General features: G+C 39.3%; 5 protein-coding genes across 7 annotated transcripts; 2 read left to right on the forward strand and 3 right to left on the reverse strand.

Moving 5' to 3' along the window:
• Nucleotides 1-2596: 2596 nt before the first annotated feature.
• rras2 (RAS related 2) lies at nucleotides 2597-32218 on the reverse strand. The gene is made up of 6 exons (XM_041032174.1): nucleotides 31805-32218; nucleotides 9604-9691; nucleotides 9296-9398; nucleotides 7527-7635; nucleotides 5539-5657; nucleotides 2597-4699 (listed from the first exon to the last, which is right to left on the reverse strand). The coding sequence occupies exons 1-6, from the start codon at nucleotides 31904-31906 to the stop codon at nucleotides 4612-4614; spliced, it is 609 nt and encodes a 202-aa protein (XP_040888108.1). The 5' UTR covers nucleotides 31907-32218; the 3' UTR covers nucleotides 2597-4611.
• A 3592-nt stretch (nucleotides 32219-35810) lies between these two features.
• copb1 (COPI coat complex subunit beta 1) lies at nucleotides 35811-45651 on the reverse strand. The gene is made up of 22 exons (XM_041042306.1): nucleotides 45517-45651; nucleotides 43097-43249; nucleotides 42700-42929; nucleotides 42113-42282; nucleotides 41924-42038; nucleotides 41722-41814; nucleotides 41478-41615; nucleotides 41224-41343; nucleotides 40781-40888; nucleotides 40520-40666; nucleotides 40219-40364; nucleotides 39611-39707; nucleotides 39354-39514; nucleotides 39119-39239; nucleotides 38781-39008; nucleotides 38244-38423; nucleotides 37588-37732; nucleotides 37317-37436; nucleotides 37059-37204; nucleotides 36763-36852; nucleotides 36349-36504; nucleotides 35811-36096 (listed from the first exon to the last, which is right to left on the reverse strand). The coding sequence occupies exons 2-22, from the start codon at nucleotides 43185-43187 to the stop codon at nucleotides 36037-36039; spliced, it is 2862 nt and encodes a 953-aa protein (XP_040898240.1). The 5' UTR covers nucleotides 43188-43249; nucleotides 45517-45651; the 3' UTR covers nucleotides 35811-36036.
• Nucleotides 45652-48403: 2752 nt separating this feature from the next.
• Nucleotides 48404-86974, forward strand: pde3b (phosphodiesterase 3B). The gene is made up of 16 exons (XM_041061698.1): nucleotides 48404-49401; nucleotides 73944-73994; nucleotides 75028-75276; nucleotides 75952-76103; nucleotides 77444-77544; nucleotides 77657-77888; nucleotides 78024-78103; nucleotides 78465-78628; nucleotides 79039-79173; nucleotides 79892-80003; nucleotides 80211-80324; nucleotides 81300-81499; nucleotides 82425-82628; nucleotides 82825-82986; nucleotides 83550-83808; nucleotides 83904-86974. Exons 1-16 carry the CDS (start codon nucleotides 48514-48516, stop codon nucleotides 84128-84130), a joined length of 3330 nt encoding a protein of 1109 aa, XP_040917632.1. The 5' UTR covers nucleotides 48404-48513; the 3' UTR covers nucleotides 84131-86974.
• Nucleotides 86975-88280: 1306 nt separating this feature from the next.
• LOC121183840 (vitamin D 25-hydroxylase) lies at nucleotides 88281-92306 on the reverse strand. The gene is made up of 5 exons (XM_041041124.1): nucleotides 91991-92306; nucleotides 91258-91399; nucleotides 90496-91128; nucleotides 90014-90343; nucleotides 88281-89243 (listed from the first exon to the last, which is right to left on the reverse strand). Exons 1-5 carry the CDS (start codon nucleotides 92225-92227, stop codon nucleotides 89026-89028), a joined length of 1560 nt encoding a protein of 519 aa, XP_040897058.1. The 5' UTR covers nucleotides 92228-92306; the 3' UTR covers nucleotides 88281-89025.
• On the forward strand, nucleotides 92170-100201 carry calca (calcitonin/calcitonin-related polypeptide, alpha). 3 transcript variants are annotated; one of them, XM_041041149.1, is made up of 4 exons: nucleotides 92170-92304; nucleotides 98707-98798; nucleotides 99180-99311; nucleotides 99935-100201. In XM_041041149.1, exons 2-4 carry the CDS (start codon nucleotides 98713-98715, stop codon nucleotides 100107-100109), a joined length of 393 nt encoding a protein of 130 aa, XP_040897083.1. In that variant the 5' UTR covers nucleotides 92170-92304; nucleotides 98707-98712; the 3' UTR covers nucleotides 100110-100201. The 3 variants fall into 3 exon arrangements, with proteins under 3 accessions (XP_040897083.1, XP_040897080.1, XP_040897072.1); XM_041041146.1 differs by lacking the exon at nucleotides 92170-92304 and adding an exon at nucleotides 97643-98272; XM_041041138.1 differs by lacking the exon at nucleotides 92170-92304 and having other exon boundaries at nucleotides 98692-98798.
• The last annotated feature ends 43978 nt before the right edge of the window (nucleotides 100202-144179 follow it).

Here is a 144179-nt window from a genome sequence, read left to right on the forward strand (position 1 = left end):
ACACTGAACCTTTTCACCCATCTGCTGATCAATGCAACAAGGCCGATAGTCGCTATGCTACAGCCCACATACACAGTCCTGGTATTTTATTTTTCAAATTCTAGATGAAATTGTATCTGGCAAACGGCACCCTCAAGAAACAATTTGCCACGGATGTAATTTACTGCAAAATGCAAACAGGCATAATTCGATATATATATATTCCCACAGGGTCAGGCTCACACACAGCTCATTGCTTATTTCATCCAGTTTAAGATTTCTGCTTCTCTAAGATCATTAATTGGATGTCTGCACAACTGTAATTTTGTGAAAACTTTATAACAACCCATCATTAGGTGAACCAGAAAGGGAAAGTGGAAACGAGGGTTAAGGGGATGCAGAAAATCCTTTTGAGCTGCCATTTTAATACCCCAGAATCTAATATCTTTCATTTAAGTCAAGAAATTAACATAAAGGACACTGGGGCTATGGGGTTCTTTCACCCTCTCCATACTTACCTATTTTCCTCTTGTCTATATTACATTCTGTCTTGACCAAAGCGAAGGCAAGATGACACCTGTATTCGAGTAAATTAAGAAATTTTCTCTTTCCACATTCACTTAATTTGAAAGAGCAAATATCACAGATGTAACAGGATTATACTGAATTTTGAAGATCTTGAGGATAAGTCAAATTATAAAACATTACCACAAGACCTCTATAGTGACAAAATACACAAACAATGGCAAATGTACTATTTATAAAATGTTACAAATCTTAATGATTGATAATGATGAGCGCAATGGGAATGTCACTAGCATTAGCTCTAGAATTGTTCAGTGTTTAATACTAATCCCAGTGATATCTGATATCTGATATGATACATTTACACCTACAAAACCAAGAGGGCTATCACAGGAGTCTGTCCCATTCAACTGGATCAATGGCAAATGTACTATTTATAAAATGTTACAAATCTTAATGATTGATAATGATGAGCGCAATGGGAATGTCACTAGCATTAGCTCTAGAATTGTTCAGTGTTTAATACTAATCCCAGTGATATCTGATATCTGATATGATACATTTACACCTACAAAACCAAGAGGGCTATCACAGGAGTCTGTCCCATTCAACTGGATCAATGGCAAATGTACTATTTATAAAATGTTACAAATCTTAATGATTGATAATGATGAGCGCAATGGGAATGTCACTAGCATTAGCTCTAGAATTGTTCAGTGTTTAATACTAATCCCAGTGATATCTGATATCTGATATGATACATTTACACCTACAAAACCAAGAGGGCTATCACAGGAGTCTGTCCCATTCAACTGGGTCAAGACCTTAATGGCCCTTTATTTAATCTTAATTTCTTATTCTCTCTCTGCACATGCGAGGGCCAGCTGGGACATAGATTGATCCAGCTACACTACATACATACTGTATATTTTCAAATGACCAGTGGTTAAACTTCAAATTTCAGTAAGTGTCTGCAGTCCTTTCATTGCAGTATATTGAAAAGAAATGTTTGAAATATACAAAAGCTGCAAATGCACATGATCTTCTATATAAAACACTCGCTAAAGGCAACATCAGTCACAAAGGTTTCAAAGCATACCACAGCTCTGGAGAGGAATGGGCTGCTTCATTAGAAAAAAAAAAAGACGGATATACAGAGAGATCCTTTTTTCACAAGTAGAATGACTGTCCAGATTACACATATTGTAAGGGATAAATGGGGCGTTGGTAAGAGTGACAAGCCCCTTTGTGATGTGTTTACTAAACCCTGGAGTGAGTTTCAGACATTCACTTACTATAAAAAAAAATTGTGATTTTGGTGAGGATGAAAATTATGTGAATCATAGGCTACAACTTCATAGTCACCAGATCTCAACCCTAGTGAACAGTTATGAGAAAGTTTGGACTGGCGCGTTGGACTGCACTCTCCATCACAATGTATTTTGGAAGGACTGTGTTCATCCCTCCAATAGAGACCAAGGAGCTTTGAAGCGGTTCACAGTGGTCTGACGCCTTACTAGGACTCTTTATGTTTCATGTTCTTATTCTAATTTGTTTACACATCTATATGCCTCCATGCTATGTGTTATATACCTTAACCTTACTGGTTCATTTGACGACATTAAGCCAAAACAGCCCCCTTGTGGTTGTTATGTCACAATCTTCTCTCTGATTAAAGCAATTCTTTGTGTGTTTGCAATGTACACATGATGCAAATGGATATTTTGGAGTTTTACGTATTCTGATATTGTTTCAGCGTTGATCAAACTTCTGGAGTGATCACTGAATCAGTACTTGTCAATAATGTTCAGACCACATAAATTTTCTGTATCTAGTTTGGCTCTCAAAGGCTCAAATAAATCTGAAATCCAGTATTTCAGAACGTCCATGCAATTGTTTTCTAAGATGCGAGTGGTCTTATTGATGACATACCAGTTGTGGTCATTCTGTGAATAATGATGGGACTGTACATGGATTTTTTAAAATCCTGTCCGTCACAGGTTGACTGCAGCATTAAATCTCACTGACACATGGCTCAGTACATAAGATTCAGGTCTGTGCAGCATTGTGAAGAAAGATTCTCTACCCCATCTGGCTCAATGACAGATTTTATTTTAGCACCAAAAGCTAGACACAGGGCAAAAGACACTGATATGGAAGAAAACGGAAAAAAAAGAAAAAAAAACCTGCATGATCTGGATGTACACTTGGATTTGCAATGAGATGGGAAGTGGGTATTTCAATACTCAGTGATTATCATAATTCATTTCTGTGGTTTAAAGCTCCTATATAAAGACCACAATCATTTCTAAGACTGTCTCCCTCCTGACCTGGCATTTTACATTGAGCTGGTGGTGAACACCCCATGATAAATATTAATACTCCAGTACTAAGCCACGATAAGAAAAGACATTCTTGGTCACATCTGGGTGAAAAATCCAATTTTGCAAATTTGGGCCAACAGTCATCTTCAGTTTAAAATAAGAGAATTAAATATTCCTCTTTACATATATACACAGCTGTGCTGTGAACATGTATTCACTTATAAACATATAAAAATACTTGTCAACTAGTTTGATAAGAAAATAATGTATAAAAGTAGAGTAGAAACATTTAATCAAGTCCATTACTTCCATCATCTGATTTTCTTGTTGTTTATATTACAAGATGATGATATGAAAAACAAACTGCAGTACTTCATTTATATGCCCGAACAGAAGTACAGAAGTGGGAAGGGAAGGCAGAACAGTATTTTGTGTCTGTGGTGATGCTAGCTCCACAGGTGGCAGGTCCGGTGAGTTCATGTCCCATTGGAGACGGGTTGATTTTTTTACGACATACATCTCAGTGCTTCCACTTGTCCTGGTTTTCCAACTGGCAAACCATCAGGGGGAAAAAAAGTTGTGGGACAGAATAATTCAAGGACACAAAACAAATACATTGCCACTGTGTTACTGGAATGATATAACAGTAATGTGATTTATATTGTTGACTAAATGTTCGACAGAAATGATGCATCACATTGGAATGATCTGAACTAAACTGAGCTCTGAAAGCTTCTTGATTTGCAACAAATGAATCTGTTGACATTACTTGTCTGAAGTTGAATATAGAGCATACAGTGTTCAGTGTTTTGATCTGAAACCGTGTTAGTTTTCAAAGCTACACAATGTGCTACCAATAATTCTGTCTCTACTGCTTAGAAATCTGAAACGTGTGACGTCCAATTTTGACTGAACTGCCACCTGCGAGGAAAGAAATTCAGACAAATTTGCTACTTTCGATACACTAAGGAGATGGCATAGGATAAGAACCCTTCATTCTATAAGACTTAAAAAAAAAATCAGATACAGTAGACACTCCATGTTTGGCAATTGAGATGCAAGCAGAAACCACAGACGAAGTAAAGAATCCACTGCAGAATGCCAGAAAGTTCTATCATTGTAGCTTTAAGGGCTGTCTAGGTATTATATTTATATACATACTTATATATTCACTTTCATATATGTAAAACCAAACTCAACCTCACACACTGTACTGTGGTGATTTAATAGGTCATTAGAAATACACTTTGAAAATCACAACAAATGTCACTTATGTACAGTAGCAGATTAGCACATGGGAGTAAGGATGGATATGGCACAACATACACAAAGCTTCATAAGATAATCTCTCTGCTCTGATCAGACACTGGAAACTAAAGAAAGTCATTAACATTCTGGATATATAATTTTCATTCAATCTCGGTAGCAAGTACAAACGTCACTACAAGGCAAGAGAAGTCCTTCAGAGTACAAAACATTAATTTGTCAGGCTGATTTAGAAGGCAATGTTTAGTGTTGGGACTCTCTCATGTGAATTAGATTACTGCTGAAGGTAGAGTGGTGTTAAAATTTGGCATTGTCAGTTGTCCATAGTGATGTCCTGGGGACAGCAGTTTCTGGTCAAAAGTATCTCAGAAAAGGCTGTCAGAAGTCATGCACGTGGAGAAGGCAGCGGTCAGTCATCCACTTAGGATGTGATGTCAGGCAGAGTGGGTGGGTGGATGGGGGGGGGGGGGGGGGGGTGGTAGAGAGTAGCTGCATGAGTTACAGTGATAAGGCTGACTCAGACGATCACACAATGGCAGCCGCTCTTGTCTTTCTCTTTTCTTGTAGGTTCTGGCGACGGTGGACATTCCTGTTCTTGGAATTTCCTGGGAGTTGGGAGAGAGCAAAGCTATCAGGACACACTGGACTGTGCACATGTGCGATAACTCTTTTTCTTTTTTTGAAACAATTTTCAAAATTCCCTTTCTTCATTGTTGCTTTTTAAAAAGCTCTGAAACCACAAGAGTTTTTAAAATTTAAAACATTGCTGGTTGTTTCTCTGAGATCTCTGTCTGCGTTGTTTTATCTGAGCTCTTCTCACTGGTGTGAAGTGGGCGGGGCACATACTTCCATACACCAGAATTTAGAAATATTAGTAAATTCTGATACATGGAAGTATGACAGTTGTGTGGTTGTTCACTCATGCTGCCAGGTGACAGATTAAATCTGATCAAACTACATCAACACAGTCTTGATGAAGCAGATTAGCTGAGGTTTTTGAGTGTTAAACTCATTCTAAATAATAACTAAACATTCAAAACTTAAAGTGTGATTGTTACTTATTTAGTCATGATTTTTTAAAATTATGTTCGGGAGGCATTTCATGCCTGTATTGGCTAGCTGACAGTAGAGAGATGAGAGCAAAAGGGAAAACACGGAATGGCATGCAACAAAGGTCCATGGCTGGAAGTGAACCAGCAGCAGTGCAATTCATGGTCGGTGACTTAAACCCTAGGGCAGCAAAGCACCACCTGGGCATGTGTTAAGAATATTTAATGTTACAGCAACATGTGCAACATGTACAAAACTGAATTCTGCATTTAGCATAATTATCACAGGAAAACCTGAATGTTCATGTTTTTAACCACTGTTATATCTCAGTCAGTGAAAGATCACACACGAGGACAATAATAAATTGTAAATGGTGCTTTTATAAACCACCTACCTGATTACTCTAACCAGCTCGTGGAAAGCTTGGTCTACGTTCATACGGATTTTGGCTGAAGCCTCCATATATGTGACCTTCAGCTGTCTGGCCAGCTGCTGGCCCTCTTCCTGGGTTACCTGAGGCAAAACGGAAGAAGAGAATAATGACGGGCTGAAATTTGAATGTCAGCTGAGCTCTAGCACATGTAAAAGCATTTTCCACAATCTCTCAAAACAAACCGTGTGTTTATGAAACACTGGTATCATGTTCTGGCAGGTACAGATGAAACAGTTCAGTGAAAAGTTTTATGACATAGAATACACTGTTTTTGCACATCTGTAATTTAATACGTGAAACAGTGGCTGAAATAAGAACATGTGGAGGCATTTGTTGGCATGCAGACGACAGACTGACTAGTTGGAGGTATAACTGATATTACTGAAAATAACAATATTAGTGTTTTGCTTCATCTGAGTTGTATATTTTCTTTTTAAACATCATCTATGAATAGATTTTAATTAGTATTCTACCTGAATGTTTCTAAAGTGTTGACTGGCTTTAATGTATTAATCTATACAGATGTAATTTTAAGCAATCAGTGTTCATCATGTTATGTTTTGTGTATTTTATGTCAGGCATGAGCTAACTGGGATCTTTTAAATAAATAAATAAACAAACTGTTTGATACCCTATACCATAGTCTATAGATTGGCAGTTAAAATTTCCAGAATTGTCATGATCTCGCGACCCCTTTTGTTGTACACAGTTTGTCCTTCTCTAGTTATAATCAGTCTAAATAAGTTATCCTTGATATTCAAACATTTCTGTTGAATGTTTATAGTGTTGACTAATGATCCCAGCAGGAACAAAGCCTAATAAACCAAAATAAGAAATAAACAAATTATTTGTGCAGGCACAGAGCTTTAGTATTTACTGCAATACTGCTGTAAAACTAACTGAGCGCTACAAACCATTAGTGTGTATGACTTCGTATGTAGAATTCAGTATGCGCTGCATAGAACACGTCAGACTTTCACATCCAAGTGAAAGTGACCCTTAATAACACTGAAAGAAGAACTTTGTGACTTTCCAATTTAGCTCCTTTTCTCAGCTACGAATCATTTTCAAAGAATTTCAAATTTTACATTTATATTCAAATTTTCCAACACTGCTTCTTCTCTCATTTTAATTTCTGTCCACTTGTTCAAAAAGTGTCCTCTGACCAGGCTTTTCTCCTGAGCCTTCACATTATCATCCACTATTTTTTTCCAACCCCGTGGAGAGCTCCTTCCTTTTCATTACACAGTGCAATGAGGGACAGTAATGTTCATCAACACCAAAAATGAACTAGTTTTCGTACACGTGTAACATTTTTAATTGCATTTCATGTTGTAATTTCTCAAGTGTAAACTCAGTACACACTTAAATTAGTGTGTAGAAGGCATCTGGGACACAGCTGAAATCTGCCTCCACCCTCTCTGTGACACAGCTGCGCATATAATCTGGGATTGAATAATGCAAAAAGGAATTAGGTCCAAAGCCAGGCAATACATGGTAAGATAACAAATGTTAGGAAAATGTAAAATACTGGCCAATTTTGAATATGCTAGTAGACATACTGAAATGCTAAAAACTGATTTCAGCAGATAAAACCCACTGATAGTAATTAGCTGTATGAGACTGTAAGGTTCCTTTTCACCATGAGGGGGTGGTGTGGATTCATTGGAGGAAGTGACAAGCGACTATATACCAACAGCCAGAAAATTCATCATTTCATCACACTCCCTTTTCTCTCCATTCATCCTCCCCTCCTGACACCACAATTTCTGCAGTCTCTCTTTTTTCTTTTACTCACATCCTGTTGTATCTTAGCAGCTAGCTGCAGCTGCAACGCTTGCTTCCACTTTCAAGTATGCAAATGTGAACCCTCCAGACTGGTTGATATTATCTCTTCAGATGATCGAGTAGGGCATGTGTTTGTCAGTCAGTGGATTTGTCATACTTACTTGTCTCTGTAGTTCCAGATCTGCTTTGTTTCCTACAAGGATCATAGGGAATTCATCTCTGTCTTTGACTCGGAGAATTTGTCTTTGGAATTTGTAGATTTCTTCAAAGCTGCAAAACATAAAACATGGTGTTATCTACTGTTTTCTTAACAAGCAGGTTAATGTTTTCTTTTTCTTTAGGTGTGGATGCATACATTCACCTAAAAAGTGTCACACTCCCAAGCAATGTAGCTAAATAACTCCCCCCTCCCGCCCAACCACACAAACACACCCATCACCCAGACGTCGGGGTCATCACCACTGTGGATCAGACTGAAGGGCTGAACATGTCAGCAAAGAGGAAAAAGTCAGCCACACTATCAGAGGAACATAAAATGTGTTTCTCTGAGTCTGTGCTCGGTGCACTGACCTGACTGTTACACAAATGCCATGTGCATTTTTTTTCAACCAAATAGCAAAAAAAAAAAAAAAAACTGTCAATCTGAGGGGGGGAAAAAAAAAGCAGAGTGAGACCACAAGCCCAGGACGGCATTCCAGCCATGGGCCCACAGACAGCTTGGTGAGCACATAGTAAATCTGGAAAGACTTGACTAATATAAATGGAGGAAGGAAAGACTGTTTACAACATAAACATTGAGAGGGGGCTGTGGGTGGGGGCAGGGGAATGCAGCTCACTGCACTGCTGGGCAGGGACACAAAGACAGGGAGGATGGGGTGTGACGGACTGACTACAAGAAAAATACAATACAGTGCAACGTGAAAAATATCTTCAAGGTGACTTAAGCCTTGATACTATAAGTAAAATGGGTTTTTAAGTTTTCTCCTTTTATTTCCCCTTAAAGTTATAATCTTTAAGATTTTCATGAGCTCAAGCCCCATTTTTGACATTATTTATAGTCTGTGATCCTCATTCAATGTATTTACATGAAGTGAATGTCTTTCTATATAGAAGGATTCACTGGAAAACAATGCAAGCATGAAATCCGACATAATTTTATCTCATTGATAACAGCCTCACTCTTCACTCTCTTTATTAAAGAGACTTTAGTCTGCCTGGCTGTGCTATAAACAGATTGACAAGTTGCTCCTCTGCTGTATTTCTGACAAGCTAAAATATGTACTATAAAACCACACTTTCTGAAAGCACAGTTAAATTGGGTGCTGCAAAATAAACCAGGGCTAAAATCTTTTGGATTTCAGTTTATAATCTTTCAGTTCTTAGCTTTAAATAAATTCTGTACCGTTTGACAGTATCATATATTTTGTATTGGCTTGTTTCACTTCTTTATGGATGATGTTTACAAATGTTTACAACCCCAAGATTATTTTATATGATTGTGCCAAAATATCATATGGAAATATTCCAGAAATAAATTCCTTGTTGAGCACCTCAAGTTTTACACACCACGAAAGAATTCTCTATACTAGCCCACATACTATTGCTTCAGTAGCATATGGGTTTTAAATAAGAGAGATAAGGTACACGGAGAAGTGAATGCAAGAGAACAGGATGAGGGAGGAAGTGTTGAGAACAAAAGAAAATGACAACACGAACAACAGCAAAAGGGTCCGGAAGCACAAGCGGCAACAAGTGAGAGTATCAATATAAGATTTATGGTTTTGGCAGAGTGAGAGGCAGAGGAGGGGAGAAAGAGAGAGCGTAATTGTGAACAATAAACAGAGATGTGCTAACAGGAAAAAAAGAGAGAGGAAGACAGAGGAGGGACCGTGTAGCGGTGAGTTTGCACATGACGAGAACTGTCACTCACCTTCCTCTGTCAGTGACTGAGAAGACGAGCAGGAAGCCCTCCCCTGTCCTCATGTATTGTTCTCTCATGGCTCCAAACTCTTCCTGTCCAGCCGTGTCGAGGACTAGAGAGCGTGCACACACAAGTTGACACAAACACACGCACACACACACACACACACACAAAGAATAACTTGCAGCAAAACAGACTTTTGCGATTAGTTCTTCAAGTACAATATCATGCAATAGAAACATGCAAATGTGCCCACATGTGTGTCTTTGTGTGTGTATATTTACTCTGGTCATGTTTGTTCAGCAAAGTGCACTTACTGTCGAGCCTGGCCGCCCTTTCGTCAATCACACACTGCTTGGTATAGGAGTCTTCAATAGTGGGGTCATAGTCAGTGACAAAGTACGACTGCAGGAGAGAAAGAACAGGACAAGAGAGAGCGAAGAGACAGTGAGTACGTCTGGGGTCTGTGATTTATGTCAGGTTGAGACGCAAGCTGTGTCTTTCTATGACACATTAACTGTGCACAGTGTTCTGCATGCTGCAGCAAGTAAACAAGAAACTCACATGCTTTATTGTTTTATGCCAACAGGAAATGAAGCAATATGTGCGCCGCGCAAAGGAAATCAAACTGCGACTTCAGAGCAACACTTTGTTATTGTTGTGATAGTTTGTTTTCTGGGGTGTTCCTGGAGCTGTTTCATTACCATCCACTTTTCAAATTTTTTTGCAGCAGTGAGCAGCTTTTCCATTTCCTTTGTGCACTGCATGGTAGGAGAATAGTGTCCATCAACAGAACACTCAAAGATCTTTAAGTTTTTAGTCTGATTTCCAGGGTGGAAACACAACTGTATATACTGAAATACTGCTTAGAATGAGTATACACTATGGATTTGAGAGATGAGACACAGTGGCTGAAATCAGCTGGCTTCAGAATGGATGGATATTAGAACAAACAGCCACTCTGTCCTTGTGTTTTTGGTTAAAACAGCACAGACAGTCTTACTGACCTCTACCATTACAACTGTCCTGCAGACAGGAGGTAAACACACTGCCTGCAGACACTTGAACAAGAAGCGTGAAGTAAATACTCCCTCACACCAACAACCATTGCTTAGGTTTAGAGCAGTGGGCTGGTTTTCATGCTAATAACACATTTACAAGACGTTTCCTCAGTTGCAGCAGTCACACCGCTCGCTCCTGAAGGCTTTGATTCTTTCATTCTGGGGCCAATATCTGGTCTCCTAGTAACCTAAACTGGAAGGGTGGGGCCGGGGGGAGGAGGAGGAATCATGCATTTTTTACATTTTTCCCATGTTTTGTAGTTCTCGCTCTCCTCGGGGACTAGTTAAGTGGTGACAGCTGAGGGGAGTGCTCGGGGAATGTCAAACCAACACCCTAAAACACAGGGCGATCACGAGAACATAAAATCCAGACAAGATTCCCCGTTGTTCTAACAACGGGCCAAATTAAACTTTTACACTTACAGTCATGTTGTTTGTGTGTGAAAGTGTGTGTTGCCTCACACAAAGAAATAGGCTGTGTACTGTTTATTTGCTGCTATTTGCCAGCTGAAGGAGACAAGAGAGGGATTGCACTACGTGTACTAAATGTGACATCTCTGACACTTCGGGTTATATATAGACCGCCGATACAGAAAAAAAAAAAAAGAAGCAGGTGAATCACTTCCTTAATTCCGATTAGAGCCTTACTGATACATCAGCATGGCCAGTGTTATTGACAGACACAGGTTACAGATCCATGTATGTCGATATTGGCTTTTATTTTGGCTGAGAAGTCATTGTAGCACTGAAACAACAAAGACATGTCTCCATTTAAAGCCTCAACTAATTAATTCAATTTTCTTGTTTTATTTGACCAACAGTCCAAAATCCAAAACTATTCAGTTTATGGCAAAGAAAAAAAATTATCAGATTAAAAGAGTGTCAAGTGTTAATGTCACTCACTGATATATCATCTGTCATCAGATTTTTTTTTTTACAGTCAAACACCAATCAGTAATGGCCTCAAAAATCCATTGGTAGTTGAGTGCTACTTGATGTGTGAATGTGTATGATTGTAATTTGTTTATCTCTTGCATCCTCTGCATGCACATTCTTTATCTCACCTACAGCTGTTGCAGGAGATGCAGGTAATCTCTCCCTCTCACTCTCCTGTCGCTCTGCAGCATGCAAGTATGCTGCCCTATGTCACATCCACTCACCACTGTTTAATAATTCATCAGTATTACTGTGTATCCTAGAGCGTGCTTCACTGCACTGCCCTGCCAGTATGCCTTCAGATGACCAGACAGAGACAGAAAGAGAAAGCGAGAGGGGGGAAAAAAAAAAAAGCTGCTTGTGTTTCTTGTCCCTCCCACCACCAGTCTCCCAGCCATGGCTTCAGCACGTGACCTCAGCTTCCCGTCAACCTCTTATTCCTATTCTGTCAACCCCGGGCAGCCGCATTGAGCACCACACTCCTCTGGCTATTCCTCACCTCCCTCCATATGAATGGGTAGCATAGCTACTGCACTCTTTTCTGGCTGAGATGATTCTCCCAGAGCCGTTTCCTGTGATAGATGAGGCTGTTCTGCAGTGCCAGCAGCACCAGAGCCAGCACTAACAGGGGGCTGTAGTTCTGCCTGGCAAGGCTTCAGCTGGGCAGCGAAAGAGCGATGGGCTAGGTGAGGGAAGTGCAACATGACTCAGGAGGACTACCGATAACTATGTGACATAATCCAGTCTGAGTCACGTCCAGTAATTTGACCTATAAATCCTTATATTGGTCCGTGACTTCATCTGATGTAACAAGCTCCTAAAACAGAATGAATGAGTCGACTAGAGCCAAGGTTTTGTGGAGCAACAGCAGCCGCAATTTACCATCCACTACCTGCAGCGAGGGCTGGGCAAAACTCGAAACGAATCAAGTCTCAGAAACTGTTCTAAAAGTTAAGATTAAATGCTTTGTTTGGGTTTTTTTCTAAACATTTACTTTCATCATTGCCCGATTTAACCCATAACTTTACATGTTCCTGTACTGTTCCTCTGTCAAGCTGGCATTAAACACTACTGTGTTTGAGAAGGTTGGCTTTTTTTTAAAATGCACCAAAAAAGGGTTTTGTGAAAAAAACTTATATATTACTCTACATTTTTATTATGTTTACTGATTTATTAATTGTTTAGCCTCTAAAATGACAAAAAAGAGGAAAAAATGCCCATGAAAATTTCACAGAGCCCAATGTAACATCGTCATGTCTTGTTTTGTTCCAGCAAAACAAAGATATTTAATTTATGATGAACAGAAAAATCTCACACTTGAGAAGTTGCTACCAGAGAATATTTAACACCTTTGATCGGAAAATGACAATTACGTTATTATTAAAGTAGTTGCAGATTATTTTTCATAATGTTATTTATTGTTGTGGTATTGACATCAAACCTCAAGTAGGGCATTGACATAGGCATGGAAGGTTTTCAGATGATATCTGATCTACTGGCAGCTGAGATGAGCTGTGACATCATTGTGTTTAATGCTATCTGCCAGACTATTTCACAGGTACGTACTGAGGAGGCAGAAGAATTCCAAGACAAATTTCCATGAAAACATTTGGCAGCTGTCATGAGGAGACAGCTGACAGTCACAGTGGGGTCAGCAGCTCAATTCTTAATGTGCCAGTGTAGTTTGGACTGTACAACTTGTAAACACACACACACACACACACACACACACACACACACACACACACACACACACACACACACACACACACACATGAAATAGCCAACTACACTACAAGTTACTCAGGCATTTACAACAGAAGTGCTCTGCAGCAACTTCAAAAAGCTGTGGAAAATTACTATTTAAAACAGAGTCAACGTGCTGTATGCCAACTTGTACTTTGCATGGAGCAAGGAATGAAGCTAAAAAAGCCAAGAACAACTGAAGCTTCACTTAGGCAATCATTAGACCAGTGCTGACATGACCACCAGTGTGGGTGTGTGCATTTGTGAGCTGTAAAACCAGGATTATTAACATCCATGGATTTTTGCCTCTGTTCAGCAGTATTCAGGTTGAAGTTTATTTAAAGCTGATTATCAGACCAAGGTGTCTCAAGTTTACAAGACAAAAGATAATCAGTGCAGCAGGTATTGAACTTAAACTGACAGATCCTTAAAAACACAGTGAGAACCAAACAAAACAATGAGAGTAAAATCCAAAAACTTGCAGAAAAAACGCTGCAGTACAGTTTGGATGTTGGTGGCAAGGTGGGTCAGGCCACACTCAGCCCCGGTCAGCTCTGCAGGAAGGAAACTCCACCTCTGCAGCAAGGCAGCTGGCCCGGCCGAGCCCTCGGGTGGTGGTGATGTCACAGACGGCATGTTCCTCTACCCCGCCTACCTACCAAAGTCCAAACCTGTCACTCAGTTCCCCTCCAGCATTCCAGCTATACATCCCAGCCCTCCACCCACACGCAAAGCACATGCATGCACGCTCACACCAGGAAAACATTAGAGGCCTGTCCTCACCATGAATACTCAGACAGTGGATGATTCTCAGCTGCAGCACAGCTTTTCATGCAGAAAATTACCACACAAAGAAGAAAGTCTAAGAAAGAGTCAAGAAACAGGGACTGCAACTAATGATCTTGTCATTACTGTCTTGATTATTATTTTCGATGAATCAGTTAATCACTGATAAAATACTTTCCCAAAGTGTCATCAAATTGGTTATTTTGTCTGAGCAACAGTCCAGTACCCAAGCAAAATCAGTTTACAACGATGATAGAGGAAAGCAGCAAAACGTCACATCTGAGAAGATGGAACCGGAAGAATAAACGACAAACGCCTTAAATATCAAATGATCCAGTTTGTTGTTGTTAAATATCTTGTGGGTCAACTAACTGGAAAATATCTCAAGCAATTACGCCACGCCTTGTAAAAAAAACAAAACAAAAACAAACCTTTACCATCAGTGATGCAATTAAACATCACTTGAACTAACGCGTATTAACTAACCACAAAGATAACATCAAGTGTAGGTGTTTATGCTTTTGAAACCGCCTCACTATTCGATGTAAGTATCAAATGTCGTAAGTGGTCCTGCTCGTGGAGTTTCAGAATTTGAATTCATACATACATTTATTTCAAGCAACTGCTCATGTTTCTTTTTAGCCGTCTGCTCTTCAGCCGAGACGTTGAGCAATAAATCCAGTCTCTTACAACTGCTGGTTGCCAGCCTCAAGGAAAGCAAGAATGGGTGATATGTGTAGGCGTGTAATCAACATCATGCTTGCACTATGCACCCACTTCCTCTCCACACAAACAGCTTTACGAATACTAAATATAGATCCTTTTCCATCTCTGTCAGTTATCCTACTTGTTTGGTTAGAGCTGCCTTTTTAAGTGTTAACGCAGATATAACTGAGATTTCAGGCGATTAACAAAGACAGACTGCTCCTACACAGATGAAGTGAAACGATGTGCCTGCCTACTACACTGTCATAATGAGGGGGAATGCTGAGCTAAAACAAACAGTCATCAACATGGTGAGGAGTTAATTACCTTCTGCATATGGCCCAATGCCCAGTGAGAATTCACAGACCTTGACTTGAAAATCATCAGCCGTAGTTATTCTTTAATTAAAGAAAAATGTAGATTGAACGCCATTTAAATTGTGTTATTCTAGGAAAAATTCTGTCAGCATCTGCAGATTTAAAATATTCCCCAACCTCCTCATTCCCCGCACCGGCACACCACAACCAGCCTACCACAACATTTTCCTCTGCTAAAGCTGATTGCACTACAAGAGATATTGTCTTTCAGATTCGTGGAAGACCTCAAACGTAAAGAGCATTTTCACTCATCTTATGTCTGTGTATATACACATTTTTTGTGGACTAAACAAAAAATAGCTCTCGGTGGAAGAGTGGGTGTGAAAATGAGCTAAGCATGGTTTCATTCAGTTTGCAAAAATAAACTGAAGGTGAGCAACAGCAGTCTCATGCGCGTCCTCAGGACTCACGCTAGTGTTTGCGCAAGCTTAAATGAAAAATGGAAGAGGGAGTCATCGTGTTTGTCACCGCAAGACAACAATTTGAATGATGCAACTGAATCACTGCAGTACAATAATAGGACTCAGCTCTCACTGGCTTTTGATTTTGTCTGTCTAGGACTGAATGGGCATCTCTCCCACGCTACAAGACACGTGCCAACTGAATCAAATGTTTCATCTAATTTGGCAGGTGTCCAAGAAGCTCAACTGAATAACAGGCGTCAAGAATCCAGACTTCAATCTCAGACTAGACAAAATAAATAAATAAATAAATTTAATAAGATTATCCTTTACCAAGAGGAAATACATCTTCAGGGGTCAGAAGCAGCTTTGACTCTCTTACAGTGAGAATTGAACTAAAGCTACAGCAAACTGGTCTTTGCTCTTTTACTTCTGCTGACAGAGCAACACAAGCTGCTTCACAGACTTAGCACCAAGAAGCTGGATAGGGGTGGCCATCTCAGCGAGGGCAGGGTGGTGGGGGGGGTTGCCCTCAAGCTGACAGGTGAAACGTGCCGTTTGTAAGACTTGTTCAGTGGGCCAGAGCCAAGTGCAGCAATTTCAATTAAGGACACAAACCCCATGCCAGACAGTCTGGAGCCTGCCAAGTTGCACCCTCAGCTAGACAGCAGCAGAATGTGACAGGTAGTGATGAGCCATTCCTGATATAATCATGACATGACACAACCAACTCATAAATTGTACAAGTGCATAAATACATCAAAAATGTGTAATGGCATAAATATTCAAGCCTTTCTTGCTTTTCAAGGATTTCCTCACAAGTTAAACTGATATTGATGCTGCCAACAGATACTTACATACAGTAATGTAAACTACACTTTCTAAAACATTTCATTTTATTTTCTTGTATCTTTGTACTTGAACCTCACAGGGTAAATCTCAGTCTATCTGAAATCGACTGTAATCGGTGTCTGAGTCAAACTTTTCTTGATTGCCTAAGCATTATAAAAGAAAGAAGTGTAGCATGCACCGATCTAAGAAAAGTAAAATTTGACTCGAGGCGTCTGTGTATCACTTCCTGTCCTCAAACCCGCACAGGTTTAACCTTTGGAGAACCTCTGGGACTGGACTCTGAGCAGCTGTCAGTAATCAAATAGCCACCATAAGGGTTTAATGTTAAACAGATGGAAGTGAAGACCAGTTCCTCTACATCTTTACACTGTCTGCCCCCCCCACCTCCATCATCGCCTTTCTCCTCGTGCTTCACAGGATTTCACACAAGTGACACAGGAATTTGTGTGAGGAGCACTGTTTTGTTGGGTACTTAAGAGTGCTTGAAGTGAGAAATAGTGGAAAAAAAATAAGACAGAATGAAAGGTTTGAGGGGGAGGGAGACTGTAGCCTACATGGAGAGGGAGAGCAAGAGAAAAAGAGGGGGAGGGAAAGGCATTAACTTCCTGTGGAAACACCCACTTTTCCCATGAGCTCATACAAACCAGAAAGGTCACTTATTCAATACCTAATACACATGGAGAGAAAAAGAGCACACAATGTGTCCACTGCCTTAAAGGGCCACTGGGGAGCATTCTGCTAAAGCTGGGAACGCTTTAAGATAGTACACACTGCCTCAAAGAGTTGCATAAAAAAAAAAAAAAAAAAACCCAGAAAGTTTTGATTGTAATTTTCAAAAGTCTTAAACCACTGCTGCAAAGTTGAATGATCATATTGCATGCTCAACACCCACAGTAACAACACTTTTATTGAATGTTTACAGTTAAGAGAATGCAGTCTGGGCGTAGTACTGAACCCTGGCCTGTTGCCGAATTAAATGAACCCATGCACATCACTCCTACAAGCTCTCATCCTCCTAATGCCCAACAGATCAATAGCCTGTCACTTTAATCATTGCCCTATCCTTAAATGCCGGCAGACCAATGAAACTCTTCAAGTTAAAGGATAATTCACCATTTATTATTAGTTCTCTCAGTAATGTTCAAAATTTAATATTTGCAAATATTTATACATATTCAAAGTGTATATATTTTGGGCTACATGCAGTTCTATGTGGACCGTAAAGGTAAACTCTGTTAGACTGCATACCACTGCATTTGAAATTGCAGCTCATTTACTTCTTTAGCACATCTTGCATGTCACCAATCAATTAACCTATCTTCGTCATGCTAACCTCTGACTGTATATCATTTTGAAATTCACTGAGTGCACCTGGGTTTTGTTGCCTTTGAAAAGTATGTCCATCTTTGGATTGTTGGCCATCATCTTATTTGGTTATGGCAATATTTTTACCCTGTCACTTCATTGCTGAGATATAAGGTCACAGCCATTTCACTCAATACAATGTCGGAGTCCAGAAGGACTCAAACGGTCAGATCATCAAGTAGACTGTGAGCAAATAACCTGTTCTGACATTCCTTCAAATGTGAAAACAAAGCTGAAAGTAAAGCTACTGCCTGATATATCCACTGTAAATGCTGGGGCTGCAACATGTGATCTCAGTCATTATATTATTATTGCTTGAAAAGTGAAAATGACTAAAAGATCAAAACATTGCTGATTAATTTTATGAAATGTTTCAAAGGAACTGGAAGATTTTAACAAACCTATCTGATTTATTAACCATTTATTTTCACTTCCAAATATTAAATCTTCAGAATTTGGGCTAAACTGGTTGTTTGTTTGCAACCTTGTGTTGCTTGCCCCTCAGGACTCCGCTTTAGCAATGCTTTTATTGTAACAGATAGTAGTAATGGTCCAATTATTTATATTTTCATATATTTATATTCAAGTTCCCATTAATCAAGGATAATTAAATGGTATCTCGATGTATCAGAAGTATGGGGGTGTTTCACAGGAAAACCAAGTCACATACAGTATGTGCTGAATGTCCCAGCTAGCACTCAAGGCTGTAGAGATGGTGATAGCGCTCATGCAGAGAATAAAGGAGAGGATAAATGTCCCACCAAGCAGGCCAACTCCTGGCGCAGTCAACCCCCTGCTCTCCTCTAACCTCTCTGGCATTAAGACTTCAATCGCACTGCTAAATATCAATGTGTGCTGGACTCGGAACACTTTTGAACCCGCTCAAAGGCGCAGAATCAAAGAGGTGCCATTTAAAGTGTCTTTTTTTCCACCAGATCACTGGGCTCAAAGCCGCCTGTTTGCTCTGTAGTGGTCACACTACAAACTATATCTTTATCTCCATTTCATAAGTACATTTTGTTGAATTATAAAGTGGAGACCTGTGTAAATACTTTAGAAGCCCACAAACTGATTAAACAGAACAACACAAAGACGGAGAACTGTGTGAACCGCCCTTATTGTTCTAGCTGATCATGTGACATCACTAATGTTCCCCTTCCCTGCATTAAGCCTGCTCTAAGCCCAGCCATTGATGGGTTATCAATGCTGTTTTCTCTACGGCCCGTCCTTGTTTTGCTGGGAGAGACAGGAAATAAAGATTTATTTTGATAAGAGTTACTCTCTAAAAAGACATGGTGATTCCCCCTGACTGCATTTTGCTCTGGTGGGTCTTCATCAATGCCTGCTTTTGTGAAGGTGGCAAAACCTAGGGCCCATGTGACGCTGTATCAAAATCGGCACAATTTAAGTGAAATAAATGCAGAGGATAAATGAAGAAGAGCACTGATGATGGGTAATGTAGCCATGAAGTTCACGTAGACAGGGAGAAGAGCTTTAAATATAATCCAGATACAGTAAAAGACAAATAGCAACACCTACAGCTTCTAGCGTTGACCCAGAAAGCTCATGGTTATGCTAACATGAAAAACATTAAGAATATTGTGATACATTGAGAACCGAGCCTCGTTGTGACCCATCATCTCAGACAGCGTAGTCTTTGCATATGTTTTTGTTTAATTAGAGGCTTTATTCAGTTCTTCTTCCTCTGCGTGTCTTTGTGCAGAAATCGTACTGCACATGCTCACATCAACAAAGCATTATTGTGACGGCTCAGTGAGAGGACACCAGCTGCTGCAGTGGCTGTGTGGACAGAGAAACTACTGTGACTTTCAGAAACCCGTACAAAGTCACTCAGCGGAGTGTGGCTCCTAGTCTATAGTCAGTGGTTTTCGGGAAAACAGTATGACTGACCGAACAATGGGATCCTGATCAGCGTTGGAAAATAAAGAACAGTCACAGGATCCAGAGGGTTGGTTTACAAATTAAGATAAGAGACGATTAATCATTTATAACTAAAGAGAAAACTGTAAAAATGCCAATAACTGACATATTATTCCACAACAAATACATTTCTCCTGCTACCAACTTTAAAATGATTATTTTTTTCTCACCTCAAAAAAGATTTAACTGTATAGCACCTGCAAGGACTTTATTCACCTTCTTCACAGTCTCCTCTCCTTCTGGCACAACTGCTGAGTGTGTGTTTCTGCACCAGTGTACTCTGCTGCAGACTATAATTCTTAGCATGGGGGTGATATGTCAAAGGAAATGGGGCCACTCACTAGCATCATGTCAGATACACAGCAGCATTACTGTTATGTGCTTTTAGGCTAGCAGTCCTACAACACAGGCAGCAGAAATGCTATTACTTTAGCAGGTGACTCCTCATAAATTAGACCTAATGGAAACATCTTCTCTCTCTGATGGTCCTCCCCTCCAGCCCTGTCGACATCAAGCCCTTTTACATCAGTAGAGAAAATGATCACAATCAACCACTGTCTATGCCTCAGATACAATTTCTTTTCAGAAGGCAAATACAGATGGGTGAAAAATTACAAGGAAAAACCCTAATAAATGACAGGAGGGAAAAATCATATGCGAATGTGATTCATGTGAATCATATGCCTCTGAAGTCACCAGATCTCGACCCAACAGGCCGACGTGCTAAGGCCCGGTCACATCACCATTTAAATGGCAAAATCAATTTATTCCAAAGGGATCACATGGAGAAACCTGACCCGCAAATTTGCGCTGTTGCAAGTTGCTAACTGACAGTTAACAAGCTTATTAACTCTGAGAGGTTTTTTTCTCTCCCTTCAATAACAATGAATGGCTTACGATCCATAAAGCTGAATGTCAGGGGGAGTAAATATCACGGTACAGAGAAAAAAAGAAAGATGGTGGTGCTTGCATGTTCCCAGCGTACTAGCTACAGTAGCTTACCAATTAGCCCTTGCAAATATAGTCACTACATCACCGGGTTACTGGAAACAAATGTTTAGCAAAAACAAAACAAGCATGAATCTCACTGTGCCACTTCCTGGTGTGACTGGGCAAAGACTCCATGGTGCATTGAAGTGGTTCTGGGGGCATGCGATGAGCTAACACCTCATTAGAGAAAAGTGAGACTTTTCAAACCAAAAACAACTAGCCAGCTTGTCAGCGAGGTAAATGTCTTTTGTGTGGGGGAGTGTCTGGGCTCTGCATGCTTTAACAAACATCTAGGAGAGGCCTGGCAATGAGAGGACAATGTTTTGGTTAGACATACCAAACACACTTTTTAGGCAGCTGTTGACATGGTGTGCACTGGTGTGTGCCAATTTAAAATTCTACCTCGGGTCTGCCGACACCAACTGGCGCTGAGGACACAGAGTCACATACAGTTGCTGTACGTGTTAGATCAGTACAACAGTCACACAATAGCTGTGTCACTGACTCAACCAAACCCAAATATTCCTAAGTGTACCTACACATGTATCTGATGCGTACTGAGCAGCTTTTCTGATTATGATCTGTTATCATATCAGTGGGACAGAGACTCTAAAGCTCATTTTGACGAGGACACAAGTCACACTTGGCCATTGTCATCTGCACATTTGGACAGTGAGTTGTGCTGTACTGTCACCTGTTGAGGGGTTGTCTCATTCCATGCCTCACCTCCCCCTGATGGACAGCAGGTGTCCCACAGGCCTCTGGGCACTGTCTGCATGAGACGTGCCAAATGTCCACCAGCTGCCTGGCAGGCAGCTCAGGGCTCGGAATCAGCGACAAGCACAGACATATAAAAATAACCAATAATTGTGTTGTATCGGCTACGTTGCATGAAAAATGTCTCCTTCAAATGTGCTACACAACAAAGAGCAGTACTATTTTAAATTATATCATAAACAATGTTCAGAAAGACATAATCAACACTTTACACTATATATAAAATCTGCTCTAGAATCAGTGGTAAATATAGGCTTGTCAAATTAAAAGGTGTACATAAATTTGGAATGGAATTAGAAGGTGGTGTGAATTGGTTGCTAGAATAAGCAGCATGTCAGTTTCCCATAGAGTTGTTGTTATATGACTCTGAGATGTGAGACCTGATACTGTGGCCAGTTATTCTGAAACAGACAGATGTGTGTGCACAGAACAATAGCCAAAAACAACGCAGAGGAACCCACTGCCCTCTCTGTCTGTCTGACTATATGAAGGGCAGTGACCGGAAAACAAGTGGGGATATCGCAGGTTCTCCAAGTTCACAAGTACACATAAACTGATTTTTTTTTTTTTTTGCAAGTGATATTTAGCTCTCAGTGGCTTTACACAGTTATGTAACATTGTTTATAAAATTGAAAAGAAGCATGTGAAAATCTGTTGAGATTAGGTGCAAAGGTGAGGTGGTTTCCAGAAAACAGCAACTGAAACTTTTTTTTTTTTTTTGTATTTACACAGGAGACAAGATGCACACGAGTATTGACTTTTTGTAGATTTTTAAAATATATATTTTATATATTAAAATAAATCATAAAGATCAGCTATTTAAGATAAATTCAAAGAGTTAAAAAATGATTGGAGACAATGAAGAAAATAAAATCCTACCAACAACATGATGCCTCCTAAAAAAACATATTTAAACAAACCCAACTCCAATTAACTAACACCAATAAAATACGATCTGAAAATAAATAAAATAAAGATAGAGTTATAATCACACAGGAAAGAATCATTACATACAAGCTTTATGTCATCAATGAATGGCCACCTGAAATCCTCTATATTAACAGCCGTAAACAACTGAACACTGTACGGTTCAGCGGGACAACATGGGGATTAAATACATTGCTCGCTGGCACATCAGCAGCAGTTGTTACTGTATATGAACAATTAAGCAGAGAAATGCTCAACACGCAGTAACACAGATCGTCGGACTGCTGTCCTTGCTGGTGGTGACTTGCTGGTCATATGGCATGCATCCACAGGACTACCTGCAGGACCTCTTTACACAGATCCCCCAGTGTTTTCTATGTAAACAACATGAATGTACATAGAGGAAACGTAGCTCTGAGGTGAAATTTGAGACAGACTTAGGTGACAAAGCAGAAAGCTCCTATCAAACAACTGAACAATAAACACTGGAGTAAAACATAAAAACATAATACTGCCTCATTTTTCTTCTTTGATAGTATTTTCTGGTTAAGATCAATTAAAATCAAGTCCACAGGGGGGGTTGCGTTTTACATGGCAGCCAACATGCCTACAACAGGCCCCCAATGTTAACCTTGAGAATTCCTGGAGATTCCTTTGATTTTTGCTATTGATGTTAGCTACTGTGTCGGCTACAGGCAAATAAAATTATGAATGAATGTTTGTAAATGTCTCCATCCTACTGATGCATATTTATCACCACCATGTTCTGGTTTGATAACCAGTTCAAAGGAGGCTCTAACAGCATAGGTCATAGGTCCTCAAACTATAGATCATTAAAAACATAACAATATTAGAGTTTTGGTACAGATCCCAGAACAAACATTTCCCAATACACTTCTCTAAGAAATATTAAGACATTTTTTTCAGTTATTAGTAAAAGAAAGTTCTCAGTCTAAAATTGATGAAATTTTAATTTAATTCTGAAGCTATTAGATCAACAAATAAGACACCTGACAGTTTTTCGATACTTTCAAAATATAGACACATACTGCTGATTATTCTGTTAATGTCTGACATATAAACAACTCATAACTAGTAGTTTGTCTGTAGGTTCTACCTACAGTTCTGATTTATCCTGCACTGCAGATAATTTTTTTATTTTTTTTTTTTAGAATTTACGTCACATATTCAAATAATTGTATGATTTTAAATATGTTTAATTTTACGATTATAAAAAGACAAAACTCTTTTTTTTAAGTTCCTTACTAACTGACGTGCTTACATGCTACAGTACTCTTTCTTTGTAGCTGCTGCAGTGAGACAGAGCAGAGAGAAAGGAGCGGCTGAAATTATCATCTGATCTCAGATCTGTAATGTCTGGTGGGCAACATTCTGGATCACACCTACGCCTCCAGCTAAAAACTTTACACAGCAGAGAAGCGGCTTCAGAAAACACATCTGCAAACTGTTTTAGAGAGCATCTGATCGCTGACACCACACAGCTCACAATTACTTTTCTATTTCATCGCTGTAAAAGATACATGTTCTTTTGATATAAGCTTTCCAAGTGATAACAGTTCACTGGAGGTTCTCACACAGAGCCTGGCTTATTGTTACATTCAAGGCTACATATGAGTAAGGGTGTGAATAGATGAAGCAGATGGATAAATTCTAATAATCAGGGGCATTTTTCTTGACTTGAGGAAGGCATCATACTTTCACCCCAGCCAGATAATAAACATGGTACAGCCCAGCGTTGGAGATAAAGCTCTTCTTTCACTGAAGAAGGAAATGACTGTGTAAACAGCAATGTAGCATAACTCTTCCAAGAATAAAAAAAAACACTATGATACATGTGATGGAGAGACAAGAATTATTTTGGAAATGCCAAACTCATTTATGGTGAACACTAGGGATGTAAACGGTTAATCGACTATCGATTAATTGTCGATAAGAATTTAATCGATTAATTAAATTAATTGTCGGTAATTTAACATTGTAATCCAAGGCCGTTTTCCACAGGACGTACTTGAACTTTACACGAGATTCTCGCGGGTGGCGAGACCCGACACAAACATGAGGCGGTCAAAACGGAGTGGAGTGTGGGAGCATTTCAAATTAATTAATGATGATAAAGACGCCCAATGTAAACTCTGCAGTACTACGTTTAAGTTCAACAGCTCTACGAGTTCGCTAAGATACCACCTTCATAACTTGCATGCAGCCGTGTTGCAGGGAGGAAGTCCATCGCCATCACAACCTACAATCGCTGATGTGGTGGCAAGGCGGGTATGTGACCACAGGAAAGCGGAGGGCATTACTCAGAGGATTTGCGTGCATACCGGGCACGTCGGTCCCATCTGAACGCGTATTCTCAGCAGCTGGTCTCACTGTAAACAGGCTGCGCACACGACTTACTCCTGACCATGTTAATATGCTTATTTTCTTGAACAAAAATACAGGGGTCTAGGTCAGGAGCCTATTCAAAACACATTGAGACAGGAATGTTTTTGTTTCAGGAGAGGTAGTCTATATCTTCATTTGACTGTTCTAAGGGACGCCCTCTAATTTTACTGTCACCTTCCTCAGGGATGATTTAAGTTGTGTTCAGTTCTAATTTGAAGTTTCCAGGGCTAGTAATCTTACTGTTACCTTTCTCAGACCAATGGGGATTATAAATCCTGCTGCTAATGTTTCAAGTTTTTCATATAAGTAGTTTACCAGATTATTATATATAGGCTTAATATTGTGTAGGCTAAGCCTACCCATATTGTTTAGATTTCTATTTAAAATTTATTTTATGTTGCTTAATGTTTCACGTGCAACAGCTTGAGCCAGTGCACAACTGTTTTTTATGTATTTTAATTTTCTGTGCATAATTTTATTTTGTTAAACTACATAAATGCCATTGTCTGTACCGTATCCCAACTGGTACAATAAAACATCAGTTGAGCAATATAACATGCATTTTTATTCAGTATATTTTGCTTTCTATGTTAAAGACACTATTGATACCATGAGAAATTTACATTCTCAGGAAAAAAGCCGCTTATCAGTTAATCGTTAATCGATCGATAAGGTCAATCAACTAACGATTAATGAATTAATCGATAATTTGCATCCCTAGTGAACACATATGATAACCAAAACACAGAAGAAGTATGCAGAATGAGGAAGTACACATACAAAAGGTAGGAAAAAAATATGTGCGTAAAACCATTTCTGTCACAGTAAATCTACTCCTATTAGTTGCTATTATTCCTATTGCCTATATTATTAGACTTTAATAATATAGGTGAGCATATTAAAAGTATGCTCATATATATATAAAGTAAAGGCACAATACATATAATCAAACTAGAATCAACCACAAAAATATACAATAATCCAGTTGTGCCTCATGTTGTACTAATGTCTTTATGGTACGTTTAGCTATTGCTGATTCAGAGTGGTCTTTCTTCCCAGGATAGTCATTAGTTTCTCATTAGCTTGGAGCAAAAGGGATGACCTGCTAGTCTCTTGAGCTTCCCCAGATGGGTGGGAGTGTCTTTACAGATCGCAAACTCCCTTTTCTATGAACATTCCTATGGTGTGCTGCATGGGACTTTTCCAGATTCAAGTAAATTACCTCAGCAAAGGAGCTGTGATTTATCCATGTATTTAAACAGGACTAAAAAACATAAGACACAAGCCTCACTAGTGGACCTCACCGCTGCAGTGTTCATCATGTCCCACACTACAAAATTGTTGGGTGGCACAAACAATATACTGATTAGACATTTAACTTTATCTAATTAGCATCTAACTTGAGGTACTAGAGAAGAGGCCATAGGGTCATTATAATTAAAGGGGTTTATTTCCTTGGAGGCATGAATGTGCTCAGCAAATTTCACACAAGGCTGCCCATTACATTATAAGATAACTTATGGGAGAAGTTAGCCTTTTTTGCCTGAGGGTGACACAAGTGAAAAAAAAAACTAACAGTGTTATGGTTCATCTTCTAGGTAGCAAGCATGAGCTCTGGTGCCATAATAAGCCAGTTTTCACACACCTGACCATAGAGTTCAAGTTATGTATGACCTGAACACCACAAACCATATTGCATCAGTGTTACACAGACATAAACCACAAGGCCTAATGAATTCATACCTTGAGATCACACAAAACCATATTTCTAAATATAGTTATGATTGGCCATATCTGCTAAGAGTTTGATACCCACTAAAGTCTGAGTAGTATGTACACTTACATGGTGACATGAAAAAGAGGAAGGTGCACTCAAAAGAAGAAGGGCTACAGCAGAGAATACAAAATGCCCAAATGCTCTGAAATATTCTCTTGAAATGTTTTCTTATTAGAGCAGAGTTACAGCCCTTTCAAGACAACACAGGGACGCTGGATGGACCTGCATTTGCGGTCGATTTTAACGGGTCAGTCCATGTTATCCGACCCGTCTCGTGACCCAGTGTTTTGGAATGAGAAGAAGAACAAATGTCTCTTTAATAGCAATTGTGCAAATATTAAGTTACTTTAGAAATCATCAAACAATTTCTACAACTCCTCTGAACAAGTTGGCAATGAGTTCCAGTTCTATTACACATCTCGAATTCTGCTCTTCTCAATCTATACACAGTATAAGCTGGAACATTTATTATTAATAAGGAGACAGAAGAAAGACATCCTATAAAAGTACAGTCCCAGCGCAGGTGGAACTTGGCATTAATATCTCACACAGGGTTTGTGTGGGAAAGTGATATTTGTGTATAAGGACTGTGACCAGTGTAGCAGCACAAGAGTCAAATGCGGGGTTAGATGGTGGTGGGAAAGAGACAATAAGCCACAGTAACACTGACTCTGTAGGACTGTGCTCAATGCACGTAAGCTGTTGTTATAAATATCATTGTTCAGTTATTATTGGAGCACACTTACATGAAACATAATAATCTGAGTGGAGCACTGGCACCTTATAGCAAACAGAATCTTGAAAAGAAATCAGTATGACAGCCACTGATTATCTGATGAATAAGAGTATGTTGCTTTTCAGCTGTGACATACACACTCTGTACTGTTTATAGACGCATGTAGGACACAAGTAGTGTTCTTCAGTGTTTGTGCATGAAGATATTGTCAACTGGATGGATGATTCACAAGCAAAGCAACTATGAAACCATTCACAAAAACAGTAGGTCTACAGGAATCGTTTGCTATTGCAATTTTGTGTGATAATCACAGCACATAAATTCATGAGGTCCACTTTTTTTTTCTCGGTGACACAACGCTGAAAGGTTTTCTCCTGTATCTTAAAATATCATTAGTGGTTGTTTACATATTTCCATGTATATATTCTCATACTTTATGGTTATAAGTCCTGTTGTGAAAACCAATGAATCACTTATTTGCTCTCATTGCGGTTATGCTCTGTGAGAAAGCAACAGGTGATCCTCTGACAGAGCTAAATAAACAATGTGCTCTCATCACCTGGCCTCACAGGAACACACATACATAAACACGCACCTGCCACAGCTGTGAACCGTACGCTAAGAGAGAGCTCACTGTCACGTGGTTCAGTCTTCCGTTGCCGGTCAGAAAATAAATGGAATTGTTTGCACTCAGCGGTGTGGCATGTGACATATCACTGAGCCGGACAGAAAGTTACAGCCCGCATCCAAAGATGGGCTGAGAGTATGCCGTGTGTGGTGTTACATGTAACTAAGCCTCTAAACTAAAGTTTCAAATACAGAAGCACAAAGTGTTGCTGCAAACACTTTGTCTAACCACCTGTGGCTGTTTCTGAGAAATGCAGATGAAACAACACCCACCACACTGAGCTCCGACGCAACTATCATCACTACACCTTGCCTCGACATGCCCAAGGAGAGCTGCCCTTATAATCCCTGTTTATTCAATTGAATTACTACTTATGGCAACGTTCCACCTAAATGACCTCATATCTAAAGAATCAAAGCCATGTTAGAAAATATGTGTGATATGCGGAAAGGGAGTATGAGTATAAAGAGAGAAAGTGTGGTCACTTACATGTATGTGCCTTAGCGGTAAAATCCAGCTGAGGTCTACAAAAATCCTCAACTAATCTGTCTGGACTTGATCAGTCAGGATGTTTTGCTCTCGTGCATGAATCTCCACTGCCGAGTGCTGCCACCACACTAATATTAGCAAGCATGTGAGCAAGCAGCACCGTGCTTTTCAGCCAGCAATCGGACAACACAACATCTCTTTAATAGAGCTGTGTCATTCCAGCAGCTTCTTTGGTTACTCTGAGTAAATGAGGCATGTTTTTTATATGTCATTAATTCTAAAATAAAAACAAACCTAAAGAAACACACACACACACACACACACACACACACCACCCCACATGCAGTCTTCACATGGCCAACGTGAGTCATGTTTTTCCTTACTTGGGACGCTTCCTCCCTCACAGACGTCACATTAAACAACACACTGTGCTCTGCAACTTTTGTCAGATGACTCAATGTTATGTCATCCCAATGCTATTTCAGCTTGAGTCAACTGCTTTGGCATTAGGGTGGCCAGCAGCTCCGAGGGGACCTGCCACTCAGCTATTAGTAGCAATATCATCTTTTGTCCTCTGACATACCCTGCTTCAGCACAGTAGTCAGTTTTTTTTTTTTTTTTTGGCTTAGATTCTGCTCAGCACCCTCAAGATCAGAGCTGGATATCGAACCTCTGAACTTTTGAGAAATGAATAAAATGTACCCACAGAATCAAGTATGCAGAAAACTGTATTCAAAGTTGGAATCAAATGATTCATAGTATCGTTTACTTACTGAATTTTGTGGAGAGCATGGTTATATTCATCAAAGGATGGCATTTAAAAAATGTCTTGTTATCTGTACCAAAACTCAGATAGTGCATTAGCTCCAGTGTTGAACATATTCAAATGACACAACACTGAAATGTGCTTCTTACAACGCGCATTACTCACACACACACACACACACACGCACACACACTAATACGTGCACACAATCCTACACACAAAATCTATAAGCAGACTGCAAAACTACCTCAAGTCGTCTATTTTTACTGGCCTATTTATAATAGTAGCTACTTACCAACCTGACGACACAGTAATAAAATGATGATAAATTGTCTCAGCAGCAGCCTAGTACACAACAATAGACAGTTTTTCTGGTAGTGAGTTTGAACGTAAGCAAATATTGAATGTAAGCAAATACTGTTTGAGGGAAAAGTAGTAGTAAAATATGCTAAAAAGCAAATGCACCCACCCAAATCTATCCATTTACACTCGAGACACTGCTGTTTCATTTAGATGAGAACTTATAGGAGGTTTTGTCTAAATTGTAATAACTGTAATAAAAGTAAGACTGCAATAATTCTTGATGAAAATTATGTCAAGTACTTCATATTTTAGGCAAAACACATAACACAGAATCTAATGAATATACTGTCAAGATAATCACTAACACACAAGCATACACACACATACACAGACACGTAGTTCTAGTGATTCAGGAAGCAGGTCATGTTTTTCCATACAAAACTAGGAGGTCCTGAGAGCAGCAGTAGAGGGACTTCCTTTGCCGAAGGGCCAAATTCCACATGGTCCGTGACCATTAACCCACCCAGGCTGACTCAGAGCGCTAAGCCCCCCCACCAAAACTCACAACACTCAACTTAGTTCTAGGGAAAGCCTGGACTTCACAACCAGCTGTTAGGTCTTTTCCCCTGGCAGGCGACTTCTAGAAATTTCTGAAGAGGATGCAGGTTCTCCTCCCGCAGTCAACATCTCATTTTCTTTCACTATCACGACACCAGAGACGTCAGACGGCAGTGAGAGAAGCGTGAGAGGAAATTAACTGTGGGTCACACTGAATACAAAATTACATACAAAGTGGGCGTTCAAGTAAAATCCCAAATTCATACAGAAAAAAATGATGACACTCTTTACTGTTTAGTTCCCAAATTATATTTGCAGACAGCTTGATAATATCTTTCAAGAAACCGAGGAAGGTTGTGTCGAGCTCACCTAGCAGAAATAATGCGCTTTCTGTGATTCAAAAATGAGCTTTTGGTTGTCCGTTATTTTGGCAGGAGACTTCTAGAGACTCCTTAGTGAAAGCTGCAGCTTAGTTGCTAAATCTAAAGTGCTAAAAAAAAATGTTTCAGATAATTCTGGTTTTATCGGCAACAGCATGCTGTCATTTCACATGCTGTTACCATTAGCACATTGAATCCAGTGAAATGTTTTCTGTGGGTGTTTCATATTCAACTCTAAATGCTCCCCTACTTCAGGTCAGTAGGGTCAGTAGGCTATGGCAAAAATCTGTGCCACGGCTATCTGATCCCTTTTTAGCTGGTATGCAGTTAATGAGCTTTTTGAACCCTCATTAGACACAATTCCCCCCAACACACACACACACACACACATATGCTTTTCACCCCCACTCTGAAACATGCCAGCCCACTATTGTCTGACAGTGTGGAGACATGCAGCTGCCTGCAGTCTGGTCTCCTGGAAGCCAGAGCCAGCATCAGTAACACACTGACATGAGGGGGAAACTCACAAGGCAAAGGGCAAAGTGTGTCATCTCTTTCGTACATAGTGTGTGTGTGTGTGTGTGTGTGTGTGTGTGGGCTTTTCGGAAAGGAGCTCCTCTCCTAAGTGACTATTATGAAAGCCTGGAAGGTCAAAGCAAGGCAGGCTATGTCTGCAGTGTGCTGGAATGCAACCAGGGATAGAGGGAGGTAAACTGTTTACATGCCTTTTCTATGTGACACAGATGAGTTTTCAAGTAGGCTGCCATAAAACCCACAAATTACCTCTGAGGGGATGCGAGTAAACTTTCATTTCTGAGAATACGTCTATTATAACGTGCGCTTGTCTTCATTTACTGGAGGTGCTCTGAATTAGGTTAACCAGCAGCTTGCCTTGGTGAAAGTCTACATCTGAGCACAGAAGTTAATCATCTTTCAATGGACATTTTGTCCTGCTGCTGCTTATTTTACAGTCACTCAACCCTAACGGATTTTCTCTGTCTAGTTCACATATTTCTAATGAGATTTGGAACAGTTTGGTGACTGAATGTACTTTTCTCTTTTTTTCCCTTTCAAAGGGTATCAGTGCCACAGTGACATTCTTACAGGGACTGATGTGATTTTTGAGCAACTTTTCTCTGCACTGTTCTCTCTTTACTACTTTAATGACTTAAAGTTTTCTGGCTTGGTAGGCTTTTTACAGACTAAGTCTCTGAGTGGTAACAACTTAGCATGGACTCCTTTACTCTGCATACCAAGTTAATAAAACAGAACAACTCTGGGGCTAAGTAGACCCACTTTCCTTTCTCTTCGTTTGACTAGCGGCTGTAAACTGCAAAGTGGAAGCGGATCTGTCGAAAAATGATCGAGTTAAAGTGACAGCCGTCCTTCCCTCGTTGAATCCACAAAATAATCCTCCCCACCTCTCCCTAACATCTTCTCACAACCCCTCGGTAAATAGTTGTAGGCCTCGGCAAAGTAGTGGAGAAGAAAACAGACCCCGGTATCCGCTTACGGGGTTCCAGTATCTGGCCTCCCCCTCTCTCTCGCCGTGTTTTCGGATAAGCAGGGAAATCAAAGCGGTCGGCTGCGGGAAGGCTGAACGCTACTGACCTGAATAAACTGGATAGTCAGGGCTGATTTCCCGACACCGCCGCCTCCGACCACAACCAGCCGATACTTCTCCTGCACCGAGCCGTCCTTCCAGCCAGCCATCGAGGACACTTCGCTGCGCTCGCCGCCGCCGCCGCTGCCGAAACACCAGTGAGCAGCAAACACCCACTTTTTTCCTGTAAACTGAAGAGGCCCTGCAGTGGAGACGCCGGAGCGCAGAAAGGAGCCCGGATAGGTGCCAAAAATGACTCGTCGGTGTAGTCCGTTTTGTGCACGGATAGATAGACAGAGACACCGGAGCTACGGGCGCCTGTCCATACGCCTGACCGTGTTTCAGCCTCCTCGACAACACTGCGATGTTCAATATGTGGATCCGATAGTAGGAGTAATCAGCCAGGCCAGTACTAAAGTCTGGCGCTAGGGGCCCTTCTACAGGCTGTATGTGACTGCCTCAACACCCCCTCTACACACATGTACTCACTCACGCACACACACACACATAAACCCAGAGCCCTAACCCACCCTACAACCCTGTCCTGAGACTAATATCAAACACCCCTACAGTCACATTCCTGTCTTCAAATACAGTCTTCACAAAAGTAATGCTCACTTACTATAATTACAACCAGTTATGTGGTGATAATAAATGTGCCCCTGCAGCTATGATCATAATGCAAACCTCCAGCAGTATGAACTGGATTTTGTTTGAGCAGCCTATTTGTCTTTCTTCACATGTAAGTCAGTTTTCTTATTACGTTGTAAATCATGACTTTACAAAGTGAAGAGCTGCACTTTGGTAAACTACTCAGTGAAAAATGCTGACTTTATCCCTGCCCTGATTCACACTCACCGAGCTCTTTATTAGGAACACCATACTAATACTGGGTATTGCCTCATTTTGTCGCAGCGTGGATTCAACAAGATTTTGGAAATGTTCCTTTGAGGTTCTGGTCCTTGTTGAAATGATTGCATCACACAATATCTGTAGATTTGTCAGCTGCACATTTATGGTGCAAATTTCCTGTTCTACCACATCGCAAAGGTGTTCTGCTGGATTCAGATCTGGTGACTTGAAAGGACGCTGAAGTTCCCTGAACTCATTGTCATGGTCGTGAAACCAGTTTGAGATGACTTTTGCTTTGGTGAGCCTGTGCCCACTGTAGGATCAGACTGGCTGACAGGAGTGGAACCTGACATGGTCTTCTTCTGTTGCAGCCCCTCCACCTCAAGTCTGATGCGGTGTGTATTCTGAGATGCTTTTCTGCTCACCACAGTTGTGAAAAGTGGTTATTTGAGTTACCTTAGCCTTTCTGTCAGCTCTAATCAGTCTGGCCATTCTCCTCTTACCTTTCTCACCAACAAGGTGTTGATGGTGTCCACAGAGCCGCCACCTCACTGGATGTTTTTTTGTTTTTTCGCACCATTCTGAGTCAAAACTCTAGTGACTGTTGAGTGTGAAAATCCCAGGAGATCAGCAGTTTCAGAAATACTCAAAACCAGCCCATCTTTCACCAACGATCATGTCACCCTCAAAGTCACTGAAATCACATTTTTTCCCCATTCTGATGATTAATGTGAACATTAACTGAAACTCCTGAGCTTTATCTACATACTTTTATACATTGCACCTCATAAGGTGTATAGGTGTTCCTAATCATTTATATAATAATACACTATTTCCATATATCTGCATTGCCTAATGGGAAAAGCACAAACTGACTCAGCACATTTTGAAAACACCTAAAATTTATTTTTGCATTACCCCTTTAAAGAAATTCTTTTATACGTCAGGTTCTCTCCAGTAAGGGCCATTAATAATTGTCTCACTCAGTCATAAGAAAGGTTTTATAAATGCTCACAAAGTAACATTTATCCATTAAATTTGAGTAACTGTCAGATTTGATGATAAGATTCTCAGAATTATTCCAGCATATCTTATCTATGTGTTAGGCATGATTGCAAAATGTAGAACAGATCATTGAGCAATCAAATTATGCTGTATAAATATAGGTAAAGACAGCAAAACTTTTATTGGAATATTGTGAGAATGGTTCTATTACAGTGATTTTTAATTTAAAAGCCACCTTCACAAAGGCAGAGAGCTTTGCTTTTATCATTTATGGTGATGTTTACCTTGTATTTTGAAGTATGAGGTGTTATGATAACTCATCACTGAGGTGAAAATAAAAAGGAATGAAGTCTGATTTCCTGTCACTGTAAGTGACAAAGTTGGCATTCAGCCCAAAGTGCAGACTCAAGCCAGTTTGTCTGAAATGAAACTTTACTTAAATGTGTATGAGCGCGACTTGCATCATTTCATCCTGTCAAGTACATGTCATGTTATGACAAATCCTGCTACAGTGTTTAACTATGCAGAACACTGTCTGCTTTGACACCTGTGGTGCCACCTAGTGTCCATGGAGAAGAACTGGACCTGAAAGTGTGAACTTCAATGCTCTTCAAAGTCTTAAGAGTGGTAAAGCAAACAAAAATGCCTTCAGACGTTCATATTAATAGTTGTAGTCATATCTACAGTACTGATAGTGTTGCTAAAGCTTCAGTTTCACCCTTGTGGGTCTAAAGTACTGAGGACAAGCTTGTTAGGAGCTTAGAAAGCTATGAAAAGTAATCTTGCTTGCAATAAAATGCAGGCATCTATAAAAACATCACAGTAAAACTCCACGTGTCTAAAGAAATACAATATAACAAAGTTACCTTAGACGATGAAAAACAGAAGTTGCTCTGACATGGGCCTTGAAGCAAAATATACTAAAGCCACAATAAATTCACTGTTCCACTGACACAGTACAAATCCCCATAAAATATGAGGAATTAAAGAATGTAACAGTGATCCTTTGTTGAGGAGAGCTCTTTCTGCTTGCATAATAGGTCTCCAAAGTAGAAAAAACAGTTCAAAAATACAGGGCACAAGAACTCAGAGCTTAGGTTATTGGGGGTTCCCTGTGATTTTAACGGTTATGAGTGATATCTACACTAAATCCAAGGAGGCTGTACACTGCACACAGCAGTTTGGCTACAACACTCCTGCCAGATAGTCCACTGTTTACCTTCACAGCTGAAGGTCTGACCTCAAAGCCACCTTCAGCCTTTATCTAACCCCTGGAGAGACAGATTTAACTGATACTGTAAATGTATGACTAGGGTCATGACCCTTTAAACTGGCATATTCCCAGAAATCTCCCTTTACTCATTAATCATATACAGGAGGGCAAGCAGAATACATAAATGTAGGTCTGTGCCAACGCTAATCCATCTCCATCTCATTATCACAATGCCAGAAAAACATGCACATGGCTTTAAAAGTACCTTTGAAATATATTGTACAATTTATTATCCGAGATCAAAGAAATTAAGTCCTTGCCTAGGATGTGTATGTATTTTTGAGTATTCATTATGTCATTGTCACTTTAGAGTTTCTGCCAGAACAAATACCAATCAGTTTCACACTGTGTAACGTGTCACTAAAGGCATCTGAGGAATTCTAATTAGAGCCTGGAGCTATGGAGCTGGACACAACAGGAGCTCGAAGGCAGGAGTCTGTTCACTTTGAGACACAATCACCTTTAGGTTAACAGTAACAAGTTTCTTTTAAATCACTTACTAAACATCTGATATCATGGCAAATGTAGAATGCAACTTTCTGGATGAAAGCACTGAACAAGGGACTGTTATTAGCATCATCGAGCACTCAACCAAACTTCACCTGTCAGTCATTTAATGATGACTTGTAGATGAAGTATTTTGTTAAGTTGTATTTATACTTAGATAACTGAGGTGCACAGTACTAGAAATGAATAGTCGAGGGTAGAAATGAGGCTCTTGCTCACACTTAATTTAGAAATGGGAAGTTGACAAAATAGCATTCGTCATTCAGTGTCTTCATTTGAAAAGTGAAATTACGGGAGCTAATGAGATGTAAGTATAAAGTGGAAAGTTTCCAAAAGTTACAGTAAGAGCTATGACTCAATGAACACAACACGAAGCATGATGTTTCCTCATTCTTTTAATACATAGGTTTATTGAAAATAAACAGGACAGGGACATTACTGAGATGTAGTTTTCAAACAGAGGTGAAAAAAAAAACAGCACATAAGCAACTGACCATAGACAGTTCTTAATTTGCAGTGATGAAAAGACTGTAAAATGGGTGACACAAGAGAACAGCGGGTGACTTTTACAAAGTCAGAGGGATCAGCTGGATCAGAGTTGTCTCAGACATTTGTCTTCTTTTGGGAGAGGTTGATCTTGTCACCGAGGCTCAAGGCCATCCCCTGTGGAATGAAGGAGGGAGGATTTATCGTAACAGACTCTACATATTAACAGACTGGATACATACTGTCAGCGTCACATGAAATGGATTATTTCATACATTCACTCTCCTTATCCATTCAGCCCAATTCTTTCAACTGAGGTATTAGACTAACACGTCATCCCTCCACAAGAGGAATTGTTTGCACTGCTTGAGTTGAGAGCAAATAAATTCAACTAAGCCTTTACTTCATGATGCAGCAGCTGTGACCCACCTGACTTTTGGCTCTAATGCGTATGTGTCCGTTGACAGGTGCCTCGGGCCCCAGGTGGATGGGCTTCTCGATGCTGACATTAGCCAGGGCATCTTCTCCAAAGATAGAACGAGCATAAAGGTTGGCAGCCATGAAGCCACAGAAGCCAGACAGCGCCTGGTTTAAAAGACAAAAAGAAAAAAGTTAAGAATATTGCACAACAGCACGGTGTTGACACAGTTCAGCTGATATGATGGGCTTGGTGATGACTGTTATAATCGGACCACTACAAAGGCCACTTGTGATGTTTTTCCCCCCAACATGAACCAGCATCAGAAATAATTAATTAATTGCTTATTTCATTTATCTTTATGAGCCACGTTTGAAACTTAGTTTGCCATCATTGTTCTGCAGTGTGTAATATCTCATACAAACCTTCTCAGGAGTCAGACACTTCATGTTGGTGGACTTGAGGATGTGTTGGAGATATTCGTTCAGATCAGTGATATTGGTGTTCACCGTCACCTATGACAAAGATCATATAAGGATCATCCTCAGTGTTTGCATTCAAAAAAAAAAAACCTAAATATTGTTATTGATTTGTTGAAGGGAAATCAATGGGTTCCCTTAGTAACTGGAGTTGAGAAAACGACTTGTTGCCAAACAAAGTAATTTTTGTAAAGTCAGTCATTTTCTGGGAACTGGCCACAAAGCAGAAATGCAAAGCTCACCTTGTTTTCCCACTCAAACTCTGCCCACATCTGTCTGAACTCTGCATCGGTGCAGGAGGCTGGCTGGATGTAGTCCATGATGTCAATGTGGATGTCGCTGAGGACGACGCAGTTTCTGTCGCTAGCAGCTCCCGACACGTCATAGACTACAAAGAATGGAAGAAAACATCCCCGCAAATAAGTAAACAGGCTCTGGTAACACAAAGCAAAACACAACACCAACTGAATTATGATCTTAACACAGAACGTGTCTCTTACCAATGTTACCGAATATAATGCCATTCTCAGTAGAAGCCACTTTGACGTTGGCCTTGATGTTAGCAAAATCATGAGGAGCCAGAGTTAGAGGTGAAGGTTTCTCAACCAACTTGAGATCACCTACAGAAAGATAAAACTCAGTTTAGTAAGTGGGGTACATAGTGCAATTTAGCAACACAGGTGACTGATGACAGTCAAGGCCTGAATCAGCTCTACTAAAGAAGAGAAGCCGTGTATTTATCCAGTGTGGCGGAAAATAAACTTGACTAACCTAGAGTGGCCAGCTCAAGGGTGCAGTTCTGGAGAGTATCACTGGTTTGGTTGACCACCAGCACGTCCAGCACAATGTCATACTGGTTGACGTGAACATAGGCTTCTGCGTACACTGGGTCTGAGAAGCCTGTCAGCTGAGTCACCTATATTGGACAAAAAATCATTATATTTAATAATCAATTACAGTGCAAATATTTCCTCAAAAAACTATGAAGACTTTTTTTGTCATTCACTTTTTAACATGGTTTTTATAGCAGTGCACATCCATGACATGCAGCAGGGTGAAAAGGAAAAAAATGACTCATAGCTGTGTATCCTTGCATCAAAAACAATGATAGAAAATACAAACATAAAGCTAATGAAATGAATAATAGTAATTGTGGCAGATTCCACAACTAAATAAAAGACTATTTGTCAAACTGGAAAAACTTCTTTCCCCTTGTGCAATCGAAGACAGCATCATTCTGGTCTGAAAATATTTATGCACCATAATTGTGACAATGAATGGGCAAGTTTTCAAAACAAAAAAATCAATCTATTATCCCCGAAGACATAATATTTACAGCCCAAACTTTGCCTCACATAGTGGTGTTCTTTTCAACTTAATCCCCAGTTGTCTTGTATGCTAAGATTTGTGCAGGGCTTGTGCTGGACCTTGTTGAGCTTTGAAGCCAGGGGATCAGCAGCCTCCTTCCTCTGAGTGTTGCCCATAGCAGCCAGCAGACTGAGCTGGAACTGGTCCTCCTTAGAAGTCATCTCATTTTTGGCTGTCAGCTGCATGAAGGAAATGGGGTCGTCTGCCTGCACTGTCACGTTACGTTTCTCAGACTCTTTCTGTGGTCATAAAAAAAAAAACCCAAACAAACATATGGTTATATTTAGGCCCATAGTTAGCCCACAACATAGTTAACCCACAACAGAATCAACACACAAAAAAATATCTGTAATTGCTGTTGTCAACACAAAAATTGTTCTTGAAAACAAAACTTTCTTGGCTTATAAAACACATATATAACATGTTATATGTATAAACATAAATGCATATTTTCAATAGTAACAAGAGAGGACGGGGTCCAGAAATATGCAATTAACAGCCCAAATGTGTTTAATTCATTTACTTGTGACAATGCTTCAAGTGTGCCGGCCTGTGAAGAGGTTAAGTATTGAAGCCCATCAGTAAACTGTCATTACCTTCTGTGACAGCTTCTCTTCCTCCAGTCTGACAGTCAGCATATGTGACAGGGATTTGCGGCACTCCTTGTTGAAAATGTCATTCATAAGTGGCGAGCACTCTGACAGGACCTTCAGGCACAGCGAGATGCGGTCCACATCATCGTCCGTAATTGGCTTCTTGGGCAGAGAAGACTTACCCAGGTGCAGCACAGTGACCATGATCAGCATGGCCTCTGCTACAAAGGACTAAAGGGTGACAGCACGAAAGCAGGGATTAGAGGAACGTGGCAGTCGGTTAAATGATTTTCAAAACAGTGTTGTCTTTCAGTGACTGTGAACAGAGGACAACTACTTACATTTTGTTTCTTTTTGTCTTGAACAATGGCAACATAGCGCAAGGCCACTTTGGTTAGTGTGGTGGCCAGGGAAGCTGCCACATAGAAGTCTCCGTCCATCAGGAAGCCTCTGAGTGGAGGTCTGGAACAACAAAATCAGTGTTTTCTTTTGAATGAGCTGGACAGTAAAACTCTCTATGGTCAGTAGAATATTTTGTCCTAATAATGACACTAGTCCACAATATGCAATGTTTACCTGTCTTCCTCTTTCTTCGAGGGCCTGGAGGAGCTGAGGGCACTCTGTGTCACATAGGTGCCCATCTCTGTCACCAGCTTCTGGGCTGGCGCTGCACTTACTTCATCCTCTGGCTTAACCTCTCCTGTCTCTTTCTTTATCTCGTTTTCTACAATGGGGATCTGTTAAGACACAGATGTCAGATATTTGTGACAATTCTGATTAAATCGTGACTAACTAGTAAGCCTGTGTTACATAACAACAATGGACAAACATACCTCTCCCAGGGACCTGCGTACTTCTGTCATCACACTCTGGATGTCTTCCTTGGTGCTGCAGTATTCTCCCAAGATCCATAGCGCTCCCCTGTAGATCCTACAAAAAAAAAGTGGTAACAAAAGTCATAAACATGCATACTAATGACAAAACTCAGCAAAGTCTACAAAACAATTGACAAACATGGCAACAGAAAAAGATTATGACACTCAAATGACCGAGATCAGATCACTTTGCTCCTCATATAAACTAACCTGCTGCTAAAACTTGAGTCTTACCCGCTTTTGTACATTTGTTTCCTTATTTATCACATTTCTGTGCCTCACACAAGCCTCTTAAGTTGCATCATTTTGATAAAAACAAGTGCCCAACAGTCGATGCAGTATCCTGAAATTGGCAAGTCAGCCCCATTAGACTTGCAGAGTATTGACTTCTCATTGGCAAGAACTGAATACATAATGACTTCCTTAATCACTCACTGACTTACCTATTTTTCTAAATCAAACAGGCTAACCCAAATTTGACCTGCTTTTCAACCGTTAGGTGAGAAACAAAAAGACTAACTAAGGCCCTGCACAATATACCCCTGAGAGTGCTAACAAAGCCTTACTTGACAGTTTTGATGGCGTGAAAGACTTCCAGCATCTTCTCGATGATGAGGGGTCTCAAGTTGTCAAACCTCTGAATGGCTTCCCGTACAAACTCCAGTACATCAGCAGCAGCTGCCTCATTAGTGTCACTTAGGAATTCCATCAGCTGTAAATCATATCAACACATGGAAAAGTGTTAATGTATTCTTGTCACTCACACACACACACATATATATATATATAAACCAAGACTTGCATGCCTCTCAAACACCTAGAAAATATAATACAGTTCAAGAGCATAATTAATAACAGGAAGCTCACCACAGGTATGACATTGGCCGCCATGTCAGGGAAGCGGACGCTGCAAGAATGAAGAGTGCGCACCAACAGCTGCCTGTACTTATCAGTGTCTTCATGTTCTGTTACGTTGTTTGTCTTGATCACCTCTTTCTTCAAAACAATCACCAACTGGAAAACAAATACATGTCACTATATTTGCTGTACATTTCTTTGTTTTTCTGTGTCTGTGCTGGGATGTGAAAACAACAATAGAAGCATAGATATGCTGTCCATGCCACTGACCTCTTCTACATTGCGAGATGACACAAGATCCAGTGCCAGCTGCAAGGTCTTCTTTCTGACTTCCAGGTCAGGAGTGCTGAGAACACGAAGGATGTCCATCACAAGGTCCTGGATAAAAGAGGCACTGGTGAGAACCTACTTAAATCTTAACATAGTTGATACACTGTAGGTGCAGAAAACTGGTAATGTCTCATAATAAAACTTTGCTTTAGAAACTTTAGGAATATCTTCCTAAAGTTTTCTGCTGCTACTGAGTCTATAAAGTAGACTAAACAAAACTTTATTCTGTGTATTCAACTTTTTTTTTTTATAATTTTCAGTATGGCTTAAATTTTTAAAGCTCTTTTTAATAAGAATGTCTTCAATATAGAGGGCAATGGTCTTTGCAGTTAATAGGGTGTGAAATTTTAGCAGCAAAACTAAACAGGCAGAATTCAAAGTACCTGGAGCACACGCTCGTGAGTGGGATGCTCCTTCAGTTCAATCAGGCGATCAAGAACAATCAGCTTCACATTGTTGTCGCTCTCCTTGATAATCAAATCAATGTAGCACTGGGCAGCAGCCTAGAGTTCATAAAAGAATGCATAAGAGACTGTACTAGACCAAAGACATCACTGCTACTGGGTCACATGTAGTACAATATTAGTCTTCTGTAAACAGTATATGATCAACACCAAAAAAAGCCCTGGTGATGTACCTTAATGGCTGTGGGAGCACTGGAGAGGGTTACAAGAGTGCCAGCAGCCTCATACTTAACAGCTGGGCTGGAGGACTGCAGCAGGTTGTAGATGCAGCGGATAAACCGAGCGCGCTCAGAGGGGTTAGCATGGCAAACCTGACAGACAGAGAACAAAAAACAGTTCAGACACCGAAGTATCTCTTCTGTTAGTACACTGTTGTACTACACAGCCTAACTTAGACTGATAAACGCCGTGACTCACTTTGTAAATCAGCTCCACAATGACCAGCTGGAGAATGTCGCCAAAAGTGTGCACTTGGTCAATGCATGTGCTGAGGTAATCCAGAGCTCGATCCTGCACAATGTCAATATGAGAATGAAAAGTTTGGCCTTTGAGATAGATACTGTAGGTCTAGGAGCACACAACCGTAGAAACAGTAAGAAGAAGACAATATGCTACAGACCTGATCTGCATGAATCAGCATCATGAAAGCGTTTCTCTTGCAGCTGGCATCTTTCTCATTGACAAGAAAATCGTGGATCAGCTCTGGAGCGTCTGGGATCAGATGTTCAAAGTTCCTGGAACAAACGAATATGATCACTTTCTTGTTGTGCACTACTTAGATACAAAGTCTCTGTGGAAAGGTTTTTACCTGTAGATGGTGTAAATGGCCAGCACAGCATTGCGGCGCACATAGCTGTGACGGTGCTCCAGGCAGGCCCGGATCGCTGGCATGAGAGGCTCAAGCAACTCAGACTCCTTCAGCTTGCACAGGAAGCGGAGAGTGGAGCCACGAATGAACTCATTGGGGTGCTGCAGGTCCTGAAATTGAAAGAAAGATTTCACATGATAATTATTAAATGATTTTTAAAAATACTAAAATTGGAACCAACAAATTTGAGCAAAGTTACTATTTAAGTAGTTATTATAGATAAGGTTAACACAACTTCCAGCTTTTGGGTTGGCAATCAGTGGAGGCTTATTGGAAATGTCAAACAACCCTGCCAACACTGTTCAGTCACCTGTCCAAATGTGTGCATCTTACCATTTCATGTGGGCCATTCAATATTTATTAAAAACAAGTCTATCTTCCCATTTACAAATATTATTTTCCCTGCTGTTGCACATGGTGCTACAATGAAAGAGAACACCTTATTTAAAACATGAACATGAACAGACTGAGTGATCAGTATCAGTCTCTAGCTGAGATCACAACCGTTAGCATGTCAGTTAGGTTACCTTTCTGTAGGCGTCACAGACCAGGATCATCTCCTGAAGCAGCTTTCCATCTGGAGTTGTTTTGGGCACAATCTCCCAGAATACCAGCAGTAGCTTCTTGATGGTGTGGTCTTGAAGTGGCAGCACGAAGCGGATGATGGTCATCAACAGTCCTGGCAACTTCTCACCATTCAAGATCATGATGATAACCTTCTTCAGGGCTTCAGTCTTTGCCTTGATCTCCCCCTTTTCTGTAGAAAGATGATTATAATTCGTCTCATTACAGCTGAGCACCACAAGTTAAAGGTGGAGAGAAAAGTTTAAGAAGTGATTATCTTCCCTCTGTATGGTTTATTAAGGTAAGTGAAGAAATCCGTTTAGTGACGTAGCTTTGAAAGTGAACATTAACCATAGTTACCTAGATCCGTTTTCAGGCTGACTTCAGAAGGGGGCTCCGAGTCAGATGGAACATTGATCAGAGTGTAACAAACGTTCTCCGCAGCTGTCATTTTGCTGCTGGGCTTGTATCTGTTTAGAAGAATCCCAATGAATGTCGCTTACTGGATAATACCTGTGAGAAAAAGTAAACAAGCAGATTTAAGAGATGGTGGAGAAAACCACCAGCATCATGTGCATGTGTATTTCATTTCCTTTACAGCAGCTGAAGAAGGGATGGAAAACTGTTACGAAATGGGGCCGGACAATTCTTCTTATGAGCTTTTAAAAACCCAGAGCAGTCACAGAGCAGCCTCACAGCACAAAGGTCCCAGGTCTCTATCGAAATAATCATTCCAGAGTTCCGTTAAAGAAATGTTTATCAGATAAACCAGAAACTAAATAGTATTCTTCTGTCTGGGTTTACCCTGCCATGGACTTGTCAAGAGAGTATCTCTGCCTTTGACTCAAAGCATGCTGGGATATGCTTTGGCCCCATTAGGACCCTGATCATTAAAAGTAGGTATAGGATATTGATGGGAAGCCTGTAAATATCTTTCAGCAAAACATTTGTGCCTGGTGATCCCACACCGTATAAAGCTAAAAACACAATGGGTTATCTCATTTCAAGGTAAATGATAATTATGACAACAACAACAGAAATAAGTCTCGAAGAAAAACCCACAGTTCCTGGAATCAACATCTTCAGTACATATTAGCTGGGGTTGACTGGCTGCCCAGCTCTGCAGACTCACTACAAATGCCCTGTGGTTTTCCTGTGTTATATGGTAATTCTCAGCTTTTGTAGGGCAACCGTTAAAAAGAATTCAATCACATGTTCAAATGCCACAAATTCTTGCTAGTACTCACATTTGTCTAGAAATGTAAAGAAAAAGTGAGGGTGATATAAATGGGAACTTGTTCTTTAACTAGAAGTGCAGCGGTGAAAACTTTAAATAAAGATATTTATGGCTACAACTCAAGAGTGTGTGAAACTCAGCTAATTTTCGGAGCTAATAGGAGGCTTCAGCGGTCTGAGATAGTCAAATCAAGGGTATAATAATTTTGTTTAGTATAGATTTTTCTTGTTGTGTTTATGCTTTATCCTTATGCTTAACCCCATCAGTTACAGTAGAAGTGACTTAGGAAGGAGTCTCTTAAAAGACAGTATGAATAGGAGGAATGTTTCAATGCTGTGTGGGCATGTGACTGTTGTTTAAAACAGATTTGAAAATTTGGCAATTGTTCCTTTAAATGAAAAAGCTTTCTTATGGTTATGCACTGCAAAACTGTAAACACAGCTTGTAAACAAACTTACTTACCCTAACCTAATAAGTCTGTTTACATAATTAATTATACTGCTTTACTGCCACTGGGTCAACCATATTAAAAATTCTTTGTTTTTATGAACACTTTTTTTATGAATGCATAAATCTGCTAAAAGGTTTGTGTGTTCTATTTATATTATATTACTTTACTCCTTTTCTCCTATATCTTTCTACACAACTGCAAATCAGAGGGAAATACTGTACTTTTTAACTACTGGACTACATTGATCTGACGGCTGTAGTTACTTTACAGATTGAGATTTTATACACAAAACCTATAAGCTACATGTACTATACACAGTGAAAAAAACAACTTTGCAACAGTAAAATAAAAACTACATAAACAATAACAAACAATTAACAGTAAAATAAAATATATTATTAGCCAACTAGTGACTTAGTCGGATTATAAAATTACTCTATTTTGTTACTAATAAATCGTTTAAGTACTTCGTTTGACACTTTTAAGTACACATTCCTGACCACATTTACGTGCTTTAGTAATATTTTGAATGCAGGACTTTCAAGTGTAATGGCCTATTTTACAATGTCGTATGAGTCTGCCTTAGTTAAAAGGATGGAAGTAGTGTTTACAAGGTTAGGATATCTTCCTGCATTTTCTGCTGGTTTTGACTGCAAAAACTCGTCTGCAGTTAAAACAAAAACACAGGAAGCAGTTGTCACTGTGACAACAATAGCAGCCAAAGTTAAAAATATTAAGTTATTCAAGCAAGTCAATAAACTGTGACACGCAACGTTAACACCCTCAGACGACACTACAGCTACTGTTAACGATGAAGCGTTAATGGCGTTACCTGCGTTAGCAACAACAGCTGTGCAGCAAAACCACAATAAAACGCAAAACTCGGATAGTTAGTCAGCTATTCAAATGGCTAGATTAAGTTAAGAGATATGATTAAATGCTAATTAGCTAACGGTAGCTAACGCCAGCTTAGCTGCCCAGGCTAGCAATGAAATGGAGGACAGTAACGTTAGCTAGCTGTCTTAACACTTAACGCGGCTCAGGAAAAAAACACATCGCTCATGTTGATTGAAACTAAGCAACATAACCTACCTGGCTGCACGACTTTGATCCTCCGAAGTGGCCTTCGATATCCAGTTTTGGATATTTACATCGGTAAAAAGAAAAGCTCCCTTCGGCGAGCTGTCTGTCCACTACTTCCTAGTGACGTGGAAGATTACTTTCCGAGCCACATCACTGCTACCGTGCGCCGGAAGGCTCAAACATCGTAGAAAAGCGCAAGAAAAAAAAATGTTCCAGATTGATTCTTTACATTGAAAAACGGACATGAGAAAAGCTACTCTATTTATATTGGATTTTTTTTTTAATTAATATAATGCTCACATAATGCTGTAAGACACAGATCTTTGTGTACATGTCACCTGCCACTTTCCAAGACCTATGTTACTTTTGATACAGATTCCCTTTGGCTTTGACTCCCTTTTGCTGGGCTGGGTCTCCAGAGGTGTTCACCCTGTAGCCATTGCTATTCAGCAGGAAAAAGGAAGGTTTTCGAAGACTTTTCATAATAAAGCTGATTAGGACTAAAAATTGCATGAAGTACTCTACAGAACACCTGACTTCACTGCACTTTCATGTGCAAAAAAAGAATAATGAATAGTGAGCATTGCAGCATTTATGTATTTATTGTAAATATTTTAAGAAAGAGGCAAAAGATACATTCAAAAACACTGTGTAGCCAGAAAATACAGTGTTAGACATAGGCTAATCATGTGTCACTAAGTATTCAGTATTGTTTCAGTCAGTCACTCTCAGTAGTTGAAGCTTTGGAGAGTGTCCAACATTTTCTAACAACTTCCACTTCAAAGTTAATTGGTTTATCAGACCTCTTTGCTGCAGTATCCGTCGGACCTGGCCCCTGTATCACAAACACAAACAAATAATTTAAAATGGAATGTAAAAAAACAAAACAAAAAAAAAGCAAACTCACTCTTATTCCTTAACATATAGATGAACTACTTTTGTGCTTCAGCAAAACAGCACAACAGTAGCGCCCTCCAGTGGAAGTTTAGTCTCAGTATCACGGTGGATGCATGGAAACCTGAATGAAATTGAATGTCTTTCATTCAGTCATTATCCTCCAGTATACAGCAAGGCAGCATCTCATGCAAACAGTTTAAATATCACTGAAATATTTTGTTTTTCTCAACACTAGACTTTCAACACTGAAAGTAATTTTTAAATGGAAAATCTGATAAAACTGCACTGACACAATGTTTTGACAAATTATATTTGTTTATAAAAGATTAGCAGCATAGAGACATTTTATAACTTTGTTATTGCTATTAACCAATCCCATTAAAAGACCAAAACTGACAATTAATTTATCCTATTAAAAAGTGTCCTCTGTGCCTTAACAAACCACCATGGCCATGTTCATTAAAACGAAATGATATGTTCCCACTGTGCAACAGTGTGGTCCAATTATGTGTGTAATAGTTTTCTGAGAACCACGGGGTTCTATGGCACAGAGACATTAGCTACATCAGGCTCTCACTACACAAACAATAGCCTACTCATTAGTGGTTTAAATTAATTGTTGGTTTTGGTGTGAGGAAAATTGCTAATTTTTGTGAGTCTGGCACACCACCTAAACACTGCCAGTTGTACTGTATTGTACGTTTGTGTCTGTTTTTTTTTTATTATTCTTTATGTATTAAAATGCAAAACACTGAGATTAACCTGCAAACACTGACTTGTCATAGCAGCAGAGACACAGGTGTTACTAATTATATTAAAAATGGCTCTGTTTCATTTATCCTGCTGTGACATGTCAAAATGCATGCTGTGAAAAGGATATATTAGCTGTCAGTTTGCAGGTCAAAGATGAGTCTTTATTGACATATTAACAGTTTGTCTTCTGCTGTTGTAACTTGTTCACGTTGGCATAACTGGACAATATCAAAAACAGGACGTTATGTGGATGAAGGCAAGCGTTTTCGTTTTAGGCTAAGATCTTGTTTGCTTGTGTTGGCAGTTCTCACTGAACACGTATCAATACTTCAGTTCAAATAGTTTAAAGTCTTGTTGGTCGATCATGAGAAACACAGTGTTCCTCTAACGTTGCGATGTCAACTACTGAGCTAAATTAGCTTACGTTTTTAGGACAGCCTCTGTGTATTTAGCCAGCTAGAACATCCACTTGGTCCTTATTTTTTTGCCGGTCACGAACAATGGCTTTGATTCTGCACTATTTATCCCACCAAGAATGATACACTATACAAATTATTTTTAAGATATTTTACCAATAATCGGCGGTTAAAGCCGGTTATTCTGATCCGTTTAATCGACAATCGACCCAAGGAAAACCAAACGAACCCAGAGCGACGTCATGCAGCGATGGCGACTCAAAAGACCAATTAATTTTAAGATGGAAAAATATTACTTCATTTATACAGTTATTTAGACTGTGGCTGAGCTAATTTATACCATATGCGTAGGTGTGAAATTGAGTCATGAGACGCATTCAGCATTATAACAAACTCCGGAACTGGGAAAGCTGAATAAACGTATTAATTTACGTCCATTTTAAGCAAAGTGATATTAAACTTTTGTACAAGTAAAACCAAGTCTAAAAACATTCAAACAATAATTTGAATTCATCATAACACTACTAAATAACTACTAAACTAAACATAAGGAATGTGCCTGAAACAGATAAGCCTACTGGATTTGAGAGCTGAACTATCCTGGGAACTTTTATTTATTCGTTGTCAAACGAGAACTTTCAAAAAGTTTCCTCATTAATTGCAACCACAGAGTATACTGATTATATTTTATGATGCAGCTCAGGATTGGTCCAGCGCTCCACATTACAAAGACCTAGAGGTCTGAGTTGTGGCCTGTAGGCGGCGACACAGAGTCCCATTTCTGTAAAAACAACATCTCACCTTCTTTCTTTAGTCCAAGTGCGGGAGCACGTTTGAGTGACCATGGAGTGCGTTTGCTGTCATGTAGTTCAGCGTTAATACGGCGTGAATAGTAGAAGAGGGGGACTTTCGTGTGGATACGAGGAGCCACAGTCGAGCCATGGCTGCACGGGAGGAAGGAGAGGTTTTGCACAGTAAAATAAGGCACCACGACGGAGCTGGAAGTGTAAACAGCTCAGAGGGCTTTAGGAACGGCTATGTGAAGAGCTGCGTCACCCCCCTTAAACAGGACCATCAGAGGGGATTTTTGTTTAACGTGTGCAGGTTTTGCAACGAAGACATTCTTAATTCAAAATTGTTAAAGGTCTCTGCCCTCTACGTCGGCGCGTTTGTAATTTTCGCGGTTTCTTTTCTCATTTCTAGGAGCCTGCAAAGTGACTCGCTTTGGGATTTGCGGACTTTTTTGTGGGGCTTCTCCCAGTCCATCAGTCCTTTATTCAGCATAGGATGTGCTTTCTTCTTTCTGACGTTTTACCTGAGGAGGAAAAAGAAGGAGAGCAGTAAATGTTGGCTCGTGTCACTGCCAGCGTCGTGTTACCTCGGGGATTTTTTGGTTTTGCGGTTTTTGCAATGGGGAGAGGACCAACACCAGATGCAAATGGTGGGCAGGTTGTTATTCGTGCTGGGATGTGTGGGTCTGCACACACTGATCCCCACTCTCAAACTCAAACACAGTGTTATTATACTGGTTTTTGCCAGCGTTGTGTGGCTTGTTTCTTTCACAAGTTTGAGCGGTCTGCCCGCACTGCTCAGACCGCTCTTCGCCTGCTTTGCGGGGGTTTCTGGCTCCCTGTTGGGGCTCTGTTTTGACCGTTACTACCCGTCGAGGGAAGCACCGAGTGGGATTTCCAGCGCTGAGGAAAAGGTCCCCGTGATCAGACCTAGGAGAAGGTCCAGCTGTGTTTCACTGGGGGAAACGTCGACCAGCTATTATGGCAGTTGTAAAATGCCTCGCAGACCCTCGTTACCCTGTATATCCAGAGAACAGGTAGGTCTCCCCCCCCACACACACACACCTCTGTTGTTATAGTTGCAGAAGGAGGCCCACTGATCATCCACAGCTACCCCGAGCACACATGTGCACCAGAAAAGGAAAAACACCCAATCTTATGACATGAAATAGCACAAACACCTGACCTACAGAAAAAAAAAAAATTCTCACAGAACATGATGTTTCATCAAATTATCAGCCAGAGTTTAGATATGCAAAAACAAATGATTTGTAGTTAAAGGAAACACTTACGATAAAAGAAGACATTGCAATGTGAATGACTTAACTCGGCCAATACAGACTACTCCAGGTAGCAGGCAGTGTTATTATTTAGGCCTACCTTTGTCAAGCAAGGTCTTTGTCCAAATTAACTTTTTATTTTTATTTTTTTATTTTTTTATTTCAGCCAAGTATTTAAACAAGTGCATTTTAAAGCCCATAAATACTTATAATTAAATATCAGCATTCACAGTGCTGTTGTGTGCAGTCCACTTTCCTACAACACTTCTTGCCATCATTGATATTTATCAATGTATGTTGGCAGTATATGAATTTAAAGGTTTATATATCAGATGATCAATGAAATAGACCAGAATAACAGCAAAACGAGCAGCAAACCAAGTGATGGGGCCCACAGTCCCATATGACTGTAGCAGTCAACAAAACAAAATGATGGTGAGCACACGCAGGGATTATTCAGTGTCCACATTCAGTGTCTGTTTCTTTTTGTTTGCTTGTATACACAATCCTGAAGAAACTGTGCAAAAGCAGTCTGTTTACATACAGTAGCTAACACGTACACCGCAAAGCAATGCTCCTTTGTTCTTTGCATGAGTTTTGTAAACCAATACACCTATATCGAGTGATATGCCATACCAAATGAGGACTATCATGTTGCATACAGTATGTTGTGGACCAAAAAAAAAAAAAAAAAAAACCTGATGTAAGCCGTTGCCTTAATTTGTGTGTCAACAAATGACAACATTATTGTCAGTATTATTTTACACAATATCTTAAAACAAAAGGTGCAGTTCTTCAGTGGATGCCTAGCCATCAGCTCACACACATTGTTTTTGGCGTCCTTCAAGCTTAGTTAGAAATGATAAGAGAACTAAAAATGTATTTCCAGTTTGTCTCAGTTGTCCTATTTCCAGCAGTTGTTTTCCACTTCATTGTGTTTTAGGCTGTTAGCAGATTAGCAGTCACATTGAGCTAGGCCCTAAACACTGCATGGAAACTCAAACAGAAAAAACAGGTTGGATCATTCAAGAATCTGTATGAATATGACTGCAGACTTAAAGGCCCTTTTTTGACTTCTACACCTTTTCACCTTTTGTTTGATCCAATAAGCTACAAAAACATTAGATCCCAGAATGCGCTTCATGTGTCACTGAACATTAGTGAGAAGTAAACAATGATATATGGAGGCTGTAATATCTTCTTCTTTTTTTTTTTTGTTTAAGTAAGTGTTGTGATTGAGGCCTCAGCTCCAACATTGACCTACCTTTTCATTTGGAAAAGAAAGATAATGTCTGGAACCTGAGATGAGGTGTATTTAAAACCACAGACTTGACTTTTAACTGAAATGTGTTACTTCAACATGATCCATAGAAAATGTGTTTATTCAAAAAGAAAAAACAAAACAAAGGAAAACATTGTATGTGAGGTTAATTTCTAATAAGAGTATCCCCATTATACATTTTATTTGACTCTTACATCTGCTGTAGTTAGTTACTTGACATACAACGTAAAATGTATGTACGTGTTGACATGTTCAGGGTCTGGGGCTTCAAGACTTGAATCTGAAGAATGTCTTGAATTAAACTGAATTTCTCACCATTTATGTTCCAAAATTAGCTTTTCAGTTTCTTTATAGGTAAGTAAATCCAACACATGGGACTTTAAAAGATCTACACATAAACATTTTCAGTTGGAAAGCTGAAGCAGGACATTGTTTTTGTTTTTGATTCAACAAACCATGTGTTTTTTAATTGCTACATTAATTGTCTGGTTCAGCTACCCAATTATTTTCCTGTCCCACATCCCCAAACAGATTGTTAAACCTCTTTTATACTGTGTAAAATTGCAGAAAACCAAATTGCAGACAGTAATGTGTGAACAGAACAACAAAAACATGTACGAAAGTGGCAGATAAGATTACTGATTGTGTGTCGTCATGCCATCCTATCAGCTAAATATCTGACATGCATCATAAAACATACTGAGTAAAAAGATAACCGGAATTGCAGGCCATAGTTATCACATAGTTAGTTCCATCATCACACTCTCCTTAAAAACATATTTGGCAGCCTCTCAGAAAACATTTATGTCAAAGTCAAGTTTTTCTTGGTGAGTAAAAGCCTAAATACACTCCATAATATAATAATGTTTGTTTGGATTTTGTCTGAGAAATGCCAGTCAGGTGACTTAAAGTTTGAATTGTCTGTTAGTTAGGATTTTTTGGGATTAGTGTGTCCGTCTGTCTGTAGGTGTCAGACCTATGATGCAGCTTACTGGCAACCTGTCTGGTGTACTATGCCCACTGCATGCTGGGATAGATCTTACTCATGGGGACAGTATGATATCCTGCAATATTGACTTTGTAGCACATACTGTAGAGAAAAGCTGTTGTAGATGGTCTTGTTTCTTTAAAAAAGTTTTTTTTTCCTTTTTTACCCTCAAGATTTTGGATTTGTTTAAAATTTTAGCTACTAATTGCACTAACCTTTTCCTTTTCTGGGTTTGATAATCAGGAATGTAGTCCGTGAGGACCTGTAAACTGAGCATAAGAAAAAATCTTTTTGTAAAGTAACTTCTCTGCGTATTAATGATTAATTTTATACAAAAACTGTCAGTTTCTGCGTCAGAGACGGGCACAAAGAGGCACAAAGGAAGACTTGGAAAGGAGGCACTCAGGGTTCACTGGTGATGTCACACATGTTCTTCATCTTCGCACACATTTTGCGCGCAACACAGTCAACCCCCCCCCCCCCCCCCCCCTTCCCTTTCTTCTTACTGACAGGGTCACTGGTTTTCTGTCTTTCAGTTGCAAAGAGGGGGGTTGTTTTTTTTGTTCGCAGCAACACGTGGTTTCATATACAGTACGTTCATCATCACCATGGAGAAATGGTTGTACAGACTTCTAGCATCATGTAGATGAAAGGCAGGATGTTTTGGTTTGGAAAACAGACACCAATGTGTGAACTAAATCTTAAAGCTAAGTAAACTAGAGGAAGAAAACAAATCTTCATCCTCAAATGCGTTTCTGCTTTCAAATCAGCTGTCAAGTGCTTGTTAAAATCATGTAAAAGAACATCTCAAAAAGAGATAATGTCAACAGCTTTTACCAATTTTAATTTGTGCGGATTATATGTTTTACTGTAGTTAAGTACAGGGACAGTACTTTTGCTGGGTGCTGTATAATAGATAACCCTCACTGAAGAATGAACCTAACCAAGAGTTAAACTCATGACCAACAAACTTTAAAAATGGATAATGATGTAAACACAGCTTTCCTTTTTGTCTGAGGTAAATGACCATGGTAGAACCACAGCAATGCACTCTGAGGTGTCCTACTTAAAATCCACTTCATCTATTCACTTATATATCGTTACACTTATTGTGTATTACATTTAAAGACATTCGCAGTAATAACTATATCAAACCCACCCAAGGTATTTTTTATCATTGTCAGCTGGAAATAAGCAGAATTGAGACTCGACCATGTGCTGTGTGGAGGTTGTGGGCTCTATCAGCTGCTACAGAACAATTAGGAAGACACATTTGTCTTTCTGTGATTCACCTTTTTTCCTATTGTGATGATTCTTTTAGGATTAAAGATTCATGTTTGAACCATCTGGGTGTATTTTTCATAAACATGACCCCATTAATGTGAAGTGAGAGAGCTGTGCCACCAGACTCCTGAGGTTATCTATGTCCGGTGCTTGTAGCATCAGAATTTTGATATTTAAAATATTTGGCTTGTTTCTTTATGTTAGGCTTGTCACTTGTCATGTATATGAAGGATTAAAGAGCTGCAGCAGAACACATAAGAAGCTGTAATACCTAAGCTGTAATACTTGCACCTAAAAATCCAGAAACGTCAGAAAATAGCTTGTAGCCTCTGTCCCAGTTTTTCTAGTTTGTAAAAACATTCTGAGTTCAAATTGAGGACACGAGTATGAACATTCAAGGTTTGAAATGTTTTGTCACAACTATTTCTTCACCCACCTGAAGTAACTGCTGACAGAAGCCTGAGCCACCTAAAGGTAGTATGTTGTATTACGGCACCAGAAGTTAATTAAAAGTTATTTATTGTGTATTATTAAAGGGTGCAGTGTGTAGGCAATGCGATAAAGTAAAACATAACTGATGTTTAGACAGAGACTACTACTTTTGTTGTTGTTAAATTACACTGAGGGGTTTTTGCCACTAGTGGTGCTGTAGAGCAATGCTTTGTTGAGCAGGTTTTTGTATTGTCCAGTCCTTTGTGTTTATGTTTTTAGGTCATTCCTAGTTTGTAGCTTGACCTTCATGTCAAACTGCCATAAGAATTATGTTTACTTGCAGACATTTTTGGCTATGGTTTCAAAATAAAAGTGAAAAAGAGGTGATTTATGACATTCCCTGGATTAACCCACTGTTAACTGCGTGTTAACAGAGGTGGTAATGTGTCCTAAAAGGCAGCTGTGAGCCAGTGAATTAGACAGCAAGCGGAAATGTCACTCTTTACATTTATTTTATAAGGTAGGAAGAGTATCTGAATATTTGTTGAGACTTTAATAATATGCACACAACATTTTAGTGAGGATGCACTGGATGCAAACACAACCATATTTGTTTAGAAGAGAGCACCCTCGGTGTACAAGTATGCAAGACAGATGCGAAAGCTCATATAAATTTGGTGAAAGCATTGAATTCAAGACCAAATTGTGACAGTTCTTTCCAAAAGTAAATGACTGAAACCTTACAGAGTTTAAAAGGGACTTGACATTCTCTGGTACTGACAAGCACATATTTTGATCTACCAAGAAAATCACATTTTTTCTTTAGGCCGTCAAAGCTTCTATAGCCAGTTTATTGTGGCTACTGTAGTTTTTAAGTACCTGTATAAAGCCACAGACCACAAACTTTTCAAGAGTTTAACTTTGAAAGGCTGAGCATACAAATGCGTGTTACATGTTACAACAAATACAGCTCCATAGATCACATGTGGGTTTACAATGCCTAATGAAAAATTCAGCTGTCTGATGGCACAAATTTCAGCTGACAGTAGTCTGTACACAGATTCAACACAATGATTCTGAGTATTTATTTAACACCAGAGTAGCATACTGTACCAGTCAAGCAAATATTGCGTACTACTCTTATGTTTTGGTTGTTGTTATTTTTGCTTGTTTTTTATTATTACAAGCTTATGAAATTATTCTTGACTGTAGGCTGGTTTAACTGTGGGTCATGGAATAATCAGCATCTTTTGTCAACTTCAGCTTTGATGAAAACATTATAAAATTGTACCATGCCCTATGAATAAACCATACATTTACTATCTGTTTGTGATCTTAAAGCAAGAACCAAACAAAACAAGAATCAGTGCTTAGGATTCACAGATTTACTCATTTTTGTGTCAAGTTATCGTCATACTGTGAGTCAAAAGATTGCTTTATTTTTGTGAAAGGTCAGTTTATGTTTTCTTTGGCTGTACACAATTTTGTGTTACAGTACGGTGACAGTTTTTAACGGAGGAGGAAACCCCTTCATGGTTGGCGCCATTTTAGTCTTTACTATTAAACACAGTAGGGTGCAGAATAAGAACATTTTCCTACTTGTTCGTACGAATGTTCGAAGTTGGATTCACCAACCTCTCTTAACTGCACAAAACCTGTCGTAGATTGCTGCTCTCAGAATGATGAATACCACCTGTTCGTGAGCAGGTGCGCATTTGTGAAGTTTGATCATTTGTGTAATGAACACCCCTAAAATCGTCATATAAAGCTGCCTGTTCCGCTTTGTTTCCGGGAAAGGTTCATTCACGAAAACGTTACGTACGAGAGTAAAAAGAAGAATTTCACATCAGAGAGGGGCTGGTCAGTGACAGAAACAAAAAGTGGATGGTTTAAATGAAGTTAGATTATAAAACAAAGCAGTGGGTGATGATGATGGACAGAGACATGAATACATAAAAACCGTGAGGCAGCGAGAGGAGCGACAGCGTTTTCCAAATTTAACTACTTAAAAGTATGAGCTACTCTGACAAAATGTGAATAAAAATACTAAAAGCTAAAAAAAACAAACTGAAGTTGGCAAGCCATGATGATTATAATGATACGGTGATCAGAATGCTAATTTTGCATTAATTTTGTTTTAAATATTTTTGTATTAAATCAATTTTGGCATCATATTTAACCTAAGATTTATTCAGATTAAACCACTGTAATTCTTAAGTCAGAGGCATGTGTTCTTCCCCTGTGAAGAGAAGCAGTCTGTCTGTACATGACTCGTACTCCAGGTGTGGATCACTCGTGAATTTCTGAGAAAAATTCTGAGAACAAGAACATTGGTGAATGTCACCGCTTCTCTTAAATCACTCATCTGTGCCACTTAAGAAGTAATCAGTTCATACTAACAGTTCCTTTTGTGAGGTTTGTGACTTTTAGAGATCATGAAACAGGACAGAGGTTTCTGTCTCTGTAAAAGTGCACACATGGCCAAACTTACACATGGAAACAAAATTCAGTACAAAACTATAAACACAGCCTTTTTATGCAGCAGTCGGAGATAGAATTGTCTCATTTAGCATGATCCTCTTTCAGATAATGTGAAATTTTCCTCTGATAATTTCAAGTCTGTTTTTTGTGCTTTGCCACAGTAATTCAAAACCTCTTGCACAACCAGAGCTTTATGGATTGACTGCAAGTGCCAGGGGTCAGGTTCACTGAATCCTAGATTTATTGCATTAACTGTGTCACTCTGGTGAGTTAAGTTCTTCTTCAGTAGAAAACTGGAATATGTCAGTGAATCATGTAGTTGTGAAACGGTGAACGAGCCCTGGAAAACTGTGTTGCAAGATTAGTCTTGCACTTTGAGACTGTCCAGTAACAAACAAGGGTCAAGTGAGAAATATGTTTTACAAATATTCTGCTGCATATTTTGGTTGTGGGTCCTTAGAATCATTTATTTCACATGAATATTTTCCCTAAACTGTGATTTTTATTGTCCAATCTGAATTGTAACCTGTTCTTCCTCAGAATTATGTCAGCATGTGTCTCTGAGACCCAGTTAGTTTTCTGAGATAAAGAGAATGAAGTGGAGATAATATTTTTTGTATTTGGGCTTTCATGGCAGAAACCTGAAAGCTTTACTTCATGAGTAAGATGTAAGGGGCAGTGCTGGCGGTGAATTCAGGGAGAAGGCCCTCGTTTTTTGTGGTTACCACTCCACAGGGGCAGACAGGGGTAAATAATACACTTAAGTAACCCCCCATCCAGACAAGAGGAGAGAAGCAGGCTGCAGAGAGAAAGGTTGGAAGGGAGAGCAGTGAAAACGCAGAGCAGCTCTCAGCTGTCACGTTCGCTTGCTGTAAAGCCATGTGGAATGATATAACATTGACGTCACAACCCAGTGACGTACCACAGGGTGATTGCAAAGAAGGGGGAAAAAAAATGCCAAGTCTTATTAATCGCCCTGTAGAATATAGTGTCTGCCTCTAGCAGTGATGAGAAAGGGAAAAATTGTGCGTCTTCAGACGGTGTGCAATAGAAAGAGTGTGTTTGGGTGGGAAAAGGTGCCACGGAGAATTGTACTATTTAATCTAGAAAATCCGACAAAGCCATAGACTTTTTTTTTTTTGTGTATTATTTTGTATTACAAAATAATACATTTTTCTATTTTATAATTTGAAATTTTATGTTGAAGGGAGACAGCATTTGAAGGCTGACACTATCAGCACAGTGCTGAAAGTGTATTGAACTAGTTATGTAATGTTTACTTTGATTGAACAAATCCTCCCTCATCAGTATTACAGTAGTACAGAGACAAAGTAATTAATGTAAAATCTAATAGTATATTTGTGCTTTAAAATCTAAGAAGATTTGTGGTTTATCATAATATATATAGTCAATTTTCATCCTATACGTAAAAAGGTATATTATAATAATGTGTTGTGATTTTTTTCTAGTGGTCTAATGAGATCAAATCATGACCAAATTAAATTGTACCTTATGTGCTGTTTGTACTGTTTGCACCGTCTGCCTCTTTATCTGATTTGTCTGTGGGAATGAAAGCCTCTATGCATTTAGTCAAACTGTCTGCTTGCTCTTTTGCCTTGGTTTACTATTATCTAAACCACTGTCTGAACAACAGGTGTTATGTTCAAGATGAGTTGTGAGTGTGTATGTGTGTGTGTGTGTGTGTGTGTGCATGCAGTGTATGCTGATTTAGATTTATTTTCCAGTATACTGTAAATCCTCCACAAGCTATTTACGGCACCTTTTTCAATCTGATATAAAAACGTGAAGTACGCCCATCTTGTTTTAAACAATTAAATGTATAAAAGATAATGGAATGAAACCTTATTGGACTTTCTGGGCCACTCTGGGTGTCTTACATTGTCAGGATGCGTCATGAACACTTAAGAAAGCACCACAATCTAATTTTACATTGCTGCTCATATTCTTTTTTTTTTTTTTTTTTTTTTGGCTTACTGGAAAAAATAAATAAGGATAATTAAGATAACTGAAAGAACCTTTTGTGCTCAACAGAATTTTTTGTTCTTTGTGTGCTTATTTTATGTAACTTTAGTTGGAATTGTAGCATACGAACTGTGCTGACAGAGAAAAAGTACATTGCCTTTTAATAAAAAAAAAAAGCCAGTTAAATGTCTAATGTTATCTAAAGGTGTGAACAATTTCTCTCATTCCATGTGACAGTAAAAAAAAAAAGTACTAAGTCTTAAGTAGTGTGCACAGTTTCACTTATAATAAAAAAGTATTGATCTTGTAGGTCTTATTTTTCCATTTTTAAATTAAAATGGACAAACGTCCGTCTTGAGTGAAAGTGCTGTTCATGTGACGTTGAGCTGATTATTATGATATAATTCTATTTGATGAAATGTAATCTAAGCTCAGCTGCTGTTTAATTGAAGGAGAATGACGTGTGATGTTAAGCTCAGTGTTTAGGAGCTTGTGTAACAGTTGCGATATCAAGACCAAGATGTCCTAATTCATTGCTTAGCAACTACCTATCGATGCCACAGGTAGCTTTGATGGTAAGGTAAACATTTTGTGAATGCCAAATCAAGAGCTGAATCAGCATATATGAATGTTGCCTGTAAGTGTAACGGAGCTTTTTTTTTCAGATGTTTTTTCTTGAAATGTACATAATAATTTTATTATTATGGGAATTCTACTATTCGAAATTTGGCTTGTTGTTGTTACTGGATCCAGATGGCCTGCTGTGACAGCCTCTGTGAATTTTACTCTCATCCCACTTCCTTTAATGTCAGAACTAGTTTGCATAGCTGCTTTTAATTTTTCATCGGCAGCAGCAGGACCAGTAGAAAGGGTTAAGCTGAGCGAGGTGCTGTGTGTTTGGCTGACTGCAGAGTGAAACAGGATGCAGCGACTGCATTGTCAGCCTGCTGGTGTGAGTGCAAACAGATGAGGAAATGCTGGAGCGGGTACTCCAAAACTCGGGTTACCCTGGAAACGGTTTGCGTCATGATCACCAGCAATTAGCTTGCAGCTCTTTAGTTTTCATGATAGGTCTACCAGAGCTTAGCCTAATGACTCTGGTGTCTGAAGAGTCACCATCAAAAGAAGACTCACAAAATATTCAGAGACGGTTTTGTTTTGCTTCTTCCTTTAACATTTTGTTTGTGAAATAGTCCATAAATTACAATTATTTTAGCTCAGAGTTACGGGTTTGGCTTTTTTGATGCTCTGTTTTGAACTGCCTATAAAGAGCTGTGCAGCGTGACCTCTCCTTCTTATTTTTCTCTAATGAGCCTTGATGTGATGTCCTGACCTCGTCTATCTGCTTGGATTATCATCTGTACAAAGCTTATTTGTGGCTGAGTTTGTGTATTGTTGAGGCCCAGAATGTTGGACTGGGGAGGGGGGAATGCCGAACCACTGCCATCAACTTAGTTTGGGCTAATTAGACCTTTTTTTTTTTCCTGCAACTGTTGTGTCAGCTTCCCATACTTTGCCTGTTTTCACTACATGAAAAATTGGCAAATGTGAAGTGGCTAGATAAGATAAGTAGTGACAAAATGTTCCCCCCAAGCCGCTGGCTCTCTGTTTGCAACACAATCGAGCTTTTTAGTTCGAGGAGACAGCGGCGATTTTCTGCGCAGCTCGTCGCAAAGGATTTTGATTACACCACAAGGTTACCAACAATGCAAACATTACAGGTGGCTTAGCTTTTAAGTTCAGGATGAGGTTGTTGAACCTTGCATGTGTTGAATGTTTGTTCAGTCCAGTGACAGAGTGAGAGTAGAGGCAGAGAGCATGGTTAGGTTTGGTCAAGGGGTGGTATGATTAAATTAGACCGCTATGACATAGATGGTGGGAGCCCTTAGTTAAATTGCTGCTGTGGGAAGTTAAGCATAATGGAGAAATAGAGGTGAGGGATGTAGTAAAAATTTTTTTTATTTAAATGAGTACATACCATAGGTTTTATTGACTGTTAATAGTCTCCAGATGACTTCATTGATATAACATCACCTTTTCCGTCAATATTCTCAAGGCTCTAGGTGATGATCTGAAGGGATGGTGAGACAAGAGTGATTTCAGCTTTTTGTGGAACTGAAAATGATCAGAGATATCATTTTTGCATTGCATTCTCACCGAAATATTACACAGCAATCCCAGCAAAAATGTTTTACTCACTTTGTTCCCCTACTTTTCTTTCCCTCATTTTGTTCTCTCTATCTCTGTTTCTCATTTTCTCTGAATTTCTTTCTGTCTTTCTCTGTGCGCCTCTTTTGAAAACGGTGTCAGCACTGCTGCTTTTACACCAAAAGGCTGTTGCTAAGTGACGGTTGACGTCAGCCGCAGCTACAGAGGAGGGCTTGTGTGTGTTTAGCAGCTGAGGGCAGATCCCACTGAAAAGGGCAAAACTGTGAAGCACTATTAGTCACTGCAATGAAAACCCTAACTTCAACCAACAGGATCGCCATTTCCAATAACTGTTTATTCTTAGTGACTTATTGTAAAAGTATATCTTTCAAAATAGAATGATGAGGTTTAGACACTTTTTTTTTTTTTTTTTTTTTTGAGAAACTGCACCCGGCCAATCCCCACCCCCTTTTCTTCAATTTTTCTTTAGTCTGTCGCTGTCTCACTTTAACCCCTGTCTGCCCCTCCCCCCACACGTAAGCACACACACACACAGGCTCAAATGCCAAACCACCCCCCCCCCCCCCCTTCCCCTCACATAATGTAAGTGAGATTTTGTAGATAGATTTTGTGCCTGACGAAGGTCTCTGACTCTGAGTTTCAGTGTGATATCTCCCCCATCCGGCCAAGGTTGCTCTTGATCTGCTCACCATTGTTCTGTGTAATCAATTCCCGGGGACCTGTATCATCCTCTCCCCTCCCCGCCACTACACCCCCACCCCTTGTTCCCCCTTGCCTTTCTCTCTCCTGACCGCACATGAAATTTGACCTGTTAGAGTGGACCAAAAAAAATAAAAAATAAGCTCAACATCAACATTACAGGTTAAAATAATGGTGGACTTCTTCTGTTCACCTCTCATGAGCAGTTAAACTGTTATTAGTGACTGTTTTGTAAGAATTTAGTACATTTCTGTTGCAGTGTGACACTTGTTTTGTCTGCATCAAAGCTGCAGTACTGAACCAAAAGAATGTGCTTGTGCTTGCTCGACACGCTCGAGACAGTATTCTTGTTTTTTATGTGAGAAAAGTTAGAGAGCCATGGCACAGTAATTCACCAGTCCATATACAGCAGAGGACATGACATGTCTGTTGCATCTGTGATGTAAATTATTATGGTTGATACAGGCTGCTGCTGGAGATAAACCAGCACCAGCGGAGAGTGAGGTTCTATGGGCACAGATAGGTTTTTGCAACAGTCATATGGGGCTCACTGACGGCAGAATGAGTGAGTGGAGAGAACAGGGTTTAATCGCGTACCCCCTCTGCAGCTAATGCACACTGTGCTGTTCAGATACAGTCTGAGCAGTGGCCCGCCCCAAACTGTCATTGCTCCCTGTGAAGGCCTTGCAATGACGTGCCCATAAGAATTTCTGAAGAGTGATACTCAGCGATCAAGGCCCAGATGGGCAGTGGTTTAAAGGTTAAAGAGTCTCTTTTGAGCAGAAGACCAGTTCACCCTAGTGAAACATCATTTAGCAAGACACTGAATCCCTCACACCTTCATGGTCACACCTGACACTGTGGAGTTAAGCAATGCAAAGATTCATTTTTTTTTATTCAATAAAGAGACACCATATTAATGTATTTATGTGCTATTAAAGCTTTGAAAAGTTGTGTCTTGCTTGTATTGACACACACGGCAATGCATTGGATCGCCTGTTGCCGTTTGACCCTCCTTTGTCCTTATCTGTCCTGACCCTGTATCAAAGGATCAACTGGATCAACAGTGGACTTGATGCCACATATCAACAGCAGGCACCCTGGCATGGTACCATAGACACGGGGCATGAGGTGCTGGGTGCTTAGCTGCAGACAGCAGTAGTTGGCTGGGGGAAGGTGTAGATTAAAGATAGCTGTTCTGTTTTTTTTGGGTTTTTTTAGCACAGTTATCATATAGAATATTGCATGTTACTGTTTCTAAGTGATCTAAAAATGCTGATACATCCGGTTTGGTTGGTTTGTTCAAAATGATGCACAATATATATACATTTTTTTCAGGTTAGTTTACTGCACGTTTTTTTTTTTCTCCTTTCGTTTTGGTCTTTTTCAGTGGCAACAGCTACAAGCTATGTATTGACAAGAGGTTGAGAATAGTGATGTTCCTGTTCACAAAATGAGCCTCCCACAGATTTACTAAAGGCTAGCTAAATCAGCATCATCATGCTCAATACATGGACATTTTTTTCATCCATCTTTCTGTTTGAACTGAAAGAAAAATTCAACATTGTCCTTAGTATTCTTTAAAAAAAAACAAAACAAGTTGCACTCCTTTGCAATGATGACATTAGATAATATTCAACAAATTAAAAAAGTATTTCATGCTCGCACAGAAAGTGCAGTTACTTTAGGTCACATTCAGGTAACACTACACTCCAAAACAAACCAAATATTTTGTGGGTGTCCCTGAGTTGATATTGTATGTCATGATGTGTCACATGTTTCATGACAACAACCTGCGGTGATGAAAATACTTTTTTTTTTTTTTTTAAGTAATAGAATTAAAGAAGGCCTTAAAAATAGATAATTGTGTCAAATATTTTCTGTGATGTGTACAAATGGATGCCATGTGTGTCTTGAGGGTCACAATTTCTGCCTTTAATCTAAACAAATTTACTGGCTGAAGTCCTGCACTTTTCTAAACTTTATTTATGACTGGGAGTGCTCTTTTACAGAAATGTCAGTGTCTTAATACCTAGAAATTTAAACTTGCTTCAAAAAAAAAAAAAGGATTGTGTACTACACAAATCTTGGTAGATTCTGTACATGTAGGATTCACCTTTGCTCTCCTTAACTCTGTTTAGTAAACCTACCTCAGGTTTGTGTGACTGACTCTTCTGACTGTCAGCCAGTGTTCCAGTATTTATGCCATGTGGCATCTGTCTCAGATGATGCAGGCAGAGCTTGCCGAGCTCTGAGTTTATACATGCAGATGTAAAACGCCGATCTCTGGTGGTCCCAGCACTTATGTTGTGACCCACACTGTCTTTCTCTGCCTGCTCGTTCCTAAGACGGGATACTGAGGAGAAAGTAACTGAAGACCCCAGTCACTCTAAAAGCCGCCTTTCCTGCCTGGTGACTCTGTGTTTAAACTACAAACTGCATGATGCATTTGTAAGGAAGTGTAGATTTGTCACTTAAACAGAACAACAAGCATATTAGTCTGTTAGCTGCAACTGCAGGTGCATATTAGTCTACTGCTTTACAGTCCTCATTTGTTTTAATAAGCCATCTGATACTTTTTGTTTGCTTTGTTTAATGGACAGTGCTTACTCAGGGATTTATGTTAGCTGAATGCATCAATAGCCAAGGATAACCATCTACAAATAATTTAGATATCCTGTGCTGAGTTGTTACAGGAGCAGGAGAAATAGGAGTCATGTGACTGATGTATCCTGTGATGAAGGTCACCCCCCACCCCCAAAATGCTTTTGTGCGAAATGACAGACATATCTGTTATATTTAAATTCAAATATTGTTGATGCAATCATTTTTAAAGGCAGGAAGGAAAGTGTGTTTGTGGCGGAGCAATGGTGAACTTTTTGCTTAAGCTTACAGTATTATTGTTGCTGCTTGTCATCAATGGTTGTGGATTTAACTTGTTAATGTGTGTCTATTTTCCTTGATCTTAAATTATAAACGGTTTTGTACAGATGTACATCATAATTTCGTGAAATTCACTTCTTGCCCTGGACACGTTTTGTTCAGTCATTCTTGAACTCAGCTGATCTTCCTCACTTCTGTCCTTTGATTCATAAAACTTGTGGGCTCGCTCCCTTAGTCTCTTTCCCTCTTTTCTCTGTTGCTTCAACGGCAGGTTCTCTGTGTTCGTCACTGAGAGCATAATGGCCTCATGGCAGGATGACAGTCTTACTTCATTATGTGTGCGCTAAACACCAGGGACTCCACAATGTGAAATACCGACACACCCCACCCCTGGACCAAGCCAGGGTGGATTATTCTCATGAAACATCAACTTATTGCTCTTGGAAATTGCAATAAAAGACATTTTGTGACCTCACACCACTGTGGGCTTCAGTCCCTGACCTGTTATAGTGCTACAAAAAAGTGTGCCCACACAGAAAGTGTTGAAGAAAGTTCATTGTCCATTGTCTGGCCATGCCATGGGATGTGGGTAATTGCCTCAGACTGAAAAAAACATCTGTGCCGAATAAAATGACAGAACTGCAGTAGGGGTTTTTTTTACCATTCAGAAATGTCAAGAATAACCAAAAATCAATAAAATATTTACTAAGACAACACCAAAAACAGCAACAAATTTTAGCATGCAGGCTGCACTAACATCAGCGACGGCTAAACTGTTACTCACAGTTTTCATGTGATTTGCCAGACTTGTTGTAGATTTCCTAGCTTCCTTTGGCACTTGACTTTTCGGGGGCCATCTTCACAAATTGGGAAGTGATTCAAGGCTCGTGACTTTTTCGCCCTCTTGGTGGCATGGTTGTAACTTGAAAGCCTGTCACATGGTCCTGTGTGACTGTCCAAGTGTCAGTGCTGGTAATGTTAGATGAGAGCTGTGACGCACAAAACTATCACTAAGATTAAATAATTTATGTTGATGCATAATGTATAATATTGGATTACTATTTCTTATTTGAAGGAGTAGTTGGGATTTTTGTGTGACTGGAGAGATAATAATGACTACAGCATCCACACACTGATTTGGACGTTGATTACCATGGCAACAGTAGAAACTTTGAAGTTTGGAGGCATTTGGGTCAGCCCTAATATTTAGGTTGGTTCATGTTTTATTTTCTCCACCCTAACTTTGTCGGCCCACCGTTATAGTCTTTTGGCTGCTTCCTGCTTCTGCTAGAAACGGGTGTTGATAAGAGCTGTGAACTGAGAGGACTGAACCATACAGTAAATATGGAGCTGTAAAACCAAAATGGCCTAAAAGAGGCTAAAACGCTCCATAGAGTTGCAGAGTTTAACCATTGTTCTGTCTGCGTTTGTGTGTGTGAGTGTATTATTGTTGAACCAAACTTGCAATATTTATTATATATTTATAGCTACTCAACATAGATTGTATGACTTAGAAAAGTTTCTGCTGGTGATCAGACAATAATATCCTGCAAGAAACACCAGATAAAAAACCCTGGTAGCTGTGAGGCATTTAGAAAAGTACATGTAGGAGCCCTGTATGATACTGACCTTTACCTCTGTGATCCACACACACCATGATCAGGAGAGTAGGAAAGGACAGGCTGCAACAAGCCCTTTGTTGCTATGGAGCACTCAAACAGACTAGTTGTATTTTTTAGCAGAGTGTGTTGAATTGGGTTAAATTACTCTCATATTGTTTAACAATTATTTATTTAGTTATTTAACTCAAATAACTTTAACAACAACAAGACTGACAGATGTTAAGGCGCTTCAAAGTGGTCTCTTCTGTATTGATTTTGACCCTTAACTTGACAAGTGTACACCTACTTCTTTAGGTTTTTTTGGGGTTTTTTTTGTTTTTTTTAAACCCCTGTCACCTCAGCTGTAATGGCAGCTTTGTGAATGCGACATGTAAAAGGAGAAATGAGAAGCTGCCTTCAGCCAGCATTGGTCACTTGCTTGTAAATGATTTACTTAACACACAATTTCTGTTGTGGTCTCTTCTCTCACTGTTCTTTGTGTCTGTCTCACTCGCTCTACTTCCCTGTGAACTCCTCCTCCCTCTGCTCGGCTCTGATGGATGGCGTTTGTGTTCACATGCTTGTTATTGGCCAGAGTTCCAGGGCTCAGGCGTTAGGTTGTGTTTATGAGAGGAGCCTGCACTGATTCCATGATAAAACCAGATGTTCCCTTACAAGGCTTTGAGCCTCCCTCATCTAGCTCTCATGTCCATATCAGGTATAACCTTCCTGTTGTACTCAGGCCCACCAGCCTCCAAACTATAGCTTGCTCCTGGGCTCCACAGTGGTCAAAAAAGGTTGCGTGTGAAGGACATACATCACATGTTTGCACTTTGATAGAGAGAAACAGTCTTAAGTTGGTATATGCTGAGGATATGGACTGTTATGAGAATATTCAGAATAGAAAAATTACAACAAACAAACTAAAAGATGCTAAATAAAAAAGTACGACAACAACCTAAACAAAATTTATAAAGATTGCAATAACAGCACTGTTTCTGTTTTTGCTGAAAATGACTCAACCAATCTTAACCAGTTAATGAATTATTAGAATTGTCTTCCAGTAAATTTATGTTAATCAACTAATCACTTCAGGCAATGAATTACACAGAAATGAACAGCTTTACAGGAAGCCTTTCAGCGTGTCTTTTTCGACAAATGTTCAGTACAAAAACGTGGTGCAACTGCCATGACCTGTTAATACACTAAAGGTTTCCAAGGATTGGAACATAAAGTCACGTACACACCAGAACTATGCTGTTCATATTACAAAGTAATCTACCTGGAATGTTCTCTTGCATATATTTGATTTGACAATTTCGCATGCTGCTGTATGACGTCGTATTGCATTGTTGTAAACGTTGAGACATTTTCACAAGTTTTTAACAGACTACCCTGTGTTTTTGTGCCAGATTGGAGTCACTGAAATGAATGAGGAGGCTGCAGTTTTTTTTTTTAGCACTGTGCTGTTGTCCAGTTAAAATCTACATTAGAGTTTGAAGAGTTTTGGGAGTTAAAACAAACAAGGCAACCAGATAGCTGCATGATCCCCTGTGTCTGTTGGTACTATCAGATTGATTTCTCTTCTCTACAGGGCTAGTGATCATTTCAATTTTCATTTCATACCTCCATGTTGAATGGTTGTAAAGAAAGACTGTAAACAAACAAGTGTAAAATGAGTGGACTAATGAAACAGCATGAAAACAAAAAAATATGAAACCTTCATGTGTACAGGATGTAAGATTCTCGTAGACAGCCCTCTGGTAGAGACCTGCCTGCTTACAGTTTCAGCAGAAAACATACCGCACTGTTGCACTTTGCCTTTGTCCCTTGACATAATATATTGAGTCTTTGATAATACTAACTTTAACCAGTTTGTTGGAAACCAATCTTTGGGCTGATATAAGAAGAGGAAACACAGCTGTAAATAAAACAAAACACAGAGGCCAGTCAGAGGCAGATCTGGTTACTTATCGTACCTTACTAAACAGCTGCTTACATTTTCTTCATGACATATGACACGTCAGGCTCTGATTGTACATTCTGTGCGTCACAAGGTCAATGGTCCTTTTAATAATTACTGGTGTTAACACTGGGTAAACCTGGGATATTTATATGAACCTGCAGATCAGCAAATCAATGTCAGCAGAAAGGACTTTGAGAAGTACTATTCGAAGTATTTACACCTGGGCTCTCTGCCACCACTCTCCAAAGGTCATACATGCCGATATTCTTGCCAATCTCTTGTGATAAGACAAACAGACATCTTTTTTTTTTTTTTTTTTTTTAAATAAAGGTCAACAATAGAATAAACCCTATTACATGTATGTGCCTTAGTTGTGCATGTAGAAAGTCACAGAACTCCCTTTCAAAATCTGGTAAATAAAATACATTTTGCCTTACTAGGGGCAAATGTGCAAAACATTGCAACCTTAAATGTAAGTGTTTTCTTTTAAAATTTGCATTACTTTAGGAAACATCAGATTTCAGTGTTTGCTTCAGTGCTTCACCATTCCTCGCTTTCCATACATTTGCATTTCTCCACACCTTTTTCTTTCTTTAACCCAGCATGTTTTCTGCCTTTCAGTTGTTGACTGTAATTTTTTTTTTATGTGAAAATTCTGCGGTAACGTGTGCTCAAAAGTAGCTCTTATATCCTCTGCTCCATATGTAAACAAACACCAGTTGCCAACAAGTACGGCAGATCAGCCCCTAAAACACCCTTTAATGCAATGTGACGTGACTTTGATACTAAAGCCTATTTCATGCTCTTCATTAGCCTGGGTGTCTCCCCATCGAGCACACTGGCTTCTATAAATACCCTTAAAGTTTTCCACTGTGGCATTCTTGTGTGCCATTTAAAAACTGAAACTTTGTTGAGTGAAATGAACAAGTTATGTGCTTTGTGGTGTTGTTTATATAACTCCACCTCCTTGGACTGAGATAAGAAACTGAAAACTTAGGAGGCAGTAGTTTGTTCCCTGATATCTCTCAATAGAGGAGCTTCTTTTGGCAACACATAACACAAACAACTGCGACTGATAATTTTATGTTGTTGTTATGGAAAAATAAGAATTTAAATCAGTGGATTCTTCTTTAACAGTTGTAATAGTAGCCACCAGGGGTGTTTTTATTGAAGCTGGCCCTTAGTCTCGGTTTCTGTTTGTCGTAATATAAAATTTTGCAGAACTGTAAAAAAATGTTGTTGTTTTTTTTTTTACACCCAGACTAACAAAATAGGAGTCTTGTAATTGTTAACTTGTTCATGCCTTGGATGGTTTGAATTTTTTAACTATGTTTGGGAAGACATTTCATTGGTAGTGTTTGTTTTGTTTTTTTTAATTCACTGAACTGGTGCCAAATAGGACAAACACCACACAGTACACAAAGAAAGAAACAGATCTTGTTATAGAAGTGCTTAAAAATACTTCAAATGACACCAATAGATGCTGGCTCACACAGGGCAGACGCTGAACAACACCGATCCAGTGAAGTGGTAGATGAGTGTGAAAGAGAGGGATGACATTTTGCACGAGCTCCTTTCCCTAGTCAAAGAATTTTCCATGGTCCTGCCAGGTTGCCCTGACGACACTTGTGACAGCCATAGGCGGACTAGCCATCTGGAGTACCATGAGTTTTCCCGTTCGGGCCTGTTGACCTGTGGGCTGGTGGTGAGCCAAGCAACACTGATGCAAAAAGATTTTTTACAAGTCTTTGGTACCGTAGGTCGTCTGGCTGGTTACACTGGGAGGACGTACTGTATCTCTTCCCACCTTTCACAGGCAGCTGCTTAGTCACTTCATACTTTGGTCATGTGTTGTACCAACTTGGATTCAGCAACGAGCGACAGAGCGACAGATTGTGTTGTGCATTAATTGTGACTTTGTAAAGCAACTGACCAAAAATGTGGGGGAGAAAAAAATAAAATATATTGAGACTGTGTTTGGTTTGGTTTTGGAACACATAGAGCAATTAATGCACTTAATTAAGCAATTAATTAACACCATTGCTTGTTGTTCAGGTTGAGTCCCGGTAAAGCCGCTGGATGTCAGACATGCTTCTTTGGTACTGTTAGCATGTTAGACGCTGCTTGTTGGCTTACAAACAAACACACTGTCCCAAAATCTCACACTCTATCCAGTCACTGGTTTAGTACCTTTTACTTGTGCTTCCTGTCTTTGTTTGCACTTGATACATTTTGCAGAGCATTGTTGTCAAAGCCTTCTTGTCGCTTAAAAGATATCTTAACCACTTCCATATAATTGAGGTTGTTACATTTACTTCCTCATCATTGTTTTGGAGTTAATTTATGTTCACTGCTGCTTTCATTCTCTTTCTTCATAACCACTTTGGGTTTATCATTATTTGTGACAGACCACAAGGAAAAGGTAGACAGATTAACTGAATTATGAAGACTGCATGCTGAGAGCCATATCAAAACATTATCAGTGTTACCAAGTAAAGTTTAAACAGTGAATTGGTGTTGAGGGATCATTTTATTGCCAGCAATACGTTCTGAACTGTGCAACTCTGGAAGGAAGAGTTTAGCATAAACATTTGTGCAACCTGGGGAATGATTTCTGTTTCATTCCTATTCCTTAGAACACTTTATTGAATTTATTTAATGATTAGCGCAAAATGCATTTTGTGGATAAAAGAAAATGTTACATTTCTGCTTTATTTTATCATATGGGTCAGTTTTGCGTGCGTGAGAGTGGAGGATATGTCTTTGCAGTGAGCCTGGCTGGGTCAAAAGTTCAGAGACAGTTTTTTTAATCCCTGCTCCTTCCTTCAGCTGCTGGCCCACAGTCAGCTAACCTGTCTGAGCCTTGGCACTGTGCTTCAGACCCAGCCATATCCTGGCAGTTCAAGCTATGTCTGACCAATAGGAGACACACACACACACACACACACTCTGCAGACCTTTCATCTGGTTAACTCTCTTTCCTGAACAGGGGCTTAAAAGAATCAAGCCAGCCTGTGCTTTATTTTGCTCTCTCCATATCATCTTGTCTTCCCCTGCGTGTCTCGTGTGCCTGTGCAGAAGGCTGCTGACGTTGTGTGTGTCGCTGCAAACTGACGTCAGCAGTGCCCTGCTCCTCTCCATACAAATGCCCTGCCTGCCTGCCTGCCATTGATACCTTTTCTCCGCCCCCCCCCCCCCACCACCACGCTCTTATTAGCGTCTTTTTATCAGTTCCAGCACCTCTCACACCACGGTGCGAGAGCCTAGCTAATATGACACGCAGGTGTGACTAACCAGCCGTCTAATAGATTGCACAGGTTTATTGACTCCTGTGAGGAAATATTTACGACTTGTCTCATGCTAAATAATTGTGTGTATGTGAAGAGTTATTTTGATGTTTACTATTTTTTTTTATTTGTGTTTTGCTGTCTGTCTTATTGTCGGTGTGGCTCTGTCCTTGTTTGCTTTGTATCTTTACATTCATGCTGGTGTGAATAAATACAGTACAGTTATTTCCCTTATGGAAATACCATAAGGGTATTTCTAAACATACCCTCACAAAATCAGGCTACTTTCTCTCCTCTTGTTAAATGGTGGTTTGGATTTACAGCATGATTTACAGTCGTTTTTATTGTTTACCCTGTGTCCTAACTCTAAAGCTAGCAGTGGATGAAGTATTGAGATCCTTTGAGTAACAGTAGCAATAGGATAATGTGAAAATACTCAAGTAAAAGTCCTGCATTCAAATTTAGTAAAGAGCAAAATGTACTAAAAAATGAAAAGTAGAAGTACATATTATTCAGAATAGCTCCTTTTAGATCATCATAGGTCTTATTATTACCAATATTTCAAATAGATAAACATATTGTAGCTGCTCTAGTTGAGCTGGAGGTAGTTTTAACTCCTTTATATACTGTTGGGTGGTGAAATATAAAGTAATGCATCACAGTTTATAAGATGGCCACATAATTCATACTTGAAATCTTAATCTGCACAGTAACAAGTAACTGTAGCTATTCAGTAAATTCAGTGAAGAAAATAAATGCAATAAATCTCTTTAAATGTAGGTGAGTAGAAGTATAAGGTAGTGTAAAATGAAAATACTAAAAGGTATAAAAGGCTAGTGCCTCAGTCTACTTAGTAAAAAGTGTGTTTCACAATTGTACCTAAATATCTTAGAGGTGAGAAATGATATGTGTTTTGCAGTGTGCCTGTGTGTATGCATGTGTGTACAGGTGTCTTAAGTGTCAGCAGCTGAGTTGTGTGCCTCTGTCTATGTGTCCGCCCTCATGTCATGTTTTCATAACATCACTAAAGAAAATATCTCTCCTGTTCATTGAAAGATTTTAATCTCATCACATGCAGAAGGCCCTCACTGTAAATAAGTTGTTGCTTGGCACACGCTTTAATGGTGGCGGTGGTGGTAGCGCCAAGTCAGCCAGCTTTTCCTGTTTCTGAGCTGTGCAACAGTCGGAGGAGAATCCATGTTTTATTGTGCGTTGTGCACAGACTGCGCAGAGGTAAAGAGAAGAGCATACTCTAATGGTGACGTGTTGACAGATTGTGCACATACTATGCTATATTGTATGACACATTGCAGACGTTTGAGTGTGTCACTGGGTGTGCACTGCGTGTGTGATCACGAGTGTCAGTAGAAAATGGAACTGCCAACAGATCACAAACCTTTGGGTGAGTTAAATGAAGGCCAAGCTCCCATTGTATCTAGTTGTGTCTCCGTTTTCTTTTTTATCTCTACTTCTGTCCTTTACCCTCCGTCCCCTCCTTAATGGCATCCTTTCCTTCTGCTTTTACCCGTCTCCCTGTCTGTGTGTCTCTCCGTAAACAAGCAGAAGGCCAACAACTCTGTCCTCCAGCCGTCTCCCGCCATCCTGTTGCCATGGTGTATGGAGCATTGTTTGCTGGCCTCTATGTCGGGTTGCCATGGCACGGCTTATTTGCCATATTAAATGTTTGGCAGCATTGTACAGATGCTGATGACAAACACCCAACATCCCACTTTGATCAATGAAACAGTTACTGATTAGAGGAGATGGGATGGAGCCACTGATCTATTTAACAGCCGTAGTTATAGGTTTCATGTGCTGCATGCCTTACATGCAGAAATGTGAATGTACAGTATCTGTAAAATCAAACAACTGGAAAGAAAAGCATAGTAAAAAAAAAATAGGTATAAGTTTAGCTTTGCCACTTAAATGCAGGACTTTTGTTGCCATAAAGGATTCCCTTTTTTCTTATTTGATTAAAAACCTGTTCTCGTAGCTTTTGAAAACTGGCATGTATTATTTTTGTAATCAAACACTGTAGAACAGTAGTGAAACAGTGCATTTGAAATTGTAATTATAAAAATGAAATTTAAAGCCATTCATTAAATAAAGTGAATTTGTAAATCAATTATATTGAAATTCTTGACATTGCTGAATATGACCTATTTTGTTTATTCCCAACAATAATCATATTGCGCCTGAGATCTTAAAAACTCACATATGAATGTGTGTGTTTATATGTACAGGTTCAGGTTGTTGGTGTTTGTGGAGGTCCGTCTCAAATTAGGCCTCTGTGTCTCTCCCCCTTGTGGTGAGGGGTGTGACTGCATGGTGCCTTGATTTGTTTACTGTCTGGATTTTATACGGCACAAACTGTTGTATTTCTCCCAATTAAAACATGTAGGTAGACCTAAAATCCAGGTGCCCCCTGACTCAGATTGATCATAAATACCAGGCTTCATGTTATCATGTGTTGCATTGTCAAAAGTAATGGATTTCAGTGCTTTCTCCTAAGTGTGCATGGCTGAAAAAATGAAATGCATGAATTTAAAAAAAAAAAAAAAAAATCTCTGAATGTACAAAAGTGTAACTGCCCTGTGTAACAAACCTGGTTAATCGCTATCTTAACTAACTGTTTTCTGTCAAATGTGTATTGTATTTAGACTTAACATAAAAGATTAGGTTATTTCAGGTCTACCAACTTAGTGTTACACAACCTGCACCAACTTTGACTGTACACTGCTGTAATGTGTGAGAGCTGTTTGGTTACCAACAGATAGCGTGGAAATGCTGCCGATTGACGTAGTTGCAGCTAGATAAGATCTCATTCCTCCATTGTAGACGCACCATGGTGGTTTTAGTGGTTTGCTTTTCTTTTGCTTTCAGTGAAGGGCCTCCGTCTGCTGTCGCTAAAGCTGTGTGCATTAGCATACCTGTTGAAGAAAGTGCATCATGTGGTGCAGGAAATCCTTAATGTAAACTGTTACTACGCTGTGCGTTTAGATAACAGACAGAATAGACTGAGCAGAGGCTCCGTCGCTCTGTTGCCAACCTGCCAGCGTCCTCACTGAAAAGTCATAAGGCTAATGTGCTCAAAGTGGAGCATAGGTCACAGCCTCTGCTCCCTCTATGTAAATGCATTTCATGTTCTTTGTTATGCACCAACACAAATACAGTGATGACATGTGACTGACAGTTATTGTGTCTCCATTGTGTGTGTGTGTGTTGTTTTTTTTTTTTTTTTCAGATGATCTTGTGGGACTGGGATCTGAAACACTGGTACAAACCTCAGTATCAGGTCAGTACTTTATTTCAGCTTGCATGTTTAAAGGTGCATGTGCATGGCAGCTAACAGAGGTTTTTTTCACATACAGTGGTCTCTGTGGTCCACCAGTAGAGGCTGTCTATAAGTCACCTTTAGGACATTCAGTTCTTTTCCTGATATTTAGTTTTTGGTTAGGCAAAATACACATTGTGTAAAACCTGACATACAGTGACCTTGCAACCGTTGTCATGCCACATTTTTATCTCACTCAGACATTCTTTGTCTTGTTAGAACTATTTGTGTAACCTATCTAAGAATTTTAGCTCCCACAGACTAAAAGTCATTATTTGTTCTTGTTAGACAGGGTAGAGCCAGTCAGAACAGAATATTTTCCCTCATGAAACCTGTCTTTAAAAAAAAAATAATCAAGGATTACACCTATTTTGTGACAGATCGCTCTTACAATTTATAGGATTTCACTTTAGAAAAATCAGCATAGCACTGCACTTTTCATATCAGCTCTCGATGGAGTGTATTTTTCTCTGAATATACTGTAGTTGTTGTCACAGTTTCTGTTGTGTAAGGGGTGAGAGGAACAGAGGAGACAACAGGAGAGGAATGAGGTGGGAGAGGAAGTTAGAAATAGTAACTATCAGCAGAGTCAGCTGTGGGAAAATGGGATTCCTAAAAGAAATTAAGATGGAGAAGACTAGAGCATAGAGAGAGCTGGAGGATCTTCATCACCAGTGTGTGCTTGATGGACCTGATCCTACCACAACACCACTGTTCCGAACAGCCTTTTAAGTTAGTGGTATGAATTAGTAGACTGGTGCCTGTCTGTTGTGCGTATTACAGTACATACCAGCTGGAGGCCAGTAGACGGCCCTGTCTAAAGCCACAAGCCAAAATTTGAGATATCTTTTCACATGGAAAGCAAATTAACAGGGCTTTTCACAAAACTTTCCCACAAACATTTGAAAACAGTGTGTGTGTGTGTGTGTAAACAATGTGCTGCACTGTAGTAGTGCCTTTACTTCCCTGTTCCCTAATCTGTGTGATATGGCAGGGTGCATTGAGCGGCAACGGCGTGGATCTTTCAGTCATCAACGAGGCCAGGAACTTGGTGTCAGACCTGCTGATGGACTCGTCCCTGTCTCCCCACACCATCTCAGTTCTGCGCAGCATCTCCAGCCTCATGGGGACCTTCTCAGGCTCGTGCCGCCCCAGGGTCAACCCTTTCACCCCCTTCCCAGGTTTCTACCCCTGCGATGAGGTGGAGGACTCTGTAGAGAGGACTGACAGGAAAACCATAAAGGTGGGCGCAAGCACCAAATTAGTATGGATACATAAAGAGATGAGTAAAAATCCCTCTCAGTCAGAAAGTCCCAGGACCGAAGGAGCATCTGTATCTTAATTTAACTAACTCATGCACTTTAAGTATCTTAAACACACTCCTGTTTACTCTTCCAGCTCAGTAACTATGCAACATTGCTGTCTGCTCACAGTGTCAAATGTTATGTGATATTAAGTGAGTCAGTTAAGTAGGGTTTCTGTCTTTCTGTTTTGCATTTTCCCCCTTTCTTCCATTTGGGAAAGGCCAGTCCCGTGTCTAATCCAGTTCTTGACACTGATAACTATCACTGCATTGTCCTGGGAAGGGCGTTGACGAACAAGAGTCATGTAAAATGTGATTTATTTGAGCTCTTCAAATACCGTAACGCTGCACAGCAGTTTCTAACACTATGAGAACTATGGGATTTTACAACTGTGGAAACTTGCCGTAGCAGCTTCATTTATCCTCTGTCTTGATGGTCACAAGTTAGACAACAGAATTACGGCATTCTCATATTTTATTGGCCAGATGTTGTTTTGTGTAGTCAGAAGATGCTGTGTTGCATTGTGCTTCTTTTTTTTTGACAGTCACATAACCAGCATCGTCAGTTTGTGTATAAAACATAAATCTATACTGGAGACTTCCTTTTCCGACCAGGGTTTGAGCAGCAGAAACAGCCTCCCCACCCCTCAGCCCAGGCGGAGTTCCACCTCCTCCTCGTCCACCATACTCCCTCCTCTTGACTCCACCCCTTCACGATGGGAGCGCAACAATGGCAAGAGACCCCACCCTGACCTCAACTTGACCAGGTACCAACACAAAACACAACACAAGCTTTACGACCTTTCAGAAACACATACAGTCTTCAAAATTGCCCACACACATCATCTGGGATGAATCGGCCCAGTTTTGGATCAGATTAATGGCTGCTCCGGCAGGATCTGAACAACGTGAGTGTTCTCCAGCTGTGGTCTTCCTCAGGTGGCTCAGCAGCACCCGTGCACAGCGAAACCGAGGCTCTTGTGTTTTTTTCTTTGGTCAGCCTCAGAAAATTTATGAATGGGCCTTAGTGAGTTTTGAATAAGAAAGAAATCATTTTCATTGTAAAAATAATAATAGAAATAGTACACTTCACAAAAAACTAGCAGCTGTGTGTTATAGGTGTTTATTGAGAGGACCACATGAAAAATGTAGATCACAATTAGTTTTAAATAGAAGGGGCCTTATTTGACAGTTAAAACTGTAAATATTCTACTTTTTTTCTGTTCTTTTTCACCTCTTGGGTGTACTACATTTAATGTATGTCTGATCTGAATATATTATCCAGAAGAAAAAGTTATTTTACCCTTTGGTAAATATGTCACTGCCCCTGCTGCACTGACTCTCTCTGAGGTGGTTTATGTATTTTGAAGCATGAACATATACAGCTGCTTGCAGGTTTGGTCGCCTGATTGTGTTGTGGTTTAAAGCTGTTTGTGTGAGACTGAGAAGTGCAAAGTTAGCTACCTAACCCACAAATTCTGCTTCATGGAACAGAACAGACCCTGCTATCACCAGCTGAGAAGCAAAGAAAATGTAAATATATGTATTTGTATCTGCTGACATCAGAATGTGTCCGTAAGCCACCGATTGAGTTTCAGCTTGTACAGGGAAACCCAAAGCAGGAGTCGTCAACATGTCACAGTGTTGTCTTTTTCTGAGTGAAACAGATCCACATTTTACACAATCAAGGAATTAGCTCAGATGGATTATAATAGTGAAACTGTTTACGTGCGCTGACAAAAAAAAATCAGATATCTTTAGTAGCTGTAAACAAGTCTGTCACACACTCAACAATTTATGTGGACAGCAAACTTGCCATGTGCACACTGAGGTGTAGTGTCTATATTTCTCCACAGGATGGCAGTAGAGGACCAGCCATGTTGGCTGATGAACTACTTTGAGTTTAAGGTTACCATATTATTTTTGTTTAAGAGGCTTTTGATGTCTTGGATTTGACAGAGGATAGTGTAGCCTTGGACTGCAGTGTTTTGTGCACTAGATAAAACAAAACATCTGATTGTAGGACAGCTTCAAAAGAAGATTCCTCATTGTGCAAAAGTTGGGTAAGAGTTAAAAGTTATTTGAATGTGTGCATTTTGTTTTCCAGCTCAGGTCTGTCAAATGGACCCAGTGCAAACCTGCTCACCATTCCCAAGCAGAGGTCTTCCTCTGTTACCCTCACATACCACGCAGGGCCCAGGAGAGCAGGTGAGACTTAACCATAAAACCAACCAAAGATGCTACGTTCTGGTTAATTGTTCATATTTTGACCTTATATCATTCCTCTCACATTTCCTTGTACCCCCTTCATCCTCTCCAGGCACATCTCCTAGCCTGAGCCCAGTCACTTCACCAAGCCATAGTCCCCCCGCAGTAGGCACCGGCTCTTCATCGTCCCTCGTCACTCGATCGCCTGTGGAGTTCCCCGACACGGCTGACTTCCTGACAAAGCCGAGTGTCAATCTGAACCTGCACAAGCCCTTGGGCTACACCCTCAGCTCACCTGATTTTCAGCAGGCTTTCCGTAGCTCCTCCTTGCCTCTCTGCACCAGGTGACACCTGCTGTTTTGAAGCAGAACTTTTCTGTGTCATATTTTATCTGCTCTTTTAGTTTGTGGTTATAACAATAACACAATGTGTGTGGAGCGACCGCTCATGTCTGTGATTGTCGCGTCTGTCCATTCTAGCTGTGGTCGTCAGATGCTGAAGGGCGATACAGGGGAATCTCATCAACCATATATCAGTGAGGCTCAACGCAGGCGCTCAGGTACACACATCTGCATTTAATGCACATTATACAGTGCAACACAGTGGTGGCAAACAATCGCAACCAGTGCTATAGTATTGGGGATTGACAGAGAAACACTTTTGTAAGTAGTTTAAGGGGTTAATGCTGCTCTGTGCTGGAATCCAACAAGAATGCAAGTTGATGCACACAAGCATAGACAGAGCAGCACACAACAAAAAATTCTTATTCAAAATCACATGCAATAACAGTTCAATTTTGTGACTGCAGTATGTTCTTTGAACTTCAGTTTAAAACACACAAAAGTGGTGTGATAATATTTTTCACATGTAGGTGTGTGTGCATGTGTCACTATAGCCTTCACTGTGCTCTGTGTATGCAGGAGGTGAAGGACTGGAGTTCACAGGTGAGCCTCTGATCAAGGAGGAGAGCATAGAGGTGGACGTCCCTGGAGACGAGAGGACAGACGTTGCAGGGAACCAGGGGCAGGCAGTGGAAGAGAAGGAGAAGAGCCCAAGCACAGACCAGCAGACTCAGGAATCCGAGGTGTGCTTGATCAGGGGGCCTCTACTAACAATATGATAGGATAGTTTTCCATTTGTCATGTTATTTCCTTAACATAAGCGACATGATTAGGCCCATGGGGATTCAGTTTTTATTCATAAACACTATGATATGTGGTTGCTTAGAGATGAGAACTTACAACTCTAACTTTATTATTTAATGAGTAACATGTAGGTTTCCATAGTCAGCCGACAGTTAATCTGTCCTGCCATCCCACTTCATTCAACAAACAAACTTTGTTGTATATGCTCCATTTGTGTTATATCTAACAGATATTCTGTTTCAGTATTCTGTATAACGTGTGTTCTTGCATATTCAGAACATTCTATGTCAGTGGAAACAATATTTGTGCTAATATTCTAACAACTTGTGCATGTTCTGATTGTCTCCAGGGTGAGCAGGAGTTCAGACTAGATCCTATGCTGGAGGACCATGAGGGTCTCATGGAGAGGATGAACACCTGGAACTTCCAGATCTTTGACCTGGTGGACAGAACAGGAGGGAAGAGCGGAAGGATACTCAGCTATGTTAGTGCAACACCCACAAACCAGCCAGCTCCTGTAGCTGTAGTATTATGTGCCTCATTTCGCTGGTCTGTCCAATCCTGATAAATCTCTTTAAAAAAGGAAACATTCCTGTTAAGTGATATATAACAGTCATTGCGGTCTTAGGGGCGGGACTTTTAGCCTTTTAGTCTAAATTTAATGTGCCCATATCTGGTTATGTAAAGAGTTTAAGGGCACTTTCTTTCTGAAAAGAGATTTGTGTTTGTTTTGTTTTTTTTTGGAAACCAGAGTCCAAAGTGCAGTAGTGGTACTTCTTAGAGCAACCTAAAAAATGATTGGAACAGGAAATATATATTGCAATTGTAACTGAATTCATGTGGAGTTGTTGTGGATTTTAATTATGGCCCATCACATCAGCTCCTCAGCAGCAGTGCAGTTTCCTAAAGGCTCCCAAGAGAGACCTGTTCTAAATAAGTGTCTAAGCCACAGACATACAAAAATGTAGATGTAAATAATACAGCACTTCACATTACAAATTTCAGTAAATGCAAATGATGTCCTTTTGTTTAGCTTGAAATTACATTTCAGAATTTCAGCAGACTCAACTTCATGTCTCTGCATGATGATGTGTTATTTTTATGTTCATTGTATTTTAATGTTCCGCTGAACACCAGCAATGGTGCTTCTTGTCTTGTGTTCTGTTTGGTGTTTCAGTAAAACCTGGCTTGTGTTTCCTCAGGTGACATACACCCTTTTCCAGGATACGTGTCTGTTTGAAATTTTCAAGATCCCGGTGAGGGAGTTCATGACATACTTCTGTGCTCTGGAAAATGGCTACAGGGACATTCCCTGTGAGTGTTCAGGAAATTGAGAGATTCATGTTTGTTTTTTTTATGTTAACCCAGGATATTTATGTATTATTGGAGGAGTTAAGTAGCTCTTGTGTGGCCAAGCTAAGATGCAGTTTTACTTGTCCTAATGATCCAAAAGTCCAAATAATTGCTGGTGTACATGATAAAATAGAGTAATTCAAACTTATTGTGGTTGAAAACAAACAGATCATAACCGGGTCCATGCTACTGATGTGCTCCATGCTGTGTGGTACCTGACCACTCGACCAATCCCTGGGTTCCAGCAAATCCACAGTGAGCATGTGACAGGAAGCGACACAGGTAAACAACAGTGATACAGGTGGGCTCATAAACTCATTGGTCATAGATTGTTGTTATAGTTTGTGGAGCACAGGTTGTACTCCCAATCTATGGCAGCACAACCTTCATTCAGTGTCACATACTGAATGTAAATCACACTCACAGAAAGTAAATGTCTTAAATGGATTTCTCTTTTTAATAAACATTATATATATATATATAGATATAGTTGCTCCCTGTGGCGGAGTATAAAAACCTTTTAACATCTTTTCTGGACAATACAAAACGTTTTTTCTTAAGATAGTTTTGTGAATCCAGCACCAAATATAGAGATAAAACTTATTTTGAAGTCTGCATACCCTTTTCTGGTGATAGCACCTCTTTGTCGTATACCACTGCTCCATTATTTGCCTGCTCGCTCTGATGTCAGAAATACAGTACTCTAACAGAATCAGTCAATTCTGACTGATTCTGTTAGAGGCTTTTAGAAGTCCCCTCTTTTACAGGATGCGGCCTTTACTCCACAGAACACAGATGGCTTGGTTTAAAATGCAGAGATTCCCAGGCTCGTCCCTGCTGATGATATTTTAGCTCTATTAGAAATTATCTGAGGCTTATCCGCTGACGTCTCCCACTGAGGCTGCCAGAACAGCTGTCATTTGATAAGAGGGGATAGAGAGAAGATGATGAGAGAATGGCAGTGATATGAGAAATTGAGTAACAGTGAATAAATTAGAGTAGATCAGGTTGTGCGTGTGTGTGTGCGTGTGTGTGTGTGTGTGTACATGGCCATATTCAACAGTAAGTTTCTATCTGCCCCACTGTTTTTTGCATTAAATTCAATTTCTGTTTAAATTATGGACAAAAATGTTTTGCTTAATTGTGGAAAAGCTACAATTCTAATCTAATTCTACATATTTGATATAGGTTTACTCATTATTTTTTTCATCACTGTGACATTCATTGACATCCATTTTGTTTGCTGTCATGTTCCAGATTCAGATAGTGGGATATCTCCAGGCAGGATATCCTACGCCTCCTCCAAGAGCTCTTCGATTTCAGATGACAGCTATGGCTGCCTGGCCTGGAACATACCTGCCCTGGAGCTCATGGCCCTTTATGTAGCAGCTGCAATGCACGACTATGACCATCCCGGTCGCACAAATGCCTTTCTAGTAGCCACTAATGCACCTCAGGTAACCCTCAGCATTTATTGCTTCCTGAAAGTGTTGTTGATTGAATTACCAGGCTTATTTTAGCTCACTGGGACACATAAACACGCTCATGTTTGCAGAAACAAAGGATCACATGTTAAAAAATATGGGTCTGCATGCTGACATGCTTCATAATGCAAAACCAAGCTGTACATAGTATAATAAAAAAAAAACAAGCAACTTTTTAGAACACAAGGTTTCTGCTTGACTGATACAAATATACAGGAATGGACAATCATTATTTGATGTAAAAGCGGCGTTTCATCCCAGAGAGAGAGAACACAAAGTGAAATTATCTCTACAAACTCTGGCTGAAGTGGAGATCATATATAAGATTAGCTCCACACCACATGGCCCGTTAATCCCATCATGCTTTCTTGTTGTGGTCAGCCATGTAAAAGGGGGGTGTGGGGGGGCGGGGGGGGGGTAGTGAAAAGGTTAACTACATGCCCCAGTTTAAATATTGTATTTTCACAACATGTCCAATGAGAGCACTCACACTGTCTGGGTTTTGTAAAAGTCCCAGGAAAGTGGGTTAAAAGAAAGGAGAGGGAACCCTGAACCTATTGATTGCTAATGATGTTGACAACCATCATGTCTGTTGAAAGGTTCTTTTAGGTCTTTCTTGGTATCTAATGTCCCTGTAACTGCTTTTAACCTGCTTCTCCCTTCAGCTATACTTGTGCTTGAGCCTGTTACTTTGTACTTTCATAACCAAATACCGTCATGTCCCTTTTATCTCATTTATTGAGTGCTCTCTATTTTTAAATCCATTGTGTAACGCATATGCAGACACATTATGTAAGCAAATTCATGATTGACATTTTAGAGGAAATTGTAGGAATCTTCTTAGTGGGCCATCTTTCCCTCTCTCACTGCTTTGCTGTCCCCCTCCTGTGCATTGTAGGCGGTGCTGTACAACGACCGCTCTGTGCTGGAGAACCACCACGCCGCGTCCGCCTGGAGCCTCTACCTGTCCCGGCCCGAGTTCAACTTCTTGGCCAACCTGGATCACGTGGAGTTCAAGCGTTTTCGCTTCCTTGTCATCGAGGCCATACTTGCCACAGACCTCAAGAAGCACTTTGACTTCCTGGCTGAGTTCAATGCCAAGGTCATTACTGAGTTTTAAGAACAGAATAGATAATTATCTGTTCATTGATGCATTAATTTCTGGCAGAATATTTACTGGAACATTAGCAAGATGGTACTTTGAAATTTAGTTGAACAGTACACAGTATAATGGAAGCAGGAAAAAAAAAGTTTGACCTGGTGTAATAAGGCATCCATCTTTGTTTGTTTGTTTACAGGTAAACGATGTGAACAGTCCAGGAATTGATTGGACCAATGAGAATGACAGACTGCTGGTGTGCCAAGTGTGTATCAAGCTGGCAGATATCAATGGACCAGCCAAAGTCCGTGACCTGCACCTAAAGTGGACAGAGGGCATTGTCAATGAGTTTTATGAGCAGGTAAAGACTCCATGCCAATGCGCAGGGTGTATTCAGTCAACACAGACTGTCTCTTTCTATTCTTATGTTTCATACCCTGAAGTAATCCCACTCCCACCTCAGACACTTTTGGACAGAACACATAACTGACACTTTTATATCTAATCAAGGTTACAGTTACAGTAAACAAGGTCAAACATGAAATAAAACAAAAGAAAAAGAAAATGGACACAAACAAACAAAAAGCAGAGATAATAAAATTATATATCCCTATAAAGTTGCAAACTTCACAAAGATATAACCGTTAAAAGCTGATTTGAAAAAAATCTGAAAATTGAAGGAGTATCATTCAGCTCAGCTCATTTCACAGTTCAGTATTTATTTTTTCTTTCTGAGGATTTAACTTCTCACATAGCAGAAACAGACAATAAAAACAAGCCAATGCCAGGTAGAGAGTGTAACACTAATAACCTTCTACTCCTCTGCAGTCATGCTGTAGTTTGACTTAAGTATCAAGGCTCATCATTCAAGATTTATGTCTGTGAGGAAAAGTCTTCACCTCAATCTTTGTTTATGATCCGCAGGGAGATGAGGAGGCTAAATTAGGATTACCCATCAGCCCCTTCATGGACCGCTCCTCCCCGCAGCTGGCCAAGCTACAGGAGTCCTTCATCACCCATATTGTAGGGCCGCTTTGTAACTCCTACGATGCTGCTGGCCTACTTCCTGGCCACTGGATTAACGAAACAGGATCAGATGAAGAGGACGAGGAGGGGCAGGTGGACACAGACACGGATGAAGATGAGGATGAGGAAGATGAGATAGAAGATGATCTGGCACCAAGTAAAATTTCATCATTAAAGTTGTGTTTACATTACAATTACACCAATCTAGATTTTTCCTAAACATATTCTTGTCTATTCTTTTGTTCATTGCAGAAAGGAGGAAGAGCCGCCGCAGGTTGTTCTGCAGCATCATGCAGCACCTGACGGAAAACCACAAGGTGTGGAAGAAGATCATCGAGGAAGAAGACAAGAGCAAAGAGCTCGGCAAGCAGCAGCAGCCAGACAGCCTGCTCCCCAACCTGCCCGCCAGCCTGCCTGTCTCCCCGTCAGATGACATCCAGGTCATCCAGGAGGAGGAGGAGGGAGAGGAGCGTCAGTAGCAGGAGGACGAAGGGAAGAACAGAGATGCGTGTAAAAGAAGACGAGAGGCAGAATTAGGGCACAAGTCCCTCGACCACCTGCCTTTCACAGACGTAAACACAAACAGACATGAGAAACACGCAGACAGTTGACAAATGCACATAAAACATACTTTGCTCCCTCTCTCTCTCACACACATACACATACACACACACACACACACATATATATATATATACACACACATATTGAAAGATTCACTGTGCAGACACTCAGATGCTTAAGCAGTCACATTGTTTTTGGAGAAACAAAAAGGCCTTACTACTGTGAGCGGATCCTTGCTGCAACGGTGGGAGCCCAACTCCTATGCACTTTCACCCCATGGAGAGTCGAGTGCACCCAGAAAAAAACAAAACAAAAAAAAAAAGAAAAAAACACCAGAACTGAGGAGGAAGGTGCAGAGGAAGAGAGTGGACGGAGTCCAGCATTAACTTGCCCTCCATGGTAACCTGGCTGTGATGCTGCCTTGAATGCAAAGCGCTTACACCTCCCTTAGGTACAAAACAATTCCTGTCTATTTAAAAACGAAAGGTAGAGGAAAAATAATGAAGCAAGCGACATCATCACGTGATTGATACCCTTTACCAAAGTGAACAGTTCAAACATGGAAAGACAAGAGACTGAGACTGTTTCAGCCTCAATGTCAGGTATATTTTTGAATTATATATATACATATATATATCAAATGTGCCTGTCTGAACCTTTACTGAGTCCATATTGGCCCAGAGCCTAGGCTTGTGTAGTTCTCTCTCCTTGCTGGCGACACGAAACACTGTATCAGACTCAGTCACAGAGACATTATTGAAATGTTGACTGATTAATAGCATTATATCTGCATCATTTTTGATGCTTTTACTCATGTGTACCACCTGTCTCTTTTTTGTGTTGTTTTTTTTTTTTTTTTTGATCTTTTAACTCTCCTTGCTTCATTTTGTTTGTGTGTGTGTGAATATTTTTTGGTGGGAATGTGATAGAGAGAATGAGTAGGGAGAAAGAGAGCACATTTTTAATTATTTTAGTATGTTTGTGTGTCCTTTAGTATGTTTGTGTGTCCTCTCAGTAATGGTTGGTTTCTAATCAGTGAAATGTCCTCTGGTGTTTAACATGTCGCATTCAGATCAGGAGTGCTGTTTCAATGAATGGATTCTTCATTTTCCTTTTTGATTATAAGTATTTTTTTAAAGGTTACTCAGGATTCACGCAAAGTTGAATAATTATTTTGCAAGAATTTATGTCATTAATATGAAATACACTTTAAAAACTAAGAAAATTAAAAATCTGGGTGACTGAAGTAGTTTGTAATCTCTTAATGAACAACTTGACTACAAACAAATTCAAGCAATTGAAATCCTCTGTGACAGAGGAGCATACAGTATGTGCTGTCTTTTGGCCATTCATACACTGTTTGCATAACCTTTTTACAACCTCACTGGAGAAAAGTTTATCTTGATTGTCAGCAGACTGCAAACGTCTCTCCTGCAGCAACACAACACATTTTATAATTGTGCAGTTCTATAAAAGTATATTAGTTTTTTTTTTTAAATTCAACATTCTCTGCATTGTTTTCAAACAAGCAATGCAATGTCTAAATGTCTGTGTTTCAGTCCACCAGCAGACACTGAAAGCTCACCCATCTCTCTTTTTCATCAGTTTTAATTTTTCAATTTTTTTTTTTTTTCCAAACCCATTACTCGGCCAGTGTGCAAAGAAGGGATCCAGGGTTTCATTTCGCTTTGGTTTTGTTTGTTTTTTTTAAATATATATATATATATATATATATGATGTGCCACGAGGCAGGAAAAAAAACTACTAGTTCTCTATTTTTGTCTCTAAGAACTCTTGGCATTCCACTAGAATAAGACGTTTTATGAAAGGGATGGCAGAATTGTTGCCTAGCTCCTTTATCACCTTATTAAATCATAATCTCTGGAGAAAATGTTAAGTAAGCAGTGTAAATCAAGATAGTAATATTTAAAGACAAAAAAATAGATAAAGGTGTGCACATTTTAATACCAAACAAGTGTTTAGCCGCTGTACAAAAGAGTATGTGCATATAAATATATATTTTTTAAATAATCAAATGAATGCATCTGTTTTCTACATGCAGCTGACATATTGTACATTGAGATCCTGTAATTACCATTGTGTTTCCAGAGTTTTTATCTACTTCTATTTACAGGTGTGGAACTGTGGGGTTTGGTGTTTTGATTTTGATTTTTCACTTGGTTTCAGCCTATCCCTGTTCTGTATCATAACCACTCTTGTATTCTTCATTATCTCTCTCTATCACTGTTGTTTCAGTCAACCCAACTAGTGCCAAACTTTACCTACATACAGTAGTTTGTGGGCTGTGATATGCTGATTGGCAAAATTTTCTCTGGGCTCCAGTACTGTTCATACAAGAGAAACACCTTGAGTCATATATTCCACCAGGCTCAAAGTGGCAGTGACAGTGGCAAGAGTCAGAGTTGGACTCAGGTCAGAGCCATACACATTCTGACAACCCTGTCGTCAGTTTTTTCACATGGACCCATGCTGGATCATAAAGCCTTGGTAGCTCCCGACCCGACATATTCTGGCTCATTAAGTTGTAAAAGTTTGTTGGCTTCTCACTGTGCAGTCTTTTCAAACCACAGTGTCCTCTAATGATTGTGCCATAAATACATCTATGAATGGTTGTTACCCTTATGTAGCATCAATATACGTACGTTTGTCTAATGTAACCATTCACCCTTATCTACATTGTGGGGGCAACTGATTTTTGTTGTTATTTATAGCTGTCATAAAACACCATCCCTAAAGTATCAGCAGTTCTCATTGATTTTTATTGTTGTGTATGTGTGTACATGTGTGTCTGTGCGAACTCACAACATTTTTTATTTAACACTGCTTTTGTTTTTTGTCCATGCCACCCCAAATAAATAAACAGGGGAGAATAACCTTCAAGACCCTAAAAACACCTATTGTACACCCACACATGGGTTTTCACTTATAATCCTGATCAGACCTCAGAACAGTGTGTACAAGCTACACACTGTTACACTGTTACATTTCCATCACTCTTAGTTATGTTGCATCTCTTAGGGTGGAGACAGCTTACCCTGTCATTTCTATTACTGTATAAATTCAACACGAGCATAGGTCACCTGTGTGGGTGTGCTGAGGCCTTAAAGCTGCATATATATATATATATTTTATTTTATTTTATTTTATTTTTATTTTTTGGTTTGTTTTGCATCAATAATGGATGAATTTGCCACGTGAGATGTGAAAGAGGTTGCTCGTAAAGACGAAACCCACTGAGAATTTTCACCCAACTCTGCAGTTCTCCTCAGAAAGAGCACATAGTGCTTTAGGGTCTTTGAGCGCATTGTTTTGGTTTTATGAGTTTATGCTCAGGGTTGTTTTTGGACGCAGCAAAATGCTGTTTTTGTGAAAATCCACTGTACAACGTGAACGACTAGCTGGTGAACGTATTGGCGTATTTACCTGCTAAAGAGCGAGACTTTTCCCTCGGAAGCTGGTGGAGAGCAAACTGAGCTAAAAAGAGAGCAAATATTTGACTTACATTTGCAAACGTAACCTGCAATATGACTCAGATTTAATTCTAATGTTTTCTGTGTCTGATTGTCAACGCTGCCCCCAGGTGAGCCAAAAAAGTAAGTTAATATAAGTAATCCCAATCACTGGATACACAGTATGTTTGGAATTACCAATGCAACGCAATCCAATGTTCTCTTTTCTGAGAACAGAGCAGTTCAAATAGGGGAAAGGTAAACTCAGAACGCAGCCAATACCATAGCTGCTTTTCACCGTCGGGAACTTAGTTTACAGATGATCAGAACTAATGATTATGTTTGGTGTCCTGGGACTTCATGGGAACAGAATCTGTATGTGAATGGATGGCTGAGTCCTGTGTCTGTCATGTCAATCAAATGATTCTGCAAATATCGAATGAGATAATTTGGGGGCCTTTATTAGTGTTATATACAGTGTATATAACACTAATATATCTAAGATTTTTGTTCATTTCAGAGTTGACTTTTAGCTATTTAGCAATAGCTAAAAGAAGACAGGGCAAGTTTTTTAGTATCTTAAAGACTTTATGAATACACAAAATACCACCAGTATAGCAAAAAAAAAAGAAAAAAAAGGACAAACAAATGTTAACCTTAAACATAGATGCAGTACTTTGTTCATACTTATAAGCACCATTTAGCAGAAATCAGTGTAGCATAGTCAGTTACTAGAAATTCATCTTGCCTTCTAAGAGAGAGATTTTCCAGAGACCTCTTTCCCTGGAGAAAGGGTCAGAGTCAGTCAAGATGACGTACAATCTTGGCCCACGTCCAGCTCCGATACACAGTGTTCAGAACTTTCTTGGAAAGTCTGTCAGTCTCGTTTTGCCCCACACGTACGAATCAGTGGTGTCATTTGTCTGACCTGAAGCTATCCCGAGAAGACAGGGCTATGAACCATCATAGGTGTACTTACTATCAATCATTGACGTATACCTAACCCATCACTGCTGCACCAAGGTTCATAGACATTTCATTTTCCAGGCTCAGAGGAACTCTGGGCCCTGCTCCCCTCTTGCTCACAAGGTATTGTGCAAACATGCACACTGCTCAGTAAGAGAATTTAATAGTAATTGAATAAACTGGATCACACGCTCATATGTAGAGAGCCATCTCAGTCACTGAAAGTCCTTTGGAAAAACTGTAATACACCAGAACTGGACATTACAGTCCACTGAAACAGTTTCATGCACCTGTATCATGCAGTTGCATTGCTGTGCAAAATAGTAAAATTCGGGCTTGAACGGCCGAACAAGCTGTAATAAATGTCTGCTTGCCTACTTGTGATAAGGAGTGTCTCCAGAGCAGGGAACTTTCTGTTGCCTGCGGACAGCACAGATGGAGTAAGGTTTTGGCTGTAAGGTCATGCCCAATTTGGGAGTGACAGTGGGAACGGTTCCTGGAGGGAACTGAAGATGAAACCTCTGTAACAAAGTGGTAAAAAAGAGGAACATCTCCATCCTGGCCAGCTGTTCACCTAAGCAATGACGCCTCCCTGAAAAAAGAACATTCTTTAATTTAGACTCGTGCACATACAAGCACAGCATCTGGCTAATCTGGATTATAGGTTTAACTTAAAATGGCTTTGAGTTGTAAAAAAACAAACAAACAATAAAACACACACACACACACACACACACACACACACACACAGGACTCTTCATGTTCTATGGGAATGTCCTGTGATAAAGACTGCACGAGAACATGATTTTCTTATGAGATAACATACCAACGTAATTATAAGGATTTCTAAATTTATTCTACATCTGTGCACACAGTTTTGAATCTGAGGATGTATGACCAACATGGTAAAAGAACTGAGCTCTAAAAACTAAAATGTTTTATAGAGAAAATATTCCCATTCTGTTTTCAACAAAATCACCTTTTTTTAACATTTATTTTTATGTTTTCTTCTCTTATTGCAAAGGTGGGTTTGGAGTTTATGTAAGTATGATGTTGGTACTGCATATAAGTAGTGTATGAAATTATTTTTCCGACTAAAGACAGAATTCAGTGTGTACAAGAACTGCCATCAGTTCACACTTGTGTGTTGAGTTTTATATTTTTGTTGATGGCCTGGCAGCATCTGATTCTACTTTCACTGATTTAAGAACTTAAAGTAATCAAGGAAATTTTCGAAACTTTGAAAACCATTTGTGGGTAAATGAAACAGCCACTCACTGGTCACTGTCTTAATGACTATAGATAATACATAATAATTTGGACCAGGATTTTTTGCAGTTTTAGAGAAAAATAAAGACTTACCCAATGAGAATGGAAGGAAGGCCTCCCGCCTCACAAAGTTCCCGTTGCTGTCCAGAAACCTCTGTGGTGAGAAAACACCTGGATCGTTCCAGTACTTCTCATCAAAGTGCACTGAGTAGAGGTTTGTTATCACCATGGTGCCTTTAGGAATTGTGTACCCATTGACTTTTGCGTCCTGGGAGGTGGCACGGAAAATACCAAGTGGGACAATGTTGCAGAAGCGAAGGACCTCATGCAGAACAGCCTCCACGTAGGGCATCTTCTGCTTGTCCTCCAAAGTGGGTGCCCTCCCGTTGGCCAGCACGCTGTCGATCTCTCTGTGCACCCTCTCTTAGCAGGGGAAAAACAGACATATTGTTAATACAGATATAACTATTAAATTTAGAGCAAACTCAGTCTACAAAAGTGCATCAGATCCTTCTCACGTTCACACTATAAGTAAAATGTTCTCATAGTGGGATGATGCTTCTACTATAACTGACCTTGTATGTTGGGGTAGAGGGCCATGTACAGCATGGCCCAACGCATGGTGTTGGTCGTGGTCTCTGTGCCAGCGATAATGAGCTCACCGACTGAATAGATGAGGTTCTCATAGGAAAAAGAGGAACCGGGGTCTCCGGCATTCTGCTCCAACTCATCCAAATAGGCATCAACATAGTGACGAGGTACGTGTGGAACCCTGCCCTGTGAAAAACCCTTTATAACCTGCAGTAAGAAGTCATAAACCTCAGCAGCGTTGCGGAACAGCTTCTGGTGTTTCCCAAAGGGCACATACTCAATCCAAGGGAAAGCATTGTAGAGGAAGGCCCAGCCGCTCACTGCCAGCTCCACATTCTCACTGAATATCTCAATCATGTGTTGGAAGTTGCGGTCGTCGTAAGTGAAACGCTGGCCGAAAATGATCAGGTTGGTGATGTTGGACACAGCGTTGGTCACAAGGTGTTTGGGGTTGAAGGGTTTTCCCTTGTGTTCGTCGATGGCATCAACGAAGAACATGCACTCCTCTGAGATCTTTCTCTCAAACAGTCTCTGGCCACTGCCGAAGTAACGGAAAGAGTTGCAAGCCAGTTTACGGTGTTCAATCCAGCCTTTGCCATATTTACAGTTAAGAAGTCCTGTGGGATAGTGGAGAAAAAAGGAAAGTAATAAAAAATATAGAGAGGTACTATAACAATGAAATGCTTTGACTCACATTTAAACTGTAATTTAATTTATTGCACTGTAATCACATCACAGCATCTTACCACCCATTTTGGTCATTTTCTTGAATAAAGGAAGCGATGGACGATCAGCGAACACCTCACTCTGATGGTAAAGGCATTCCCTGACACAATCATATCCATTTAATACCACAGTCAGGATGCCTCCCAAGTCAAGACTGAAAATCTGAAAAGTACACATTGCCACATAAGCACAATTCCTTTTTCTTCCTCACACAGTTTTATACAGTCTTTGTTAAGGGCTGTGAGATTTGTACCACATTTGTAGACATGTTGCAACATTTAGCTTGTGTCTGTTCTCTGGCATTCCTCTCCACTTTGGGGTTTCATGAGCCAGACAGCTGGGGATGAGTTAAACGTCCATGATATTTAGCAGGGCAGTGAGTGAATGAAACAGACTCCATCTAGAGAGATATTAAGATCTGCACCTAAATTATGTTTGACTCTAAAAATTACAGTGTGTTACCAAAAGAAAGGTTGTGCCCTTGTATGTAATTTTTGGGAAGGAGGCTTTAATTTGTAGGAGCCCCTGGTTTGCCAGTTATTCGTCTCCCAGCAAATGCAACAGACCGCCAAATGTTAGGGCGAGTCCCTTTTGTTCGTTTCATAACGATTTACCAGTGTGTGTGTGAGTGTGTGTGTGTGTGTGTCATGGAAATCTGAAACCTCTTGTAGAGGGTTATGCACTGCACAGTTTGCAGAGTACTCCGTTAAAGCGCTCTGCAGTCATAAAATGCGCTGTAGGCTGAGTCATTACCTGTCCATGAACTTCACTCTGCTTCTTGAGGAAGACGTGCGGCTCGGTGGCCAGCGACAGAATGTTCCCTATCACAGGGATGGGAGATGGACCAGGAGGAAACCCCGGGGGTCTTCTCTGCTTGACGAGCTGGCGAACCAGCAGGAAAGCGAGGAGGGCGACAGCCAAACCGCCCACACCGAGCAGAGCCTGTGCGCAGGACACCGGCACCAGAGACGGCGATTTAATTGAAACCATCTTTCCGAAAATCTCTCCTCCCTGCTAGACTACCCCTGCTGACTTCGGCTTCTCCTCAGAGGAACTGAAGCACATATGTAGGCTATCATCTTGCACATTTTCTATCCCCCGCCTCTAAAGCTAAGATTGGCCAGAAAGTTAGAGTCAGCTGTTGGTGAACTTTGTTCTGCTCCTGATCAATAATCGGGATCATTTTTGTGGTTATTAGGTTGAGTTTTTGGTTGATTTTAATGTACTTACAGAGAAGGCGGGACATCGTAAAACTTACACTTAATCAGGTCCGTTATTGGTTGTAAAAATATGAAATAGGCTATTAAAGTTGTAAAATTCTTATTGAAATTGTAAAATGCGTTTATAAGTTGGTCTCAGAAACAGACCTGCAGATTAGCGCATTGATACCGGGATGAGGATAACACTTACACTAGCACTAACTGACATCAGGGAATTAGGCTGTGAAAATATGATTTAAATATATCATATTACAGTAGTGGAGCCCGGGGGTGGTGGTGGTGGTGGTTGTTTGAACTGACTGGCAAAGAAACCATAAACAAAACTGTTCACAAAGTTTGGAAACGTCTTTCCTGGAAAATGCTGCAGCACATGTGAGTTCAAAAACAGGCTTCAAGTGAATTTTAAAAGCTGTCACTTCTTAGGTATTAAAAAAAAACAAACACACACACAAAAAAACCAGATGTAAGAGTAATAGAACCTCTGAGGACCAAAGTTGATAAGGTTACTCATGAGGTTAAACTGTTTAAGCAAAGCAGAAGCATTCTCATGCAATGTGGATCAAAAACTGATGCTCAGTCAAAGCACATATAATTCTCATGATATAAGCAACCAAGGTTTCTGGCTCATTTCTTTCTTCATTTCTGGGCACAGTTGTTGTGATTAATTTTTCTGACACACTTTACTTAAAAGTAAAAAAAAAAAAGAAAAAAAAGGAAAAAGGAAAAAAAACAGGTTCCTTTTTGGATATGTTCTTGACACATGTCATTCTCAGTTCTGCTGATTACTGTAGGCCTACATTGCTCCTGTAGGCAATGTGTACACACACTACTTTATCTAAATGTTGGGTATATTGTATAAACCATACACTTAAAAACTTAAACAAGTACTTCTGGGAAGCGGCCCTTGGGATTATGTCATTGACTAAATTAAATCTCAGTTGGCAGAGACAACACAGACATCAGAATGCAAATTAGCTTTGAATGAAGAAGACAGATCACAGATTAATTTAGTTACAGGCTATCAGGACTACTGAACCAGGAAGATCAGTGTGCTTGCCATGTTTAAACATGCAAGGTAGGAACTGACCCCCCCAAGCCTGCTATTAATCTCAAAAAGTTTAATATTAAAATCATGAACTTCTAAGTACTATTTGTTAAGGTTTTGATAATATTTTCCTTTCAAATGTAATTTTTTTCATGTAAATATTGTAACAACCTTGCTTGAGGGAGGACAAAGAGACGAGGCCATACATTAGTAGTTAACTTGCCTAGCTGATAGAGAACATAAACTAAATCAAATACAAAAGCATAGAAGCCAGAGTAGAGAGAAAGAGAGACTGACCACCATCAGCTGATAGTGTCATGGGCGGTCAGAGCAGCAGGTGAGCCGAATATCACCTGAGGTCACTGCACAGGTGAACAGAGTGTTCCTGATAACCTGACTCCACCCACTGTGCTGGTGCAGGGAGAAGCCAGAGAAGTCTGTGCAGAGGATTGTCACATCATTATGAAGGCACAGTTGGACATATTACCGTCATCTTGCTTTAAAGATACGTATTACAGTATACCAACTAGACCTACAGTGTTCTCAACAGAGATGCGATCTTAGCTGTAAGATATTTAACGAAGAACTTATTTTGATAAATGCAATTTTAAATCAATAGCTTTGGCAAAAGCAACTGATTAAAACTCCAATCAGTTTTACAATTTAATTCACTGAGGTGATTAACTGAGGAGTCCTGGTAAAGTTAAATATTTTGTGTGTTACCCTGTTTTGTTTTTAAGCAAATAAACTTTGCCCCAGCAAGCTGCTGCAGGTTCCTTAACCTCAACATGTTAAAGGTTAGGTCATGCACCACATTTAGAGGTTAAAGGTTAAGGCATGCGCCACATTCCAGGCGTGCATAGTTGTGTGAGATTTTTCGGTTTTGTAGGCTAAAAACCTGAACTTGTCCAAACAGTGCAGGACTGTGCATGAGTTTTCTAATAAATGGGCCTCGAGTAGCAATACACATGTGGATCTGAGACTGCAGGACAGCGGTTGTTTTCTAGCCAAGTAAGCCTGGCAAATCAGTCAACACAGACTTGACACTTGACTTGAATATTTAAAATTGTTAATCAATTTACTGATACACAATAAGCACTATACAATTGTTAATTTATTCTTTTTTTGTTTTGATTTGTATTGCCTACAAAGTTTTCCTATGGTCTCTGGTGGAAGTGGAGAATGGATGGAGCTTACCGGGGTTAACCCAGGTAAATATTATCATCTCATTAAGGTGGTTTTAAACTATAACCAGTTTGCACTTTTGTAAAACCATGCTCTCCACTTTGTTGGCATCATGACTGACTCCTCATTAGACATGAAGTTGTTTATCCAGCTGTTCCTTCCTGCTGCGGCAGCTGGTAAGCCTTTTTTTTCTTAGATGCCTCAAATGGCCTCTACAGACCTCTCCCAATCATTCAGATTTGTTAGGGCTACCTAATGAGGACGTTCTTGCAAATTACTTCTATGCTTCCTGCCAGCTCCCGAGAATCAAAAGCTATTCTGGAAGCTTTAAATCAATCTGTCAATTTTAATCAAATAAACATGGTTTCACTGTTGCATTATCTTGTTAGTGGTTGGGTTAATCAAAACACCAGCGACAAGAGTGTCCAGGTGGTAACTTGGACCATATTTTGTAACTGGCATGGATTTAAAAAAAAATAAAACAGAACAAGAAGTATTTCAAAAATATTTGACATAATAAATATTACTATTACTTGGCAATTTAGAAGAAAAATGAGAAGTGAGAGGAGTTCTCCTCAGCCTGTGAAAAGAGTTGTATAATGTCTGCTGTGGTTCTCCAGGCAGCTTTCCAAATTCTTGAAACTAACCCTGATAATGTCATCAGGGTTATCTTGGCTTGGGCTTGAGACAGAAAGTTTGAATTACAAACTGAAGTTAGGAGATTTGAAAGAAGTATGTATTTGGGATGCAGAGGGTGTTTAATAAAAGACACTGCCAAATTGTACTATGGCATTTTTTAAGATCCTGCATTGTCAGTCAGGATATGTTAGCCTCTGTTGTGTCATGTTTTAATCATTCTTTCTCTTGAATGTCACTTGCAAGTCCCACAAACAGTTTTTGTGAAAGAGTGTTAACAGATAAAATACCCAGGCAAGAGTCTGCCAGGTCAATACAGGAAATTAAATACCCGAAAAATTATGTTGTTTTGTCACAATGATGCAAAAAATCACAGCAGTCCTTGATTTTTTGTTCCCCTTCAATATTACCCATAATGAAGGACATTAAAGAGACAACTACCCCCTTATAAATGATATGGACAAACAAATTTATACTCTCTGATATGATGCAGTATATCTGTAATTTTACAGGCTAGAGTTTGATAAGTAATTTTATTTTGTTCTGATGAGTGTATGGGAATTCAATGTAGTTACTGTATGTGTGGTAGAACAGCATCAGTCTCTACATTATAAGGCCACTTGAAGAGTGTTCTCCTGGTCTTTCTATACTGTAGGGAATGCGCAGTATATTTGATTGGGTGGGTCCCTTGACTACTGTGGTTCTACAGTAAATTATTTACCATCCGGATGACTGGAAGTATCAAGTGCATGCGGAAAATCTAATTACAGACCTTCGCTAATGCTGTCCAGAACCTCTTTTTCCAACAACATAATGACAGTGACAGGCGCAATAAGAAGTCTTGTAATCCCTCTGCAACTACTGACCAGGTGTTTAAATATTAGGTTAGGTTTGGTTTGGTTCGCTTCCTAACGGGGAGCAGCAGGTGGAAGTCCCTTTGCTGAGTCCCTTTGCTCACTCAATGTTTATTATTCCATAAGCCTTGATTTAAATATAATGTTTTATATGAAGAAACAGTGACGGTCTTGTTAAGAAACTGGAAAGAGACTGGAAAAAAACCTTTGTGGACGACTGATGTGTATACCTTTTGCATCGCAGATAATTAAAGATCCACTCAGAAGCTCAAATTTCCTTGACACTTATTTTTATCATTTCTGTACAGTGGGATCATTGCAGCTTATTATTAACTCTTGCTGCCTATTTGAATAATGCAAGATGACAATAGAGCTTTGACGGAAATTCTCTTTGGGTCTCACCCTAGAGTGGTGCTGGGACAAAAAAAGACAATTTCACACTGTATTGTGAAACTCTAGATTTTGGATGTCAGTGATTTTCTGTCTTGAGGTACACTACATGCTACTACATGGTTAATATTGCATGAAATGTTGGGGATAAGTAGTTATCTAAAAGATAAATAGATAAATATATAAAATTAAAATTTCTTGGCATGGCACCCAAATGAGAACAAGACAATTAACATTAATCATGGTTTGGGTATATCTGGCGTCCCTTGCTCTTAAGCCTTATGTCCTTCATGAGTAGTTTCTGACAGCATGTGGAGCTGTTGGAGACTAATTTAGTTCCTGGTGTAGGGCCTGCAGGTCTGCTCAATAGTACTAAAAGGCTCATCTGCTCTAATGAGTTTCCTTGTGACGCAAAAAATAACTGGAAGGCAGGATGCTTTATGATACATCATCCAATATTGTTACATAAGGGGAATTAGAAGATGGCCAGAGACCGACAGCCCAGTAATTAGCTCGGAGAAACCAGATGAACACTGAATTCTGTGGGAAGGTTTAGCTTCATGGAGCGCTCACTATGATGCCATTCCCATATAAAAAAAGCCATTATTTTATCCAACACTGTATAAACTATGAAAATGTCAAACTGTTCTGCAGATTAGGCTCAATATTAAAGTCTTGGTTGCAGAGACACAGTATGTTGAAACCTAACTCAGAAATTGCCACCAGGAAAAAAATAACTTTACTCTGATTTCCATCACCTTGCTTTTTATTTGTTTTATTTGCAGTGTCTGCGGGGGCAGAAGCGTACAGACACATGTAAAGGGAACAGTTTGTGACCACAGGGTACACCTGGAACTGTGAATTCTCCCAGTCCTGTGAGATGGCCAAATGCCTTCAAGAGGCAGAGGGCACATCCGTGTCCAGAGGTAGAAAAACTCATGAAAAATGACAATGCAACAAACACTGTTTGTCCCTCTGCTTCAAAATCACATGGGTGCTATGATTGTAAGAACTTTTTTTGGTTTAACACATTGCGAACTGATACTGTGTAACATAATTAAATATATCTGACGTGTAAATATGTCTGATGTCTCATGCTATTTACAATTTTTTTCCATTCTGTGTGTGAGTAGGTACTGCACACCTGTGGAATCCATGCCTCTCATTGGCTTTAGCCCTGTTCATCTTAACCACTCAGTGCTGAAATGCCACCATGTTAAAATCATATTGACATATTTAAGACGCACTGATGAATTGTGTTCACATTCTCTGACCAACATAATACACACACCCTGTAATATCATGTGTCATGTGTTACTTCTCAAGACCTCAGAGACTGTGTGAGAGTGTCAGTGAGATTTGTGTGTCTTATTGTGTTAAAGTCCCCACTTACCCTGCTTAAAAGAGGAGTTCACTACAAATTAGGTGGCTACCAACTGATTCACATACCTGGCAGCCTTTTGTGAATTGATGTAATTTACATACAGTCTCTTTTATTGGCTTGCTGTAAGTGACGTAGGGCATCTGATTGGCTAGCAGTTTGAGGTAAAACATCTGACTGGCCAATAGACTATGTCTAAGTCCTCACTCAGTTTATACAGGCACCCATGTGAAACATATATAAAACCCTGTACTGTGGGAGTGCTCATCAGATTCACCAGTGAGTCTTATCATTCTTCATTACCAGAACATCTATTACCTTAAGGTGAGTATCGATTAAAGACTGTTTCTTAGATTATAGGACTAATTATGCTGTGTCTGTTAGAAATATCAGACATGATGCTGGGGTTTTTGGAGAATGTGAGTAACTATCAGCTATACCGGTGGCTATTGGCTGCTAACAGAAGAAAGAAGACAGATGCTGCTCCGCCGGTTTGATGGTTTGACATTATACTATCTATGGTAGGCTGCAGCTAATTCTGCTAATGGCCAGAGCTGCTGTTATAGTTACCGGCAAAGCTTCCGATATCAGTATATCAGAGAGGATTCATATAGCTGTGAATGCTTGTAGATAAGAAAGAAAGAAAACATGTTTAATGGCATAAAATGTAGTAGGCACCAGTCACACGCACACACACACAAAAAGTTCCTTGAGACAATTGTAATTACCTTGTTTGGCATTGTATGTGTTTTCCACAGGGAGTCATGATAATGCTGAAACTGGGGACTCTCCTTCTTGCCTATGCGCTGATCATTTGTCAGATGTGCATCTCACAGGCAGCTCCATCCAGGTGAGACTTGTATGATTACTCCTAAAAGTAGTAATAACATATTAACTGTGTAAAAATAAATAAATAAATAAATACAACATTTAATTGTGTCTGTTATTTTTGATGTTTCTACAGATCACATTTCTTTTTTTACCAAAGCTAATCAAATTTGCGATTTTAAAGATTTTAAATCTATTAACTTAATTTCCTCAAAGTCCCAATTTGCATGCTGAGTCCTTCATCACCAGTCTTAATACAAAATGCAATGTGTGTGTGTGTGTGTGTATGTATGTATATTCAATTTAACTTCCTTACATCAGATTCATCAGTTTTCTCTTGTGTTTTTAAACCAATATTGCAGCAGAACCACAGATATCACTCTACCTGAATGTGTATTTTCAGAACTAGCAAGGAGTCCATGTCAGATGGAGTTACACTATCGAATGATGATGCGCAAAGGTTACTCAGAGCTATCAAGGAGTTTATGCAGATAACATCAGATGAGCAAGACCACCAAACAGCTGATGGGAACAGGTATGGCTTTTAATATTTATCTATCTGTCTGTCTGTCTGTCTGTCTGTCTGTCTGTCTGTCCGTCTGTCTATCTATCTATCTATCTATCTATCTATCTATCTATCTATCTATCTATCTATCTATCTATCGATTGATCGATCTACCATCAGTTAAGCAAAATATAATACATTTTGGTTTATAAGCCCGACAGCCCCAACTTTGGTGTTTATTAATTATCAAGGGATATAGTGATCCATCAATGCATGGAATTCAGTCATTCATTCATTCATTCATTCATCCATTCGTTCAGTATTCAGTGATGTGTCTGGAATAGATTGTCTTTGGTCAGAAAACTGAAGAGAGCATGACGTCAAAGACTATGAGAGAATGTGTATGATAGACATTAGTATATAAAATGAAAGTGAACCATAGCATGACAACTCAACAGCTATACTTTGGTTAACGAGAGATCTTCTTATGCCTGTTGGATCTTTTAGCATGCCTTTGAAATGTTAATTTAACACGGCTTTTCTGTAAATGCATGACATTTTAGAAAAACATCATGCATGTAACTGTTAACATTTATCTGCATGCCACAATTACTGTAAGCCTGTTCCTGCATGTTTGTCTCTGTCTCTAACAGCCTGGATAGAGCCATGTCTAAGCGTTGCACCGGCTTAAGCACTTGTGTGCTGGGCAAACTATCCCAGGATATTCACAAACTGCAAACCTATCCCCGCACCAACGTTGGAGCAGGGACGCCTGGCAAGAAGAGAAGTCTGTCTGAGCGATATGAAAACTATGGCAGATACAATTGAAACTCTCGGTTTTTAGCCTATATGTTGTTTGTCTGTCTGAGTGGACTTCTGCTTGTTCATCTAGCTCTGTCCATACATAAGACTGCTGATGCATGTGGATTCTATTTGTATTTGTAAGACTAACTTTGAAAAAAAAAACATGCTCGCATTAATTTTCCACTGGCTGACATTAGATTTTGACAAAGAATTTGAAACTTAGAATCAGTTGCAGCATTGTGCATTTGGTAGTTCTGTACAATACAATAAAAAATTAGAACAAACAAAAAACTTTTCTGATGGTAACTTATTTTCTCTTCATAGTAATTTTGTTTCCTCTAGAATAAATCCATCTTTTACATGGAAGCTGCATTTAATGTATTCACTATTGAAAACACATTACTCATTGAATAAGAAATTGAAGAAGAAAAGGGTGAGCATGGCTGTCTGTAATGTACACACAATTATTGGAAAACGTTATTCTGGTTGTTTAATTTGTTGCTGATAATTCTTGAGAATATTGTTCATATTCATATTCATAACAAACTGTGTTCACTATCTTTTCCATTCTGATAAGCAATGCAACAGCTCAGAAGCGGGCATGCAACACAGCCACCTGTGTAACTCATCGCTTGGCTGACTTGCTGAGTCGGTCAGGGGGACTGGGACACAGCAACTTTGTTCCCACCAATGTGGGTGCCCAGGCGTTCGGCAGACGGAAGAGACACGGTCCTGTGTGAGCAAAAGAGCAAATACAGGGTACGTTAGCACTCCATTATTTCATATAAGTATAATTGCTGGACTCACAGTAACTATAATACTGTAAATAAAGTACAAGAGAGGTATTAAACAAAATAATTGTGTTGTAAAACCAAGCTTAGAATAACTGTTAGTAGAAAGGTTATTAAAAAGTTCTTTCAAATCCAAATTGCACTTTCTGTATTAGAAATATTTGGTGTTTCAAAAGAAAAAGGTGGTCTTTTAAATTTTAATATACCTATCAAGAGGAATCTCTCAATATGTTATTATCAAATATGTTAACAAAAATATGTTCTTGTAGAAATTGGTGGGTTCTTGGTACCATGTGAACTGTCAGTTAACCAAGTGTTAATTAAAGAACCATGTATTGTCCAGGGGTTGAGGTGCTTCAACATTACAGATTTATATTGCTTTATATATATACACTGGTGGAAAAAAGTTTTTTGGACACAAATAGCAAAGAATGTGTTCAAAACTGAACAGAAAATAAATAAACCATCGCATAACAAAATTAATATTTAGTACTCCTGCCATTAGCACGCAGTAGCGTTTTAATCCTGGCTCTTCTTGAATTACTGTTTTTAATTCTTCCAAATTCTTTGGTTTCCGCATTGAAACAGACCTTTTGATAATCCACCAAAGATTTTCAATGGGGCTCATGTCCGGGGATTGAGCTGGCCACTCTAAGACCTGGATATTGTGCTCCTGCAGCCAAGTTCTACTTGACCTGGATGCGTGGCAAGAGGCATTATCTTGCTGAAACATCCAGTTTTGACCTCGACAGAACAGTGTGTGTGCAGAAGGGAGCATGTGGGTTTCGAGAATGGCTTACTTAGCAGAGTTCAATGTGCCATCACAGACAGTGAGGTGACCAACGCCAGCAGCACTCATGATACTGCCTCCACCATGCTTGACAGAAGGTACTGTACATGCTAGAGATAATGCCTCACCTGGCCTTCTGCATACCCTCACATTGGCACAAGGAGCATTAAGCTCGAAACCACAAAATTCCGACCACAGAATCTTCTTCCAGTTCCTGGCTGTCCGGTCCCTGTGTGCTTGGGCCCAGTTATGCCAGGTGGAACACTGGACACCAGTTTGGTTTGACCACTCTTGCTGAAGTTCACGTGATGTCATTTGGCACATGCCGTGATGTCATTCGGCACTGCACATGCAGGATGCGGTCATTTCTCACTGAAGACACTCTTGGACACCCGGAACTTGGTTTGTCTTCCAAGCTGTTTGTTTGTGTATATTTCTGCAGTGTGTATCCAACTGCTGAAGGACTGCATCTGCACTTTCTGGCTATCTGGTGGCAGCTGTACCCTTCCTGGCTGAGAATCTTTATCTTTATGGAGCTAATCAATTTTAAGTTTTTAACGGCTGATTTTACGATTGGTTTAGTATTGTGGCTGTGACTGTACAAAAACAAACTGCACTTGGAAAAAAGTGAACGTTAATGCAATATATCACAAATGTATGGGGTGTCCAAAAACTTTTTTCAACCACTATTTCCTGTGGCTCATACTACAGTGTTTAAAATTGTTTTGTTTTCTCTCCTCTCTTTGGCTCTCCAGGACTGAGTGCCTCCTTTGAGTGACAAAACTGCGTCATCATCCACCCACAAACACTGTGAAATGAGAGCATCATTTAGAAAAATACCCTTCACAAACATGGACTGATGTAATGCTTTCAGATACCAGACGGCTGCCAGTATAAATGTTTAGTCTGTGCTTAAAAACAGAGAAATAGCTAGCATTGGTGTCATTGTCGTCATGGAAAGGTAACTCGGAATATATTTTCTCCTGCTAAGAGAAAATTTTTTTCTCTGTCTTTTCCTGTGGCTCAGCTGCACTTCTGACCTGTATCTGCAGTACAGCTTGTCGAACTGGAAGTCTTATACTGTACATCTGCACTGCCAACAAATCTTTCAACAACTGTGGCTGTCTTTTGCCTTGATGTAAACCTCTTCATTACATTTCATTATGGCGCACAATGCAAGTATGAAAAATGTACTAATAACTGTGAAATGAAAGCAGGAATAAATTGTATTTTAGCTACATTAGGCTTTCTTGTCTTACTGTATTTTTATTTGTTTGGTTGATGTAAGCTGAAAACCACACTGAGCTTTCCATCAGCACTATCAATTACAACAGAGGTACAGATAATGTGGTATGAAAAACAAGATATGCTCAAAAAATCAAACCATGTGATGCATAATACTGTCACATTCTATTTGCATGGAAATATAGAGGACATATTCAATACACATACATAACTGGACCATCTCCAAACTTGATTAAAGAAAAAATATTTAATAAAACACTTTCATGAGTTGTAAACTGGTATTTTATACTATTTTGGTATAAGATTCATTGATAAGCATGTTGCTTTAAACACATATTATATCTTGGCACACCTGGCTTATTTTGCCTTCCAGTGGTTACATTTTGTCACTGCTTTCTCACTGGATATGGAGCTGCATTTAAGAAAAGCATCTTAAATAAGGATTATGTTTAACTTCTCCTGCAGCATCAAACTATTACTTGGTTTCTAGTTAGTTTTTATGTTGTTTCAGTAAAAAAAATCATTAGAAATGTACTTTAAAGTGCTGCTTTCCCACCTACAATGAAAAACTGAGGCCGTGCCCCACTTAACCATACTGTACTATAACTGGGTATATTTGCAGATTATACAAATCAGCCCAACTGATGCTGACTGATGCTGACTGATGTGAGCCTCGAGTGATGTCACTTGAGGCAATTTATCAGACTTCACGTACCTCCTTCTGAAGCTACAAAAGGCTTTATAGGGCTTTATACAATAGTTTCCACATATGCAGCGAGGTGTGCAACTGTAAGTTGACAGAGCAAGGGCTGATATAACTATAAGACTAAACCTTTGGCTGAACATAATATGATTGAATTGACTCGAACAGGACGTTGTTCGAGTCACTGGTGTTGTGTCGATATTTGTTTCCACTTACCTAAACCAAATCTGCCATCACTACAGTGGGCGCAGTGTGGACTGTGCCATAGAATAATGTGTGTGATCACCTTCTCCCGAGTCTTGGACTATCATGCCAACCTAGACACAGGTGATAATTTCAATGAAAATCCAACATAAAGTGTCCTAGTAAAGTGATGGTCCACCATGTGCCTTCAGAACAGCTTAGTTGTGCCTTGGAATTGATTTTTACAAATGTCTGGACTCTGTTGGCGGGATGAACACCATTCTTGCAAAAGATAGTCCCTCACTTGGTGTTTTGATGATGGTGGTGGAGAGTACACATATCGGTCCAAAAAATATTCAGTTGGGTTGAGATCTGGTGACTACGGAGGCCATAGCACGATTCACATGATTTTCATACTCATCAAATGCCTGCTCAGCATTTTTTGTACATGCCACAGAGCATGATTAAGTTAATTGCTTCATTGTACCTTGCAGTGCACCTGTGAGGAAGCATCCGCATGTATGTTTCCTCACTCGTTTATTCAGGCTGCTTTTAATTTGTCATCGGTCTGTACGCAGTTTCTCTTTAACAGTTAAAGGGACCAGGTAAGGGGGCGGGACTTCTTGATCGTACCAGTTAGCTACAGCAAGCAACAAGCCGTCCTGACCATGTGAATCAATCGTGGTGGTTTTGGCAATGCATAACTAAAAAGCTTTTGTTATTGGTGACAAGTTATAAGTGATCGAGCGGAAAAAGACTTCCGCTCAAATCCCTGCAAACGTGGACGAGGAAACACTGGTATCACCGACAGCAACCAACAACTTAAGCCAACGCGAACGTTAGCGTGCGGCTATCACCGAACAGCTAAGCTAGCTAAACTACCACCATTAAGTTGGGACTGGTGATAAATTGAAATGTTTGGCTCCGAGAAACAAACTTTCATTGGGCTCACTCTGGTTTCCAACGTTGGGAACTACAGTAACGTTTGGATGCAAAGTTTGCTCGGCCCTAATTAAGAAAACTAGGACTGGCAGAAGAATGGCGCACTTTTGTGGTAATGACGACCGAGAAAACAACTCAGCCTCTCGGTTATCCTACTGTGCTAGTGGATCTACAGCGATGTGGACGACAACGCAAGAATTCATCCGGCCCAAGTTAGGGAGCGATGTTTCACCGAAGAGTAAGTAATTTCTTTCTTTTTCTTTTTTTCTTTTTTTCTTTTTTTTTTTTTACACATTGCATTACTGTGTGGGGGCACGCTACCGGAAATTAGATTTGCTGGTTTTGTTCTTGCTATTTGAAATTCGTGACATTCTGGCTCGGCTTATCAGTGGCATTGTTTTTGGACAGCTGAGAGTTGATGTAAAACTTTTATTTAAAGAGTTTTCTGACCAGACTGAGTTAGCCTGGCCTTTTTCTGCAGAGCAAAGAATGTCCCCAGGAACCATTTGTCATAAGCCTAACAGCCCCCTTGAGTATTGTCATTATTCCTCTGGAGTTCCTGTCTAACAGAGCCTGAGCTTCATGCCTGCTAGTCTTCCCTAATTTGTCATGCTTATTTTACCAGTTGTGCACTGGTCTATTCTGCTGTCTCTTTAGGGAGTGTATGCTATTCTAAAACTTGGAATATTAGCAACAAGGGATTATTACAATATGACACATATACACAGTGTTGTATTAATTGTAGCACTGTACAAAGTGTGCATTAGTCTCGTTCAAAAGGAAAAATGAATTATTCCAATTGAATGTTGACCAAAATATGGCCAGATGGTGGTTTACTGGGGTAGGTGAGACACCTAACCATAACTATGACTTGTTAGGAGTGGTGTCTATACATATCATGTAAACTTAGTAGCATCAGTGTCTATATGAAGTGTCCAGTGTTTAGACTTTCATATTTGTACACATTTTTTGACTGCTGGATGGTATACTTACTGATGCATTCTTACACTGTGGGGTTCTAGATATTTGATAGCTTTTAACAAATGTCCAGTGTGTCTGCTGAACCGATGATGGCGAAGAGTATTTATTAACAGTGACACAGCGTCATGGGATGGGATTATCTGAAAGCTGGCCTAGCCAGAATCAGCCCACTGCAGACCTGTTTTGGGCCTGTCACATATTTTAGTGTAGTTTCACTGGCAGATCCTGGGTATTTATTGGTAGGTTAAGTAGTTATAGCCATTTTTGCAGCCTCTTCTCTTTGTGGATTTTTATTTTTACAGCGTAAGCTCTTAGCAGTGATAAATGTCTGTGTACTCGTCCTCTGTACTATACTTTCACAATCAAACAAAGCTTTGAGCAGAAAATTTGACTAGAGGATTTTTGGTTTTCAAAGTACTCAAGTTCTTTATGTTATCATGTCAGCCCCAGTGTTAAATCACCGGTGGTTCTTAATTTTACTTCATTAAGTACTGGATTTCAAAATACTATATAGTTTCTCAAAGAACAAATGAAAACAAAACAAACAAATGATTCTCTTTAACTATTAATTTGCCTTTTAGCCTTTTAATGAAACTTTTAGTTGAAAGCTGTCCCAGTTGTTGAGTGAGCTCAGAAACACATCATATAAATGCAGGATCACTTAGAGGAGTCTGGTCTCAGACCTTGGTTGCACATTCTAGACATTCCTGGCTTTATCCAGTTTGATCTGTCTAAAAAAAAAAACCAACATGACAAATAGATGGACTTCATAACAGTTAACTACAAAAGCAAAAAAACCCTTGTTTATATGCAATCTAAAAGAAGTTCTAAATATTGAAACATGAACATGAACTGTGGTGGATGTTCAGAAGAGGGGTGTGTTTAAAACTTGCACCTCTCTCCCCTGAGTGTTGACCAACAATGCATATCTCAGCTGATTAGACAGAGGAGAATGGGGCTGCTCTCGGATGCGAGTAGCCATGTGCAAAAACCCAAACAGAGCTAATGAAGGAGATGAGGGCTGGTGTTAGAATTAGTTCAGAGCCTCAGAGGAACTGTTTGAGATGCCTGAACTCTTGAGCATCTAGGGATGAGCATCTGTCACTTTTGCCTCATCACCATCTGGAGGACAAACTGGGAGTCAGTTAGAGTTGCAATAACTTACTTGTCTTGTTAAACAAAGGATCTTTGTGAGTGTGTGTGCGCCATTGGTTGTTAGGCGCACATCTTCTCTGAGCATATGGGACAATGTAGAACTTTTAGTTTCCAAAACAGGGGAGAAGGAGACATTATGTTGTACTCCATACAACATAATGCCATACAATGTATGGCATGGCACCCTGCCTCAACATCAAAGTGTGAGAAGGGAAAAACAATGCATGTTTATATTACGGTTTGGTGATCTGTTAAAATTTTCCAACAAGCCACTGTCAGTCCAACAACCGGTGATTGCTGATATATTCACACAAGTGTGTGTGCTGCACCTGTGCCTTCACCTTATCTTCTGTCATCTGTGGTCTTTAATGTGATAATCAAATTTTGCTGAAATATTACAGCCTGTGGGTTACTCTTACTCATAAACAAAATAAAGCCCTGTGAGATCTTTGACAAGCAATAAGCTGTAAAGACAGACTGAACAGCTGTCGGACACTGTTTGAAAAAGAGTCTGATGGCGTCAGATGAAGGACTCCTCCACTCCTTTTGCAACTTCCAAATGAACAAACAGGTGTGGATAACATATGTTATTAAATGATCACCATCCACCAAAAAAAAACAAAAAACAACCAACCAACCCTAGTTTATATCAGACGTTTACCTTTGCATATGCAGTATTATTTTTTATTCATATGTCTCCAAAATGTTCTTCTTGTAAGTATGAGGCACCATTTGTCCCATATGAAAATCTCAGATGTAGAAAGTGCTTCTTTACAGCGGTTATATTAAATTGTGTATGAAATGTTCAATTTTATCTTAAAGACTTTGTAAGTGGGACGTGCACAAAAAAAGACTGATGATCCATCTTATAACCTTTTGGAAAGGCCTATTCGGGCTGACCTGGAAGCAGAGCTTGAGGACTGTCACCTTTTGTTCCTGCATCTCAACCTCAGCTTCTGTCTGGAGGTGACTTGATGCTTTTTACGTTTTTCCAGTGAAGTGTTTTTTTTTTCTTTTTTAATCAGCATTTATTCCTGCAAGCTACCCACTACAAAAACAGCCTTGTCTGATTGTCTCTGAGCATCTCCACCGGAGGAGTTGTGCTCAAGGGTGTCTCAGTGGTGGTAATGAGGTAGTGAATAGCTCTACTCTTTAACTTTACTCATTCAGATTATGCTGCCTGTTTAGGGATGAAACCAGATAGATTCAGGTTTCTAACTTTTTAGCTCCAAAAAGACACGTATCATTTTCAGTCACAGCTACACGTTTTGAGTGCCCTCAGTCTGCAGGCTCTGATATTATGCGCTGCTATGACACCATGTGGCTAAGAATATGCAGTGTTGTATGTACATGAGGAATTCCTAGTGGACAGGGAGTGGATGTGGCTAATGGTAGTGAGCTCTGAGGAAGATTTATTGTTAAATAATTGCTCAGAAACTAAGATGTCTTAACTCTGCAGTTTTAAGTTGTTTTCATACAGAACAATACTAATCCAGTCAATGTTTGTAGTATTTGGATAACCTGTGTGCAAAATATTTAATTAATATTAGTACACACTAACATTTTCAGGACTCCTCAAAACTTTCTAATTTTCTCACTTTGTGCCACTAAGTTATTAGATCTTTTTTTGTTGTGTGTCTGTACTCTTCTGCAATGACTTTAAATTGCCAGAAGTTATAGCTTGGGGAACTGCAGGTATGGTACTTTCTGAAGTCTGCTCTTTGTGTCACTGTGATTTTCATTATATGCTGTATCAGTAAGCCATGGGGGAGAAGTAGTCAACATTCTTGATTTTGTTCTTTCAATTCCCAGCATGAAGTCTGCTGTCAGAATACAGCACAACGAGTCTACAAATCAATTAATAGGATAAGACCACAATGTTTCTCAGATGCTTTGCCATAGTTTGATTGGATATGGGTTGGTTCAGTGAGAAAAATTAATATTTTAATTTGTGTTGACAGCTACATATAGAAAACAAATGCAGAAAGTTCCAGTGTTGGATGTTGGGTGATGACATTTCTGTTAAACCATTGTCTTCATCTGCATCCGGTATAGTTAGATAATGATAAAATATAAATCCATCAGCCTTCTACTCAAGTGCCAATTTGATATCAGTTTTGTTAACCCTCACACGTACTTGCTTTTATTTTATTTTTTCATGGAACATTAGTTCACCTGTCCATACAGTCCATCAGTGGCACGCTGTGCTGAATTAACATGTTCGTTCTGTCAGTGATGCTGTCTGTGCTAATGTGATCTTGACATTTCCCAAACACACACCAGTAAGTATTCCCTGGTCCAAAAACACATTCTGCTGGCTTGAAGAGTCTTTTCAATAATAGAATACTTTCATATTATATTCATAATGTGCTACGGTGAACACTGCAGCCAAGTCTGCTGGGTTTAATTTAATGTAATTTCAGGGCCTAATTTGACTTCCTACATGTCAGTGGTAATGAAACTTTTGTATGTGGTCTAGATACCCTCCAGTTGGATTTTCCCAAAGACTTTCAAGATTTGAAGATGAACTTTGAACATTAAATTCAAAGAGAAGGGTAACCCCATGGCTTTTAATTGTGCAATGTAAAATGAAGATTTTACTATCAAAGAGGAGAATGGAGTGTAGGTTTTCCATGTACTTTCAGGATTTATAATAGCCTACTGCTATTATTTTCTTAGCTCAACTTTCCACTCTCCACTTTTTCCAGTGTAAATGTTAATTAGATTCAAGATTCAAAGGGTTTATTGTCATTTGCACAGTAAGGAAACAGGTTTCCCTGTACAATGAAATTCTTACTTTGCTCTTCACCCAGAATACCATACAAAATGTTGTAAGTAAAATAAAATAGATAATAGTATTTACAAAATATTAACAAGAGCATAAGTGAAAAAAGTTACACAAAATATAAACTGTACTGATATATACAAATCAGCTGTTGTGCAAATTCAGCTGAGAGTGAAGTGAAGACTGTGCAAAAGAACTGTTATGTGAACAGTGCGGTATGTGTGCAGTTATTAAGGTGCAGAACAGTAATAAATAATAAATAATAACAGTCAGTATGTGCAAAAGTTGCAGCCTGTTGTTACAGACTCCTGTCAGCTGTTGAGGAGTCTGATGGCAGACGGGAAGAAAGAGTTTTTAAGTCTGGTGGTCCTGCACTTCACACTCCTGTACCTCCGGCCTGAAGGGAGGAGAGTGAACAGACCTTGTTGTGGGTGGGTGGGGTCCTTGATGATGGAGGCAGCTCTCCTGTGGACTCTGCGCTGGTAGATGCTCTGCAGAGAGGGCAGAGGAGTCCTGGTGATCTTAGAATTAAGTAATAGCTGCTTATTATGTATCCTGCTGACCATCAGCCTAAGTGCAACTTAAAAGCAAACAATCTTTCAAAGAAGAGGGAAAAGAACATACTGCCCAATGCCAAGACTCCACTAACTTCATAAAAACTTCTTGCTCTATTGATTTACAAAAAGTAGTTCAAGCTTCTATCTAAAACATGCAATGTCTTTTCAGATACTCTAGATGGCAGCAAAGAGCCATACAACTCTACTCCTCAATTCATCGATTTTCTATTAATGAGGTGTATTAAACACTGTTGCTGTGTTCTTTTCTTCTGTGCCAGTTTCTACAGTGCATTAATGCAGAGTCTTTTTCCTTTCCGGCTGTACATCTGTCTAATCAAGCAAATTATTCCAATAAGAGAAAATTCATGGAATGGCTATGAGTGTGGTGGTAACAAAATTCATTTGTGTAGGAGATGAGGTGAGTTTATGGTATTGATGGGAATCTCAGGGTCCATGATTAACATATTGAACTAGAAATTACTGTTGAATGAATGTTGATTCATCCAAAGTTATCAATTTTTCCTATAACGCTAGATATATTCTGTCAATATCTTCATGTGGCTTGCAATAAAAACACCAATACTTATATATATATATATATATAGTATACTTATGTAGCAGTATGGTTCACAGTATTGTTAACCACTCTACCTTTTTTTTCTAATATCAATTATTTGGGCCATTTGGCCAATAAATCAGAATAATACCAAGAAGTCAATCACTGTCACTGTCCTTTTATTATTGAATAAATGTATTATGTCAGTGCTTGATTTAAAAAAAAAAAAATCCATCAATGCCATCATACTTATGATACTTACTTATGATATTCAGCTTTTTAGTGTAACTACAGCCTTCTTGGCACCCTGCTTACCAAATGCACGCCATCACAGCCCTTTTGGTCACATTCAAAACTTCAGTCATCGCTGGGGCATATTTACTATGTGGCTTAGATATTTCTAAAGACAACATTAAACAGACTTTGCAAGGCCTGCTTTGTGCTCTGTCAAAGATTTAGCTCCTTGCACACACACTCTCTGAAGGCCCCCTTTATGGGCATAGGAATGCCCTGTGTGTACTCTGAAATGTAAAGCAGGCCTTCTGTTCAGATATGCATGCTGCTGCTGCTGATGATCTGTTTAATTGTAAATGACTGAGTGATTTATAACATACTATGGTTGATAAAGATGCCTATCTGATATTCTCTTAAAGGAGACACACACAACATGAAGTCCTAATTGTTAGACTTCTCATTAGGGTTGTGTCATGGGACCCTGCTGGATAATGAAATAGCTGTAATGCCATGGCATTCATCTTGTCTTGTGTGTCTTCTGATCATACATGCATATATGGAAATGTCAGTCGTAATCTTTCAGGACAACTGGCTGCATTGCTCACAGCTGATATTAATGTATTGACGATTTGTATACACCAAATTGTGTGGAGCTTTTCACTGGCTATAACATTTGGGAGAATCAAGATTGAGAAAACAGAAAAAAAGGTAATTTCAAACAGACTTGCAGAAAGCTTGATGAATTATTATGCTGTAAACAGTTTGATTCATGAATATGGGCCAGCATTTTGTTGCTTGCTGTTATAGATTTTATTGCATTCGATCAGACTTTCTCCTACTTATTTTTGATGTGGTTTATCACTATTTTTCACTATAAATACTATACAAATAAAATTATTATAAAATTAAGAGTACAAAAAATGAACTTCTGGCAGCAATGGACACATTTAGTATGCACCTAAACCTCTCAGCTTCTTCTGACTACAGACCTATAGTCAGTGGTCTAAAGTGTTAATGACAGATTATTACTCTCCCTTAGAGTTAAAAGTTTCCACGAAATTGTCACTGTTATGATTATGATACCTGAAGAGTTTAACACCTACAGTTGTTAACCAGTTCCAGACCCACCATTGAACTGTTTCACCCTCACAGGGAACAGGGAAGAAAGAGAAATCAATTTCAAGTGCTACTGTAGGAACGATCCAACAATTTAAATCTTTTAAATTGTTCCTCTTAGGCTGCTAAAACATAACCTTGTGTTTAGGGCTTGGTTTAAACCTATAAATGCTATACCTATAAACCAGCCTTAGCAATGAAGTGATTACAGTGTTTCTGTATACTGCAACCCGATGGTCACCTTACACAGAGACTTCTTTCTGTAACCGTGGTACAGTTAGGACACCATCACACGTCCCACCTTTGCCCTTATATCACACAGCACACACTACAGATAGATGCTCACATGCTGCTCATATTGTCTCCCAGCCACACTTTTAACTTCAAAGCCCTGCTTACCCTTGTGTCTCAGGAGGAATGGAGGCACCATAGCAGCCAGCCTTCTCTGCTTTGCCATGGTTAACTATGACCGCAGGCTGAAGCACCTCCCCATGTCTCCTGATACCAGAGCAGGGGTGGTGGTGGCGGCGGGGGGAGTTAGCGTCCTGTACAGCCACAGCTTTGCTACCTTGCTCCTTGCCACCACATAACCGTGTCCCTGTGAAACAGAGGTGCCTTATGCACCTTGTACAAGGCTACACTTGTTAAGAACAGTGTATGTAGCATGAAAAGCGTAGCCCATGTTTGAAGGTGTGCATGACCAGGTAGGCTCAGTATGGATTTCTGTGGGATGAATTGTAGAACTTTGGTAGACAACATCATGCATGTAGTCTAAAATAGATTAAATAAGAATTTCTTTAAGATGTTTAAATTATGTCTGTATGTGTTATGTGTTTTAGGCACATTTATGCTTTGCCTAGATCTGGACAGTGTCCTCACTGTTGAAATGGTAGTGTTCAGCTCAAAGGAACAATGTGGTGGATTTACTTTATTATGAACAAAGCCTTTGTCTGAGGTGCTCACATACTGAACGGGGGTCCAGAGTCCAGGAGCAGCTTTGAACTATCAGGTCAAAGACATCACAGAACTGACGCGCTGTTTCGCATTCATCTTGTACCTCACACAGGAGGCCCGTCACATTTGTCCTTTTGATTGTCCTCCATTTCTTTAAAGGTCTGGCTGGAACCATAGGTCATCTGGAGGCTTTTATGTGTAGAAAAACAAACGTTGTGTTCTTATTCTTGCTCTTCACTTCAGGGGGAAGAACTGCACAGGGGTGAAGGCTTCCACTTGTTAGGATGGCTCCCTGCAGAAGAACAGTAAAGAACAACAATTGACATTGTAGTAAAAAAAATCAAAACAGCCGTTTACGTTTTGCAAGAAAAATGATTTTAATTGAAAGACAGTACAGGCTTTGCACATATCAATAGCAAGGTGGGCATAGAAATGAAATCCACTGCCATGAAATATGCAAAGCAAGCCCACCACAGAGAATAGCTGAAAACACAGGTTCTTTTGATGTTAAGTCCTTTGGTTGTGCATGTCTTCATTCAACTAGCCTGTGGATGTTTTAACCTTCTGTAAAACTTGCTCCAGCACTGCACTCTCCCTCTCTACATCAGAGTAACGTGGATCTGCCCATGATTTTTATTTCATGAATGCTGTGTTTCTCCTTGCCAAGGTTTATGAGTGCCCACCGTAGCATTTCACTATCCTGTCATGACTGTGGACACCCAACATTCTTTAATGAGCACAATTTGGCAAATAACATCTCAGGTGTTCTTGCTGGTTCTGTTTCCCCACACAATGTTGTAATGGCCTCAGTTGTCTTATGTATTGACTTCACTGCCTTGATTGCTAGTAAAAAAACAATTTTGGCAGAGTAATAAAAAAAATAAGTAAATATAAAGGTATCACTATTGAAAAGAAAAAACTTTTTTTTCCAGTCCCTCTTTTTACGCACACACACACAAACACACACACACACACACACACCCTCACCCCCTCTCTCTCTCCCAAACAAACAAAATAATACAAACGGGACTAATAATCAATCATCCGTGGAACACGTATCCTTTGACTCCAGGCTATTATTGCTTGAGTGAGCCTATGTGTGTTGTGCAGTATTGACTATTTGAGTTTTGACGATCCATTCTCAGATGAGAGGAAGCATGTCGGTGCTCCGAGCATCACAAAGGGCAGATGAAACACAATGCTGCACATGCTAGAGCAGATAATTACTGAAAAATATCCTCTTCACTCAATCTACGTCCCCCCCCCCCCCCCCCCCCCCCCCTCATTTTCCTTGTGATATGTAGGAGTCTCCTGTTGAAATGGTAAGGACCAAGCAAGGTCCCAGCAGTGAACAAGACACTGCTGGTCTTACAGGCTTTAGCTGCTCCTGAAGAGAAGCTCGGGATTAGTTAGTATGCACTGGACATAACAAGGCCTTTGATGTAGCCAGTATTCTCTTTACTCACCAGGAGCATCAACATTTAATGAGACCTGATATCAGCCTTTTTAGGAGCTGTGAATATTTCAAATAAAAGCAAATTGTATTCACCAATACCAACAGACCATGAGGTGGTCAGAGGTTCATTGTCACCTGTGTGTTCTAAGCAATATAGTGGAGCTATGCTTTTGTGTAATGGGATATGTTCATTAAAACAGGCCCATTTCACTCTCTCTTAATCAGCACCACATATGTCATGGGAGGATACTGCCTGGAGCTAAAAACTGGTGCATAATTTATAACTCCAGGTCAGGCTGTGCAATGAGTGCATATTATCTCAACAAAGATGCATTACTCTCCCATCATTCCATATTTACAAGTATGTCTTGATGTGGTGCTCATTTTGCACACAATACTGCAATTATCCTCCGGACGAGATTTCAATATGTAAAAATTTTAATATTGGTTATTAGCCCATCAGTACACATTTCAATGAGATCTTGATACAGGCACCTTTCTCTTCTCAAAGTCTTCAGCATCTGTCTGACACAATTTATATGTGTGTCTGTGTGTGAGAGAGTGAGACAGAGAGAGTGTGAGAGTGTGCAAGAAAGTGTCACTGTGAGCTGTGACACTGCAGGTGTTTAAACTGTGGTGATGTAATTGGTCACAAGGGGAATAGAAACAAGAGCTTCACAGTCCTTGATTTGATCCCTTGGTTATTGATTTCTCAGTCTGCTTCTAACAGAAATAATTGCCACATGTAATGTATTATTCAATTACAAGACACTGCTCTCAAGTTTGGGTTTGATGGTCCTTTTTGAATCACTGAGACCTATAGATAATTCAACACTGTCAGCCCATTAAGCGGCGCGAATATTAAAAGGTATGCGTTAATCCTGCCTATTTATTAGCAACCGTGACATTCACCAGTGCTCAAAGTTTCCCCATTTTCAGCCTTTGTATAGTTGAAGGAAGTGGGCTTAACTTTGGCTCAGATTCAGGCATATTCTGTTATTGTGATATAGACAGTTGAGCTATTCTAAGTGTTCTTTGAAGCCAAATCAAAATAATGGAAACCACAGTATTGTACCTGTGATGACAGTATTCGGTTTCTAAAGGCTTTGTTTTACCCAGTTTTACTCAATTTATAGGAAGTAAAGTTCATTTTTAATAAAACAATCTTTTTATGTTTTTGATGGACACATTCTGTGATATACAGACATTCTGTCAACACATTGTCAGTATAAGAACAATTCTTTATTCTTACCTTGACCTTGACTTCGTCTCTTTTTCTTTATGTTGTGAGATTAAAATAAATAAATAAATAAATAAGGCTCAGAATTGATCTAGCGAAGGCCGAAATATCCTGACTCTTCTGGTATCCAGTTTCACACTGGATCTTACCTTCCATGCAGCTCAGAAATGTTTTTTGTTAGACTTGCCATCAGTTGAAAATGCTTCCATCTTTCAGACTTAACACTATCCTTTTTTAACAGTGCATGCTGTGTTTAGTGTAAAGATGCTTTTGGGGTTAGTAGTTTCAGTATAGTCCCTGGAATTATTCCCTGAAATCATAAGATTTTCTTTAGTGTGTGTATATCTGTGCACTTATATAAAGCCACGGTTCATAAAGAGTGTGCTGCTTTTGTAAGCTTAATATAAATGGAGATATTCATCAGATGTTATTTGTGAAGTTGCCACAATTTCAGAATTACTGGGACTCATGATTTGTTTCAAGAGCAGTTCTGTTATTTGTAACCATTTTACCTTTGGGATTGGTTTTTTTTTTTTGGTCAGCATTAATGCAAATACTGATACTTCCTTCGTAGTGTGAAAATTCCCCAAATGACTGATGAATGCTTTCCTGCTATTATAAACTATCTCATGACTTAATAGGTGAATGTAGTATTGACCAGTTTCTCTTCTGTTTGTAAGATATTGTGCTGTGTTTCATTCATCTCTGAAAAAAGATCCCTTCTTGTGTTGAAATCTCTATCTCTCCACTGATGTGCAGCACTGTGTGACACAGTTTTAATGATCAGCCATCCAGCACTTGTTTACAGCTTGGCTTCCCAGTCATGTTCTGTTAATACCCACTCCTGTTAATATTTATCGTCAGTCTTAATTGGTTTGATGTCACTACACTGGTGTTGCTGTCGGCTTGGTTGTTGAACTGGCCTTGGTGTTGTTTCAAAGTCTTTATTATCGTGACAGTCGAGTCCTGTTCATTAAAGTTTCACTTTCCATTTTCATCAGTACGAAAGTTATTCTGTAAATGCAAGGCAGCTGTGGTAGAGTCAAACCCTGCAAGCGATCACAGGGGAGGTGCACAGTCTGTATAAATTATCAGGAATATGAACTCGATCGAAGATGTTAATTGCACCAATGGTTAGTTATGTGGGGAATTGCCATGCATTTCATGCAGCGATAATAAAAATGAATTTTTGAACAAAGGGATCTTAAAATAATATCTAATCTACAGAGAATACCCACATCAAACGAATAATTCAAAGCTTTGAAATTTATCTTTGTGGTCCGAAATGTTAAGCACTAGCCCTGTGAATATTGTACTCAGTTCAAGTTTGTCAAAGGAAAAAAAAAAACAAAACCAGAGTTAATTAACAGTTATTACAGGCCTTTTCAACTTTAATTTGACTTTCAAATATTAGCTCTTATACTGTATATAAACTATGCCTCTGGCATCTGCAAATTAGCTCAGTGTATCTCCTCTAATTAGGCCTCATTGAGCCCACGGTAACCCACACACAATAATATTAATAATTCAGCAGCATAAGATGTATTTAAGAGTAGTCATTAGATTGCATTTTATTTGCATTGTATTAATTTGACACACATCACCTTTACAGTTTAGTAAAACCATAATCTTAGGTCAGAACAAAATTAGATGATGAGGTGATCATGAATATTGAAATGGGAGTATTTTAATACCTTTCATTGGGGTTTCAAGAAGTTCTCATTATGAAACAGGAGTGCTGGTTTGAGTTGTAAAACTCAGCTCCTTTTAGGTCAGATCTATATTAGCCCTATATTTTATGCGTTTATATTAGATGAGGTTTAATCACTGTTCGTTAGTGGATCGTTATAATATATAATGTTTCTTTGTGATCTTTCACATTAAAACAGAACATTACAGTATAAAATGATTCGGTCCTTAATAGTTACTTGATACATTTAATATTTGTCAGTTGTCCAGTAAATAATTTCACATAAAGGCACCACCTTGTCTTCTGTGTCTACGCTTAAAAAAAAAAAAAAATGGTTTAGTAAAACCTCAGCCCTCACACTTCTCCCTCCTCCACCCACTTGCCCTCCTATCTCCATCCTCCTGCCATCTCTCTCTGTCAACAGTGATTTTGCCTCTTGCCATTGATCAAACGCACCTGCCAAGCCCTGCTAACATTCCCGAGAATGTTCGCTAATTACCCACAAAGCCTTGCAGATTTATACTACTAATAGGGGATTTGCCTCAAATCGGGGGCAGGGTTGTACTCCATTACAATGGTATTTATTTACTCATTTGGGGAAGAACCTCAAGGGATAATGTGCATTACAAATGTTTTAAGGCAAATAAACTTTAAATTTTTACATGACTATCGCATCATTCGGAATTAGTGTCACCCCTTTTGTGTTTTTTGTTTTCAAATTGTAAACAAGGACAGTGTAAAAGGTGAGAGACGTTGTTATAATCATCTCTTCATTTACATCTAAGTTAATACACTCGTACCCCAGAAAGGCGTGGCATTATCATCAGTGAGATCAACAACAAAGCTTAGCACTGATTATAATCCTCTTGTTTCAATGTAATTAGACAAAGGAGCCTTTTAACTGTGCAGTTATGGGGGAAATATTAGATTAAGCGCTTAGGAAATTGCCAATTACTTCTATGTTTAAACCACCAGGGTCAGTACAATGGATACCACTGAAGAAAAAAATGTTTTACTAAAATTACTGGAAAAGCATGATTGAATACATTCCCAGTGACTGAAGATTCTAACATGGTATTAATAAGAATTTGCTGTGCTGCATAAAAAACAGAGAAATGTAGAGAAAAATGTGCACATAGAGAATTCCAATGTTGTTGACTTTGGCAGCCCCAGAGTTCTTTAATGGTTATACTGTATTGACCTTTTTGTAATTAATGCTATTACAAAACCACTTATTCAGTGGTGCTCTGCCTGCCATTGTTGTAGTACAATAATAGTTTGTCCAACGCATCAACTGTATAAATCTTAGCTATAGTTATTTAACATTGCATGCAGTGCGTTGAGTGCATTTGCCTCTGAACTCTGTTCTTTTTCTTCTTGTCCATGCACCTTAATTTACATAGTGTACTTTGAGATAAATGGGTTGTGTGTGCGTGTTTTTTTTCCCAAGTTAAAACATTTTGAATTCATGCAGCTGTGCCTTTGCCTTTGATTCATCTGTTAAATGAGTTTTGTGTTTAGTTTGGACACACCTTAACAAGGACTTGACAAACAAGGCCTACATTGTACTGTGTATAACTGTGTCATGCACCATGACTTACCAGCTATCCTATCAACAAGAACTGAGTCAGAAAAGCTACTAGCGGCTTTGATAATCGATCAATTTGTTAAAATTCTGTCCGCTCACCTCAGTACGTAAGATCTATAATGTTAGATTAATTATCCTACAGTTTAAAAGTTCTTTCAACATTGATATTAATTCACTAATTCTCTTACTGGGTGGCTAAAGTGCAGTTGTAGTCTTCTCCTACTACACATTGTGCACTGTGCATCATGCATGGGGATGGTGAGCTTGCTCAAAGCAGGCAGAATCACATAAACTCAACCACCCGTAAGGGGGGCACACTGAAGATAAAAACAAATGTCCTGCTTCTCTCAACATCCTGAAAAAAATGCTCCTTAGCCATCCTGTGTACTCTTTCTGAAAAACTCTGTGGATTTGATAGCGTGCCAGTCACCTGAACCTGTGGGAGAGGGAGGAGACATAAAGGTTCACAGTGGTGTTTTCCTGAAGATTTTGTGTGTGTATACATATATATGTATGCATATATGCTGTCCATGTATGTGTATAATGTTTGTACAGTACTGCTGTCTGATGGTGCCTGCAAATGCAATTTAAATAATGTCCATAGAATGTAAAATGAGCTAAATCAAAGAGGCCATTTCATATAACGAGCTTCTTCCTATTTGTATTGAAGGGGTTCAGGTCAGTAGAACTGTTATTTTTTATGTAAATATTCATGTACATTTATTTATCTTGAGAAAAGGTCCAGCTCAGCCCTGAGTCTGGCAGAGACCCAGCTACTGAGGGCTTCATCTGGGCCTTGTGAGTTGGTATAAGCATCAAATATCATTTTTGTCAGGAGAAAGCAATCACTAGGGAGAGTGTTTACTGCCGATCCATTTAAAAGAGAAACAAGTTTACTTTAAGCCTGCTGCTTTCTGCATAGTTAGTTCCCCAATGCTGCTCTAATGGAAGGCAACCCACTCTGCCAGTTCTCAGCAGCAGTAACAGCAGCATGTTGTGGGGAGAGGAAGAACTTGTTGTGGAAGAAGTGCTTCAATACTCCTCAAAACAAACAAGCCTGACTTTCAGCTGAGCAAATACTTGGTCACCATACCATCGTTAAAGGAGGAGAGCGGGAGGTATGAGGGCTATGAGATAAACCCTCTTTTAAGTCAGTGTCTGTTTTTGTACTTTGTCAGACATGTTTCATGCTCAGATCCATGCACAGTTCAGCTCTATTGTAGTAAAATTATTACAGGATATTGTGAATGGCCACATAATTTAGTTAAACCAGTTCTGACTAATTCACACCTGAAATAAAAATTATAATAATCATAATAACAATTTCTGGTGACTATCTTAATTTGGCACATGTAAAACAACCAACACATTTGTGAATATCCATCCATCCATTTAAGTGGAATTTATTTTTTCAGGCTTTCATTTTATATGGCTCTTACAGGATTTTTTATTTTTGTTCAACTTCATGGCTCAAAATTTGATGACAGTCTCGAAGGAGTGTTTGTATCACTCAAAAAATGTGTTAATGTTTTCATAGCCAGTTCTTTTGTAATGATAATGTCTAGGAAAATGTCTAAGGTCATTGGGTGTCATGTGACCTGCAGTTCCAACTGTGGCCACTATGCCAAAATTGCCTCATTACCCAGTGCTTCACAGACAACCACATGTAACCTGAAAAATATCTTTGAAAATTACATTTCTATTATTATAATTATATTTCTATAATTCTTATAAAATTTATATTTATATTTCACATTTGGCCTCCTGTTGAATTCTCCCTTTTTTTTTTAGGATTTTTCTAACCATTGCAGTTACCTGTTGTTTAAACAAGGCAACAGTATCCAAGTGATTGTAACTGTTAATGCGTGACTTGTGCTGGAAAACATTCAAAATAATTCAGTAGCAGTAGGGTGTTTTTTTACTTAAGAGATTAGGAAGATACAAAAACACACAGAGAATTAGCATAGTTGGTGAATTTTGCTTTTGGATATCTTCATCCCTAAAAATGGGTTGATGTCTTCATAGAGTGTTGGCTAACAACAGATAAAACAGTAGCAGCGTTAATTGCTAAAATTGACTACAGGAAGCAGTTGCATAGATGAAAATACACATAGACACCTACCTGTAAATCACACACACAGAGCCAGAAAAACTGATTTTTTTCAAAGGGTGTTGTCAGTAGGAGAATAAGCAATGGAGACGCCACACGTTTGTAACCTGCCAGGACTGATCCCCCCAGCCTGTCTTCAAAAGCAAATGAAGAGCCTTAATAAAGGCTGCCATAACATGGGATCTTTTTAAGTGAGACACCCTCCTTCCTTTACCAGTCTACCCCCTGGTGAGCGAAAAACCTCTTTTCACCAATCTCATTTCCACCAATCAATAAACTTAGTCTTCTGAAGACAACCATGCAAAGCCGTGGCTCAGCACCTTTTCTTCTCCTCATTGCAAATTAGAAACAAACCTCACACTCTTATTTATGCCAGACTCATTAGCTGCTGGTCTAAATATTATTCCAGAATAATTCCTGATTTGGCTGCAAAGCTGTTGAACTTAGCAATTAACATTTCCATGGCATTTTATTCCTCATATGATCAATAGTCAATCAGGTTATTACATCTAAGGTCTCAAAAGAAGGATCATATTTTGCATGTTGCTAGGTCACATTTTAGTCTTTTTCTGTAGTCTTCTTAACAGTTTATTAAACACTGAAATTTGTTACTTAATTAGATCCTATAAGCAGTACAAAAGTACACTACAAATATAGTGAAGTAAACGCAGAATCTGTTATTTGCTTGAGTTTTATGTATTGTATAAGCTGTTGTGTTTTTATGACTAGTGCAAGTGTTAGACTGAGACTGCGACCAGATGGTGGAGCCAAAAACTTAGAAGAGAACAAGTCTGATTTCTAATTTATTCCGACCCTCAAGTTTCTTGGATGGCTCTGTAGTTTGTAGTGTCTCTCTCTCTGTGTAGGTATGTGTGAGTGCATGTGTGTGTATATATATAAAAGCATGTGTGCATGTGTGCATGTGTGTTTACCCCTGACTAAAAACACTCACTTGAGAAACAGAGAACAGGGCTCATTTTCTAACCAACCCCATCGGCTGCTTCTGGGCTATGGATGAATAATGGCTGAATTCAGCTGTGCTGAAACAGAAACACATTCCACACACTCTGCAAAGCTAATAGCCAGAGCAAAACAACCACATTTGAACATTTACAATTAAGAAAGCTCAGTGATTGAATATCCGGGTGACTGGTAAGTCACGCCTTGGAGTGAGATAAAATGCTGCTCCTGGATATTGCTGAATGCTTCACAAAACCCTAACTATGTTTTAGATGTGCCTCAACAACACTGGGAAATGAGTCAATTTGACAGGGAAGCAACATTTTGTTTGCGATGAGAGAGCAAAGGGAATATAGGCATTGGCATGTCTAGAAAGAAAATTTCTATGATGGCAACACATTTTGAAAAATTCAGGTTCAACAAGTATATTGCAAATACAAATTTCTAGTAGGTAACAGACTGGTGGGTACAATCGTATCCAGATTTATTAGCAGCATTACAAAGATGAAGAAATATATGAGGAACTACTGAATGTCCTTTCTGTTTAATGTCTTGAAATATATATTGTTATAATCATACAAAAATAATTATGCTTATTTAGGTATGTCAGCTCTTCTAGACAATGACAAATATTACACATACCTTTTAGTTAGTGCACATTTTTTTCATCATTTTCCAGCTCATTCTCTTCAATTACAGTAGGCCCCAATGAGGTTATACACAATTTTCCAGATTCTGCTCATATTAAGGCTGGAGCAGTTTGGTCTACAAGGCAGACATGAAAAATTTTAAAATATTGAGGTGCTGAGGGAGCAAAACCTCATAAACCCACCCTGCTTCTTCCACTGGGCATAAAATAGACACATATTTTACATTAAGACTTCCACGTGAAAATTTTCACTTGGAGGTTAAATACACTTCCTCTATCCTGCAAAACAGTGGCAGTACAGCACCACATGCATTTTTATATTAGCATGTCATCAGTCAGCTGGTGTTGCCAAACTACAAATAAGCACAACTAATTAATGAAAACCTTTTGAGATGCAGAGAAGACAATTCAAATGGCTGCACCAAGAGCGTCATAAATGCAAGGTCCATGCCCTAAGAGTGAATCACAGTGAAATTTGTGTGCAGAGGGAGTGGAACTTAAGTGGGAATTATAACACAACATCTATTGTACAATGTAGAATCTCACACAATATAAAACATTGTTTTGGAAGAAGATGAAAAATTGAAACTTAGACATGATTGGCTGCAGTCCACTGCAGAGACCCCCCACACTCCCACTGTGAGACATTTAGAAAATCTGCCCTTTGGTCAAAAATGTGAAGTGCGGTGTTAATAAAAAAATCACTTTAAACCAACTGGATTCAGTTAGATTCTTTTTAAAATAAACAATCATACCTTGCAGTTAAATTTGTTATCTCCTGTATCAGTGTATTAAAAATTCCCACCGTAACAGCAGGCACAGGAGGATATTCAGGTCAAGCACACAAACAATCAACTTTTTGAAGAAATGTGGAGAGAAACATCTGTGGATTCATTCATCCATGGCCTCTCAGATTGCTCTGGCCATCACAGGCCCTAATGACTTTACCTGGTGGCCCTTCATTCACAGGACTGACATCTCATGTAGTTAGATTTGGCAGGTGTTCATTCCGCAGAGCATCGGTAGCTGACTTCTCCATTTTATCAGTCCCTGGTTAGAGAGCTGGCCAGAAAATAATTCTGCAGCAATTACCATATGTTGTGATTGTGGTTTTGGAGCAACGCTACAACATCTGTGTTATACTGGCATCTGGGGCACCCTGAAAGAAACTTCCCCAGTCTACATTCCTTCACTGCATCTACTGAACAGGTGCTGTCTGCAACACTGCTCTCCTACAGAAGGGCTTTAGGCAGACCACACGGTTCCTCCCTGTTAAAGCTTTTATATACACACAGCATGTTTGTAAAAATGAGTAATTACTGACTCGCAAAGTGTAAGAGCATTCCACAGACAGTACAGTCATCTCTTTGGGGTCAAAGGTTTTCAGTGAAGTGATAGCAGCTCACACTTTTACTCAGACTGCAGGAAAATCAGACTATTTATTAAAATGCCCCTGTTAATTTATTTTGGCACATGACAGTAGGTCCCGCCATTTTCATAAACAAATTTGGTTTCATAACAATAGGTCCAACAATCTGGGTACACGGTTTTGGACTGGGCAGGTAAATATGATAATATTTCAGTTCATCCTTAAGTTTGAGGATGTAGGCCTTTCTTACCCCCCTTGCACAGATTTGTGAAGCACATTTGTCACGAATGCACACTTTTAAAAACACGCACACCTACACGCCCCAGTAAAGCCCACAATAAATGACAGCAAATTGGCAAATGAAAAACAGGCCGTTGGTAAATGAAGACTACATATGGGGATTCCCTCGCTTAAACAATCAATTATCTCCATAAACTTGTAACATCTATCAACATTTGTCACAAACCATACAGCAGAGCAGGTGGTAAGTTAACACACCGTCCACCGGGGACTAGAGAAAGCAGCCAGCGGGCTCCCAGTCAGGGTGGTGTGTATTCCTGTGTTAAGTGATGTCTCCCACTGCAGGGCTGTGCTGGTCTGTCATACAACCACTCAGACCCTCAATGTACATGTCATTATAGTCTAGCAGGATGGCGACTGTCACAGAACCTGGCTATCCACCCCACACCGGCTCAATGCTGTAGCTGTTTGGAAATGCACACTTTGATTTTCTCACCAAATCAAAGGCATCTCTCTGCTGTTCTCTTCATCCACACCTTCCCTCATCTGTAACCAACAATGGATATAAAGGAAGTTATGGTAGCCAGTACAGTAAATCAAAAACTTTACAAGGCAGGACCTGAACATGGACCTCTTTCATTTTTAGTGTTAGTCTCTGATTTATTACATATTACGTGTACACATGAGGGGGCGTTTAAGTCAATCATTTCAGCAGCGTCACCTCACTAATTCATCAGAGCAGGGGAATTAATATTTTAATCAAGTGAATTGATAAAACAACAGACTCCATAAAGCAGTCAAATCTGGCTTGGCGCCCCACATATAAACAGATGTCAATGACAGTCAATGGAAAGCTAAATAAAATGACAATGGTCCTATTACGTACTATTTTACTAGCTAAGAAATCAAATGTAAAATGGACAAAGCTGCAGCTGATTTTGATAATGAAACTAAAGTTTTCCAGAAATGTTGTATGTACTTCCTATCCATTCCCAAAGGTTCCTGAACATTGCCCTCTTGTTTTCTAACAGTGCAACTGGATCATTCGCTGTAGATTGTGAGACACACAAGATAATACTGGATGTGCACAAAGCAGAGACAAAAAATGAAATAAGCCAGAAAGTATGAAGTGAAACACTGCCAAGATGACAATCTGTTTTCAAGAAGTGTATAATTAGGAGACCAACACATTTTAACATCAATAGAACAGCACTTGGCTCTTTAGAGGAAGGAAACGGAAAGAATTAAACACTTAAGGCATGACCACAGCATCGTGTTTGAATAAATGGGAAGAATAAGTCAATTAAAAAGGAGCTATTTCAGTTCTTAAAAGATGGGGTAAACACTGGGTTAGCTGCAGAAGAATAATCAGAATCACATTTTGTGCAGCCATAAATTTGTCAAGGGACTGTGGAGAAGACAAAGACCTAGAAATTATCTCAAAGACTAGTTCAAGAATAATTAAACTTTCATGGTTTTTGAAATAATTGAATTATCCGTAGAAATGCGCTGTTTATAGCTGGATTTTTACCACAGCGACATTCATTACAAACACATGGAGTCATGCTCAGGCATTCTCATTCACTTCAAAATATGTTCGTGTCTCTGCTCTCAATTCAGCTTATATAGATAAATTAAATGCTCCTGCACGTTTCGGCTACTTTAGTACAGATATATCAAGCACCCCTGAATGTTTGATCATTTTCAGCAGACTCCTTGAAGAAAGTCTACAGCATTTAATTTCCCTGATATGGAAAATTTTATTCTTGTTGCTTTATGAACCTGCCACCGATGCTTGTTGAGAAAATATTCTGCAAGCGGACTAAAACTCAGTGGAAAATGTAGCAGTTATATGAAGAAAATGTATTTTCTTAGCTAAATGTCATATAATAATAAATAATCTATTTTTACAATATACTTTAAGATGTTTTGTTGTGATTTTTTAAAATTTAATTTTAAGCAAACGTTAGCTTTGAGCTTTTCTTCCTGGCAAGCAATACCATCATATGCCAGATTCCCTTTGCAGTGACAAAGGGAAGTGTAAAAAGCCAACTGAGCATAGACAAGCTGGAAGATGTTCACATTCATATTCAATATTCAAATTCCTATCTGTGTGTGTCTGTGTATGTGCATGAGTGCTCGGTGATCGCAGTGCACCGATTGCTGCTTGAAGTACTGTAGATTGCTGGCTTTGACATTTTCCCATTGTGCATGGTGGTGCAGCAGGCAATAATTAAATATCAGGTGCATAAGCTGCTCTTTAATTTGACATGTGTGCTTGAGGCAATAAACACATGTGGTGCAGTGGGGGCTGCATAATTGCAGAGGAATAAAATATCATATCAAGAGTGAGAGGATCATTGTATCAGGTACCCGATGACAGCTCGTTTGATCATAACGCCAAGGCTAAAGAGGTTGGCTAATTAGTTGTCATTAAAACTCACCCTCTAATCAGGGCTCGCTCTTGCATAAAAAATGTCCCCTATCACATGATCAGCGAACAATGCCCTTAACCCTTTCAGGCCGATCTCAGTGCTTCCTGCAGCGGGAATACTGAAACATTGGTACATAAATATGACTTTGTCCTTCTGTATTTTTGCAAAGTTAGAATAAGATGAGCTAGCGTTGTTGCTGTCATACGTGATGTGGCCGCTTACCAAGGCTTATAAGAAAATGCCTGATCTGCAGTCTTGAACTTTATATTCACATTTCTTTAGAACAAAGTAAGTGGGAGACTGGTTTCACTGTTATTTATATTATTTCCCAGATCCCAAAATCATCAGCTCAACAGTAACCTATAGGCTAATGCACTAAGCAGAATAGAGGAGAAGACAGAGAAGTAAATCAGTGGTGGGAGATAAAGAAGACTACTGCTGCTCACGACAGCACAGATGCGTTATATCAGTAGTAAGTGGGAATGACTTCTTCAGACAACACCCTGGTGAGAAGACCCCTGATGTCTCAGAAACCATGGGTGCCTCTTGCCATGACTTTCAAAGATGGCAGAAAGTGCTCCAGTGAGAGACCCATGCATTATTAGATGACAGCCCCATATAAATAATAAGGTACATAATGCCAAGTGTGAGTGCTTGTGTCTCCACAAGGACGCTCAACAGGTGCACCTCTCGTTGCTGCGTTTCCATTTTGTTCAACAAAGAGCCCGCCTGTGCGAACGACTTGTGTCTGAAAGCTTTGCCTGATCATTCTTTTATGTGCCACTTCCCTGAATGCACAACATTCACAGGACCTCATGATAATAGGCTCGTCGGGACACAGAGAAAGGAGCGAGACGCTTGTCAGAGTGGATACATCCGTGCCTGACCCGAGGGAGATGGCTCAGTGCACGACACATCAGTTACAGGACACCGAGAGACCCTCTCCCCCATCCTCCCTTCTCGCGGGCTAATGGTTGTCAAGTTAGTGAGGGCCTGTGCTCTTGTCTGGGCCAGTCCTGTTGTCATGTGAAATCCATTAGAGGTCGCAAGCACACAGGAAGGGCGGTCGATTGATAAGGCAGGAGGAGAAGTGAGGCAGAAGCAGGGGAAGAAAAGAAGCTTTTTATCTCCTGACTGTACTGTGCTCTCCATAAGGACTTGTTAAAGCAAACTGAAGTAGAGTGGAAAATTGATGGAGATGTCTTACATTATGATTGTACTTCTGAGCCATGGGTTGTAAGTTTTTATTCTGAAATGGCAAGAAAATTGAATATAGTCTCCTGTGTAATCCAAAACACGTCAAAAGGAAACTCTCTTGCTGTCCACAAAGATAAAATAAATAAGGTTGTGTCTGAGTTTAGTTAAACGTCCTCAAAAATGTCTATTGATATTGTAGATTGATATTACTTCCCAAACCCACCAATGAAAGTATTTCAACTTACACTTGAAGAGAGTTAATATGATCGCCAATGACACCCTAAATACAGTTTTCCCATAATTTACTGATAATCTGTTCAAGATTTAACTTGTTTACTCTCTTTTTCCATTACTTTTTAATTCATTGCCTATGTCTTCCAAAATTTCAAAACTTCTTACAAAGCTTATTTCTCAACACTTGACACTGCTGCAAACTATGGAAGATACATTAGCTTCACTGACAGCACCCTGAGTCACACTGTGGGTTTCTTAATTAGATTAATTCACAGGCAGTTTACTGGGGAGCCACTGGATAGTTAAGAAGCAATCCATATACTGTTCATTTTCTGCTTCTTTTTTCATTTACTATATTTTTGCATGAGGGACCCTGTGAACACCCATCTTTCTGACAAATCAGTCAAAACAGCGGCATAATTTTCTCTTTTCTTTTCAGCTCTGAGCACATTAAGTAGGTTTTTTGTTTAAAGTGTCAAACATGTCATTAATAATGAATCTTGAATTCTATTTTTCATGCCTGTTTCACTTTATATGATTTATATGATGAATCATAATTAGGTTTTTTTTTTTTTATTGTGACACAAATGCTCAGGGCGGTACAATGCCTCGTTCTTTTGAAAAGATATAACAGATACTGATAAGTTGCTCTTTTGTCTTTACCCAAAATGATATAATAATATGGAAGCAAGATGTTCTGTACATAATACAACATAATGCCTCATTTTAAATTTCATATTCAGGTTATACACGCATCATTTTTCAGTTTTGGGCCCTAAAGCTTTACAGTACAGTTTTTTAATAGTTTTAATCAGCAGTGTGTTTGTTAATGACATTCATGGATGGTTAATCATATTTGGTGATGGCTCAGTGATTTTCCACTGAATATCTTTGTCCTGTTTCCACCAAAGCTGGTTGTTATAGAAGTTATGGGTTTCCCTCATGTATGCCTTTGGAAAATGAGAGCTGTTGTGGTACCAAATGTGTCTTTTTTTTTCATACAGTTCTCCATCGTCATCTCATACCATGTACAATAAGATCACATTTACCTATCTGCTCAGATAACCAAAGCACTAGACAGTCATCTATGATAGTATCAAGATGATGCTGACTTAATATCAGCAGTTTAGTGGATTTAATTTCAAAAGCCAAGCAGTTAAAATTTTTGCTTTTACATTATTACTTTAAAATAGAAACAGACAAAGAAGAAGAAATCCTTACCCTATAAATCTGAGCCAAGTTTACATTTGTATTTTGTCTTAGAGCACAGTCTGGATTTTTTCTTTGTCTATTGCTTTTGACTGTCTTTACGAACATTTTATCCAGGTAGATAAACTCAAACATCAACAACGGGTTAGTTGTTGTAAGCAGTTGCTTTGAATTGTGGTTGTGAGGTGACCCATTCATTTACATTTGGGTGAAGGGTTGTGTGTAGAGATTTGTGTGCATCTTTATGTGAGAAGTGAGCTGTGCACAGAAAAGGTGCATGTATAATTTATGGTTTAAACACGCTTTAATAAGTAATTTTGTTTGTTGATGTCCGTGTTTGCTTACATATGTGACTGAAGATAGTTGTTTCAGGGTATTGTCTGAAACTGGTGCTTTCCTAGGGTCTTTTGAAGGGTGCTACTGAGCTGCCTATGATAATTAGAGAGCTGTGACCTTCTCATTAGAGCTAGGAGGCTGCTCGTTCTCTCCAGCCCTCCCTTTCACCATCATGCAGGCCTGCCACAGGACAATCAGTATATCAAAGCAAAAATATTTATTAAACCTAAAATTACAAAAACACACAGCACAACCTTTGAATTACAGCCCCTAATATATTCAGAGTCAAATGAATCGTTGTGCTTAACCCCCCCCCCCCCCCACAAAAAAAAAAATCCTTCCCATCCTGCTCGCTTGTATCTTAAATTTTTCATTACAAATTTCCAGGGCTTCAAAGTAGCATCTCAGAGCTAATCCGTTTCTTCTCCTCTGACAAAGACCTGTTTAAAACTGTTGCTTTGTTTGAACCTGCTCTACTCCCTGTCTTTTACATCTAAATGTCAAAAATTCTGGATTAAATAGAGTGGCACTCATCTGGCGAGGCTTGCAGGAGAGAATAGTGGGATAACAGGGGAGAGTATGGCAGAGGGTGTCTAAAAGCCCTTTAATTAATCTTCCATATTGATTTTGTTTTATGTCGGATATACTGTATGAGTCATTACCATCTTAATGTTCACCAAAAAAACATTTAACACTTTAAACTTCTGTGAGACATTCACAAGTTTAATGGTAGAATAATGGCCATGGTGTGTGTGTGTGTGTGTGTGTATGTGTATGTGTATGTGTATGTGTATGTGTATGTGTGTGCGTGAGAGACAGAATTAAATAAAGGGTAAAGCAATACAGTTTTTTTAAGCAGGCAGACCCATAACAGAAGATGGGGATAAACCATGAGACAAACAACACTGAAATTTTAACATGTCTGCTTCATGTTAGGTCTCGGTAGGATGAGAATGGCTCTGTGCATAAACCACACATCTTGATAGAGCTGAGAAATGTTTTGATTTAATCAACAGACATTGCTGATGTGTGCATCATGGTGATATGAGAAGTTACTCTTTTTTTTTTTTTTTTTTTAATTTCTGTCATTTAATTCTGGATAGATCCACCAAACATGTTAATGTGCCACAACTATTTTAGCATGTTGTTGCTGGAAAGAGGTTGAAAGCAGAGACCTATACATTTTCGCTTAAAACATTTTAAAGCGTTTGAAATAATAGACACCCCAGGTCTGCAGGTTGAAACTCTGTAATAGTCATTGTGATAAATAATTATTCTGGACAGGACATTAGCAAGAGTTAGCAACAGTATAGCCTGACTTCAAGGTACCATGTGGAGTTTTGGACCAGTAGTAGCTATAAAGCAGTATTTTTGATTTATATTGAGGATGAGATGGAAATAGACATGGACAAAAAATTACATAGTCCTACTGTTGGGTTTCATGCCACTCCATTGAAAGACTTCAATACCCAAAACCCATACCCATAACAAACCATCAGTGGTGGAGTAAATAGCATTTTTTTTTTTACCTTGTTCAGAACTCATTATTTAAGTACTGAAAATCACATCGTTCATGTGTTGATAATTGGAAAGCTGTGATAAAGTGCCAATGTAAATGTGTAATTATGACATGATAAAAGACCATTTTCCAGCTTAATACATCATTCTCATTGTGGCTACATATGTTGATTGGAAATGACATGAGGTTAAAATCACTTATTGAGTCTAATCAGGGCATAACTGATTGTCATTATGGAAAAGGGGGGATTTTCTGAGTTGTTTTGGACACTGTGTTAGTTGATGGGTATGAGCGTGTAATCTTCATCCTCAGGCCCTGTGAACCAGTGGTGGGGTGTGAAAGACACATGCCAGAGCTGACATACCACATACTGTATTGCGAGCAAGGATTCAGAGTAGCTGTGCCACCCAAACCAAGTCATTAGGCTCCTCAGCACCTGCACGGTTTCCTCCTACGTAAAGAGCTGTATAAATTAATCACACACAGCCTTATGCACTTTGATGCAATTTATAATGCACATTAATGAGGGCTGACAGCTGTAACTAAAAGGCAGAATGATCACTTAGAATTCAAATAAAAATCACAGTGCAATAACAAAAATCATTTGCATGACTTTTTTTCCTGTCATGCTCTATTTTCATCTTTATCCAGCTTTGATTCCTGCTGTCTTATCAGAGGCCGAATGCATGTGAAAAGACTAAATGATCTGCAAATTGATGCAACACTTAGCCTGTGTCTCACTCCAGAGTATGGAGCTCTAATTGTACATTGTGTGAAGGTATGGCATTGGATGATAAAAAGGCTTTTCTCCACACCTCATTTCAATCTCAATATCTTATCAGTTGCCTTTGTTAAGTCACTGCTTGTTGATGGGCATTCATAAGTTATACAGTTAACACTTTATAACTAATTAAATTTCCTTACCCATATGTTTCTTTAGAGGGGCAACTTTTCTTTTGTTGTCCTATATTCGCCATGAAAAATCAAAGTGGAAATAAATTTACAACCAAACATTGTGCTCACATGAAAACATCATGAGGAAACCATTTGAGCTGACCTTCAGAGGTGCTAATTAAATTTTGGGTGTGTGGCGATGGTATAACTGATTTCATTCTTCATTATGGCCTGTAATGACATTTCTCAGCTGTCAGAAGCATTGCAGGGGGCTCGCTTGTGAGGTTTGGGATGAATTAACCATTATACCATCATAGAGACAGCATAACCACAAAGGAGGGGTGGAGAAAAGCTCAGAGTTGAGAATTCAGTGCCTGAAGCTCTACGTTTACTTCAAAAACACATTTAGCAAAGCTTGCTAAAAATGGGTATGATATGCCTTTTGCCATCCAGCTGCTTATAACAACAGGACATAAATGACCTTCCTGACTGCAGAACAAACCCATATGTCTCTGCCCCAATAAATGGCTTTAATGGGATCCTAAAGATTTAATTAAGATGTCAGTATGCGTAGGTCAGCTGCAGTGCAGAAACTGGAGTGGAAGATATACAGTAACACTACAAAAAGCCCAGCTGGATCTGTGAAGACAGGCACAGGGAAGAGGGATGTTCCTGGGTCTGATTTACACACACAGCCTTGTTGTAAAAGTAATGACATTTTAAATACGGGTTCATTTGCACACGGTAAGCAAAGCTTGCATTTGTGTTGGGCTGGAGGAACAGAGACAAACCCAAGTCACCAGTCGTCACTTGGTCATTAATAGCTGAACAGTCTTCATATTCTGTTGTAAAAAAGAATTGAATAAATAAGAAAACAAAAAGATGCACACATCAATGAAAGTAGAATAAATGAGCAGAAAAATTCTTACACTAAAATATATTCAAACATACTGTAAATGGTAATGTGACCTAAGTCCACAATGAAATGAAAAAATGAGAAGAGGGGATCGAAATAAAAACTGTAATATAAGAATAGATGTTTTCTGCCTTTTCACATGTCATCATCCTGTTTTCTGAGAGACTTTGCACATTTCACAACAGATAAGATCTGAAGGGCCACTCATCTGCAGAGGGAGTGGAGGATAAGTACATGGGATGTGGGCTGAGAAAAGGAAGGGTGACTGACACAGTTAAATGGTTCATTCCCTGGAGGGTGGATGTAGATCTTGTTATTTCTATTTCCCGCCACTCCTCTCTATCTGTGTGTCTGTTGGTCTGTCTTCTTTTTGATTGTACAGAGGGGATCTGAACCCACAATGTCCAGTAAAAAGCGGTCTGCCACAGTTCTCCCTGACAGACAGGATTTCAGTTAAAAGGCCGAGCTCACAAGACTCATCCATTAGATCTCATGGTAGCCACGGGAAACAAACTAGCCAACATCAAACTTCAAACCACATTGATTTAGATGGAAATTGTGTTGCGGGTAAGGGACATTCTTGCAGATCAACGGCATTTTCCCCTGAGTTTAAAAAGGAAGTAGCATCCTCTGATATTGAGCATTATGTCAGGAAAAAGTTAAACATTAACTCAAAGTTAGAACTGAGGATCATAATAGATTTGTTTTCTGGTTTCTGTGTACGCAGTTGCATTTCCTGGGTTGAATATGAAACGGGAGGAAAATAGTTTCTCAAAATCACAACACATTTTATATTGTTTAACATATACTTTCGACAAAAGTTTGACTTCGTTAAACTGGAGCAAGTGGAGACTGCACTGGAAGCAACGTTTGAATTTGCAGTAAGATGGAAATGAGGCCTTTAACCTAAAATGTGTCAATATATGTAAGTTTAATTGTGTAATGTCAGATATCAGATGATGGAGTATGTTCCCTGTACTGACAACCTGATGGGTATTGACCTGCATAAGGTTGTACACAGTGATAAATATATGTAAGATAGCCAAGACGTATTCTTCACCAATGCACAGTCTCAATCAAGTTCAAGTTCTGTTATTTGCCCCAAGTGAGCAATTTGTTTCATTGTCATTAGATCTTTCCAACTTTTACATAGAGTTCACAAAATGTAATTTGCATTTGACTCATATCAAACTCAACAGTTTTTCTTGATTGCCTGGAAAGTTTTAAAGACCTTGATAGAAGCAGTAGAGTAGGAAATATTTGAAACACAAAACAAAAGTTTTTTTTTCTCACTGCATTTTAAGGAATGCTTACAAGAGCATTCGTATAGCTGTGTGTCTGTGTGGATGGACCTGCACTTGTACCCTACCATGCTATACTCTTAATAGCAATGATGGTGGAAATTCATTGAGAATGGGGGTGGGTTTCTGGGTCATGGGGACCTCATGTCCTCCCTAATACTACTCCATATGACGCCAACCAAGTGAACCACCAGTGTCTTTGTTAAATATTCATCCCCTGTCAATAATTAAATGCTCATTATTTGAACCTGAAGAGTGCTGTGATTCCAAATTTAATGTGCTTCTAATGCATGGGGTGATAAGGCACGCCTAATAGCTGGGCTGCATGATGAAAGGTAGATGCGTACAGGCATACCCATTCTTTTTCAGTTGAACAGGTAAAAAGAATCCATGTTTCAAATGAAAAATTTACAACCGTTGTCCAGACTTTTTTGAAGAACATCTGAGGTTTTGTATTCTGTGAATGAACAAGATTCTGAACAAATGTCAGAGAAAAGAAGCTTGTTATCTCAGGCCCTTTAAATTGAACCCTCTCTGAAAGCGAGAGGCTTTTCAGGAGATCTGTTACTGGAACTGCCACAGCACAATCAACCACCCACACACAAAATAATGACACATGAGCCAATTTAGGTGATACGATACAGGCAGGGCATGAATACACAAATATACAATAAATATGCAAACAACAAGATCTTGTACCCAAGGGCAAGAGGCTCACATGATAATACCAGTATTGTCCTGCAGCTATGTAGAACACTCAACTAGTAGTGCTTTCAATTAACTCAAGGAGGAAGTCAGTGCATCAACAATCTTTTTGCCTCTTTCTTAAAACTTTAAAGAATTTCTAAATACATAATCATTTCCTTCTTTGATGTCAGGCATTTTCATTGTTTGTTGTTATTATGATCTACACTGTGAACAACTGAGAATTACCCTAGCTGTTTTTTTTTTCATACAAATGTCTGTAAGTGTGTGTGTGTGTGTGTATGTGTGTGTGTGTGTGTTTCTGTGTGTATGTGCATGCACATGTGTTCTCGTATGGCTCAAGGACCTGTCTGTGATGTAAACACAGGGAGGGTAAACACACAGGCAGTTTGTAGTCTCCATTGTTATTATCCTGTTTGTATAATTAGCCTTATAAATTGCTCACATCAAAGGCACTGTCCCTTGAAATACTTCCATGCCTCTGTTCAGCTGAAGGAGAATGCAGCTCTACCACCCCCCCCAAAAAAAAACACCCTACTGAGACATGTTGGGCTTCTGCAGCTCATCTGAGGTTTTAATAGGAAATGTAACCAAAGTGTCCGGTGGCGGTCCTTTATCCTTTCCTATGTATGTCTTTGTGATGTTCTTTTTTCTGGAGGTTGAATATAAAGGCTTGAGCTTGAGAGCCTTTTTCCTAGCTGGCCAACCACTTGAAGGGGGTGTAATTGATGGATTGTTACTTTGGGAAAGTTAGAAAAAATGTTGGACGCAGCCCTCTCAGTTTCAACGTTGGAAAGGTGTGTGGAGAGGTGGTTTCAGACACTGTTCAACAATATGAGAAGCACTTAAGCTGAAGCATAATGATGCCTTCAGCCTGGCCATGTCAGTAACCGTAGCATGCGCAAATTATCACTTCATAAGTTGATCATGAAGTATTTCAAAATCACTCCTTGCAACTCTCTCTGTAAAACGGTAAGTTCCCATAGGAAGGGACATTTTTTCTGTCGCCTTCTACCCCTTTCCACACAGCGACAACATGGTAAATATTGCAGTGCTTTCAGATTAATTCCTCTCTCTTGGTTAAAAAATATCTGCAGCACATTTAATGACCTTTATGACCTGTAGTAAGTGTACGGATGGGAAAGTGCTGGAGAGTACAGTATGTGCTGATTCTGCTGCACTCTGAGGCGCTGGTGTGAACAATGATGGCTTGGCAGCTGGAAGTGATGAGAGACAGAAAGTGTCAGAGGGGGTTTGCACAAATTTGATTGACAGTACTGAAAGCTGCCTCTGCCATCAATTTAATGGCAATTATTATTTAATGTATATTACTTAAAAGCATATGCAAAATTAAGATTTAGTCACAAAAACACATTTTATATGGTATTTAAAGAATAATATGCATAATATATTGCTTGTTAATATTTATGGCAAAGAAGTTCAGGCATTTCTTGTCTTGAGCTAGTCCTCTGCTGAAAGCGTTGACTCTCATGATCTCAATTAATAACTAAGAAAGTAAGAAAAGGAAGAAGCAGCACAAAACTGGAAGCTTTTTACACAGAGGAGATAAACCTGCCAAGGGGAATTTATCTCAGATTCAGATTCATTTATGTGTAAGAACAAGAGACTGGCGTCTTTCAGGGTATAATTCAAGAAAGCACACTGGGAAAAAAAATCGTAATTCATGACAGATTTGAAAAGAGACATTATTTGTTAAATAAATTGTTAAATAAAATAAAGTATAATCTAGAAGACCCTTATTCTTTGGATGGAAAAACAAGTCTGCATTTGTATTTGTGGGAAAACATTTATTTCTTTCCAAGCAAAAAATAAACTTAAATTCTAAAGGTTATAAGATAGGTACATTAGTTTCTCAGACTGTACTTGTGTTAAGAATATCATTTTCTATATGTGGTCTATATATGGCACCACCTAGATTGGTGTATCAAAATCATCAGAAACACAAAAACTAAATGAACACCCCTGAGTTTCTCTTTGAGGAGCTTAGATCTGCTTGGCATTAAATGAGCTGAAGAAATTATTATTCCTGACCTTAGAGAAAGTATTCAATCAAGTAGAAGTGTTTAACATAAGTCTGGATTGTTTGTTTGTTTTTTTTCCAATAATAATAAAAGCAATAGTAATGAAGATTCTTTTGTTCCTACTTGCATAAAGCCCCTAAGTGTAGGATTTAAAAAAATGTTTGATTTTGGGGACTCCTACTGGTGGTATCAAAAAAACTGCATGACAGACAGATTTTAATGTCCCTAAATCAAGTAACACATTGACTGCACCAGGTTTCACAGGTACATAACTCTCATTTTTCTACAAACAAAAACAATATAAAACACTCCTAAAATCTACACAAAGGGCCTTAAAATTAATAACAAGATCAGTGGGTATAAGAGTGTTACCTTCATCTCTGAATTAGCACTGTGTGGCCCCAGCAGGATCGTACGAAATACCACAGGAGACAATAAACTGGGTACTAGCTTGTAAATATTTTGCTGCTCCCAGTCTATTATCTCTTTGTTCTGTTACTGCCAAGATTTGGGTTCAGATGGAGAGCATGACTGACACTTAGATGTGGGTTTGACAGTCTGTCATCACTCACACTGAAACCCTGTGTTAATATAATTAAATTATAAATGAGTGCATGAATATTATATTAGTATGGGAGAGCTATCGGGGATTTCAGTGTTGCTTTCCAACATCAACAATTCTACCATTTTAGTCACCCCTGTTCATCTTCATCTGCTGCTAAAACACAATGCAAGGAAATTCCAGCATATTTGAGTAATGTGAATGTGAGTTGATCTCTGCGTCCTCATATAGCCCCGTCCAGGATGGAGGTCACTGTGCGAGCCACAGGGACTAGGGAGAAAACCAGTTTAGAAGAGGACAAGGACTAAGGTTGTAAGATAAAATAAATCTGCTTAGCTTATTTTCTGGAAACCCCCTGAGGGAGAGAGACCATGAACTGACAGGCCCTATGTAATTCTTGACAGAGGAAAACTTTGTATACAGACAGTCTCAGCAACATGTTATTAAAAAGATGAGCATGGCCGTGGAAAATAAATAAATAAAGAAAAAATACTGATTAAATTTTAAGCAGCCGGCGGGCCGATAGTTTGCCTGAGGCATATTTGTCAGTTTCAAAGGGTGTTTTTATTAATTTTGTATTTTGCATTTTGTTAGTGGAAAGAGCTTACTCCACCGGGAGCGCCACAAGCTATAGCCAGCAGAGCCTATAGCAGGGAGAAAGGAGACGCGGAGCATGCCAAGCAGATCCTGCACACTTAGAGAAAGAAATCAGCTCCAGATCACCAACATAACCCAAAGACCCCCCACCCTCTACCCAAAACACACAGACATGCTCACATACACATAATGTATGCACTATATACACACATACAAATCTTTTATGCAAAATACACAGCATTTTTATTGTACATAGCAAACTTCTTTTACTATCTGATGGCATGAGATTAAAATTGTTCATTCTGCACCTCATTGTATAGATACACCTCGTTTGAACCTTGTGCACTACACTGCAATAGCAATGCTGATGCCATCTAGCGAAGAAGCTGCCTTTTTTGCTTGGGACTTGTAGGCTTTAGCCTCACTTTTGTTGTTTTTTTTTTTTTTTTTTTTTTTACATCTTCTCAGTGCTGAGTTAGCATGATATCATGAATGTAGCTCAGGGCTGCCCCTGACATTTTAGGGGATGACAGCAGAAATTTCATTTGAGTAATTTTACTATATTAGTAATGCTTATGGGACAGTCTGTTATTTATTATTATCACCACTGATCAGTTTCCCTCTCTTAATTATACAGACTACATGAATAAACGTGTGACTGTGCCTAGCGATGGATATTTACAATTTGACATCAAGCAGGGTTAGCTGAACACTCTGAAGTATGATAAATGTACTGTGCTATATTTTGTTAAACTTTTCAAGATGAGTACAGTATAGACAGGCAAACTTTCCTACCCTGTGTCAGCACAGTGTCAGTATGATGCTCTGATGTACTGACCTGAAAGAAGTCGGAGCTGTGCTCTGTTGCTGCTAGCTCTCTTTGAAGGCCATATTCCTTTTGACTTTCTTTGACAATGACCTCTGATAGAGCTGTCTGCAGCTGTGTGTCAAAAACAAATTGCTCAGACATGTTAAACCATTAATTGCAATGATGACATTTTATTTTTTATTTTTTTTTAACTTTTGTATCTTTATTAGTTTTTTAGTGGTGCAGATCATCTTCATTGTGTGTCATCATCCGTATTTGCACTATTTGTCGATTTTGCCCACTTGTCTATATCACAGTGGCAGGCTGAGTAAGTTTGCCCCGATGCCCAGCCACATCCTCTAACTCTTTGCGGGTGATCCCGAAGCCAGGTGGGATATGTAATCCTTCCAGCATGTTCTTTGTCTACCCCGAGGTCTCCTCCCTGTTGGATGTGTCTGAAATTCTTCCACAGGGAGCCCAAATAAGCTTCTCTCTTAATGTGGATACCACTGCACAGAATATACCATCCTGTACCTTTTTATATTTGTAGAAAATTTGCTGATGGTTTATACTTTGATCTTATTTGTATTAATAAATTAAATCCATGTATATGACAACACAGATATTTTTGAAGAGAAATTGAAATACATGTAAACTCCAGAGAACATAGAACTTGGAAAATGAACATGATGAGTAAATGTTCATTTCTGCCCGTGCAAATTATCAGGAAGAATAATTTCATTATGTAAATGCTTATGGCACACTTACTGCACTCATGTAAAAGTTTTACCTGATGCTGGACTGATGCAATTGTGAAGACAAAGCTTAGCAAATGTGTGTGTGTGTCTGTGTGAGCATACATATGCCTGTACAAATCACAACTCTGCACATGGAAATTTTATAGAAAATTGCTAGCATTTGGGTCAGGTAAGCCTCCCAAATCCACCAGCAGCTTTAATCATCTTAAAAAAGAAGTAGCCGTTGAAGCATTTGATGGCTATTAGCAATGTGTGTTGCATCTTCAAAATCACCTTTCATTCCAAAATACTCATAAAGCATTTGTGTCAAATCAGTCAGACAGAGCAGTTTGAAGTAGATGCTACTTTGTTGTGTAAAGGTGAAGGAGTTAATTAGGTGATGAGGAGGTGACTGATGCTATGTATATACAGCACACACGACAGGGAGAGAAGCCAAGTGGGCTGCTAATCATGCCCTCCACCCCCTAACTCCTGCATTCATCTCCAACCATATGCTTTTGAAGTCATGGCTGTCAGGAGCTCTGTGACATGCACTGAGTTTTATTGGATTTCATAGAGAAAGTATGCTTTGTTTATTATGGTTGATTTTTAATAATTCTCATATAAAGCACTGAATTACATTTAAGTGATGTGTTCAAAGAAGATCATCTTATATTGGACCAAGATAGAGGCTTCTCTTTTCTTTCTTTTATCTCTTCATGGTAAAGGAATGCATGTCCTATACAGTAACGGAGCAGGTTGAACTGTGCATGTTAACATTAACGCATGAGAATGAAAAAGAGTGGCACTTGTAAGATAAAAATGATATATATGATTACAGCTGACTGGATGACAGGGTGTTCCATACTGAAAATTTAACCCGTAATTAGCAGTTGAAAACATCAGTATTGATGTGCTGTTTCTTAGAAGTCACAATGGTTGACTGCTTACACCTCAGAAGGAATTACACTGCAGAAAATCCTGGTACCAGTATTTGATCCCCAATAGACTAGATTGTACAACTTCAGTGATTTTGGTACATGCTAAAATGGCACACACTGTTGTAATTACACCACACCATCAGACAACAATTAAAATGGTGAAAAATGGATGAAGCAACGCAGGACTGGACAGCAGTACATAGTGATACAGAAAAATGTCATGACATTAGAACAACACTGTGTGTGTGTGCTTGTTGATGTTTACATTTCTAGATGAATATGAAAGCAAAATCCTTTTAAGACATGTTAAAAACTGATCAGTGAGTAATATAAAGCATATTTACAAAGCTGAAACTATGTTGGCATTGTAATGTACTATATTTATTTCCTTCTTGTAAACCGAGGCCCATTGTTAAAGGTTTTGTTTAATAATTAAGAGCATTTACGCCACATATCATCTCGTTTTCTGCTTTAGACCAGTTGATGTTGGTCTAACCCAGAACATCAATCTACAATATATTCTCTGATACATCGAGCTGCAGTAACCAAATATAAGTATGTAAGTTATAAATTGAAAATATTTTGTTTTGCAGGTTGCCTTGAGTTTTGCTTGTGTAAGTGATAATTAAAATTACATTCACTAGAATTTTGTTTTGTTTACATACAGCAATAATGTTAGTACTGCAAAAAGTTGTAAAGAAACAAAAGTATGTGAGCCTTGGCTGAACTGCATGAACTGGCTGATTTCCCCAAATAATTCCATTTTTACTTTATTATCCACAAAGAATTGATTTTTTTTTTTTTTTTTTGAAAATGTATTTTTCACCATCTCACTGCTATGAAATTTAATCAGAAGAACATACAGCTCTGATTTTGCTCTACCACAGCATGTTGTTGTTTACTGCTACAGGTGAATGTGGAGGTTTTAAGCTGTCTTTGCGTGGCTCGTTGGAAAGGGTGCAGCTGTTGCTAGCTTTATGTTTTTGATGATTATACTAAGAGGGATTTAGAAATGTGGAAAAAAAAACTTAAACTTTAAACTTAAGTAACCAAAATGACCTAAAACAAAGAGTGTGCTATACCCAATACACTGGTGACTTAGGTCAGAGCATTAATATGGTCATCCTTGATGGCATTGGTGGCACATGCCTTACTAACAACAAGCAATAATGTTGTTGTTGTTGCTGTTCCAAGTGTCATGTAATGGTCATCTGTTTTGTTTTTTTTTTTTTCATTTTCATTTCATTCAGCTTTTCATAAAATTTCCTTCCAAGTCTTCAGTGATAAAAATATGTCAACTCTAATATTCAGCGTGTTGTAGGACACGAGTGTAACTAAAGCAAAGTAAGTCTAAACAGTTTGCACTGCTTCATAAAATAATAGCTACTGGTCGCTTGCAGAAATGAGTTAATTGATCTCAGGCTGTGATCCAAATCAAAATCATAGCAAGCAATTAGGATCAAACCTCAAAAACGATTATGAATTAATGAAGAAGGCCTTAATGAATTATTAATGACAAAAGAATTACAGGCCTGACACATTGTGTGTTTTTGATAGATGGATGTGCATAAGAATGAATCGAGTTCAACCATGAGCGATCATTTTCTTTTTATAATCTTGTTTTTTTAACACCTGATTTCAGAACAGAGTGAAAATGAGTAAATGGACAATTAGATTAAGGATCCTCTTAAAATAATAAAAAAGCTTTTGACTGTATATTTCTCCTAAAGAAACAGACTTTTACAGACGTAACAGACAGTTACGGATTTTAAAATGTTTTTATAGTTACACTCCTGTATAAACGAGCAGTCGCCTTTTTTTAGTTGGCTTAATGCAGTTTATTTATATTTAACAGAATTTGAGCCCCATCAATTCACTCATAATTCAGGAATTCAACAATTCAGATTTTATTTATTTGTGACTACATTGTAGTGTCACTATATATGAGGTATAAACCTTACTCATTAAATATTCCCTCTTTAAATTACACCAATTGCGAGTAGATCCTTGAAATGAATATATAGGGTTTTGTACAGAGTGGGAAATGTGGCTCTCATGAGATGCAAACAAATTTTCGACATAATTTTTATTTTTATGTTTTAAATCTTTTGAGCAGTGTCTGCAGTATCTCCCGAAAACTCAAGACCCTAACTGCATGGCATAGTTTTTCCGCTTGTTGACTCTAGAAGTAAACTGTTGTTGAGGAAAAAAAAAAAGAAGACCACTCTGACCTTCCATTTAGTGTTGGCTTGTGCTTGCAGGATCCCTGGTGAAAATGAGGCAGATTTTGAACATGTACTATAGAGGTACAAGACCTTGTTTCTCTACTGTGTCTCCCAAAGCCCTTTTACTGTCTGTCGAGCTCCCCTGCCACCTCTCGTTCTCGGACATAAAATAATCCACAGATGAAGTGCAGATTTCAGCAGGAATACAGCACAACAGCATTACGAGGAGCCTGATGGCACCTTGCTGCAATACCCATGTTGCTGGAAGGCTTACATTTAACTGAGCAATTTCTTTGATATAATAATTGCCCATTCACTTATTTAGACAACAATAAGCCACGGAGAGAAATCATACAAAGAGCTGATGCTGCAGCACTATCGTAGTTAATATGATGCACTATATTTTTTCACTTTCCCTTCTCAGCCGCTCTACTATCTCATACACATTAAATTCACAAATGCTTTTTGATTTCCTTATTTTTATAATTTATCTTCAAGCCGAGGCTTATTTAAGTGTTGCTCTTTTTTTTCCCGTCTTGTCTCTGCTTTGGTGGATGAGGGAATTCTTTTCTTAATTCCATTAACTCTGTATTGCTGCTCAATCTTTGGTGCCCTGTGCATCAGGGCTGTGGCTTGGCTGTCTTTTAGCAGTTCTGCTTCAGCGCTCTTGGATAGAACATGACAGTTACATTAATGTCTCCATGTAAATTGCTGTCTACATGTAGGAAACAAGCAAAAGGAAAAAAAAAAGAAAACATGGAACATTCATTGCCCTCATGACAGCAGGAATTACAACAACATTCATTGTGTGGAGCCCCAAATGGACAAGTCTGTTATAGCGTACAGCAATTTCACTGAGAATCAAACCAGGAAGATGGACAGCAAGAAAAAGCAATGACAGAAAACACTCACACAGTCCTTTTTAACCAAGCAGTAGAAAACTAAAAGAAAATAGGGGTCAGGGCTCCTGTTACATCAATTCAAGCAGATTATTTCCCGTTGTTTAGTGTGGAGTTGTTGGACTGACCTCATTGGTGCTAGGGAAAGCAAAATGGCAGAGCAGCAGGAGAGAGAAAGCTAGAGAAATAAATGGAGAAAAAAAAACAATGTGGAGCTAGGTTTTTGTACTAAATATACTTTTA

This window comes from Toxotes jaculatrix, chromosome 1 (assembly GCF_017976425.1).
Source record: "Toxotes jaculatrix isolate fToxJac2 chromosome 1, fToxJac2.pri, whole genome shotgun sequence".
NCBI classification, from domain to species: domain Eukaryota; kingdom Metazoa; phylum Chordata; class Actinopteri; family Toxotidae; genus Toxotes; species Toxotes jaculatrix.

Coding starts and splice junctions, on each gene's coding strand:
- rras2 (XM_041032174.1), bottom strand. CDS start 31,906: ATGGCTGGCTGGAAGGACGGCTCGGTGCAGGAGAAGTATCGGCTGGTT. Junction 9,692..31,804: donor TGACTATCCAGTTTATTCAG/GTCAGTAGCGTT, acceptor TCTCTCCTGCAG/TCGTACTTTGTCACTGACTA. Junction 9,399..9,603: donor AAGGGCGGCCAGGCTCGACA/GTAAGTGCACTT, acceptor CACGCTCTCTAG/TCCTCGACACGGCTGGACAG.
- copb1 (XM_041042306.1), bottom strand. CDS start 43,187: ATGACAGCTGCGGAGAACGTTTGTTACACTCTGATCAATGTTCCATCT. Junction 42,039..42,112: donor GCCATTTACACCATCTACAG/GTAAAAACCTTT, acceptor CGTTTGTTCCAG/GAACTTTGAACATCTGATCC. Junction 41,815..41,923: donor TGCTGATTCATGCAGATCAG/GTCTGTAGCATA, acceptor GACATTGTGCAG/GATCGAGCTCTGGATTACCT.
- pde3b (XM_041061698.1), top strand. CDS start 48,514: ATGGCTGCACGGGAGGAAGGAGAGGTTTTGCACAGTAAAATAAGGCAC. Junction 49,402..73,943: donor CCTGTATATCCAGAGAACAG/GTAGGTCTCCCC, acceptor TTTTTTTTTCAG/ATGATCTTGTGGGACTGGGA. Junction 80,325..81,299: donor TGTGACAGGAAGCGACACAG/GTAAACAACAGT, acceptor GTCATGTTCCAG/ATTCAGATAGTGGGATATCT.
- LOC121183840 (XM_041041124.1), bottom strand. CDS start 92,227: ATGGTTTCAATTAAATCGCCGTCTCTGGTGCCGGTGTCCTGCGCACAG. Junction 91,129..91,257: donor GAAAATGACCAAAATGGGTG/GTAAGATGCTGT, acceptor ACTATCCCACAG/GACTTCTTAACTGTAAATAT. Junction 90,344..90,495: donor CCTCTACCCCAACATACAAG/GTCAGTTATAGT, acceptor TCCCCTGCTAAG/AGAGGGTGCACAGAGAGATC.
- calca (XM_041041138.1), top strand. CDS start 98,692: ATGTGTTTTCCACAGGGAGTCATGATAATGCTGAAACTGGGGACTCTC. Junction 98,799..99,179: donor TCACAGGCAGCTCCATCCAG/GTGAGACTTGTA, acceptor GTGTATTTTCAG/AACTAGCAAGGAGTCCATGT. Junction 99,312..99,934: donor CAAACAGCTGATGGGAACAG/GTATGGCTTTTA, acceptor TGTCTCTAACAG/CCTGGATAGAGCCATGTCTA.